Source organism: Acomys russatus, chromosome 15 (genome assembly GCF_903995435.1).
Source record: "Acomys russatus chromosome 15, mAcoRus1.1, whole genome shotgun sequence".
NCBI lineage: Eukaryota > Metazoa > Chordata > Mammalia > Rodentia > Muridae > Acomys > Acomys russatus.
Window position 1 is genome coordinate 9,015,561 of NC_067151.1, and position 106,450 is coordinate 9,122,010.

The 106,450-nt window shown below is 45.2% G+C and overlaps 1 protein-coding gene across 1 annotated transcript; it reads right to left on the minus strand.

Moving 5' to 3' along the window:
- Window positions 1–44,160: 44,160 nt before the first annotated feature.
- Window positions 44,161–100,812, minus strand: Prkci (protein kinase C iota). Its single transcript, XM_051157006.1, has 18 exons — window positions 100,659–100,812; window positions 76,697–76,818; window positions 70,660–70,749; window positions 69,736–69,786; window positions 65,465–65,550; window positions 63,791–63,931; window positions 60,693–60,747; window positions 60,153–60,211; window positions 56,168–56,344; window positions 55,390–55,487; window positions 54,789–54,875; window positions 54,386–54,521; window positions 52,164–52,251; window positions 51,061–51,186; window positions 49,993–50,072; window positions 47,901–47,990; window positions 47,487–47,602; window positions 44,161–44,516 (listed from the first exon to the last, which is right to left on the minus strand). The coding sequence occupies exons 1-18, from the start codon at window positions 100,760–100,762 to the stop codon at window positions 44,429–44,431; spliced, it is 1,794 nt and encodes a 597-aa protein (XP_051012963.1). The 5' UTR covers window positions 100,763–100,812; the 3' UTR covers window positions 44,161–44,428.
- Window positions 100,813–106,450: the final 5,638 nt, after the last annotated feature.

Here is a 106,450-nt window from a genome sequence, read left to right on the forward strand (position 1 = left end):
AAAGGATCTTTTGTGTCTGGGATTTTATGCATAACAGTTGAGAAACTAGTCACAGCCATGTGTTTAGAACCAATCAAAACCAAGCTTTGGGGGGGCATTTTCACCATTATTCTTAAATTACAAAATAAAGCTTGCTTTGCCCTTGGATTCCCAAGGTCTTAGCCAAAAGGTAAAGGCTGGAACTCGGGTGAAACGAACAAAGTCTGTGTACACAGCTCTGCTGCAGATGGCTAGGCTTTTTCTGAACCACACCTTTGAAGACCATGTAAAAATTTTCAGAATTATCAATGAAATTTATACTATAAAATTAGTGTTGCGGATGTAACCTAGTCAGTAGAGTGCTTGCCAGGCACACATCAGGCTTTGGGATAAAACCTAGAACTGCCGAAGCAGGGTCATCTTAGCGTTCGGGAGGTAGGAGCAAGATCAGAAGTTCAGAGTCATCCTCTGCTACAAGAAATGCCAGCTCAAGAAAAAAAAAAAAAGTTTTTAAAATTAAAGATACTGGAAGCAACTGACATGGTTCTTTATTCCAGAAAGAGATCTATACAGACACAGAAAAATACAGTCCTTAGAAAAAGCCCTGGGAGTTGGGGAGATTTATTACACAAGCATGAAGTCTTGCAAATGGTCCCCCAAGAGCTACATAAAACCCAGACACAGGGGTGCTCATCTACAACCACAGCGCTGAGGAGACCGAGAAACGGAGATCGCTGCAGCTCGCTGGCGGTCCAGCCTAACTGGATCCATAAGCTCCAGGCTCAGTAGGAGATCCTGTCTCTTGCCGGGCAGGTGGAAGTGTTGAAGACATGGCTCCTTAGAGCCATCTTGTTCTTGCAAAGGACCCGAGTTTAGTTCATAGCACACACACAGCGGCTCAAATTGATCTGTAGATGCCCTCTTCTGACCTCCTGGAGCACCCAGCATACCTGTGATACAGAGACCTACATGCGGACAAAACTCTCCTAAAATACGGTGAAAACAATCAAGGAAGATGTCTTAGCCCCTGCTCTTTTGCTGTGAAGAGACCCTATGACCAAGTCAGCTCTTAAAAAGAAAGCATTTCGTTTCGGGCTTAATTTACAGTTTTAGGGGTTTAATCCACTGTCATCACGGCAGGAAGCATGGTGGCAGGTATGGCACTGAAAAAGTAGTTGAGAGCTGCATCCTGATCCGTAGACAGAGAGAAAAAACTATGGGCTTACCGTGGGCTTTTGAAACCTCAGAGCCCAGTCCCAGTGACACCCTTCCTCCAACGAGGCCACACCTCCTAATCCTTCTAATCCTTTCAAACAGTCCCAGGTGACTAAGCGTTCAAGTCTATGAGACTATGAGGGCCATTCCTATTTAAAGCACCTCAGAAGACACCCATTGCCAGTCTCTAGCCTCTGCATGCAGGTATACACACATGCACCTGCACACATGGGAACATGTGCACACACAAAAGGGGGGGGGGAGCACCAGGAAGCAATGAACATTATGATTACACGTATTAGTAGTCTTGTTTGTTTGGTTTTGGTTTTTCAAGACAGGATTTCTCTGTGTATCCTTGGCACTCCTGGACTCGCTTTGTAGGCCACGCTGGCCTCGAACTCACAGAGAGCACTCCAACTGCCTCTGCCTCCCGAGTGCCGGGATTAAAGGCGTGTGCCACCATGCCTGGGTATATTGGTAGTCTTAATCAGTGCTGAAAGGTAAGTAATAGTCAATAAATACCATTAGATAGATTATGCTTTCCTTCTTGGCTGCCAGCTGGAGCTGAGCAAGACATCGGTGAGAGCGTGTTCTTCTAAGTATTGTAACGGTTCCAAACGGTGGAGTGGGGCCTTGCCCAGTGTGCGGTCCTCCCATTAGATGGGGAGTGGATACGTTAGGGTCCCTTCATTAGTAGTTGTGGCTGTCTAGGAAGAGTAAAGATCAAAACTGCACACTCAAGGACAGTCCCTCTGCCTGTTTGGGGCAAATGCTGCCTTTTGACTCCACTCACCGACCTATTAATCACTTTTCTTGGCCTTTTAGCTAAGATCAAAAGTGCTGATCCACGGACACTACAGATGAGGGTCAAGTCCAAAGGCCCACTCACTTACACATCCAGGACCTGGGGTCCAGGAACAAACATTTGGGTCAGGAACATGCATGGGGAGTGACAGAAAGGCTCTCCCCAAAATGGAAGTGGGCTAGAATGGAAGGAAAGGTCTTTTTCGGTCATTTACATAGCACCTGCCTTCTCCAGATCCCAAGGGCACTTGAATATCCTGCGACATATAACTAGATGTCTCTGTCCCCAGTCCTCTCCGACATCCCATCATAATTCTGTGTGTGTGTGTGTGTGTGTTTTGTTTTTCTTTTCTTTTTTTCCGAGACAAGGTTTCTCTGTGTAGCCTTGGCTGTCCTAGACTCACTTTGTAGACCAGGCTGGCCTCGAACTTACAGCGATCCACCTGCCTCTGCCTCCCGAGTGCTGGGATTAAAGGCGTGCGCCACCACCGCCTGTCTGTGTTTTGTTTTTCGAGACAGGGTCTCTCTGTGTTAGCCTTGGCTGTCCTGGACTTGCTTTGTATACCAGGCTGGCCTCAAACTCACAGCGATCCACCTGCCTCTGCCGGCCAAGTGTGCCCAGCTTCCATCAGAATTCTTGATGGCTCTCTCCTCCCCAACTCTCCCACCACCTTGATAAGGACCTAGTAATATTAGTTCCAAGGAATATGAAGGTGAGAAAGGATAAGGAAAAGTGTGACCTAAATTATTTTCATTTTTATGCTGTGGGGGAAGAGAAGTAAATGTTAACAGTAAACAGTGCTGAAGGAATACTTAAAAACATCCCTTCTGCTCTTTTCCAAAGAGGTGTCCTTTGTAGCCACACGTCCTCTTCCTCCTCTTTCCTTGCTCCCGGAGGACAGCACAATGCACTGGAAAGACTTGTTAGCAGCAGGGCAGACCTGGGGGGCCCCCCACCATGGCCTTTTCTATCTCCTCTGTTTTTCCTGAGGAGGAGGAGGAGGAGGTGCGTGCCTCCCTCACAGCCCTCCTCTTCCCATCACTCCTAGGCCGTCTTCCCTGCATGGCATCTCCCTGCTATCTGCCAAGTCAGTGCTGGATCAACAAGGTCCCAGTTCTTACTTTCATGCCTTAAAAACAAGCAAATGACCGAGAAGCTAACTGAATACTGTCACAACATGATTTTGCTTTTTTCCAGGCTTTAACTAAACCTTATAAAAACTGAAATGGAAAGTGGAGAAAACAGAAAAGGAATACGCAGAAGAGCAAAGCCTTGTTAGAGATTAGACTTCTCAATTTTTTATTTTATTTTATTACCTTATGTGTGTAAGTGTTTTGCCTGCGTGTATATATCTGTGCATCACACACAAGCCTCATGCCTAAGGGAGCCTAAAGAGGGCAGTAGTTTCCCAGAACTGGGTTTACAAATGGTTGTGAGCAGCCTTGTGGGCACTAGGAATCAAACCCAAGTCCTCTAGAAAGACCAGCCAATGCTCTGGACCCCTGAGCCACTCCTCCAGTCCACGTCTCAATTTTTAAAAAATGAAAAAAAAAAAAAAAAAGTTTAATTAGTGTAACAGTCACATTAAACACAGGTCAGTTCTTAGGATTGCAGAAGTGATTAAGAAACTTGACAACACATGTGTGCTTGTGTGCTGCATGTATGTGCGTGCGTGTTCAGAAGCATGAGAGCAACCTCAGGCATTCACCTTGTGTTTTGAAATGGGGTCTCCTTCATTGGCTTGCAGGGGGGGGGGGTGTCACATAACACCACACCAGTGTTTTTTAGTTTTTAGGTGAGCGCTGCAGATCACAGTCAGGTCTTCATGTTTGTAAGGAAAGCACTTTACCAGCTTAAGTGTCTCCCTAGCCCCATAAAACAAACATTTATCCTTGATTTTTTCCTTATGTGAAAAAAAGGGTGGTCACACTTGGCTCTGTGAGAGTGCCACATTGTAACATGCCAACAGCAGGTTGTGAGATGTTTTCTAGTTAATGAAACTGAACTCAGGGCCTGGTGGCACACACCTGTAATCCCAGCACTCAGGAGGCAGAGGAAGGCAGATCTCTGTGAGTTCAAGGCCAACCTGGTCTATAAATCAAGTCCAGGACAGCCAAGGCTGCACAGAGAAACCCTGCCCCCTGCCCCCTGCCCCCTGCCCCCCCCCAAATAAATAACAGAAGGAACTAAACTCAATAAGTACCTCAAAATGCTTCACACATTCTTCTAAGAGGGGTACTAGAAGTTCATTCCTTAAACTAAGAGGGAGCTGAGGAAGAGTGGGTCATCACTCGTTGGTGGCAAAGCAAGAGTTAGAACCATGGGGACTCGCCCACAACAGGGCCGTTCCTTTTTCACTTCCTCACTTCTTGGTGAGTGCTCAAACAGGTGATAAGGACCAATTCATATTAGGCAAAAAGACAAATAGTGAAACTCAAGGGTCGGGCTCATGTTTCATAGGCCACAGTGACACGTACCCTTATTATGCACAATGCACTTGTTTGTTTGTGTTTCTTTTTGCATGTTTTCCTGCCTGTATCGATGCTCACTGGTGGGTATAGATCTTGGGTCTGAGTGCTTGTGTGAAGGGCTAGGTTAATCTAGTCCTGTGAGCCGGGCGTAGTGGCGCACGCCTTTAATCCCAGCACTCGGGAGGCAGAGGCAGGTGGATCGCTGTGAGTTCTAGGCCAGCCTGGTCTACAAAGTGAGTCCAGGATGGCCAAGGCTACACAGAGAAACCCTGTCTCAAAAAAAAAAAAAAAAATCTAGTCGTGTGATATTTTATTCACAAGATTTTTGTTTTGGGTCTTGTTTTGTTGTTGTTGTTGTTTAATAATGTATTTATCTTAACTTTATGTGCATTGATGTTTAACCTGCATATATATCTGTGTGAGGATGTCAGATCTTGGAGTTACAGACAGTTGTAAGCCACCATATGGGTGCTGAGAATTGAACCTGGGTCCTCTGGAAGAACAGTCAGTGCTCTTAGCCACTGAGCCATCTCTCCAGCCCCTTTTTGTTTTTTGTTTCTTTGTTTTTTGTTTTTACAATAAAGTGATTTTCATTTAAAAAACAATTAAAATGAAAGTCAGTGTCTCACTGTGGTGCCCTAGCTGGAGGGCAACTTGCTAGATAGATCAGGTTGGCCTGGAGCTTACAACAATCCTCCTGCCTCTGACTCCAAGAACTGGAATTACAAGTGCAAGCCACGCGCTGAACCTGTCTTATTAAATGCCTTGTGGTTTTGTTGTTGTTTCATTCTGCATCTTTGCATTTCCATCCATTACTGTTACTCTGCAACTTAAAGTTTAAGAAACCATCATTTAAAAAAATAAGAATTGTACTCGGGAGGCAGAGGTAGGTGGATCGCTGTGAGTTCGAGGCCAGCCTGGTCTACAAAGTGAGTCCGGGACAGTCAAGGCTACACAGAGAAACCCTGTCTCAAAAAACCATAAAAACAAAACAAAACAAAAAAATAAGAATTGGCCGGGCAGTGGTGGCACATGCCTTTAATCCTAGCACTTGGGAGGCAGAGGCAGATGGATGTCTGTGAGTTCAAGGCCAGCTTGGTCTACAAAGTGAGTCCAGGACAGCCAAGGTTACACAGAGAAACCCTGTCTCAAAACAAAACAAAACAAAACAAAACATTGTTAACACTTACATGGCGTTTACTTTTGCTAGCTCTGTCCTAATCATTTTGCATATAGTAACAAATTTAGTTTCCATAACAATCCCATGAAGTAGCAGGTATTATTATCCCATTTGATAGATCAGGAAACTGGCACAGAATTGTCCACAAGATCACACAGTCTGATAAATTCTTTCTTTTCAAATCCGAATCTTAGGCAGGCTAAGTTTGGTCTTTAAAGATGATACAGGACTGGTGAGGTGACTGGGGGATAAAGGCATTTTCCACACAGGCCCATGGACCTGCGTTCAGTCTTTGAAGCCCATGTGAAGGTTGAAGGCTCCACAAGGCTGTCCTCTTGACCTCTCCGTGTCTGCATGGCACATGTACACATGTACACATGCACACGCACACACACTCACATGTACACACATGTACAACTCACACATACACACTCAGACACTCACACATATGCAGACTCACACACTCACACACACATACAAACTCACACACATATATGTACATACATATACAACGCACACACATACATACAAACACAATACACACTCACATGCACACTCACACACTAACACGTACACTATACATTCACACGACAAAACATTAATATCTTAAGGGCTATGGAACTCTACGATTTGAGGATCATTAATAGAGTCCGTCTCTCATTGCATTTTGATCCCATGATTAAAATCCCCAGAAGCATGTCTGTTTCATTGATACACAGGTTAAACTGAAATGTGCTCACTGGGGTGAGTGAGGACTGCTGGCATATTCTCTAACCCCGTCTCCAAGGCGGGTCACTTCACCCTCACTTGTTCACAGGGAAAACTGGTGTCTCCACTCCTGCACCGAGCTCTGGGATGTAGTCTGTTTCCTAGATCAGATTAGATAGTCACCTGGCAGCAGAACCCCGCTGTCAGGGAACCCAAGATAAAGAAGCTTCCATCGAAGAAGGCTTTAGAAACAGACTATGCAAATCTGAGAAGGGGAACTCAGTGAGGGGCCAGGTCCCCAGGTGGCAGAGTGAGAACTGTGGTTACCTCTCATGGGGTTCACTACCCAAGCCCCATTTTTGTTTTGTTTTGTTTTGCTTTTCTTTGGTGTGTCCCCCCACCTCGCTCCAAGACAGGTTTCTGTGTGTAGCCCTGGCTGTCCTAGAACTCGCTCTGTAGACCAGGCTGGCCTCGAACTCACTGCATCCAACTGCCTCTGTCTCCTGAGTGCTGGGATTAAAGGCTTACGCCACCACATCCGGCTCAGCTCCCATTTCTTAGCTGGTCCCTTTCCCACCCTCCTGAGAGCCACATACCCATAAACAGAGCTTCATGCAGCTAAGGTTTACTTGTCCTCAGGCACAGGCAATCAGAGTAAGACTGCACACATAAGCCACCCTACGCCGATGGGTACCTTGCCAGAAGTGTATGAATACACAGAAACGCCCCCACCCCCACCCCCTGGCTGCTGAAGGGAGGAAAATAAAACCTCAGGAGCTCAGGTCGTCGTGTTTGCTGATGTGAAGTGGAGCTGATTTCCTACCTGTGGATGCTCCTGCGACCTCAGACTGAATCGCAGGAAGTGACTTCCTGCTGTCTGCTGTCTGCAAAGTCTTGAGTAACTAGGGGCCAGGATCTGAGAAGGACCCGGAAGGCAGGGAAAATGACTATGCAAATGAACTCTATTGTTTGTTCCTTCCCCCAGGGTGCACTGGGGACCAAATCCAGGGTCTCCCGAGTGTTCAACAAGCAAGCTTACCATGGGGCCCCTCCCTGAAAGTGCCATTTGCTTCTTGTCACAGAAAAAAAAAAAACCTAGTAACAACAGAGCCCTGCGCTGCCTGAATAGAGCTGTTTAAATGTAAATGAAGTAAGGTCAAAATTGCAGTTTCTTCATCACACACTTTCATTCAACACCACAGAGGGGCAAGTGGCTCCACTGAGCAGTACACAGGACACACCGTAAGGTCAGGAGTTGCTTTAGACAGCTTTAGCTTTGAGATGCCTACATTTTAGAAGCATGAGGGTTGGAGAGGAAGCTCCCAGCTGAAAGCACTTGCTGCTTTTGTGGAGGACTGAGGTTGGGTCCCAGCACCCATACTGGGTGGTTCACAACTGCCTACAACTCCAACTCCAGCTTTGATGGCCTCTTCTGGTTGCCACAGTCACCTGCATGCATGTACACACACATACAAACACAGATACACACGAAAAATAAAACCTTTAAAAATTAAAAAAAAAAGAATATCCTAATTTTTTGTTTTGTTTTGTTTTTCGAGACAGAGTTTCTCTGTGTGTACCTGGCTGTCCTGGACTCCCTTTGTAGACCAGGCTGGCATCGAACTCACAGCGATCCGCCTGCCTCTGCTTCCCGAGTGCTGGGACTAAAGGCGTGCACCACCACGCCCAGCCAGATTCTGTGTTTTATTTGGTCTCCTTTTTGTCTTCTTTGAAAAGTAGGGCACACCTTTAATCCCAGCACTCCAGAGCAGAGGCAGGCCGATCTCTGTGAGTTAGAGATCCACAAAGCGAGTCCAGGACACCCAAAGCTACCCAGAGAAACTCTGTCTCAAAAAAAAAATAAAATAAAATAAAGAAGGGAAGAAAGAAAAGTGGACACTGCACACTGCAGAAACACTGTGGGGTAACAGTTCACTTAACTGACCCAGCACCACAAACCCTATTCCTAACTCTTCCTCCACGTAATGGCTTAGAGAAATAATATTGTTGTGCCCCCTAACACCCATGGTGGCGTTTTACACCTGTTGTGAGGTATTAAAAACACTTTAGTGTTTATGGGGCCTTCGAGGGGCCTAAGAGGCTTATATAAGTCACTAGGAACAGGGCTCCCACGTGTGAATACTGATGGCTTCATAGGAAGAGATGAGAAACCAGGGAACACAGTTCTGTTCTCTTGTCGCCTCCCACTCCGCACAGCCTAAGAACCCTGTCACTGAGAAGGCTCTCTCCTCAGCCAGAGGCTCTTGACTGAACGTATGAGCCAAAGCAGACACATAGGAAATGTGTATTTCCTCTGTTCTGACTTAGAGTTTGCTATGGGGGACCAGGCTAGTCTCAAGCCTGCTACCGAGCTCCTACCTTCTGCTCTAGAGTGCTGGATTTAGGTTGCGTCATCGCAATCAGCTGCAAACCCTTTCCTTTCTGACGTAACCAGCCTGTGTTATTAGTAACAGGGATAGAGACGGCTCGCTATGAATTACCAGTAAAACCAACAAAAAGAGAAATCTGGAGAAGGAAAAGAAAGAAAAGGGGAGGGGGGAGGGAGGAGGAGTGAAGCAAGGCATGGGGCGGGGGCAGTAAAGTCACTTTTTTTTGTTTATGTGTGTGCCAGTGTGCACAGGTGTGGAGACCAGAGCACAACCTTGGCATGGTTCTTCGGGTGCCACACATTTGGCTTTTTGCCACAGGATCCTGTACTTATCTGAAACTCGCTGAGTCGGCTAGCCAGGCTGACCAGGGGGGCCCAGTGACTGCCTCTCTCTCCATCACAGCCCTGCATTATAAGTGAGCACTATCACACCTCTCTTCTTTATGTGAATTCCAGGCTTTGAACTGTGGTCCTCCTACTTGTATCCCAGTCACTTTCTCCTGGGCCCTGAAAAATCACTTTAAAGAAAGAACATGATTTTTTTTCTCTGAGTGAAATTTAACTCAATTACTTTAACAAGTTCACAGAAGGCGTGTAGCACACAGAAAACTTACTGTATTTTTCGGACCATAAGACACACTTCCTCAGCCGGGCATGGTGGCGCACGCCTTTAATCCCAGCACTCGGGAGGCAGAGGTGGGCGGATCGCTGTGAGTTCGAGGCCAGCCTGGTCTACAAAGTGAGTCCAGGATGGCCAAGGCTACACAGAGAAACCCTGTCTCGAAAAACCAAAAAAAAAAAAAAGACACACTTCCTCCCCTCCCCCAAAAGTGGGGGGGGGGATTAGGATGCACCTTATAGTCAGATTACTGTTTTTACTGTTTTTCTTGTTTTACTGATCTAAAAACTGGGTGCATCTTATGGTCAGGTGCGTCTTATGGTCTGAAAAAATACGGTAAGTCAGCTCACAGGATCAGCAATGTTATCTCAGTTGTGGAAATTTACGAGCCAGGCCCAGTCTCCGCCGTACCCAAGTCCTGTGTTTAACTTCCCTTTTCTAACTTCTTGCCTGCAAAGCAGCCTTCTGATTGTAATGGGGCTTCCCAAACCACCTGTGTGTGGGTAGATTACATGTTAATGAGATGGTCTAGCCTCTTCTCTAACTGTAAACAAATCTGTGGTGTGAGGCCTGTGTGTTCGTGGTGCTGTGAATTTGCTTAATGTGAACCTGGTCACAGACGAGATCCAATCTTGTTTGTTGACAAAATCAGGTGTCTGAACCTACAAGGCAATGAGCCAGGTTCTAACTAATTCATACAATGCTGGCTTTGTCAACCCCTGGCAGATGGCCACAGACCTCCCCAGCAACTCGCTGACCTGTGTCAGGGACATACCCTCAGACTAGGGGACACTGGAGATCCTAGGTGTATCCTGGAAGGTCCTAGTAAGAAAGAAGAGGGAGGGGCTAGAGATGGAAAGCTACCAGACCCGTGGGTTCATTTAAATGAATGGCACAGTGTCCCCGGCTACTCAGGAGGCTAAGGCAGGAACTTTGCTGAGCCCAGAAATTTGTGGCTAGCTGGGATAACATAGCTAGAAGTGATGGTGGTGGAGGGGAGGAGGAGAAAGGAGAAGGGGAGGGGGAGGAGGGAAAGAGAATGAGAGAAGGGAAGGTAGGAAAGAGGGAGACGGCATGGATTCACAACAGTGTTCTTGTCGGGGAAGTGTTGAGAAACAAGGCTCGTCAACCTTTGTAAGGAAGGGGTTTGGCGAGCTGATAAAGCATTGCAGCCAATGTCTTAAATTTGTGAGCATTTACACATGGCACACAGTGGAAGCCTTGGGAGCCATCCCCTTTCAGTTTCCGAGACAGATCTCAGTGGCCATGAGCCGCAGGGCCTCCCTGAGCCTCCCCAGAATCAGGATCTCCAGCCACCATGCCCGCCTTTTTTTTTTTTTCTTTTTAAACCTGGAGTTGGAGATAGAACTCAAGCCCTCACGCTTGCAAGACAAGTGCTTGACTGACCTAGCAAACTCCCCAGCCCTGTTTTAAATACTGTGTTGCCTGGGCAACCCACAAACCCTCTGAACTCAAGTCTCCCAGACCTCAGCTTCCTGAGTAGGAGGGCCCACAGGTGTGTGCACCACACCCAGCTAAAACCCGATGTTTTGAAATAGTTTAATCTCGAATATCCTCCACCCCACCAAAGAAAAAACATCTATCAAGTTTCCAAAGCAACACTTCTCAAATTGAGACTTTCCAAGAACCCCCATCAGAACCCTGCAAGGAGCACTTTAAAAATACGAATTGAGTCGGGCTGGTGGCGCACGCCTGTAATCCCAGCACATGGGAGGCAGAGGCTGGTGGATCTCTGGGAGTTCGAGGCCAGCCTGGTCTACAAAGTGAGTCCAGGACAGCCAAGGCTACACAGAGAGAACCTGTCTTGAAAAACTAAAAAATAAATAAAATAAAAATACGAAATGAGTCAGGCTGGTGGCGCATGCATTTAATCCCAGCACTCGGGGAGGCAGAGGCTGGTGTATCTCTGGGAGTTTGAGGCCAGCCTGGTCTACAAAGTCTCAGCACCAAGGGAAGAATACATAATAAAGAATATAATAAAAATATACAATAAGGAAAAAGCAGAGTGAGTTCTCTACCCAAAATCTGATGGAGGAGACTGCTGCTCAGAGCTCCTCTCAGACAAGCCATTCAGGCTGGCAGAGTGGTAGCACAAAGGCAGAGGCAGGCTCTATTTTCCTCATATCTGTCTAAAGTTAAGTTGCCTCAAGAGCAAGGAGCTATGCTTGTTCACAGCAGTGAAAGATAAGCAAGAAGAGGCCCCAGAACACACATTCTCCAATATTCCCCTGGACTCTTACCTGCCTCACAGCTGTCAAGCCGCCCTAGCCTTTTCTTGGACTAGAAACATTCTAGAGAGAGGTGAATATTTCCCCAAATTTTACTTGAAACTCTCTCCTTAACAAATCCATAGAAAAACAAGGAAAAACAAGCCGAGGTGGTGGTGCTTGCCTCTAATCCTCTCAGCCCCCATGAGGAAGTGAAAGGCAAATCTCTGAGTTCTAGGCCGACCTGGTCTATAGGCTGAGTTCCAGGACGCACAGGCTACACAGAGAAACCCTGTCTCAAAAAACCAACCACCCAACCAACCTAAAAACAGAACAAGATTGTAAGATTCAGCTGCTTATGCAAGTTGATCACCAAAGTGAAACTTCTGCGCTGTGGCGTAAAGAGTGCTCACCTAAACCGGGCGTGGTGGCGTACACCTTTAATCCCAGCACTTGGGAGGCAGAGGCAGGCGGATCGCTGTGAGTTCGAGGCCAGCCTAGTCTACAAAGTGAGTCTAGGACAGCCAAGGCTACACAGAGAAACCCTGTCTTGAAAAAACAAAAAAAAAAAAAAAAAAAAAAAAAAAAGAGTGCTCACCTAGCCTCTGTGACACCCTGGCTATGTTTACCACTGTACAAGTAGAATAGTTACCCAGGGAGTAAAATAGTCATTTGTAAATATGCCTGATATATGCGTAAACTTTACTGAGGAAGACATTACCAGCACTGTTGTTTTACCCAGCAGCCTCTCCATCCCTTACTAGCAATGGTGGGTGCTTGGCGTACGTGGACGGTATGGAAAATATTCATGGGACGATGAGGTCCTCTACTCAGGAAGGTGACTGCCCGGGGTTTTTACCCTCACTCAAGTTGGCCTCTGTAGGAAATGAATGTTGGCTCTGTACTCAAATCAGAAGCTCAATTTCTAATGAATAGGCTCCTTTACATAGGTAATACAGATGTTAAAGAAACCACATGCCTCATTAAAAGTTAATAAAATGTGAAATTAATACCCTAAAGTTCCCTCAGCCACTTTGTTGGCTTTAAAATAAATCAGTCTGTCAAACAAAGTTCCATATAATGTTTTCCTCATGTGCTTTGGTCACTCTATGTAGAGGGACAAGCCTCGAAACATAAAACAAAACACCACCAACAACAAAGTATCTTCCACAATCATTCCTCCATGATTCTCAGACACCATCTCACCATGTAGCTTTTGCTGGTAGAACTCTGTGAACCAGGCTAGCTTCTAGTGCATGAAAATCCCCTTGCCTCTGCCTCCTTGTAGGATAAAAGGTCCGAGGCCACATCTAGGTTTGGAAATCTACCAAACTCCACCAAGGTCACCAATCCCTGAGGGCAAAAATCCCTGGACTTCGCCTGAAATCTCATCAGTCACCTATCTCCTGCTCTGTTCCCTGTGCTTTGCCCAGAGGCAGCCACTCTCTGGTGTCTGTCCCAATAAATCTCTTGTGTCAGGTTTGTTGTGCAGTGTGACTTGGTGGCATCCCTTGGCTCTCATACTGCCAGGATACCTTTCCCCTCAGAGTCTTAGCACTTACACAGGGGAACCCCCTCCCTACCCCCACCCCCAGCTCTAACACTTCACTGGGGAAGCCTGGCTCTCAGAGCTGTAACTGAACTTTGGGGATTTCCCCTCAGGGCTGGGGAAACCTGCCTGCCTGCCAACACTTACACCTCTGGGTGCTGGGACCACCAAACTGACTCCACCTTACATTTGAAGGTGAGTGGCTAGCCAGAGAGTCCCAAGGAGCGCCCCTGGCTCTGTCTCCCCCCAGTGTTGGCATTGCAGGCACTCTCCTTGGTGCCCAGCTTTTTCACAGGTGTTCTGGGAATCTGACTTTGGGAGCTCACACGTTAGTGATGAGAGCTTGACCCACAGAACCGTCTCCCCAGCCCTGGCTTTTGAAATCTTACCATGCACATTTGTGGAGAACACTATTAGACTCATCAGGAAGTGTCCTGAAGAAAGCCAGCCATTCCTCCGGGCATAACAGTTTCCTGGCTGGAGTCTTTTGTCAGAACATCCATACTCAGAGCAGAGAGAGCTCCCTGCCGGAAGAGAATCTGAGCTTTCCTATTCCCTTTCTGGAGAGGGGGCTTTCAAAGGAAAAGCTGCCTGTAATCTGTTGGTTGAAAGTTACTTGGGACTTCCTTTATGAGGGCCTGTGGCAATGTTTTCTTTGGGTTTTCAGTTACTTTGTTTCTGTCCTACACCTACTCAAAGGACCCAGACTTACCAAAGTTCCTTAGCTGTAAGGTTTCCTTAATGGACGTCTCCAATCAACAGTTAAACATCCACTCTACCCAGGGACAGTTGTGTTACCTATAAATAAAATTTCCAGGGCTCATTTCATCCACAAAGAGTAAAGAGGGAGAGGAGGGGTGGGGGTGGGGAGGGAGGGAGGGAGGGAGAAGAAAGTCCAAGGTAGAAAAAAGGAAGACTGGAAATGCTGGTTAATATGTTATTTGTTGTACCCGCTTGCATGTCAATGAAGGACAACGTCCTCCTTGGAAACACTAAGATGTTTTCAGGGCGCGTGTATATGTGTGTGCGCGCGTGTGTAAAATGTAAAGGAAATCTTGTAGCATAAGGGTCTCAGAAACAAACGAACAAAACTGTATTACTATTTCCGTTTATGATCTCCATGTAATGTAATGTAATGAGATAATCTGGTCAAAGTCGCTTCAGGGCGGGGAATCATAAAGAGACTTGTAACCCAGACCAGAAAGTCTGCAGCCCTCAGTGGCCTAGTACAGCCCTCTTTTCTTCGTTTGGATGTGCCGTCTTTGGACCTGAATTCTGTCCACTTCCCTACATTTAAACTGGCAAAGAGACGGATTGGATCCAAGTGTAACTTTTTATATCACACAGTTGCTCTGTCAGACATTGGTGAACTCCGGGTCACTGCTTGCTTAACCTGTTGGAATAACAGGGTGTGGGCAGGAAAAGCGCTGTTCAGCTGCCGGTTCGGTGGGGGAGCATTTGCTTAATTTGTAAAAAGCCCTGGATTTGACCCCCAGTGCGGCAAGGAAACATTTCTTAAAGAGTTTTTCTGGAGGGAGTCCAGGTGAGCAAGCAAGTGCTGGACACAGCAGGTTACTGTGAGGAAATTAAACCGGATATATATATATCCTCTAATGCATGAAAATGCCCTTGCCTCTGCCTCCTTGTAGGATAAAAGGTCCGAGGCCACACCTAGGTTTGGAGATATACGTATATATATCTATATATCTCCATATCTATGTATCTATATATCCCCCAGTTTAAGCTGTTAGGCCACCAGCTCGACTCTTCTAAGTCTCAGACTGACCACCCTGAGCAGCTCAAGACCCACATAAAAGGGATGAAGGATGTTCGTGTTTTAGTTGACTTATGCAATTCTCCAGGCTTTATGGTATAAAAGTCTGTCACAGCAAAGACTGCATCTCCTCCACAACCATAGCCTTGCTCCCTTATAGGCTATGCTCAATAACGTATTGGTCCCTATAATGCAGAATTCAATACAGTACGCCTCTCGGCAAAGCCAACGCATAGATAATAACTCCTATCTGGTAAAGCAGCTGCAGACCTGATTTGTTTGCCGTGGTTTCAGCCAGCATTCTGACATTTGTCTGTGGTTTTGGAAGACTCTTGGGAATGCATTCTGGTTTTGCTTCTCCTTTTTTTTTTTCTTTTTTTTTTTTTTAAAACTCGTGCGACAGGGAGAGACGACTTATGACTTCCACCGTGTAGATCTGAGAGATCGAACTTGGTTTGTCAGGGTCGATGGGACAGCAAGCACCCGGAGCTGAGCCATCTCGCAGGCCCAGAGCTGTCTTAAATGAAATAAAAAGCGACCACTCAGGAGGAGGTAGGGCCGTAGCCGCTTTCTTCCACTTTTAGTCCTTGCCTTCCGCTCCGGTTCAGGAGCTAGGAAGTTCTTCTGTGACCCAGAGATCTAGATACGCTGCCCTTTGCCTGTGTCTGAGAGATGCCCTTTGGAGCCAATCGATGTGGCCGCAGGCCATCCGTCCCGACTGGGAAGTTCTCTCCACCGGGAGAAATTTCCTGTGCTGGCTGACAACCTTAGTGTACAGATTCTTATCAGTAAACCAACACAGGCAGGCTCCCCAAGGGACAGCTTTTTTTTTCCCCCGGGGTAGGGCATTTCCTACCCATTCCTACTTTGTCACTTTGATGAGTGTGCTAATTTTTTAATGCCACCGTGACTAGGCACTGGAGTTCTCTAGCAACTATCAAAGAGAGGAATATGTGCTCAACAGTTGTACTTCCAAGAAAAATATGGGTTTAATTCAAGGATATCTTTATGTCTAAGCAGGGATCATGAATTCGGCTGGAGACATAGCCTGGGGCTGTGCTATCTCCAGCCTGTTTCTCTCTCTCTCTCTCTCTCTCTCTCTCTCTCTCCTCTTTCCCTTACCTCTGTCTCCATTCCCTCTCCTCTCCTTCTTCCACAAAGAGGTCCTTCTTTGATTTTGTCCCAGCCCAACCCATCCCTGTCACTGGCCCAGGCAGACATTTTCATACCCAACAATTAATACAGTAGCCAGCCCCCCCCCCCCCCCCCCACCCCGGATCTTCTTAGCTCTGCAAACCTAGGCTGAGCCTCTGACTCTGCAGACCAACAGAACAAACTGTCTGACAGGTCAGAGCGGCCTGGGCACCCAAGACAGCTTTCCAGTTTTGCTGTGAAAAGAGCCCACCCTGTGTCTAAGCCATGGTGGAACGGGAGCGCCAGGCCATACCAGCCTCTCTGTACTCAGCTTTATCTAGACAGAGAGAAATCTCCACAAACAGGTGCATAGGGCCAACGCTGCTTTCAGTGCTTAACAAGGACGCCCTGATAGCTTCATGTTTCCTGCCAGTCAGTGTTTGAGCTGTCTCCTCAAGAGTTACTTACGTATTTGTGTAGTTTGTGTGTTTGAATCAAGCGCACACACTGACTGGCCTTGCGCATGTTTCTCGGGGGCACTTTATCTATCTACGTTCATTTTTTTTTTTCTCCTTAGGTTTCATTTACTGAAGGATTTGTTGCCCTGTCAAAGTCCCTGCACCACTCAGAGCCTGGGCAGCTCTATAAGCTGCATCCTTGTGGTATCAGGTACCACGCCCCAGCCCCTCTACTTCCAGGGTAGACATGATGAAACTTTATAGAGACTTGCACTCATGGACCCAGCTCAGCTGACTGAGTGCTTGCTTAACATTCCTGAGCTCTGCGTCAATCCTCAGCACTGTAGAACTGGCCTTGGTGGTACATGCTAAGAGTCCCAGAGGCTGGAACATAGAGGCAGTGAGATCAGAAGTGCAAGGTCATGCTCAGCCAGCCTATGACACCAGATTGCGGGCAATTGGAGGAGCAGGAACGCTTAACCTCAGTGTGCTTTTACCTGCCCGTAGTTACAAAAGACACAAAGTGGCTCCCGTCCCTCTGTTGTGTGCTGTTGAGATTAGTCAGTGTGCTCAATTATGGTCAGGCTGAGTCCATTATAAAAGTCCCCACTGTAGCCTAATGGCAGTGGCACACGCCTTTAATCTCAGCACTCACGAGGCAGAGGCAGGAGGATATCTATAAACTCAAGGACAGCCTGGTCTAAGAGCACATTCCAGGACAAGCAAGGTTACTCAGAGAAACCCTGTCTCAAAAGCCCTGTGCCCAAGAATTCCCCCATCTGTTTGGAACTGCAGAGTCAATAGTCGCTGATGAGCATCCTAGATCCCCAGGATGGTAGCATCCTACATCCCTAGGATGGTATCATCCTAGATCCCCAGGATGGTAGCATCATTTGTTCCTTCTTCACTGATTGGCCAGCCATCATTTTCTCAAGGTATGCTTCCTTATCATCTACTGGATGCCATAAAATTAATTGTTGTTACTTCAGGAAAGGCAGATGTTTGACTATTATGTTTGACTATTTTCTTTTGTTTATGGCTTTTCAAAGACTCCATGTCTCCAAGGATGACCAATGCATTTTTTATTTTTTAATTTGGGTTTGTGTTGTTGCTGATATAGGAATTTTGTTTTGGGTTTTTTTGGTTTTTCAAGACAGGGTTTCTCTTTGTAGCCTTGGCTGTCCAGGACTCACTTTTGTAGACTGGGCTGGCCTAGAACTCACAGAGATCCACCTGCCTCTGCCTCCCAAGTGCTGGGATTAAAGGCATGTGCTACCATGCCCGGCCCTGTTGGGGGGCAGTTGTTCTTGTTTCTTTTGTGTGTGTGTGTAACTTAGCAGGAGTAAGTCTGCCCTATTATCGTGTGGATTCTGGGTATCAAACTCAGGTTTACACCTTTATCTGCTAAACTACCTCAGAGACCCCACTTTAGTGTAGGACCCCAGCTGTGGGGTGATGCCACCCACATTCATGGTGGCCTTCTCTCCTCAGCTAAACTCCCTTGGGAGCATCCTCACATATGTCCAGGAGTCTGTCTCCTATGTACTCTAGTCCTGTTAAGCTGACAGTCAGTGCTAACCGGCACACCCTCTCTCAGATCCCAGCACATCCCAACCTGTGCCGTCAGAAGGCTGTCTGTGCTTCCCTGGGTTTGGTAGTTCACATCACTGGTCCCAGCTGCTCAGAAGATGGGGCGGGGTGGGGGGTGGGGGAAAGGCCCACGGGGAGGCAGATCCTGAGCTCAAGGCCAGTCAGTCTGGTTTCCATAGTGAGACCCTGTCCACAGAGGGAAGAAGAGCTAGAGAAAGAGGGACAGGATGAGGAAGGGAGGGAGAGATGGAACGAAAGAAGTGAGGAAGGGACAAGAAAGGAAGGAAACAGGAAGGAGGTCTTGTCACCCTGGGGATCCCATGTGGACTCTTGTCGTTTCTCAGACCGGAAAACAAATGCACATTTTCCTCCTCGGGCTCCCGCCACCTTTTCTTCAGCACCTCCTCCGTCTTACAATCCCTTTGCCATCTCCACCCTGGACAGACTGAGAACAAACCTCCTTTCACTGAACTATCAGAGACCCTGAGCTCACATCTTTTTACTACAGTAGGGGAAAGAAGGCCTGAAGAGCACCACGAGCCTACCTTTGTCCTATGGCAGCTTCCGGGATCTCGGCAGGCAGTGCTGTGTTTGCAGCGAGCCTCTGCATTAGAGCAGCTTGCTCACAGTGACAGCGGAGTGCCTCAGAGGGGCCCGGGGAATCCAGCTCTGTTCTCTTGTTGCATCTGTAACGTTTAGCTTCAGCTGTCCTTGACAGATCCATAGGCGGTCACGAGTACTGCAGCCAGCGTTCGCTGCTTTGTGAGTATCTTACTCTCTTTGGTTTTTTTTTTTTGTTTGTTTGTTTGTTTGTTTGTTTGTTTTTGTTTTTTTGAGACAGGGTTTCTCTGTGTAGCCTTGGTCATCCTGGACTCACTTTGTAGACCAGGCTGGCCTTGAACTCACAGCGATCCGCCTGCCTCTACCTCCCGAGTGCTGGGATTAAAGGCGTGCGCCACCACGCCCGGCTCATATCTTACTCTCTTCCATCCTCCCAACCCCACAAACTAGGTAGGAGAAAAGGAAGGATAGAGGGGAAAGGGTGTCATTATTATGACACTGCTTCCTGCTGATTAGGGGTGTAGAGCTCTCTGGGGCAAGTTTGATTGTCTCCATCAGGATATGTAATTTCTTCTCATCTCTTTTCACAAGACCATTTGGCAAACCACAACACCAGCCACCAGCGGCTGCCGCAGCCCTGCTCCAAGCCCCGGCATTTATACCCTCTCAAGAGTGCCCAGAATTCCAAGGGTCACACATTTGCAGAAACTCTCCACAGCTGGCAAAGTCACGTCCCTGCCAGAGCACGAGACAAATCATAGTCAGCTGCTGTGGACACTCTGAAGCAGCCCCGTATCCCACCCCGAGATTAAAACAAAAACATTCCCATAACATTTCTGTGTTTGTTTTGAAAGAAACTAAAAATTCTCACTACAGACTTTTCTTTCTTTCTTTTTTTTTTTTTTAAACATTTATTTATTTATTGGGGAGCATACCAGAGGACAACTCACAGGAGTCGGTTCTCTCTTTTCACTGTGTAGGTTCCTGAGATGGAACTCACCAGCCAGTTACAGTCTGTATTGTATTGTGCTTCTCTCTAATTACAGTCCCCAAATCCTTCTCCGCAACAAAGCATGACAAATACGGCCTTGGCCTTCTCAAGAGTCACTTCGAAGGAGGCAATCTCCAAAATGGTCTACATACACCCCAGGAATACGCATTGAGATCCTGGAGCAGGTTTTCAACTAATGTACCTAAAATATATTTACAAACATAAAGTTATATATTTGGTAGTGTATTTTCAGGCTTTCTATGACAATAATCAGAGATATTTGAGGGCAATACTTGTCAACAACAACATGAGCTTTCATATGTGAATTTAAACCTTCTACAGACACACATGCACGGCACTGTGCATGCTAAGAAAGCACTTTATCAACTCCAGCCATAACTTGCTAAATTTAAATTACATGAAGAGTAGTGTATTTAAACTGCTTTAGTCTGATCACTTTTGTTGTGGTGCGTGTGCACTGGCATGTACCTGTGTTATGTGTGTGATGCAGGGCGAGGCTGGAAGGCAGCCTCAGATGTCATCTGCAAGCAGACACTCTCCATAGACTCTGAGACAGGACCTTTCTTTGGCCTGGGGCCTACCTACTAGGCTAAGCTGGCTGGCTAGCCCCAAGGACCTGCCTCGCTCTGTCTTCCCAGTGCTGCGTTGACAACGTCCTGGGGATTGAACTCAGTTTTTGAGCTTGCAGGGAAGCACTTTACTGAGGAGACCATCCCTTACCCTCCTATTTTGTTTCCCTTTTAGCAAAACTGTGCTTGGATTGTGCATGAAAACCCAACCCAGTACTTTATGTACTTGCAACATGAAAATATGAACTCTGTATTCTTTTCTTTTTTTTTTCTTTTTTCTTTTTCAAATATTTATTTATTATGTATACAGTGCTCTGCCTGCATGTATGCCTGCACAACAGAAGAGGGCATCAGATCCCATCACAGATGGTTGTGAGCCACCATGTGGTTGCTGGGAATTGAACTCAGGACCTCTGGAAGAGCACCCAGAGCTCTTAACCTCTGAGCTATCTCTCCAGCCCAAATTCTGTATTCTTAAACATTGCTGATTATTCCTAGGCACGCCCCTAAGGGCAGAGTCTATTCTAAGCAGCGTTCTATTGCCTCCTCTAAAAGCTACTGGTCTCACATCCCCTTGCTGGGGAGGCCAGGTGGCACTCAGAGGAAGGGTAGCAGGCTTGATAGCAAGATGAGACTTGATACCCTATGATCATATAGAAGGGGAGGAGGTCCCCCTCAGTCACAGACATAGAGGAGGGGAATAGGGTGAAAGCGGGAGGGAGGGAGGAATGGGAGGATACAAGGGATGGGATAACAATTGAGATGTAATCTGAATAAATTAATTTAAAAAAAAAGCTAGTGGTCTCACTTCACCGACTACTGTGTTGTATTGCTCCCTGTCAAGAATACTTTTAAAGAAAGGGCCAAAAAAGTCTGTGCAGTCAGATACCAGGGGGTCCCATGGCCTCCTCTATCTCCTGGCCTCCTAGGAAAACAATAAGTAGGTAGGTAGGTATTATGCCCACACTCCTTAGTCTTCTCATACTCCCTACTGTGTCCTGCCTGGTTTCCCAGCATTGACACTTTCCTACTTGGCCTTCTCTGTGTGAAGTTCATCTGTAGTTGATTAACTAAACCCCGTATTGATTTTGCATTCTCTGGGGCACTTCTAAAGGGGTTATATCCTGGAAGCCTCTAATATGGGGTAGTAGAGCATTTCCCCCTTGGGCTGGGCGTGGTGGCGCACGCCTTTAATCCCTGCACTCGGGAGGCAGAGGCAGGAGGATTTCTGTGAGTTCCCAGTCCAGCCTGGTCTACAAAGGGAGTTCAGGACAGCCAAGGCTACACAGAGAAACCCTGTCTCGAAAAACCAAAAAAAAAAAAAAAAAAAAAAAAAAAAAAAAGAACATTTCCCCCTTGTAACTGTGATGCCTGGAATCATCCTGACCCTCTCAGGCATCTCCATGCAGGCAACAAAACCCCACCGCATACATACACACACCTTGACATAAACTGTAACGTCCAGACTTTCCCAATGACCTCAGAAGAGTCCTCCAGAAGACAGAGGGGAGGGAACCCAGCTGCCTTAGGCCGTGTTGCTTTAACAATGCAACCTTTGTGCGCCCTGGCTGTCTTGCTTGTAGGTTTTCAGTTTTGCATCTTGCTAAGTACCTTGAAGCAGTGCTGTTCCTCTTAATTAGTTCTTGTTTATAAGGCTGATCACAGCGCGCTGTGTCAGGGCTAAGTGTGGTCAAGTGGGAATCCTCACACGGTCCCTGTCCTTTACCTCCCCCCAAGGTAGCACACAAATCCTGAGAGATGTGGATTCGGAGAAAGGCTTTGGGGGTCCCTCACTGGGTGGTAGACTGCTGACACGTCTGTCCTTGTGGCTGGAGAGTGGAGTTATTGTGGCTTTCTAAGCCAGGATGAGGCAGTTAGTGAGAAAAGAGCATCCCCCTGGGAGGGTGCTGCTCCTAAGGCTGGTCCTCACCCTTCCCAGGCACAGCGAATAACATCTAGCCGGGCTTTCTGATTCGGCTTGTGTTTCTGTGTGGTGAATGGATGGTGAGTACTGTGTAGCTACATTTCTAACTTGCCTGAGAAGGGGGAAAAAAAGATTTATTTTAAATTATAGCATGTTCAATTAGATGTTGAATAATGCTTCACCAAGAAACATTTTAAATACCAGTTTCATTTGATTCTGCTAGCATGCTCACCAAGACTGGGTTTATTAAATTTTCCAGTGTGTGAAGGATTGTGTTATGCATCCTTAATAAGGGACCTGGTTTCAGTAGCATACCTTTACAAACATACGCACTAAGCCTGGCTTTTTATATTCTTTCTTAATTTCCTGTTTTCTAATAAAGTTTCTAAACTGGGTTGATATTTTAAAAAATAAATGAAAAAACTGACTGAAATGAAGCAGGAAACATGCAAATTTTACTTTTTCTTACCAATGCGGATCTATGGAAAATGTGAATTTGGTGTACATTTATTTATTTATTTATTTACAAATAAAAGTCTATTAGACTTAAGCCAAAAAGGCATTTGATATTTTCTGTCAAATTCACAAAATGGCTGTTACCTGCAGATAATTTCCAGTGATGTCAATGTTCCTGATGGGTCCATATCTCTTTCTAAGACAATATAGCAAATGATACTTCGTCTTTTAATTGCTTTTCAGTGTAAGACAATTCTCCTTTTATTTTGATAGCCATGATTCCTGAATGTTCCAGCAGGATCCTCAGTCAATGTAAATTTACATAATTCATCTTCCACTTGCTTTTCTATAATTAGTGCAGCTGTCACCAGGGAGCCACAGTCTTGTGGGCAGGTAGCTATGGGTACAGCAGCCAAGCTCTAGTCAAACATTTCCTTTTAAACCATTCTATCAGTTTTTCCTCTCATTTCGAATGAGTCAGGTTCTGTGAAAAAAAATTTTTTTTCTTTCTTAACATTTTTCTTTTCAAGTTAGACTCCCCTTATGAACTTAGAATTTCTTTTCCAGGTCTCATGTTCCAGACAACATAAGCAAGGCTGTGAAGAATTTCTTCACCAGACCAATCTTTAGGATGTGTGTATGACATGTCTCCTTACAGTTTTTTTTTTTTAAAGATTTATTTACTTATTATTATTAATACAGTGCTCCGTCTGCTTGCACACCTGCGGGCCAGAAAAGGGCACTAGATCACATTATAGATGGTTGTGAGCCACCATGTGGTTGCTGGGAATTGAACTCAAGACCTCAGAAGGGCAATCAGTGCCTTTGACCTCTGAGCCATCTCTCCAGCCTAAGCTTCTGCGTTTTAACCCAGACAGACTCTCATTTTATAACATAGTTAAGGGCCTACAACAAAGTATAGTTATAACGCTGCTTAAAAACACAGCAAAATCTTAAGGCCCCGGTTCTACACCCACACTGAAGGATCTTCGGAATAGGAGAGTAAATATTTAACTTTCTATTTTTCTTCTATACCTAGTGTTTAAATTGTCTTAAAGTATTTGATATCATATTTAAAAGGAGAAAAACCAAGGCAGGCTTCAGGGTGCAGGTCTCCCACTCCAGCACAGGAGGTACAGTTCAAGGACAGCCTGGTTTACATAGTAAGGTCCAGGGCAGCCAAGGGTACACCATGAGACCCTGTTTCAAAATAAATGAATAAACTAAAAGAAATGAAAAGAAGAAAAATCAACACAAAAATTTTTTTTGTATTCTTTTTTGGTTAACAGGGTTTCTCTGTGTAGCTTTATAGACCAGGCTGGCTTTGAACTCACAGTGACCTGCCTGCTTCTGCCTCCCAAGTGCTGGGATTAAAGACACGTGTACCACCACGCCTGGCTTTTTTTTTTTTTTTTTGTACTCTCACACACAGGTAATACAGTACTCAACACAGATGAGTCCCCTCTGGGCACCAACAAGTGTGGTCCTTGCCAATAAGTCACCAGTCCGTGTTTCACACACCCACTGGCCACCTTACACTTTATGTATCTACTGGGGTTAATGTCAGGTCACCCAGGATTAGGGCTCAGTCTACTAAGTCTGCTCCCACTTCAAATACCAGTAGCAAACACCGGGTTGTGGAGCAGGCCTCTGATCAACTGACTATAAACTGGGTGTTCCCATTAGCTTGCTAGGATCAATCATATGTTATCATTCAAAACTCAGGCTAGGGCTGGAGGGATGGCTCAGAGGTTAAAAACATTGACTGTTCCTCCTGAAGTCCTGAAGTCCCAGCAACCACATGGTGGCTCACAACCATCTATAATGAGATCTGATGCCCTCTTCTGGTGGCCAGGTGTACATGCAGGCAGACCACTGTATACATAATAAATAAATAAATGTTGTGGGTTTAAAAAAACACACAAGGGCCGGGCGTGGTGGCGCACGCCTTTAATCCCAGAGCTCGGGAGGCAGAGGCAGGCGGATCACTGTGAGTTCGAGGCCAGCCTGGTCTACAAAGTGAGTCTAGGACAGCCAAGGCTACACAGAGAAACCTTGTCTCGAAAAACCAAAAATAAATAAATAAATAAAAATAATAAATAAATAAATAAACACACAAAACAACTCAGGCTAATATTTGTGCTTCCTTGTTTATGGGAAGAGACACTGTAGAAGTCACGAATGTGGCTCTGTTGGTAGGATGCTTGCTTAACACACACACACACACACACACACACACACACACACAGCTTTCTGTTTCATCCCAGCACTGCATAAAACCTGGCATAGTGTACAGTAACCTCGGCACTCCAGAAGCAGAGGCAGGAAGGTCCGAAGTGCACAGTTCTTTATGGCTACATACAAGTTTGAAGCAAAGCAGGGCTATATGAAACCAAATGTCAACTCAGTAAATACACAGAAAAATCAGTAAGGAAAAAGAAAGGATATGATAAAGGATACAAATAAATAGCTGGGTGAGAGCAGTGCATGGAGCCTCTCTTGTAGGCTGGGGTGAGCTGCCGATAACCTCCCCGGCACCGTCACATGCCCAGCTCCCTAGACACTCTTTACCATTGGATTTTTTTAGGCTTAAGCAGGATTGATTTCCTCTTGGTTACTGGTGATCAACTCAAGGCTGAGGGCGAGACTGGACGTCCAGCTGCTGCACGTGTTGCAGTGCCCTGAGCCATGGCTCATCAGAGAAAGCATAGTTCACGATGAACAGAAGCTTGGCTGTCACAGTTGCCAAGGTCCAGACTTCCAAGATCCAAGGTGGCCTTGCTGGGGCTGTTCTTGTGGCCTCGTTCTATAATAGAGGGGTGCAGAGAGGTCAGCGAGAGAGGCCAAGAGAGGGCTGAATTCTATCTGCGTAAAGGAACGTGATGCTGTCATCGGATGAACCATATTCTTCGGTGACGGCAAGCATTCAACCCCCACTGCACTGGGGAGCAGCTGCCTTTTAGGGGACACATTCAAACCATAGCATACATCTTGGTCTTTCTGCCATCTCATTGACATCTATTAACTTTTAGAGGTGAAATGACCTGCAAAAACCACGTGTTGAAACTTGGGCACCACCCTGTAGCTCTACTGGGAGGTACTGGAGCTTGTAAGGGGTGGGGCCTAATGGAAGGAAGGACTTTGGAGCGTGCCCTGGAAGAGACTTGGGACCCTGCCCCCACCCCTCCCTCCTAGTCACCAGGAGGTGAACAGACCATCTCTTCCACATCCTCACTGCCATGATATTTTGCCTTGCCACAAGGCCCAAAGGCAGCAGAGCTCTCTGCCTGGGGCATGAGCCTAATAAATCTTTCTTCCCTTTAAATTGCTTATCTAAGACATTTTGTCATCAAGATGGCCTGGGGAGATGGGTCAGTGGTTAGCGTGCTTGCCAAGCAATCATGAGAACTGGAGTTTGGATCCCTAGGTCCCACGAAAGTACCAGCTGGGCGTGGAGGCCTGCCTGTGACTTCAGCGTCAGAAGGCAGAGATGGGGGATCCCCAGAGCAAGGTGGCCTGCAAGACTGCTCATTAGATCTGGTCACTCTGAGTTTGATTAACAGGCCTTGCATCAATTAATAAGGTAAAAGAGTAGTCAAAACTGATTCCTGACACCAACTCCAGGCCTCCATTTGTATGCACACGTGTGTGTGTGTGTGTGTGTGTGTGTGTGTGTGTGTGTGTGTGTGTGTAGAGAGAGAGAGAGAGAGAGGGAGGGAGGGAGAGAGAGAGAGAGATCTTGCCCAGCATGTACAGACCCTGAGTTCAATCCTTACCATTCTAAAAGTTAAAATAAAACTAAATAAAGGCAAATCAAATGCCAGGCAGAAAGAAGGTCAGACGGAGGTGAGAGAAACAGGAGATGAGTTCTAGGAGGAGACTCTTAAGGAGGCACATCCTGGGCTCAGGGACAGCAGGACAGGGATTAGACTGAGTCCTGCTGTCAAAGGACAGACATGTGAGCCAAGAGTCGGGAGGCCAGCGGAGGCGGCTGAACAGGAGGCCTGGAAATGGTTGGTTGATCCCAGCAGCAGGAAGAGACTAGGACCCAGGAGGTAGCGCATGCTGGGGGGGCAGGCAAGGGAGGAGTTGAAGGAGGAAGTCAAGAGGACCCGCCCTGAAACAACAAGTGGAACTTGGCTCAACTCAAGGCAGTTAGTGGTGGTAGGAACCTTTTACTCATTAAGCCATCTTGCTGGCCTCTTGCTTGTCATGTGTTTGGAACACTCAGAAAATCATTTACTGTGTAGATGGTGTTAGGGCATGGTGGCGCATGCCTTTAATCCTAGCACTTGGGAGGCAGAAGCAGGTGGATCGCTGTGAGTTCGAGGACAGCCTGGTCTACAAAGTGAATCTAGGCCAGCCAAGGCTACACAGAGAAACCCTGTCTCAAAAACAAAAACAAAACAAACAAAACAACAACAACAAAAAAAAAAAAAAAAAAAAAAAGAGAAAGAGAAAAAGAAATGGCAGTGGGCTCAGACTCCTATTCTCACGCCACTAGCAGCACTGCAGTGCACTCTCCTGTACGTATGTGTATTTTTGTCCCTGTAGGAGGAAATAAAGGAGGAAAGTGGGAAGGGACAATCAGAAGTAACTTCTGCCAAGTCTAAATTAATCCACCGGGAGTTTGTAATGTTTCTCCATGGTTTTTGGTTTGTTTTTTTTTTTTTTTTTTTTGTTTTTGTTTTTTGAGACAGGGTTTCTCTTTGTGGCTCTGGCCATTCTGAAACTTGCTCTGTAGACCAGGCTGGCCTCGAACTCAGAGATCCACCTGCCTCTGTCTCCCAAGTCCTGGGACTAAGAGTGTGTCACCACCACCTGGTATGTTTCTCCATGTGTAAAAAGAGGCAGCAGGTCCTTTAAGTTCCAAAGCCCAAGAAACCATGCAAGTGTGGAGAACTTACATTGTGTGTGGTTTTTTATTTTAAGATTTTAAAAATTTATTATGTATAGTGTTCTGCCTGCATGTACACTGGAAGGCTAGAAGAGGGCACCAGATCTCATTATAGATGGAGTAAGGCACCATGTGGTTGCTGGGAATTGAATTCAGGACCTTTGGAAAAGTAGCCAGTGCTCTTAACCTCTGAGCCATCTCTCCAGCCCCCAGAGAACTTAATATTGTAAATATAGCCATGAAGCAAGCTAGCATAGGATGTTAGTCCCAATAATACAAGGTGGATTTTAAAGGGACTTAGGAGTAACAAAAATTTAAGAAAAACATTCACAAGTAAAACTAAGGCAATTCTAGCCCCCTCCACCCCCGCCTGTCTCCTTCTTAACCCGACAGCTCACCCTGCCTATCACGGAGCCTGGACGTGCTTGTAACACCAGAGCTCTGGGAGACTGAGGCAGGGCAACCACAAGCTCAGGGCTAGATTAGGATACTAGGGAGTCCTGGAAAGAAAGAAGGGGGTGGGCAGGGAAAGAAGAGTAAAGATAATGAGCAGGGGCAGGGTGTGGAGGGGCAGGGGCAGGGTGTGGAGGGGCAGGGTATGAAGGGGTCAGGGTCAGGGTGTCAGGGGGCAGGGGCAGGGAGTAAAGGGGGCAGAGGCAGGGTGTGGGGGGATAGGAGCAGGGTGTGTGGGGCAGGGGCAAGGTATGGAGGAGCAGGGGCAGGGTGTGGGGGAGCAGGGGCATGGGGTCAGGGGTTGGGTGTGAAGGGGTCAGAGGCAGGGTGTCAGGAGGCAGGGGCAGGGTGAAAAGGGGGTAGGGGCAGGGTGTGTGGGGCAGGGGCAGGGTGTAGAGGGGCAGGGGCAGGGTGTGGGTGGGGCAGGGGCAAGGTATGGAGGAGCAGGGGCAGGGTGTGTGCGGCAGGGGCAAGGTGTGGAAGAGCAGGGGCAGGGTGTGGGGGAGCAGGGGCAGGGTGTGGGGGAGCAGGGGCAGGGTGTGGGGGAGCAGGGGCAGGGGGTCAGGGGCAGGGTGTGTGGGGCAGGGGCAGGGTGAAAAGGGGGCAGGGGCAGGGTGTGTGGGCGGGCAGGGGCAGGGTGTGGAGGGGGCAGGGGCAGGGTGTGGAGGGGGTAGGAGCAGGGTGTGTGGGGCAGGGCAGGGTGTGGAGGGGGTAGGAGCAGGGTGTGTGGGGCAGGGCAGGGTGTGGAGGGGGTAGGAGCAGGGTGTGTGGGGCAGGGCAGGGTGTGGAGGGGGCAGGAGCAGGATATTGGGGGGCAGGGGCAGGGTGTGGAGGGGCCAGGCTCTGGCTTGGATGGTCTAGGCCAGTGGTTCTCAGCCTTCCTAACGCTGCAACCCCTTTAATACAGCTCCTCATGCTGTGGTGACCCTCAAGCAGAAAAATCATTGTCGCTGTTACTTCATTACTGTAATTTTGCTACTATTATGAATCGTCATGTAAATATGGATGTTTCTGATGGTCTCAGGTGACCCTTCAACCCTCCAAGGGCATGCAGCCCTCAGGCTGAGAAGTGCTGGTCCAGCCTATCCTGGACAGCATCCACGTGAGAGTCCTGAGGCCTGGAACGAAGCCCTGCTGTTCACTTTGCTTCTAGAAACAAGGAAGTGGAACCAAGGTGCAAAGTTTCCATTTCCAGCCCCATGACCCCAGCTCTGGAAGCTACACTCTTCCCTCCGTCAAGGTGTCTCCAGTGGCTGATGGTAGAGACAAAGGCATGGCTGCTGGGGGAGACAGATGTCTTTCTTCTGGGCCGACATCTCTTCTCTGAGCAGAAATGAAGTCCATGGGCCAAGGCCACGGCCAAAGAGCAGGTGGCCTTCTTTGCTTCCAGAAGTCAACTTAAGAAGTCACTGCTGTAGGGGAGGAGGTCCCCCTCAGTCACAGTCTTAGGGGAGGGGAGTAAGGGGAAAATGGGAGGGAGGGAGGAATGGGAGGATACAAGGGATAGGATAACAATTGAGATGTAATATGAATAAATTAATAAAATATGTAAAAAAAAAAAAAAAAGAAGAAGAAGAAGTCACTGCTGTGCCAGGAGTGGTGGTGCACACCTTTAATCCAGATCGCTGAGAGTTCAAGGCCAGCGTGGTCTACAAAGTGAGTCCAGGACAGCCAAAGCTAAGACAGATAAACCCTGGCTCGAAAAAACAAAAACAAAACAAAAGAAGAAGTCACTGCTCAGCCAGGCATGGTGGCACACGCTTTTAATCGCAGCACTTGGGAGGCAGAGGTAGGCAGATTGCTGTGAGTTTGAGGCCAGCCTGGAATACAGCCAGGGCTATTACACAGAAAAACCCTATCTTGAACAAAACAAAAAACAAACAAACAAACAAAAAAGAGTGACTGCTGGTGGAGGCTAGAGACACAGCTCAGTGGTTAAGACTCTGGCTGTTGGAGAGATGGCTCAGAGGTTAAGAACACTAACTGTTCTGCTGTTCTTCCAAAGGTCCTGAGTTCAATTCCCAGCAACCACATGGTGGCTAACAACCATTAATAATGTGATATAGTGCCCTCTTCTGGACCTCAAGCACTGTATACATAATAAATTAAAAAAAAAAGACTCTGGCTGCTCCTCTTAAAGACCTGGCTCAATCCTTCCATGCATACCCTTGTCTGTAACTCCAGTTCCAGAAGGCCTGACATCCTCTTCTGCCCTCTACAGGCACAGAAAAATATGCAGGCAAACACCCTTAAAAGATAAAGGCATGTCTTTAAAAGAAGCCACAAGAGAGGAAGTACCCCGAGGCAGGAGGACTGAAGTGCAAATCACCCCCCACTCCCCCACTCCCTGACTGCCCCCCCCCCCCCCAGAGCCAGCGTTGCCGAGATGTTCTACCGACATCGGTTCCCAGCCAAGCGGCCTTGCAGCGTTCTGAGAACTGCATCCATCGCTGAAGCAGGAAACATCTGCCATGGAGGGGTTTCAAGTGCACGGATCTGGTCAACGCACCAAAGGGAATCTATGTCCTGAAATAGCCCTGCTCCAAGATTCACATTAGAAAACAAACCAAACACTAAGATTCCCTGATGTCACAGCACAAAACAGGAAACTAACGGGAAAGCACTCCCCTATGCTCATATAAAATATCAAAAAAATAAAAATAAATAAAAGAAAAGAAAAGAAAAAAGAAAATCAGGCTGCACGCCTTCAGGCCTCTCTCCTTTCCCTGTCGGTTCCACAATCTCACCTGGGACGCCAGGGCCTTGGTTGAGGGATGCCTTAGCCTCAGTACTGCGGAACTCCACCGAAACCCACAATGACTCACTTTCCTGGCAGACGCAGGTCTAGCCTAGGTCAGCAGTTAATGTGTGGGTGAAGGCCTTCCCTTTCTGCAGTCCCCCGCCGCCCCCCCCCCAAAGTTATCAAAGTTATCAAAGCTATCAAAGTATCCAAACCCTGTGGGTGGTCTGCCATACTGCTGGAGTAGAGGAAAGTACCCGGCCGGCCGAGCTCTGTTCATGGTGAAAGCGCGAGACAGTGGGATCTCTTCCCAAACCCGGCAGTGACATTTGCCATCCGCTCATCTGTTGATTCATGTGTAGGTATTTCTGGAGTGCCTCTGTGCCAAGCATCGTTCTAGGTTCTGGAACTACAAGAGAAAAGAAAGCGGATGGGGCTGGTGGAATGGCTCAGCAGGTCAAGGTGCCTGCAGCCAAAGGCTGGTGACCTCTGGCTGACCCCTGGCGTTCCACATGGCGGAAGGGAAATGCTGCTTCCCACAACTGTCCTTGAGCTACACACACGCATCTAAAAAAACAAGATATATCTATATCTATATCTGTCTTGTTATGTGTACATCTTTTATATATATATATACACACTTATATACGTATCTAACACACACACACACATATAAATGTTTTAAAGTGTCCTTCTCAGAAAGCGCGAAGAAGATGGCACAGCCGCTGTTCTGTGCTGAAGGTGACAGCAAAGGGCTAAAGCAGACAGCACAGAATGGTGCACCAAGAGGCGCTGTGCAGGAGAGGGAGGTTGACAGTTTAATGACAGAGAGTAATGGAAAGACCTCTAGGGAACATGGCCAGGTAGGCCTCCCTGGGGAGGCGACTCACCTGAAGATGTGCTCCCGAGGAAGGGAAAAGAGGGAAAGCTGACAAGACAGGGACAGCAGGAATGCGGTTACAAGGCAGGCGGTTTGGTGCTTCGAGGGGTTGTGTCTGTCCTGTTCAGGCCCTGGAGTTTTCAGTGGTCATACGCCTTGCAGAAGAGCAGTGTAAATTCGGTACCAAATTCTCCCCAAGTGAGACGAAGCGGGCAGGAGTGGGGCTTAGGAAAGAGCCATGCAGCAGGCGTCTTGAGAGGTGGCTTGCACACACAGGTGGAGTGAGAGTATGCTGCGGGGAGCGTGTAGAACACTAGAATCATCCAGAAGGTACACAGCCTCTCCCCAGAGAGGCACGGAACCGATGTCCTCAGAACGCGGTCAGGGAGCCACCAAGGGCAAGTCTCTTGTGTGAATACCCTGTCATCACTCCCATGTGAATCTTAGTGTCGGATCTCCAGATATGTGTCTTTAACTTGGAGCAGTTGTAGAATGCGGGGTACAGAAGGGGATCACTGGTGGGGAGGGAGAGGAAAGATGGGGGGGTGTAGAACACAGTTGATATGAAGGAGAGCGGAGGACAATGGGGGAGGAGGGTTAGGTAGGAGTGGGATAAAAATTCTCATTACACTGGGTTACATGAGGCCATTTTTTTCCTGTGCCTGGCTCACACTGGCTCATACTGGTTTTGACCAGTTCTATACAATGTTTACACACGCAGGGCCCAGGTCCTCTGTCATCACCTATAGTGATATTTCTACTTGGGTGGCCCTAACATGAGGCATGATGTCCTTTGGGAAAGTCATGTGTCTTTAGCATTTCTGAAAATCAAATACAAGTCAAAAAAACAAACAAACAAACAAAAAAACCAAGCCTTGTTAATAAAAATACAAGCGCTACCCTCTATTTTAAGACAAACCTTTTATACTTTCAAGAATCCTCTGTAAGTGGAGGTAGTTCACGTTTTTCCACTCTTTTCACTAAATGCAGATCATAGAGCGGTGTCAACAACACACCAAACTTAAGAACTTGTTGATGAAAAACCCGAGAAGAAGAAGGTGTGAAACTGTTTAAAGCGACTTACGGCACATTTTACAATCAGTTATTTTGGGCAATGAAGTAAATGAGCGCTTTGAATTGTGGAGCAGCAGGAATAACCATCAACAGGGCTAGAAAGAAAAATGTCATTTCTTGGCAGCTGCTTTCACCTATGTACTTCTGCATATCACACTATTATTATTATTATTATTATTATTATTATTATTATTATTATTATTATTATTATTATTATTATTATTATTTTGGTTTTTCGAGACAGGGTTTCTCTGTGTAGCCTTGGCCATCCTGGACTCACTTTGTAGACCAGGCTGGCCTTTTTTTTTTTTTTTTTTTTTAAATTTATTTATTATGTATACAACGCTCTGCCTGCATGTACAGTTTCAGGCCAGAAGAGAGCAGCAGATCTCATTATAGATGGTTGTGAGCCACCACGTGGGTGCTGGGGATTGAACTCATTACCTTTGGAAGAGCAGACAGTGCTCTTAACCTCTGAGCCACCTCTCCAGCCCCTTCCACGCTATTATTAGCACAGTCCCTGGCATGGCAGCCCAGGGCCTAAGTCACCAGCCAGGCAAGCCTGGCAGCCGAGTTCCATCCCTGAAGAGGAAAGCAGAGAACCAGCTCCTGGAGATTGCCCTCTGAGTGCCACATGTGCACTGAGGCACGCTCACGCATACACGTGCATACACACACACACACACACACACACACACACACACCTGCCTTAATGCTAAAATAAAAAGGTAAAATCCCAGTCAATGCTGCTGAAATCATGAAGGTTTTTGGTAAGTTTCTTGTTTGTTTTGTTTTGGTTTGGTTTTTTAAGACAGGGTTTCTCTGTGTAACAGCCCTGGCCGTCCTGGACTCACTTTGTAGACCAGGCTGGCCTTGAACTCAGAGATCCACCTGCCTTTGCCTCCTGAGTGCTGGGACTACAGGCATAAACCACGACGCCTAGCTAGGTTTGTTTACTTTTTTAAATTGAGTGTTTTGCCTGAATATAGGTGTGTTCCCCCACAAGTGCCTGGTGTGGAGGTGAAAAGAGGGCGCTAGATTGTCTGGAATACAATAGTTTGAGCAGACCCCCCTGGGGCCCAATCCACCCATCATGATGTTCTTGTAGGTTTCTAGGACCCTCTGTGTCCTTCTATTTCCCCATCTCCTATATTTCTCTTACCTAGAGTCTCAGTAGGATGTCCTCACATCTATCCCAATCTCTTGGTAAGGGAAAGGGAAGGGAAGAGGGTGAGAGCGGGAGGGAGGGAGGAATGGGAGGATACAAATGATGGGCTAACAGTTGAGTTGTAATCTGAATAAATTAAAAAATAACAATAAAAATGTTTATAGATTCCCTGGAATTGGGATTGCAAATGGCTGTGAGCCACCATGTGGGTGCTGGGAATTGACCCCAAGTGCTCTTAATCACTGAGTCATCTCTTCAGTTCAAATCATATTTTGTTTGTTTGTTTGTTTGTGTTCCTGTCAGTCCCAAGGATTAAAACTAGGGCCTCATGCAAGCTACAGCCCCAGCTAAAATTATGTTTACAACTGACAATCTGAGTATCTGAATTTACGGGTTAAATCAAATCAGCAAAGGACGCCACTTTAACGTCATGTAACAGTTGATACAGGAACTTCCCAGTACAGTTTCTTGAACTGTCTTAACGGAATTCCAGTGCAGACCAAATAGCCAAAGTCAGTTCCAATTGTATTTGCATTTATTTTTAATTAATTGGTTTTTATTTATTTGAGACAGAACCTCCTATGACCCAGACTGGAATTAGAGGTATCTGCCGTGCGCTGCCTCAGCCTGCCCTGCTTTCATCAACTAGAAGTATTCTTCACAGGAGAAACATGGCATAGCTAAACCCTTACACATCTCTCCTCGTCTGGTATTTAGGAGGTTTTCGTTCACAGTCAATACTGGCAACATAGAAGTTAACAATATCTTACCATACAATTGAAGAAAGCAAAGAATCCTATTTAACCCAAACTACAAATAAAGCAGATTTCACTTTCAAGAGCGATTTGATTAGTATATTGACTTTCAATAAAATCGAGACGTAGATGAACACCAATACAATCCTGAACTTCGTGGTCACTGGACTACTTACTTGTGAGGTGAGTATGGGAGCGCTCGCGCAGGGTGACTCTGACCATCCTTAGGCAGGAGACTGACCCCTAGTGGTCAAGCACAGCATCGTCATTCTGCCAACCAGGCCCAAGGCTGTCAGCCCCCACTTCTGATCTTCCACAGGCCCAAACCACACTGCTAGGGAGAGACCATTTTATTCCAGGAAACTCCCCTATATTAACACATACCCATGCTTAAAAAAAAAAAAAAAAAAAAAAAAAAAAAAAAAAAAAAAAGAACAAAACAAAAACTTAAATAACCTTTTCAGCAACACAGTGTTTATACTATGAACAAAAAATTCCTTAAGATTGCACTTTTCAAACTCCTGTTAGGTGCCCCCAGACTTGCAGGACCATGGTGGAATGCCAGATAGGAGGAAACTTCCAGATAAGGAATACACACCCCTCCCCCGCCACGCCAGAACCCCAGCAACCCTGAGGTGGGAGGTGAGGGGTGGGTGTAGTTTTCACACATGGAGCCTGCTGTAGCCAAGGGATCTGAGAGACTTTGCTTCCACTCTGTGCAGCCCGGCCAGCAATTCTCTGTAATTTATGCGGCTCTCCATCTTGGCTGAGAAGCTCCTTTTTTTGTGTGCAGTGGACAGCAGTTAATGTGAACTCAAAATTCAGTGTTCAAGAATAAATGACAGGTGTGCTTAGCCATAAAAACATGACATCTGGGCTGGAGAGATGGCTCGGAGGTTAAGAGCACTGGCTGCTCTTCCAAAGGTCCTGAGTTCAATTCCCAGCAACCACATGGTGGCTCACAACCATCTATAATGACATCTGGTGCTTCCTTCTGGCAATCAGGCATACATGCAGGCAAAACACTGTATAAATAATAAATAAATAAAATCTTAAAAAAAAAAAAAACTTGACATCTGTGTCAACACTCTATCCCAAGGATCAGCAAACGCCTTAGAAGACAAAGTGGAAAGAGCCAGAGGGTGGTGAGAAGAGTGGAGAAATGCTGTCTTTTGATATGACATGGCTATTAGACGCATGACTTTCACTGTTGTGGTTACCTGCCTGCAAGACTTGCACACGATCAAGGCAGGCAAAATTCCAAACTGAGTGGGGGTGGGTGGGTGGGTGGGTAACAAGCCCCGCCTCCCGCAGCGAGGAGCAGTTGGTGATTGCTGAGGGAAGCAGGGTGGGGGGGGTGAGGGGGGGGTGGGGGGGTGTCCGTTTTCGTCTTCGGGGTGTGGCTTCTGGTAGCTTGCTGTATGCTCTGCTCAGTGCACATGCGCCGCACTAGTTGGGCTGTGGGTTACAAAGGGGGAAGGAAGACAAGTGCGGAGCTGTGCCTGCTGTGGGGAGGGGGTCTAGGTATAGTTGGAATGGACAGTGCAGGGTGGGTGGTTAGGATACATTGTATAGATGCATGAAATTCTCAAATAAAAATATTATATCAAAAAAATCTCCCAATTAATGCATAAGTTATACTTTAAACCTAAAATAAGGAAAAGTTAGAAAAACATCAAGGCTGACGTACTGACTCCAAGTATTAAGCTGTGGGTCCAATCCCTAACAATATAAACAAAAATCAAAACAAACAGTAAAGCTGAGTCAAACTATTCACAAATACATATCCTTTTACACACTGAAACATCTGCTTTAAGTAAAACTACAGTGACAAGGGGAAAACAATTGGAAAATAGCCATAAAGCGATTGATCGCCTATAAACATGAATACCTGAGTCCAGCACCTGGACGACGTAAGAATGCAGGAGCCGGGTGTGGTGGCGCATGCCTTTAATCCCAGCACTTGAGGGGCAGAGGCAGGTGTGAGTTCGAGGCCAGCCTGGTCTACAGAGGGAGTCCAGGGACAGACAGATCGACACACAGAGAAACCCTGCCTCAAAAAACAAAACAACAACAACAAAAACAAAAAACAAAAAAAGAATATAGAAGAGCTGACAGGCGTTTGTAATCCCAGCAAGGGGAGATACAGACAGGCAGATCCATCAGCCTACAGGGCAAGCTCTAAGCCAATAAGAAACTCTAGTTTTTTTGTTTGTTTTATTTTTGAAGACAGGTTTCTTTTTTTTCTTTTTTGGTTTTTTGAGACAGGGTTTCTCTGTGTAGCCTTGGCCATCCTGGACTCACTTTATAGACCAGGCTGGCCTCGAACTCACAGCGATCCACCTGCCTCTGCCTCCCGAGTGCTGGGACTAAAGGCGTGCATCACCACGCCCGGCCTAGACAGGGTTTCTCTGTGTAATAGCCCTGGCTGACTTGGACTCTTATAGACCAGTCTGGCCTCAAACTCAGAGATCCACCAGTCTCTGCCTCCCAAATACTGGAATTAAAGGTTTGTGCCACAATGCCTGGTGAGAAACTCTAGTTTAACAACAAAAAAAGACGGACCTGAGCCAGGAGATGGTGGTCTTTAATCCCAACACTCTGAGAGGCACAGGCAGGGGGATCTCTTTGAGTTCCAGGCCGGCCTGGTCTGCAAAGTGTGTCTGGGACAACCAAGGTTACACAGAGAGACCCTGTCTCAAAAACAAAACAAAAAAATGAACAAAAAGATGGAGCTGAGGACCACTTGAGGCTGTCTGATGGCTTGTGTACCCTCAAGCACACCCAAAATTTCAAAGTTAGATTCTTTTTTTTTTTTTTTTTTTTGTTTTTTCGAGACAGGGTTTCTCTGTGTAGCCTTGGCCATCCTGGACTCACTTTGTAGACCACGCTGGCCTCGAACTCACAGCGATCCGCCTGCCTCTGCCTCCCGAGTGCTGGGATTAAAGGCGTGTGCCACCACGCCCGGCTCAAAGTTAGATTCTATAATGCATATTTTATTGCTAAACCTTAATATAAAGTTACAAACTATCCATAAGTAGAAAGTTCGTATAGAATATTTTCAAATTTTTATTTATCGGAGGGGACAATGATGCCCAGCACTTGCGTAGAGGCCAAAGGACAACTTTCAGGAGTATGTTCTCTATCCTCCTGTGTGGATCTCGGGGTCTAATTTGTGTTGTCAGGCTTGTTGGCAAGGGCCTATCCTTTTGAACCATTTCACCCGCAATCTGTATTTCAAGACAAGGTCTTCTACGTTAGGTAGTTCCAGAACTCTCCATACAAGGAGGATCTTGAACTGACCCTCTGAGCTCTAACTCCCAAGCACAGGGAATACAGGTTTTTGCCACCATGAGCAGTCTTGTGTTTTTTAAATCTGGCCCTTTTAAAAATTATTATTATTTTAAATAATAACAACTTCAAGTGGGTACAGTGTCTCACGCCTGTAATCCCAGAACTCAGGGAGACAGAGGCAGGTGGATCTCTGTGAGTTCAAGGCTAGCCTGGTCTACAAAGCAAGTCCAACAGCCAGGGCTACAGAGAAATCCTGTCTCAGAAAAACAAACAAACAAACAAACAAACAAACAAACAAAAAACTGCAAATAAAATATATTACAAACCAAAATTAACCAGACCCAGACCATACAACTCAAATGAACTTGTGTATTTTTTTATTTACTTATTTATGGAGATCCGCCTGCCTCTGCTTCCAGAGTGCTAGGATTACAGGTGTGCACCACCGCACCAGCAGAATTTCTATATTTAGAATACCCATTTGTAACAGAAACAGTGGTGCTTCAAGATGGATTTTGTTCACTTTTGAGTATATTTTTATGCACTTATCCACCACCAAAAGTGAAAAAAAAAATCCATGACAAGAACTAGAAAAACAAGGTTTATATCCTTGGATAACTCATCTCCATTACTTCAATCCTTCATGCCCTAATATTTAGCCTGTTTTTTCTATATGCTAAACACTATACAAACATGGTGTGTGTGTGTGTGTGTGTGTGTGTGTGAGAGAGAGAGAGAGAGAGAGAGAGAGAGAGAGAGAGAGAGAGAGAGAGAGAGAGAGAGAGAGAGAGAGAGAGAGAGAGGAGGACGAGGGAGAGGAGAGAGAGAGGAGGAGGAGGAGGAGAGGAGAGAGAGAGAGAGAGAGAGAGAGAGAGAGAGAGAGAGATATTGGCTAGATTCCACCTGAGAGAGAAAATGCAGTTGTTTTCTGAGATTTTTGACCTTACTAGATATTAACCTATCCATTCTATAACTTTTGTGGTTGCATTTTTCTTTAGAGCTGAGCAGAATCCCCCCACTACGCCCACGTTTTCACTATCTGTTCATCTACTGATCCTAATTCTTTGCTATAGTGAATAAAACAAAGAAACATGGGGTGCAAGTATCCCTATGGTCACAGGTGTTCTCTGGGTACATGCCCAGGAGTGAAACAGTGGGGTCATATGGTAATTGTATTTTTAATTATTTGAGGAATCTCAAGACTGACTTGACAATGGCTGCATTGCTTTATACTCCGGCAACAGTGAATAAGGGTCTTTCTTTCAACCTCCTCTTCAACATAGTTGTCAGACATATAAGAGTCAAATTGATTTGACTGGGGTCGGGGGTGGGGGTTTATCAAAGTAGCTTTAATTTGCTTTTCCCTGAAAACTACGAATATTGAAGGCTTCTTAAAATAGCTACTCACCATTTGTTTTTTTCTTTTTTTTTAAAAAAATATTTAATAAACACGTTTTTGCATTGATCCCAAGTGTGGGATGGGGAACAGACTTGTGAGAGAGCAGGATGTTTTTCCACTTCATGGGGAGCACAGATATTGCCAGCTGAAAACATCCTAGCAGAGACTCTGAGAGGAGATATATATATATATATATATATGCCCAAAACAAGAGGCTTGAGAGAGGACTTGGGATTGTTTTAGCTGTTCATCCCTGCACTTCGAGAGACACTCTTAGAGAGAACTGCTCCAGGGAAGGCTTCAAGACTTTGGGCTCCGGCTGAGGCTCTGGGCCTCAGCTGCTGTTCCAGGTTCCAGCAGCCACCTTGGTTGAGTTGCGGGTTTGCTGAGGTCCTGCTGACTACGCTATCCTTAAGGTTTCATTATTGTGTTCTTTAATCTCCTTTTCCTATTGTTTGGGTTAGTCGGGTTTTAAGTGAGGTTCGCTCTGTTAGTGAGTTCATAATAAAGTATAATTGTTAAGAAAATTGAGCCAACATTTATACACTGCTCTGCCTGCATGTACACCTGCAGGCCAGAAGAGGGGATCAGATCACATTATAGATGGTTGTGAGCTGCCATGCAGTTGCTAGGAATTGAACTCAGGACCTCTGGAAGAACAGTCAGTGCTCTTAACCTCTGAGCTATCCCTCCGGCCCCCTTGTCTCCTTTTCAAAAAGACTACCTCGTCAGTTCATTTGCCCATTTGCTTTATTCTCTTTTCACAGGGGAAAACAAAACTGTGGCATCCAACTATTTCAAGGCCGTTGCAGAAGCCCTTCTTACACGCCCTTCTTACACGGAGGTTTCTACTGGCCAGCTCCAGTGTGGGTGTGTGAGCTCACAAACTCCCACGGTCAGTGGAAGCTTCTGGTGGTTTTTAACTTCCTGTAGTCTAGAAAACACCATACCAAACCTCTCCCAGATACGTATACATGCAGTTTCTCGAATACTACAAATAGCAACGAGAGTGAATACAAGCCAGTGTCGGCAGGGCTGAGCTGCCATGTGAGGATGCCCCCCTGTCACACTTCATCTACCTGCATCTCTCATTCTGAGCTGCCAAACAAAACAGCCACAAAAGTCAGGATCCAAGCAGAAGCATGTGGCAGCTTGCTCTCCCATCCCACTGGGGGAAGCCAGTTGCCATTTCTTAGTGCAAAGGGAGAGAGCACCGCATGCTGAGTCCTTTCTTTCTGTGGCTCCCCAAAACAGGGCCGCGCTGTGGAGACTACTCTAAATCTACAGTGTGCGCCATGAGTCCTCCAGATACAGACTCAGAAGCCCCATTAGGTCACACGACAGCAATCGTGGTCACACGACAGCAATCGTGGCCACACCGTGTGCATTCACTGCATCCCCGTGCCCTTTAGCACGGGACTAGAGACAGAATGCTGCAAGGTTGTCTGTCGGAGGTGGAGGCTCAGCTTTAGCCTTATGCAGCATGACCCACAAGACACTGCAGTACATCTGTGGCTATGCCTACTGGGCTACACGGTCTCACAGGGCTTTGATTCCACTCTTGCCTAGAGTCAGCTCTGCCACATGCCTCATGGCTTGCTTGCTGTTGTTCAGAACGAACAAGTTGTGAATGTTTCAGGGGCTGGAAACCTGTTTCACCTTTCAGGGGAGGCTGGCTGCCCCAGAGACTCCAATGTTTTATGCAAAATGCCCCCTAGAACTCCAAGATCCTCTTGGACTGCCTGGAAATCTCACTAACTCACACAGCTGAGCTGCTGAGGTGCTACAGGGAACTGCCTGGACCGCCCCTAAGTATTCTAAGCAAGGTTCCCGTCGGGATAAACACAAGGGAAGGAGTTTCATATACAGTTCTCTGCTTTCTAGATAGAGGCACCAAAGATGTCATTCCCAAGGAAGGACGGAGAGCAATGGGGAAGACTGCATCCATGGGACAGCGGCTGTTACCCAGGGAGAGGCGTTCCAGCCCCGACGTGCTCTGAAGGTTTGTATAAACTTCAGTTTGAAGGCCGGCTACAATGTTCTGTGTTCCAGTTGATGTCTTGTTTTTCACATGAAAAGACCCACTGAGGAACATGGTAAAAATACACTAGAATCTTTTAATCACCTGTACCAGAAGAGTGTATGAATTATAGAAATTCTCGAACAATTGTTGATAGTCTTATTCTGGAACTTTTTTCAATGTGGCACAAATTTAAAATGGTCCACTCCTCATAGGTATTAAACATTTTATTTAAGGACTTTAATGTAAAAAATTATACAAATACAGATTACATTATAATGAACAAGGCAGTATTCTACATGACAAAAATTAAAACGAATTTCTAAAGTAAATGTACTGGCAATGAGGACACAGACGTAGACATCAATACAGTTGCATGTGATAAAACAATCTGATGAAGACACCAGATGCCAATCACTCTGCTTGTCCACATCGTTATTGCTCCCAGGAGTATTCTGAGCAAACGTTTACATAACAAAGAGCTGGCATGGCACTTAAGGACTGAAAGCTAGAACTCAATTTAAAACATTTGTAATAATTCTGTATAAAACTCACAGTAAGTCTTATTAGTTAAATAAAAAAAAAAAAAGATTTACAAACAAAGACCACCATTAACAATGGTTAAAACCTTATAGAAAATGCTCATCATTTGTACATTATTGGCATAAAACTGACAGGGTTTGTTGGGGGTGAAGATAGGGAAGAGATGTAATCTGAATTTATCCATCTCAGTCTGTGACAAATGCCCATGATAACTTAAAATGTTTTTACCACAAAAAGTAGACTCCAGTAAGAAATATGGCCACAGGAAAAGAATAACTTGAAGAAAATGTGTCCCAAAACAAAATACAAAGACCCAAAAAAGTCCTAAGGTAGGTCTGATAACATGCACTTTAGACAAACTCCCAAAAAAAAAGAAAAAAAAAAAAAAAAAAAAAAAAAAAAACAAACAAACAAAAAGCCGGGCGTGGTGGCTCACGCCTTTAATCCCAGCACTCGGGAGGCAGAGGCAGGCGGATCGATGTGAGTTCGAGGCCAGCCTGGTCTACAAAGTGAGTCCAGGATGGCCAAGGCTACACAGAGAAACCCTGTCTCGAAAAACCAAAAAAAAAAAAAAAAAAAAAAAAAAAAAAAAAAAAAAAAAAAAACAGACAAACTCCCAGTGACTATTCTATATTCCAAAATGCCCCAAGGGAAACAGCACCACTTAAGAGGTCATAAACATATTGACATGACAAAATTCTCTACAAGCTTACGATGTGAATACTGCCTTTTGATTTAAAATAAGCTCTAGAATCAGCGGAACATAAACAAGTCTGAAACACGAGAATGTACACACGCACTTGCCTTCTGATGTGCACTTTACTGCATTTATTTGGCTGCTCCCCCACATTTATTTACTGCAGGGGAGGGGTGTGCTCGTGCCATGGTGTACCACCTTGTGGGAGCTGGTCCTCTTCTTCCACCACGTGGTTCCAGCATAGTCGGGTACCAGGCTTGGCAGCAAATGCTTTCACCTGCTGAGCCGCCTCACTGGTCCCTTATTTGGCTTTAATCAGTGGAGGTTTTCATTGCTCTCAGTCTTAAGTTATTTGAAGAAAAGAAAACACATGACACAAACTTGGGAAAAATATTTTTAAATGCCTACAAGTTTTAAATCATTATAAGCTCAACACTATATGGCATCCCTAAAACTAAATTTTACTGATTTGACAACTGTAGTATATTTAGATGATCATTTTAAAGTCCTTTATATAAAAATATTTAAAGTAACAGCAGAATGATGCTAAAGTGGTACTTCTTTAAATAAAACATTGCTACAGACAAATGTTAATAACTATTGCAGAGAACTCTGCCCCGGAAATGCCCTCCATTCTGCACTACATTTGGTACCTAAGGCACACACCGTGATGTGCGGTCACACTTGTCACAGTTACCCATGGCCATTACTACTGTTCTGCATTTCACTGCAGACTCCACAGACAGGTCTCAAAAGTACAGATAATGTAGTCTGGGGGAGGAAATCAAAAGTAGTTAAGATACTCTACTTAGAAGATAAATTATTTTCCCAAACACTAAATAATATAATATAATATGATATATATATATATACACATACTCTGCCTCCCCCGAATACACAGAACGCGCCTTTGAGCTGGGTCAGAAGTGAGGCCTCATTATTTACACCCCCTCTTACGCCCCCATGGGAGTCATCCTCTAGCAAGAAATGAGATGCTGCCATTGCTGGCTGCAGCTATTTGCCCTTCTATCTTTCCCTCTGTATGTATGCAGCACTGCCCACGCAGTCTAACCGCATGTATTATTAGCATGCTAGTAGTCTCTGAAAAGGCAAGCTCGGAAGTTAACCCCTTATCCTAAAGAAAATGGTAAGACTCAAAAATAAATAAATCACTTGTGCCAGTTTTCAAACACAGATAATAATTTAGAATCCATTTCTTTTTTTCTCTTCCTTTCTTTCTTTCATTTGTTCTTTCTTTCTTTCTGTTTTTTCGAGACAGGGTCTCTCTGTGTAGCCTTGGCTGCCCTAGATTCACTTTGTAGACCAGGCTGGCCCTGAACTCACAGCGATCCGCCTGCCTCTGTCTCCTGAGTGCTGGGATTACAGGTGTGCACCACCATGCCCAGCTTAGAACCCAATTCTTAATAAAACAAGTCAATTGTATACCGATTTGATGCTCTTTTAAATATTAATAATTATCCAAGTGAAGAGAAAAGTTACAGGATTCTTAAACTCAAGGAAGCTGGAAACTAGTAATACAAGATGTATTCTGAATTACCCTCCCCTACACAAATAAGCCTGCCACAGACTTAACACAAAATGACGACGCCTGTAGGAGACCCTGCCTTGCGTCAGGCACAGCAGAGGCTTCTTTACACAAAAGACAACTTCCTCACTCATTCGCAGGCCTCTGGGAGCAAGCATAAGGAAAGTTTGACATGATTGTCAGGGAGCCAGTTTTAATTTCTTTTTCTTAGCTTTACTTAGGTATGTGATTCCTATAGTCTAATACAGGATATCAAAAGACACAGAATGCTAACTAGGAGCAGGCTAGGGTCGGTCCATGCAGGAAACAGCAGCACGCGGACCGCACAGCGAAAGTGAGGGTCACACACACTCTTCTGCAGACATCAGGAGAGGGTTGATATACTCGAAGCCTTCAAACTCAGACTGATCAATCTTCCTCACGATGTCACTGTTGAAAGAAAAATACTTTTATTTTCATCATAACCAAGATGTCTTCACCCTTTAAACAGTGAAATGCAACTAAAAGGAAAAAATATGGCTACATGATATTAATTGTGGAAAGAAAATAAGTTCTTAGATTAATTACAAATCGAGTTCTAGAAGAATCAGGAAAAAAAAAAAAAAAAGCCTAAGGGGAAGACTAAGACCCTCACAAGCAACTGCAGAGTCAAGAGGGCTCAAAAATCAGACCAGGGATGCTTTGCAAGGCAGTTATTCTAACGTTTAACCTGAACAGCACCCTGACTAAGGTAAACAGCAGGTCTAAACTTACACCTCAACAGGCAGGCAGAGGGTGAAGGGAAGGCCTGGAAGTCAGCTGAAGGAGCAGCGATGGGAACAGGCACACCGAGAACACCAGAGACAAAGCCCCAGCGAGGGGCGGGCTGGGCCTGTGCTACGTTGGACAGCCAGCCGAGTATAGAGCAAGAGCAACGCTATCCAACACTGCAGTGTGCAGACTGCCACGCTGCAAAGCACAAAGCCGCAAACAGCAGGACGAGCCCTCCTTGAGGAAGCAGGAGGTGCGTATACTGGGAGGGGTTCTGAGGAGCTGGAGCGGTCCTCCGTGAAGTGCCCCACTAGGCTGCACAGCAAAGGGCTGCAGGGACCAGCTAGCAGGTGTGATGTGCATGGGACGGGATCCAGCGCGAAGGCAACAGAGTGAGGGCACAAAGCTCAGCTCCAAGTGCAGAAGGAAAACCAGGCCAAGCGCATCAGCAAAGACGCCGGCAAGCACAGGCTCAATCTGGCTGACAGAGCAGACAGTGCTGCCAATGGGCACACATAGGCATGATACAAACTGAGGGAAAGCCCAGAAAAGGGGACAAAGGTCACTACTTTGTTTTGAAGATTCCAGTTCTCTAAAGTGTTTATCCAAATTACTCAGGGGGATGTTTAACAGATGGAAACGCTCAGGGGAGCCACAGAGGGCAGTGAGATGCGTCACAAACCATCCCTCACTTATTTCTTCAGAGCAGCCTTGTGAGGTTGACAATGTGAGAAGGAACAGTCAGGGAAGTTGCACAATTCTACAGAAGGCTGCACAGCTGGGAAGGTGACGTGGATTTGATGAATTCCACTCCTCTGTGCTTTCTAACACACAGTTGTGTCAGGAGTGACCGGCAGGGCTCTCCTAGCAGAGAGTAAGCTTTGTGTGAAACCAGGCTCTTTGGATCATCCATGGATGTCTAGCACTTAGCATGACGCCTTTTGCTCCATAACCATTTGCCTACTCAGGAGTCCCTTAAACAGCTGGTGTCCACCATGGCTTGGCTGGTTGAAGTCTCCAAGGTAAAAACTGAATACAGCAAACAGAAATGTCATGTACAGAGCCACAGAGCATCTCGGTCTCAGAGGAAGGGGAAAAAGATGACAGACAATTTTTTTTGTTGTTTTTGTTTTTGGAGACAGGGTTTCTCTGTGTAGCCTTGGCTGTCCTGGACTCACTTTGTAGACCAGGCTGGCTTCGAACTCACAGCGATCCGCCTGCCTCTGCCTCCCGAGTGCTAGGATTAAAGGCATGCGCCACCACGCCCGGCCTGACAGACAATTTTTATAGAGACAAAACTAAGCATTGCTAGGGTGCACTGTTCTGGATGCTGTGCCTTTCTTTCACAGACATCTGGAGAGATGAGGTCCAACCAAGCAACGCTTTGAAACCTAGAGACTAAGAGGTCAATCTGACCTGCCAAAGTCTAAGAAGCAAGTTAATCTACAAATGTCTGTGGTAAGAAAATATAAGGCAGTCAATTCTGACCAGAGTCTGCTAGACACGCTTATTCCTCTTTTAGTAAGAACATCGCTAACCATTTCCTTAAATGTCTGAAAAATAAAAAAGTTACCTCAAAAAAGGGCTAAGACTCTGTGGAAAAGCAAAACTAAGTGTATTTTTCAGTAGGAGAAAAGTGTTGGAAAGAATCTCAGAGATGATGCAGTGAGGAAGCTGGCAAGGGGGGCAGCAGACACAGGCCAGGGCTAGGAGGCGAGAGGGACAGCATTCCAGAAGCCCTAGGGCTTTCCTAGCAGGAGGCCCAGTAAGGGCCCAGAAGAGTGAGGCAGTCCCAAGACACAAAGCTGCCTGAGGTCACCTGAAAAGGGAGCAGCCTGTACCAGAAAGGTCTCAATTCCTGCAGCTAACGTCAGGGAATGATTACATTTAATCCATTGAGAGAAAGCTTCAAAAACAGACTACAAGGAACAGCTTCTAAGCACGCTAGGGCCGAGATGTAAGTAAAGTTCATGCCAAGGAGCAAAGGCCCCTTAAGAGAATCCAAATAACCCTAATTACTCTAAGTTGTATTTTTAAAAATATTTTTATTTTTCACATATACATTTATATTATTACACATATATACAATAAACTACCTACAGCAAGAAGAACTATGAAACATCAGAAATTAAGTTGGTGTTTGTTGAGACAGGGTCTCTCTGTGTAGCCTTGGCTGTCCTGGACTCACTTTGTAGACCAGGCTGGCCTCAAACTCACAGCGATCCGCCTGCCGCTGCCTCCCGAGTGCTGGGATTAAAGGCGTGCGCCACCATGCCCAGCTCTAAGTTGTATTTCTAGAGGATGTGACACAACACTATTCTGATCCCTGCTGGCAAGACCAGGAACCCAGAGAGGTGCATGTGAGGACGGAGCAGTGCAGCCCAGCCTTGGGCAGCAGCCGTGGGGGAGTCCTGGCTCCTCATCTGTGAGGGAAGGTGGCAGCGCGCACTTTGCAAGGCTGCTGTGAGAACTGGACACAAAGCAAGTAGATATAACACTGTTCCAGAGGCTCACAGCTCAGTGGCCTCAAACACACAGCAATGTAACGGCTGCAGATCAATTACAGAACATCGTCATAAGCAAATAGCTTCGAGACTTAGGAGGTTTCAGAAGAAGCGGGCACACATTTCAGTGTGTGGAATTACTTACTCATCGTCTGGCGTGAGCTGCACTGGCTCGTTGGTAAACTGGGAGTCAAAGTTATCCAAACCGAATTCTCCAGAAATGTTTGGTTTAAAGGGTGGCACCACCTGCTTTTGCTCCATCTAAAGATACACCGATGACAGTTCAGATCTGCATTCACACACTACACCTCTTTACACGTATGTATCATACAATTTCAGCAATCATAGCCTCATCTCACTATCTGAACATTGGTATGGGCCTCAACAATATTACCGCCTGCTCCAAGACATTAATATTGTTTTGTTTCTAAAGCTTTTTATAAGTACTATAGAGTAGTTTTAAGTTATTTAAGATAGCATCTTAGTTTTTTCGTAACTTAGTAACATAAGTTGGCCCTGGGTTACAACAAAACCCAAGCTAGGAAAAGCATTTACATACCATGTCCCAGTCCACGTTTCGGAAGAACGGGTGTCCTTGAATGTCAGCAAACCCCGTTTGCGGATGACAACCCAATCGTTCCTTTGGGTCCTACGGCAAAAGCAGAACAGTGTTCCAAGAAGCCGATGAGTGAGTGTAACTAGCCCCTGTCCTGTGCACCTTCACTGTGAAGCTGAGATGTCTAGCTATTGCCAGACACGCGGGAGCGGCCTACAGCTCACAGCCAGGTTTCTCCCTGGCTCTCTGTCAACTTACTATGTCAGTAAGTGGAGAGCCGCGCCCCAGGCATGGTGGGGCATACCTATACTCCAGCACTTGGGAGGCAGAGGAAGAAATACCAGGAGTTCAAGGCCATCCTCTGTTACACAGAATTCAAGGTCAGCGAAGGCTATACAAGACCCTGCTTTTAAGTGGTAGAGTGCTATCACCACTCTTTGCTAAAGAGAGGATGTGAGGAAAAATAAAGGCAACATTCAGCTACTTCCTTCCTGTAGGCCAGAGTTCAGTCCTAACACAGAAACCTCTGACCGTCACCACACACTTACAGCCCTCGCTTCGCCACAGCATCAAACCCGAATTGTCTAGGACAGTGACACAGCAGTTACTCATCACTGGACTGAGATGGAGGCTGGAACTCATAAAGCCTTGGCTTTCATTCACACTGGGAATTAGAATGTCTTCTTTAGGGTAAAGACCATTTTATTTTATAAACGAGCATTCTCAACCTCATTTTTCACTGTACGAAACGCAAGCTTTCCAGCTTAAATCTTCCCTCACAGCTATTGGGGCTAGAGAGCCAGCTCAGCGGCTAAGCGCACACTGGCTGCTCTTCCAGGGATTCAGGCTGGGCCCCAGCACCGCACAGCCGCTCACAACCACCTCTAACTGCAGTTCCAGGGGGTGCAGGCTGGACCCCAGCACCGCACAGCCGCTCACAACCACCTCTAACTGCAGTTCCAGGGGGTGCAGGCTGGACCCCAGCACCGCACAGCCGCTCACAACCACCTCTAACTGCAGTTCCAGGGGGTGCAGGCTGGACCCCCAGCACCGCACAGCTGCTCACAACCACCTCTAACTGTAGTTCCAGAGGGTGCAGGCTGGACCCCCAGCACCGCACAGCTGCTCACAACCACCTCTAACTGCAGTTCCAGGGGGTGCAGGCTGGATCCCCAGCACCGCACAGCTGCTCACAACCACCTCTAACTGCAGTTCCAGGGGGTGCAGGCTGGATCCCCAGCACCACCTAGCCGCTCACAACCACTTCTAACTGCAGTTCCAGGGGGTGCAGGCTGGATCCCCAGCACCACCTAGCCGCTCACAACCACTTCTAACTGCAGTTCCAGGGGGTGCAGGCTGGACCCCCAGCACCACACAGCTGCTCACAACCACCTCTAACTGCAGTTCCAGGACACTGGTGTCCTCTTCTTCCTTCCCTGTGCATCAATAATCCATGTGGCAGAGACAGACACAAGGCAAAACACTCACACACATAAACTTAAAAAAAAGTAGCCACCTAAACTAAGTGCTAACTTCCAATCTTATTAAAATTCATCCTTATCTGCCCATGGAGGTAAATACAACCCACTTTCTACCTTCATTTATCTGAAATAAAATTTATGAACTGTAAATTCACAATCCGAGATCCTAAGTTCTTCTGGTTCCCGAGCCACTACAAGCAACTGAATGACGCTTACGTTCTTTAAGATGCCATTTCATTTCTGCCGAATTTCACCTAAATATAGATCTTACTATGAAATAGATAGAGGATCCTCTTGACCACATGCTCAAAAAATTCATGGTGATCAATGGGTTTCATGGATAATGATACAGAGAAACAGCAGAAAATGCAGTCACAGGAGATCACTCCGCGGATTCAATTGCAGCACCGTGCTGGGGGTGACCCGGCCATGTGACAAGGAAAACCAGTCAGGATTTGATCCTGTCTCCTTGGTTTAAAGTGAGATTCCAGTTCTACCTCAAGGTCCCTCCTCCTGTTCTGAGCACCCCACTGCTGAGCACCCCACTGCTGAGCCTCCACGTAGCAGGTGGCCTCACACAGGTAAAGAAACCCCAGCCATTCCCACTGCCCTACCTTGTTGAGGAAACTCTTCAGCACGCTTGCTGCTTTCACAGACAGAGAACGTGGTATGCGGATTTGCTTTTCCAAAATGACTAAAAAAGGTAAGAGTCATAGCATACTCTTTAGCTCTTTAAGTTTTTTTCTTTAAATTCCAAGATATTTAAAGCATTCTAGCGGAAAATACATTATCTACATAACTGAAATACTTCATGTATTTTCTCAATCCTTGGCTCTCCTTCTCAGAGCTGGCTCCTTTCTTGAACATATATTTACAAGCATATTTTATTTTTTTACTACCCAGGGGTACCCTAGTTTCTTCCTCTGTAAACAGAAATAAAAACCTGCTTCACAGGGCTCTTATGAGGCATAAAAGTTAATACCGTAAAGTGCCTGCATATGAACAGAATTGTTCCAGAAAATGTGAAATTATTCTGCAAAGCTCCTGTCAACTCCCACCCGACCAGCAGTCCTGAGGAGCTCCCGCTGCTCCTACCAGCACTGGCACTGTCAGACTGACGTCTCTGTCAAATGCACAGATGTAAAACTACAGCTCAGTAACATATTTAGTGTGCACTCTTTTCACATTCTTAATGGCATATGGTTCCTGTCATACGAAACCCTTTCTTGTATCCTGTGAAGGTTTTATCCAGAATTTTGTGGCCACTGTATTCTTTACAGTAAAGGTCCCTGTGCTTGGCCTCCTGGATCTGTTCTGCTGACTTGTAGCACCGCTCACCATGGCGCCCAGAGCCCTCAACACCTCCCCGGTCACACTCATGCTTCCCTTCAGCTTAGGCACTAACCCTGGGGCTCATGTGCAAAGATCAGCCTCTCTAGCCAGCAGATTCCTGGCTCCAGTATGTATGACAGGCAAGCTAAGATGCTTTGTCCTGAGGTTGTGAGTGGGGAGGAAGTGACAGTGGAACTACAGCCTAGGGAAGTGTGAGGGGTATACTTAAAAATTATCCAGACTATAGGGTGTATTTTATGTCCAAGCCACTCTCACTCTTACTCAGAATCGAGACTGGAGAGGCCTGCCTTCGCTCGAGGTTGCTGACAGAAAGCCTCGCTGCACATTACCTTGGAAGAGATAGTCCTCCGTGTTTTGATCAGGATTGTCAGAGCTCCCGACGATATCAAAAGGAGACCTTCCTGCCATCATCTCAAACATGAGCACCCCGAGAGCCCACCAGTCGACGCTGAAGCCTGTGGGGAGAGGGGTTAAAGATACGTGTATAAATGTGTGGGCATGGAAAGCAGCACAGCTCCATGTTATCATCAAGAGTTGAAGATGTAAACACAATGAGAAAGTAATTAGATGATGAACTCTAATTACAAGATAAATAATATCGTAGGCACTAAAAAGTACAGAAGGGACATCTGTGTGACAACCCTCCCCCCAGCAGCGGGGGCGCTGTGGTAGAGGGGGGAGTGTAAGCACTGAAAGTGGTGGACACACAGAGGAAATAGCAGCCTTCAGTCGCACATATGAACTCACACCAAACCCCAGCACAGCAGGAGAGGGGCCACGGAGCCATGGAAAGTGACAGCTGCTGGGAGCAGGAGCTCGCCCGTGGAGGCCACACACCCAGGAGTATCTGGGCAGCACACACTGGACTTCATGAGTGAAGAGGAAGAGGACACAAGGTTGGGTGAACAGGGAAGTTGGGAGGAGTGGGAAGGGGTAGATATAATCAAAACATGGTGTATCAAATTCTCAAAGAACTAATAAAAATAATAAGTATAAAAGTAAAAAAATTAATGGAAGCCAGGTATAGAGGTGCACACTTTAAATCCCAGTACTCGAAGGCAGAGGCAGGCAGATCCCTGTGAATTCAATGACAGCCCAGTGTACAGAGCGAGTTCCAGGACAGACAGGGCCATAGAGAGAGACCTAACTTTGGGGAAGAAAAACAAAAAACAAAAAACAAAAAACAAAAGTGTGCTTCCTGGTGGCTGATGAGCACCCAGCCTCTGGGACTTTATCCTAGGGAAGCTGAACAATCCTATAGACTTTCTTTGGCTCTGGTTTCAGAATCTGGGGGTCTTCATGTAGGTTAACAGGACCAAGAAAAGCTTCTATTAATCAATATTAAAATGCTATAGCATATTATGTTATAGCTGGAACCACATTTAAAGCACCAATATAGCAGTAGCTAAAATGCCACCTATTTAGTTATTACCATAATCTTCTCCTCTTAAAATCTCAGGAGCAATGTAATTGGGAGTCCCACAGAAAGTGCTGGTAGTATCTCCAGGCCGCAACCCTTCCTGTCACAGGGGAAAAGAAAAGGAGGAAAAGGAAAAAGATAAGATACAAAACTATTCTGAACTCACCTCTTCGTTTCATTGTCTAAGCCCAGCATGTACATGCGATATGCTAGGCATGACCAGCATCACTACAACAGTGACGCCTACTAAATAACGCAAAGAAAACTTACTCGTGCTTGACATTGCTAAAGTCAGTTCAATTAAGACAAAACTACTTTTAAAATAACATTTGTTAAAATTTACTGCAAAATGGAGACCATGAGACTAAAATGAGTATCTCATGAATGAATCTTTTGTCCTGACATGCCTGTTGATATTGCAGTGCTCGCTTCTGGTCATCTTTCCTCTTTCCTATCTCCTGCTTTGTGATTTTAACAGCTGTAGGGTGGTCAACAATTAAGGCACAATACACGAATAAGCCAATAGAGAAAACAGCCAATAGTAAGTGGAATAGCTACTAAGAACTGTAACAAACATAAATGTATGTATACCTACTAACATACTCTTTAGAAGAGAATAAAAACGAACACATTAAGAAGTTTTCATGGTCTTCAATCATGAGATGCTAACATTCCTGTATCCGCAAACACCTGGTACACACCAACAACTAATGAACAGCAATCCCGGCAGTCGAGGGCTGTTAACCCAGGGTCAACCTCAGCTACACAGCAAGACCAAGCAAAACAAGAAACAGAAAACACAAGCCAAGCACTCAAAAAAACAAATAAACTCAAAACCAAACTAACAACCCAACAACTAAATATATTACAGACACTCATATATACAGCATAAACATGGCCGTCCATGTCTTGGGGGCAAGGGGAACGACAGAAGCCATGAAGATTGGCCCTTTGCAAGGCCGAGGAGATGGCCCAGTGGGTAACTCTCGCTGTACAGTCCAGGCGTCCCTTGAGGGCACGGCCACTCAGCTTTGCAGAGCTATCACCATGTCTCTGCTCCTTGTGCTATTGGTAATTTTAACTAATATTCAGACAGTGACTCAAAGACAAACAAAAACAACAACAACCCACTGTTCTAATTTGTAGATTAATATTCTTCTTCTTCTTCTTTTTTTTTTTTTAAGACAGGGTTTCTCTGTGTAGTCTTGGCTTGGCTGTCCTGGACCTGCTTTGTAGACCAGGCTGGCCTTGAACTCACAGCAATCCACCTGCCTCTGCCTCCCGAATGCTGGGATTAAAGATGTGTGCCACCATGCCCGGCATAGTCTTCATGTTTTATTCTGCTCTTGAAACTTATAAGAATCCCTTATTATTATGATTCTTCTTAAAACCAGAGAGAGAAAATACTATAGGAAAAAAAACCAAAATGGCAGAGCAAAAGGTATCCTGCATAGAAGTGAAGGATACCAGGAGCCACTGACTAACCCTTTTCACTATTTACAAAGAAAACTTATGACTGAGAATGATTTAGAGTGTATGACAGGAAAAAAGGTCTTCTTGAGTTTTACATACTTCAGATGCGTTACTTTCTAACATAAGATGCGTGGCCATACATTAAATCCCTAACACCACTGAGTGTTTATGGTGCCGCCTCCTGATGGACGGGGAATGCAGTGCAGACACTCACACTCTTGGGGACGTGTAGCTGGAGCAGGGTTAATGCGTAGAGCAGTTCTCAGACATTTTGAGGGAAAAGATCAGACCTCTAAATGAAACATCGTTGCCAAAAGAATAAAACACCAATAATAGACATATCCTGAGATAAAGTAAAATGCTTACTTGAGTGTTACCATATTTTATATTATAGATTTGAAATTTAAATATAAAAGCAGACTCCTAGAAAAAATTTCAAAGTAGGTTCAGGTCCATTAAACGGTAAAAGTTTAGAAGATGATATGCAAACATTGTGTTAACATAATGGGATTGAAGGTTATTTTTATTTTCAATTTTTCTTCAAAAGTGCAATAGCTTTCAAGACAGAAAGGTCCAATCAGTTGAAAATAACTAACTCTATTTAACATCATGGAATTCTGCAGATGGCCGGATGGCCAGGGAGTACACTTGTCTTCGGGCTAGAATTCCACAACATCCTGAACAGGCCAGTGATCGTTTCCCATCTAAACATGACATCAGTTAACGGGCAGGTTACGAGCCGCCGGGGCGGGGCCTCTCACCTTACACATGCCATAGTCAGTGAGTTTAATGTGTCCTTCTGAGTCCAGCAGCACATTGTCCAGCTTCAGATCTCTGTAAATTATCCCTCGCTCATGAAGATAGTTTAGTGCTAGGCTGATTTCTGCAGAGTAAAACCTTAAATTGAAAAAAAAAAAAAAAATGGCTTTGCTATGAACAGTAACCATCTGAAAAACCCTAAATATACAGTGAACACAAGCAGAAGGTTATAATAGGTAATAGGAATATAAGAATTCATCACGTAAATTAACCTAGTTCAGTCTCCTGCTGACTTACAAAGAATAAACTGGCAACAAGATAACTCGTTTATATACTGTTTTCAAGTAGCAGACACAAAAGGTCAGGCAACGCTGAGGAGAAAATCTAACTCAAACAAAGTCTTACCTGGCATGCTCTTCAGGAAGCTTTCTCTGTCGCTGCATGTGAAACATGAGATCCCCTCCATTCACATACTCTATGACAAAAAACAGCCTGAAACAGAAGCAAAGCCACACGTCACCGTGAGTGCTGCAGCCTCTGGCCCTCCCTACAGAGCAGCCACGGCAACAGCGCCAAGGCACTCTGAGTGACTCGCCTTTTGCCTACGCGGCCAAGCACTTAGTGGAACAGGAGGGGCGACACAAGGACACAACCCAGCGCAACCCGCTTCTACAGGGTTCCACGCTACAGCAGCAGTGGAAGCACAGTTTTCTCCATAAGTGAGTCATGTTAAAATGCCACTTAAGGTATAAAAAGACATTATGTCACAAGATGAGGACGCAGAGAATGTTTAAAGGGTCGGCTGTCTACTGCTGCTTCTTCAGGCCCCCCCTCTCTCACTGTTTCTTTCTTTACGCCTAGTAGTGACTGGAGTTACACGGGTATCACTGATGGTAGCAGGAAGTTAGAGGCACTCCTACTTCAGGAATTATGGGAAACAGATTCTGCTTATATAACATGGCAAAGAGTGTGAAGCCCAGCAACACTCTGCTACCTTTTACCTTACCTGCTTTCTGTCTGGAAGCAAGAATGCAGCCCAACAAGGAAAGGGTGGTTGGACGCCTGCTCAAACACATGCTTCTCCGTCTGCACCCAGTCAATGTCCTGTACAAAACAGCACAGACATCTACATCAAACCAAGTTACCAAAACTAGTGATAAATTTGTTATTAGCAAGTCATCACTGATCATTCACAAATGTTAACTAATTAGAGTAAATATCAAAACCACTCACTGTTGTGAAACAAAACTTTCACAAAGAGAAAAATACCATTTTAAAAATCTAGAATTATGAAACAGTCTAGACAATGTTGAAAACTCAAGTACTTCCCTTGATAATAATATACTTTGACTTTATTATTACTTAAAGCATGTGCTTAGAAAAGTAGACCACATGCAAAACACTGCAGTAGCATGATTCTGGTGTGTGTGTGTGTGTGTGTGTCTGTGTGTAGGGCACTCTGGATGTGGTGTGATTCTGGTGTGTGTGTGTGTGTGTGTGTCACTCTGGATGTGGTGTGATTCTGGTGTGTGTGTGTAGGGCACTCTGGATGTGGTGTGATTCTGGTGTGTGTGTGTCTGTGTGTAGGGCACTCTGGATGTGGTGTGATTCTGGTGTGTGTGTGTGTGTCACTCTGGATGTGGTGTGATTCTGGTGTGTGTGTGTGTGTGTCACTCTGGATGTGGTGTGATTCTGGTGTGTGTGTGTAGGGCACTCTGGATGTAGCTCAGGGTCTTGAGCATGCTAGGGTTTGTCTAGAAGTGGAAAGGCATCGCCGCGCTTACCTCATCATCATTGACGAGCTCTTTTTTCACAACTTTCATTGCGTAAATGCGATCTGTTTTTTTTAACCGAACCAACAGTACTTTGGCGTAACTCCCTCTCCCTATGACGCGAAGCAAATCGAAATCCTGAAGACCTAAACTGGACGAGGCTTTCCCACTCTCCCTGCTGTTCATGGCCTGTCGAGGACATTCAGAGCAACAAAGGTTGACCTGAAAATAGTCTGCTCAATACTTCATAGTTCTAACAACTGTTCTAACAATAACGATTTTCAAGTATTTTCTTAACATAAAATATTTTCTTGTATATTCTAAAACATTCAATGTTTAAGAGACTGATGAGTTTGAGAGTTAAATAGTAAGAACAGAGTTGGAATCTGAGGAATATTAAAGGATGTTGTTTAAAGAACCGGACAGATTTTAAGTACAGGCATCATGGACACAGATGAGTTAAATATGACCTTGATTTTCATGACTGGAGAACAGAGGTAAAGAAAATAAAACACGTGGGCTGGTAATAATGCTATCTGTTTGGTTTTCTGAACAGAATTTAAGTTAAATAGATGGAAGAGAGTGCTAAGAGTCTGGTAGACGCGAGATAAATGTAACCTGAGCCAGTGAGAGGATGACCCAAGGTACATGAGGTGCTGTAGGCAGGAGACATGCGGCAGGTAGGTAACAGTAGATTTGGTATTAGATAAAGAGATGGCAAAGTAACCCTTATAATTCATTCAAAATTTGAATTTTAAGCTCCCGCTAACTTATGCAGACCATTGAAGAGAATCTTTTATAAGACAGATACCTGCAAAACCAAAAGACCACCTTCAGGGCCCCTGCCTGTAGCTCAGCACTGCAGAGCCAGCAACACGTGATCAACAAATGTCCCACAAGCATAAAGCAGAAATCCTCTGCTGAAAAGTATCAAGAAAAAAGGATAGAAGAAGAGGGGAGCAGAGAAAGAAAGAAAAGGAAAGCGCCCTGGCCTCTGCAGGTACCCGCACTCACGCGGACATACACACACAGCCACACAGAACACACAAATATTAAAAACAATAAAAATACATTATTTTTTTAAAAATGGTCATGGGCTGGAGAGATGGTGCGGAGGCTAAGAGCACTGGTTGCTCTTCCAGAGGCTCCTGGTTCCATTGCCAGCACCAACATGGCAGCCCACAGCTGTCTGTAAGTCTAGCTAGTTCCAGGTGCTCTGATGCCTTCTTCTAACCTCCTAAGGCACCCAACACACATGTGGTACACAGACACACATGCAAGCAAAACTCTCACACACATAAAATAAAAATATCTAAAAACATTTCAAGAATGGTCACATTAAAAAAATTGTAAATAGGGGGCTGGAGAGATGGCTCAGCAGTTAAGAGCACTGACTGCTCTTCCAGAGGTCCTGAGTTCAATTCCCAGCAACCACATGGTGGCTCACAACCATCTATAATGAGATCTGATGCCCTGCAGGTGTACATGTAGGCAGAGTACTATATACATAATAGTAAATAAATCTTTAAAAATATAAATAATTAAAATTCATATTAGATTCACACTCAAGAAAATATTAACTTAATTATTCAAGAAGATAAAACATTAGGTGGAAAAGGACAGACACTAGAAATAGAGAATAAAGCGGTGAATGTGAGAAATCTAAATAAAGGGCATTGTTTTAACAGCACCACCACCACCCTGCACACAAGTGGAATTTTTAAATATGGCAAAAACAGGCCTGAAGAGAGGACGAGAGAGGGACTTAACTCTAAGTGCTAGGCTTAGCTTAAAGTACATCTTCCTGAAAATGATCTGAGTATTAACAGTTGTAGTAAATCTCAAGTTGCAGGATATATAGACCAATAATAGAATGACAAGCTTAAAAACAAGTTTAAGGCCAGGCTGCAGTGGCACACGTAATCCCAGCACTTGGGAGGCAGAGGCAGGCAGATCTCTGAGTTCGAGGCCATCCTGGTCTACAAAGTGAGGCCATGACAGCCAGGGCTGTTACACAGAGAAGCCATGTCTTGGGGGGTAAAAAAGTTTTAAAAAATCATGCATTGCCACTATCCACTCCCGAACTGGCTTAAAAGAGAGGGACTATACAAAGTGTGGACAACAATGACGGGCAGCTACAACTCTCACTGTTGATGAACTACAGACTCAGCAATGAAAGACTGTGGCCACTATCTCTTACACGTAGGTACGTCTACTGATTATATACTTAATCTGTTTATTTACTTATGTATTAATTATTTATGCAGTAGTGGGGATTGATTTTTATTGCATCTTATGTAATACTAAGGACTGAGCCTAGGACCTCATGTATGCTAGCTAAGTTTTCTACCACTCAACACTTAATTTTGAAACAGGTCTTCACTAAGTTGCCTACGCTGGCTCACTCCTGTTCAGTAGCCAGGCAGCCCCTGAACATCTCCTTCTGCCTCGGCCTCCTGCATGGCTGATAAACAGAAATTATAAAAATAATGGCATACTCTCTGTGAAATATGCATTTATGCTACATGAAAGATGCCAGAGGCGCCGGGTAGTGGTGGTGCTTGCCTTTAATCCCAGCACTCAGGAGGCAGAGGCAGGTGGATCTCTGTGATTTTGTGGCCAGCCTGGTCTACAAAGTGAGTTCAAGATAGCCAAGGCTACACAGAGAAACCCTGTCTTTGAAAAAATGGAGGGGGGAATCAACAGATTTACTCCAAAACTATGGCAGAGTAAAGTAACTGGGTAGACAAGATCAGCCACTGGGTGCTAATAACTAATTTAACATACGGGTAGGTAGTGCCTACTACTTATGCTCCAAGTTTCCATGATAAAAAGTTGAAAGACAGCCGGGTGGTGATGGCGGTGCACGCCTTTAATCCCAGCACTTGGGAGGCAGAGGCAGGCGGATCACTGTGAGTTCGAGGCCAGCCTGGTCTACAAAGTGAGTCCAGGACTGCCACGGCTACACAGAGAAACCCTGTCTCGAAAAACAACAACAACAACAAAAAAAACAAAAACAAAACAAAACAAAAAAGTTGAAAGACAAACAAGAGAAGCATAAAATAGCAGACCCATCAAACACCAGAAAGAGAAAGAGAAAAGGTAGTAATAATAAAGGTAAGGAATAATCTTCCACGGCCAGAAACACACAGATTTGGAAAAGCCGCTACAAGCACTGCTCACACAGACAGAAATGGCTAAAAAGGGTTCCTGCAAGACAACCAACCAGCCACAGGCAAGACATGACTTTCTTTTTCACCAAAAGCTTATTGTTTTAATTCATTTCTGCTTGAGAAACAAATGAGCTTTGGCTGGAGAGGCAGCTCAGCAGTTAAGAGCACTTGCTGCTCTCGCAGAGGATCTGAGTTCAGCACGCACAGTAGGGCAGCACACAGCAGCTGCTCCAGACGACCTGACACACCCTCCAGCATCCACGACCACCCGCACATACGTGGTACTTTCTTACACAGATACCCATAAAAATAAAAAATTAAATCCCAATAAACTGCCTAATTAAAAAAAAGGCAACTGGCTAGATGGCTTAGCAGGGGGAATAAGAAGCACTCGCTGCACAGGCCTAGCAGCCTAATTTGGATCCCTAAAGCCACATACAGGTGGCCGGAGAGTGTCACCGCCACATGCACATAGCAGCATGCCCGCCCCACCCCTTTCACACAGTAGCAATAATATTTTAGACAGTAATTAAGCATTTAATCATTTATAGTTAAAATAAGCAGTCAGTGCATAAAACAGAAGCGTCTACAGTATGTATATATTGTGGGTTTTATCTTAAAGTGAAAATAAAACTTCAAATTTCATAATTAAAATTATTTAATTAAAAAGTTAAACCAAGATAAAACTCAAAAAGTATTCAGTATTTTCCTTGTATTTGATTGTCATGACACAATGTCTAAGCAGATTAAAGTGCATGCTGGGGAAAATGATGTCTTTCTAACAGGCTAATGATGCTGAAAACAGGAAGAGAAACTAATCTTACCTCCTTTTCTTCCCCAACTTGGTCCAAGCTCTCATGACTTGAAGGATTATATGGAATTACTGAAAATTCAAACCCAAATATTAAAATAGAAAACAAATAATCATTGATGAATTTTGCATAAAATTTCTTTTGATGGTTTTTCTTAGTTTTTACATATGAGTAAATTAAATTAGTTAAAGCTTAATATTTGTCCTAAATGTGTATTATGAGTGGTGGGCCAGGCAGAAGTATAATTCACCCCTTTAATCCCAGCACTCGGGAGGCAGAGGCAGGAGGATCTCTGTGAGTTCGAGGCCAGCCTGGTCTACAAAGTGAGTCTAAGACAGCCAAGGCTACACAGAGAGTCCCTGTCTTGGAAACTGAATGAACTAACAAAAGAAAATGAAAGAAAGAACCAAAAAAAGAAGAACCACTGAAAAAAGAAAGAATAAAAGAAAGAAAAGACAGACAGACAGGAAGGAAGGAAGGGAGAAGTGAAGTCTACTATGGGACGTTACACTTGAGAAGGCCCCCAAAGCCATCTCCAGCTGCTACCCTTACCTGTCTGCGCATGGTCTGGATGCATGGGTGACTGGTCCATTGGCATCATTGGTTCCTACAAACATTTCCAAAGACACAGTATCTTAGAAGATTGTTATAAAGTCCCCAGATCTCTATAAATTTAGAAACGAAGTCTTTCAATGAGATGTATCACACTGACTTAAATGAAAAAAATAAGTGATGTGAATTACATTATTATGATTATAATATTTAATGATATAAAGCCAGATAATACTCCTATGAATGACAGAATACCACACTTTTACAGAAAAAAAAAAAAAAAAAGAAAGAAAAGAAAGAAAACCACAAGTGATTTCAGGTCAATTGAAAAATAAAACTGAGGGGGCTAGAGAGATGGCTCAGCGGTTAAGAACACTGGCTGCTCTTCCAGAGGTCATGAGTTCAATTCCCAGCAACCACATGGTGGCTCACAACCATCTATAATGTGATCTGATGCCCTTTTCAGCACTATATGCATAATAATAAATAAATATTTAAAAAAAGAAAGAAAAATAAAACTGAGATTCTCCCTTCCAAGTTACCTTTTCTCCCCCTCTGCGCTGCGTTTTTAAGTCTTTGGCAGGAAGGTTCTAGAATAGGCATTCTTGCCTTAATCCAGAGGTTGGCTTTAAGATTCCATAAAACTCTTAAAACTACATGCAGTATTTTGTTTGTTTCCTTTTTTTCCCTTCAAACTCTCAAAAATATCAATTGGCCAGAAAAATGAGAAGAAATACCTCTCAGAAATGGATTTGACCAACTATCTGCCATCCATTTAAGGAACAGGCTTATAACTGATGAACCCTCCAGGCTTGAACAGCACCAGGAACAAGTCAACTTGCGGGGAGCATTGTGTATGCAGTTATGACTTTCGGGGTACCCTGGCAACTGGCATGCCATCGGCACCGCTCTTAAGTCTCACTTAGTCACTAGCTGGGCACCTCTTTCCATCTAAATTATGAATATCAACTAAGACCATTCAAGACAAGTCTCATTTTTGTTGCTGAGATAAAGAATATTGACAAATGAGCAAGTTAGGTGAGAAGGGCGACAATTAATGCAGGATGCAGTGCATCACCGAGGGGACGTGAGGGAAGGCATGCGACACTCACAGGCCTGCAGCCTTCTCTCCTCATGGACAGCCAGATATACCCACGAAAGAGCACTGCCTCACTCGCAGAGGGTCGTCCCACCTCAAGTACTGAGCAAAGCAATCTCACCACCCACAAGCCAAGCTACGTAACTCCATGCTGAGACTCTTCCCAGGTGGTTCTATGGTGTCAAGTTGGCAGTTAACCAGCCCAAACAGAAACTTGGGTAAATTATGCTTAAATTTCTAGTACTTTTTTTTCCTCTAAAAATTGGACTTTCCTCCTTCCTAAACTATAAATTCATACTTAAAACTTGAACAAATTAGCTAAATAATCCTCACATAAACAAGACACTAGTAACCCATTTTCACAGAGGGGTTCTTTGTCAACTTGACACACTTGATAAGATGGAACCTATAATGAAGAACTGCCTCCATCAGAGTGGCCTGGGGACATAATTTGTGGAGTTTTCTTGACTGTAATTGAGGTAGAAGGGCCCAGGCCACTGTAAGTGGTACTGTGCCTGGGTAAGTGAGCCTGAGCTATATAAAAGCATGAACCTGAGAGAAAGCAGGAATAGCATCCCTCCACCGTCTTAAGTGAACTCCTGCCTGACTCCTTCAGTGATGATCGTGACCGTTAATATACGCCAAATAAGGCCCCTCCTCCTCCCAACTGCTGTTAGTTAGTCACGGTGTTTATCACAACAGAGAGGTATCCAGAGCAAGGTTCTATGAATAAACATGGGATACCTATGGATAACTGTTCTACCAGGCGATCTATAAAATACATCCTGATTTTTCTAAAAATGTGTCCTTTTTTTTTTTTTTTTTGGCTTTTTTGAGGCAGGGTTTCTCTGTGTAGCCTTGACTGCCCTGGACTCACTTTGTAGACCAGGCTGGCCTCGAACTCACAGCGATTCGCCTGCCTCTGCCTCCCGAGTGCTGGGATTAAAGGCGTGTGCCACCACGCCCGGCAAAATGTCCTTTTTAACCTAGTAACTCTACTTCAGGACCCTTAAGGAATTAAGATTTATTTGCCAGGAAGTTCGCTATGATTTTCTTTATAGGAAAACCTAGAAAACGATTCAAATGTCTAATCACAGGGAACAGAATAAATTATGTCCAAGACATATACTATCATGCTAAAAATGAAAAGGCTACAGACAGATATAAAAAGACGACCAAACCAGGATCAGTAAGATGGCTCAGCAGGGTAAAGGCGCTTGCCATGGAACCTGAAACAAATTCCACACCGGAAGGAGAAAACTATCTCCCAAGTTATTCTCCACCTCCACGGACGCTGTGGTACATGTGCATAACATGTGCACACAGACACACACAAAATAGAAAAAGAGAAAGATAAGGAGACTGGAGAGACTGCAGAGCAGTTAAGAATGTTTGCTGCTCTTGCAAAGGACCTGAGCTCAGCTCCCACTGGGCAGCTCACAACCACCTACAGCTCAGCTCCCACTGGGCAGCTCACGCCCACCTACAGCTCGGCTCCCACTGGGCAGCTCACGCCCACCTACAGCTCGGCTCCCACTGGGCAGCTCACGCCCACCTACAGCTCGGCTCCCACTGGGCAGCTCACGCCCACCTACAGCTCGGCTCCCACTGGGCAGCTCACGCCCACCTACAGCTCGGCTCCCACTGGGCAGCTCACGCCCACCTACAGCTCGGCTCCCACTGGGCAGCGCATGCCCACCTACAGCTCAGCTCCCACTGGGCAGCGCATGCCCACCTACAGCTCAACTCCCAGGGGTCTGCACCCTCTTCTGGCCCGATTCAGAATGAAATAATGTTTATCAGACAACTCAAATTTTGAACGCTGCCTAGATGGCATTTATATCAGTTATTTGAAGACTTTCAAAGTTTCCACATCTTCAGTGCACTGTAAAGCAGCCGTACACACTGTGTCTTCTGAGGTGTAGCTCTATAGTCCCTTCCCGTTTTACCCGTTAATGAAGCATGCCACACACACATGTAACAAAGGCCTCTGTCTTACCGGCGGTAAAGAATGGCGGCCACACTCAATTGTGACAAGCTTGTGGCACTTCTTATGAACCAACAGTTTGCAGTTGATGCACTTATATCCTTGTCGTCCTAGTCCCCAGATTCTGTCTGTGCAGATGGCACAGTGAGCACGCTGCAAAGAGTAAGTTTAAGAACATTTTATCACGGCCAGGGGTAGTGGCACACACCTTTAATCCCAGCACTCAGGATCAGAGGCAGGTGGATCGCTGGGAGTTACAGGCCAGCCAGGGCCGCATAACCTGCCTCAAAACAAAACAAACCCACAGCCACAGTTATTTCCCAACAGTTTGTTTATTATGCCTTTAATTCCAGCAGTCATGAGGCAGAGGGATTCTGATCTGTAAGTTCAAGGCTTGCCTGTTCCACACAGTGAGTCCCAGGCCAGCCAAGGCTATATAGTGAGATTCTGTCCCCAAAAGCCAAATAAATAAACCTAAAAATAAGTGGCTGAATTCCTCTCAGCATGACATCAGTTGTCAGCCTACGGCAAAACCAAACCAAACAAAATTTCCTCATGCATAATTTTTCTTCAAAGGCTATAGGAGATCAGTGAAAAATAAACAGAAGACAGTCCGTTTCAAAGAGACAGTGAATATACAACCATGTTGCTTTCTAACGTCAAACTCAAGACATTTTCATCTTCAAAAAAAATTTCTGAGTAATGAACATAGAAAAGGTGGCATATAATAAAGCATGCAGCCTTCCCACTGTGCAGAGGGCAAACCCAAGCCCTGCTTTCCTGGATAGCTGAGTGCCCAAAGCCTTGGCAATGCCAGGGCCACTGGTAGCAGGAGTTGGGATTCCTGGCAGTCATTTTTACTGACTTTGATAAATTTAGGACATGATGTTATTTGTAGAAATAAGATCCATAAATGTAAAGCTTTCAAAGAAGTTAAGCCAGGCACTCCCAGCACGCTAACTTCAACTACATACCAAGTGCCAGGCCAACTGTAGCAGCACAGTAAGAGCCTGTGTCAGAAAGGGGTGGGGGTGTTTCTAAACAGAGGCTATGTCAGCAGATTGCTTGCTCTCAAACCTCAGCTTTGCACCTAATGGCTAAAGCATCTTAGATAAGACTTAACTTCATTTTTCTCATCTATAAAATAGAAATATATAGAACTATGTCACAAGGTTGTTGTAAAGACTTAGTAAGGTACTTAGGAAACGGACTGGTATATAGTAAAAACTAGCCAAGTGTTTGCTACTATTACTGTTTCTAAACAGTGAAATTAAAGGGCTTACACATAAACTTTGATCATCTCTGCCTGCTTTGAATTGTATTTAAACATAATTTTCTTATAACTCTAATTACCCACGCTTTTTTTTTCCAGACTCATTTGGAAATAAGGTGCAGACAAGAAAAGTTTAACCTAAGTATTCACCTAATCGGGTCCTGGCCTGAGTTTTACAACCCTGAAGCATTCTTGGAGTGAGAGGCCGTGTGTAGAGCAGAGCAAAGCAGAGACTGAGCATTAGCTAGAATCAGCTAGAGGCGCTGCCACAGCAACGGAAGGCAAGGCCTTGGGCTTACGTCTTTTAAAAGGACTAACAAGACTTAGTAACAAACTATCTTTCTCTCATAGAAAGGAAAAAAGAAATAAAAGTAGATGTCTCAAACTATTAGAATCCAACAAAGTAAGCTTACCCTGTTGAAGCGCTTGGCTTGAAAGGTGTGGCCATTTGCACAGTAAAGCTTTCTCCAGCGGCGGGCCCCTCTGCGGTAAATGGATTCTGAAGAGAGATTGAAAGTTTAAAGAGGGTAAAGCTGAATAAAAGCCACTTAGTTAAATCTGACTTTCCATGATATTTATTACTGGAAAAAAATATAATAACACAAACTAGAAAATGAAAATGAAAAATGGGTCCACTAAAGGACTAGATGAAAACAGACACCAGGGAGCATCAACATTGGAACAGCTAGTTCTGCTTTTCTTTTAAAGAGACTTTCCCTCTAAGGCTTGAAGAAAGCTGAAGGAGTAAACACACCTTCACCTGACCTTACCAGTTACTGCTCTTGTCAGATCTAACATCTTCTCAATAAACAAATACAAATAACAACAACAAATCCCCTTTTCCCTTCAGAATGACTTGAAAGTAAGATGCAACATTAGAAACCCTCATCTGAAACTATTACTCTAGTTATCCGTAACTGCACATAATTACTGTGTCTCAGAAAACTAACTTTAGTATCACTCAATATAAAACTCATATACAAAATTTCTTTCTTTCTTTCTTTCTTTCTTTCTTTTTTTTTAGGTTTTCTCGAGACAGGGTTTCTCTGTGTAAGCCCTGGCTGTCCTGGACTCCCTTTTGTAGACCAGGCTGACCTTGAACTCACAGCAATCCTCCTGCCTCTGCCTCCCAAGTGCTGGGATTAAAGGTGTGCGCCACCACACCCAGCTTATAAAATTTTCTTTCTTTCTCTTTCTTTTTTAAGGTTTTATTTATTTATTATGCATACAGCATTCTGCCTGCATGTGTGCCTGCCCACCAGAAGAGGGCAGTAGATCTCATTATAGACGGGTATGAGGCACCATGTGGTTGCTGGGGCATTGAACTCAGGACCTCTGGAAGATCAGATCTTAACCTCTGAGACCTCTCTCCAGCCCACAAAATTTCTTAATTGTTGTAAACATGTCTTTCAAAGCTATCATTTTCTAGTCAGGAACAAATCACAATTCAGATACCGTGCTGTTATTTTTGTTTAGCTGGCTGGCTGGTTGCTTTTCATCTCTAACAGAATCAAAGCACTCGCTTAGTCTTATGTTCCAAATCCAGGTTTGTCTCTTTGTGATCAGTCAGTGCTAAATACTTTCAGCAAAAATAATATACAGGTGTCTTTTAAGGGTAGAGAGGCTGGAGACTCTGCTGTTAAGGGCTGAGGGGCTGGAGACTCTGCTGTTAAGGACTGAGGTGCTGGAGGCTCTGCTGTTAAGGGCTGAGGGGCTGGAGACTCTGCTGTTAAGGGCTGAGGGGCTGGAGACTCTGCTGTTAAGGGCTGAGGGGCTGGAGACTCTGCTGTTAAGGACTGAGGTGCTGGAGGCTCTGCTGTTAAGGGCTGAGGGGCTGGAGACTCTGCTGTTAAGGGCTGAGGGGCTGGAGACTCTGCTGTTAAGGGCTGAGGGGCTGGAGACTCTGCTGTTAAGGGCTGAGGGGCTGGAGACTCTGCTGTTAAGGGCTGAGGGGCTGGAGACTCTGCTGTTAAGGGCTGAGGGGCTGGAGACTCTGCTGTTAAGGGCTGAGGGGCTGGAGACTCTGCTGTTAAGGGCTGAGGTGCTGGAGACTCTGCTGTTAAGCACACCGCAGGCAGGGGACCCGAGTTCGGTTCCCAGCACCTAGTCAAAAGCAGGTCACCACTGCCTGTGACTGCAGTGACAGCACACAGAGGAGGGGGCTAGATCAGGGATGTGGTGTTCTCAACTCCTCAGGCACTGACATGTGCACACAGGCACACACAACTAAAATAAAATATCTTAAAAATACAATAAAAAGGCAGAGATTGTCCTATTTTTCTTATGGCATTACCTCAAAGAGGCATACAAACGTCACACTATCAGCACCCACTGCTGACAGTCACCTTCACAAGCAGTGACTGTGGAGCTCAGCTTCACTGTAGAGGTGCATCTTACTTCATGGAACTTATGTGTACGTGATATTTTATATAACTTCATCTACAACAAGCTTTTATCCTTTCTGGTTTGTTTTTGGTATAATAGTGGGTGCTGAGCCCAAGACCTCACACACGCTACATACGCATTCACTTAGCCACAGGTCTAGCCCACACTAAAGGTTTTACAATGAATGTTCGTGCTCCTCCTCCTCCTCCTCCTCTTCCATGCACTAAGGTTCGGTCTGCATGTATGTATGTTAGATCCCTTGTGAGTGGTGTTGTAGACAGTGTGAGCTACCATATGAGTGCTGGGACACTGAACCCAGGGCTCTTAACCTCTGAGCCACGCCTCTTTCTTAAACACACAGGAAGAGTTTCCAAGTAATCAAATCGAATCCATTTGCAATTCTGGCTACCCATCACTATGACACGTAAATTCTGGCTACCCATCACTATGACACGTAAATTCTGGCTGCCCATCACTATGCTATGTACTGTCTCCTAGTCACTGTGGTCTACTAGACACTGCAGACACAGAAATGTCCACTGGTGACGTTCCTCGGTGGTAGTTAACAAACAGTAGGAGCCATTTCTAAGCTACGTTAAAGCAGAGGTAGCAGTGAATTCACTATTTCAAGTTAAAGCAGGAAGCACCAGCTCCAGTGCTTAGTGTTGCAGCCCACTCTCCTCCTCAGCAGGGCCGCTCCTTTAGCACAACTGGAGCCGCTTTTGTTTTAGGCATATCAGCCACATCATCTCAGCGTGACCAAAAAGTATTCCTAGAAATCCCCCAACTATAAACACAGCTGGACACAGCTGGTCCTAACTGCTAGCTCTACTTAGGACCAAAGTCAGCTAGAACTGCTCTGTCTAGTTAGCAAAAATAACTTGAGTCAGAGCCGCCCAACCAGTTACACCGTCCACTCCCCATGTATGAGCTAATTGAGGTTTTATTTTTTCCTTTATAAGCTGACTCTAAAGAGCCTTCAAGGTTACAGTCTTAGCTCCTGAGTCTGGACTGCGTCCGTGATCATTAGTCTTAGAGTGTGGTTTGTGTGGCTATTCCTGAACCCCAACACTTATTCCTTGCAGAGCTGGGGAATAAAGCCAGGGCCCTGCACGCTAGTAGACGGCTGGAGCCTAACTCCTAACATGGAGCACAATGACTTTCCACCTGCCAGCAGGAGCCAGCACATTTTAGCTCACCAGACACTCTTATGCTGACCTACCTTCTATACCCATGTTTAGGTACTGAATTATTGCTGTCTAAAATTTAAAGAGCCAAGAGACCACAGCATAGTTACCAATTTTCCTCTATACTCTAGTTTAATATTTATTTTGCTAGGTAAAAAGTGGTGTCATACCTCCACAAATGTGCAGTATATGGGAAGCCAGGGACGGGTGTGTCACCTGGGAAGCATGCCACAAACCTAATACAAATGTGGATGGACACCGAGCTCTAGACAGCCTATGCTACAACATCTAGATTCTGGCTCTGGGGCCAGAAAACACCCATTTCCTCCAGCTCCGCACAGACAGCCAACATGGCCTACCTCTCCTTTCACTAGAGACCAGCAGAATTCGAAGTTTACATTTGGAAGTTTCACATAATTCAAAGCAAAGCATTCACTGTTTTTCTTCTGAAGTTGTGGAAATGTGCAGAGAGCGTAAATGAAAATGAGATCATGTGACAATCCCTAGCAATGTGACGCTGCGAAGGTATCTAGAAGTGATGTGCCAAGTCAGTATCTCACACGCCATAGCAAGCACAAGTGAACAAGTGACCGTACTGAGTGAGGGATTAGGTGTAGAAGTGCACGCACACGCATGCACACGAACAGGTAAACAGAAATGCGAAAGCCTGTCAAGTCTGGACAAATAATATGCAGGTACCCTTTTTTCAAAGATGTTTCAAATTCTCCACAGATTTGAAAATGTCTAAAATTAAAAATCATGAAGCCACATGACTTAATTAAAATGGCCTTTTATATGCACGACAGACAATTATGTAAGAGATAGCTACATGAATTCCACTTGGCAAAGCAGAGCTTAGGCAGTTACTAATATATTCTAAACTACAGTGAAGAAACAGCAAGTCAAACAAACTAGAAGTTCTATTTCTTCAGCCAGGCCTGGTGCTTAAGCCTAACTTCTAATACTCAGGAGGCAGAGGCAGGTCTCTTGGGTTGGGGGCTAGCCTGGTCTACAAAGTGAGTCCAGGATGCCAGGAATCTTGTCTCAAAAAACAAAGCAGCTCTATTCCTTTTCCCTTTGAGTGACCCTTCTCATGTGTGCAGAACACTCACTGTCTTCTCCTGGGCACGGCATTCCAGGACGCTCTGGTACACAAGGAAAGACTGAAAGAAAATAAGCTAAAATTAATTAACAGCATATTTACAAAATATAAACTTATAATAGAATTAGAATTCACCCAAATTTCAAGTTACCTTGAGCTAGCTGAGGCAAAATTTTAGCAGATGGCCAATATTAGTCTACTGAAGGTTCTCACTTTTATCAAGCCTACATAAAGTAAGTTTCTATGAAAATAAATGTGTCTACTCGGGAGGCAGAGGCAGGTGGATTGCTGTGAGTTTGAGGCCAGCCTGGTCTACAAAGTGAGTCCAGGATGGCCAAGGCTACACAGAGAAACCCTGTCTCGAAAAAACAAAACAAAACAAAATAAATAAATAAATAAATAAATAAATGTGTCTATAGGTAACACAGTAGAAGCTTAAATTACTAATTCTAGTCCCTTGTAAATAATCATTTTTTTTCCTTTTGGTTCTTAAAGAAACTAACTACTACTTTTAAAAGTCCTTGTTGTAGAGAACTTTGTTACAACAAAGGATTAATAACAAAAATCAGAGTTTTTAAAAGATGCGTACTTAATTAAGGAACACATTAACACGTGAAATAGTACCAAAACCTCCAAAACATAAGCTTATATTCCAGGATATAAATTTATATGTTCACCAAATAAGCCCTTTTATAATGAGGAGCATCTTGTTAAGTACTGGACTCTGTGGTGAGTTAAGGGCCACAACTGAGTAAGAAGACCCAGAACGAGGCCTGCTGACCAACCCCAGCGCTGTGCTGCTCTAAAACACTACTTACCATCACACATTTCTCCTAGACTACAAAAAGCAGCACCATGACACCTGGCCTAATTCAGGAAAACAAGGAGTTATTTAAACTGCAGCTCTGGGCAGGTGAAGTGGCTGCGCTCTTACCATGGATCAAGAGCTCAGAATCCTTGTTCAGCTCATAAAGCCTGAACGCTTCTTCCAACTCCAACTGAGAAGACACCGTGCACGGATCTCCTAAAAACCCAAAAAGGAAAGCACAGTCTTCAAAACCCGAGTGCGTGAACAGGAGGCAATCCTATAAACAGTAGCCGAGGGGGTGTTGCAAGGACAGTGTTTAGACACTGCCCTAGACACTCCTCTCGTGTCAACTTCTAGTTGCAGAGTGATGCATGGGGCTCGGACACCAAATGCTCTACATGGAAAACCAGAGAGTGAGGGGGAAGGGGGGGGGGAAGGGGGGGAGAGAGAGGAGGGAGAGGGGGCAGAGGGAGGAGAGAGAGGAGGGAGAGGGGACAGAGGGGAGGGAGAGAGAGAGAGAGACAGACAGACTGACTGACTGACTGAGACTGTTGTGCTCAGTTTGGGAACAGTCTCAGTAAGTTACTCAGGCTGCCCTGGAACCCATTTTGTAGCCTGGGCTGGTCTTACACACACAATCCTCCTGTCTCTGTCTCTCAAGTTCTGGGATTACAGGCTTATACTACCAGACCTGGGTACTAGTTTCTTTAAAAGAGTGAAAGCCGTTTCAGTGCCACACAATGGATGGTTAGGGTCTCTGTGTGGTGACTTTCTAATAGAATTTCTTTCACATTACAACCTTGGTCAAATAAGTGACAAAAACGAAACCACTAAAGTACTGTGGACTAAGAATAGTCCAGCTAGAGCTACTTAACCACATTTTTACAGACTCATTTATTTGATAAGTATTTTGCTTGCATGTATGTCTGCCCACTACATGTGTGCCTGTGGCGGTCAGAAGACATCTGATCTCTTAGACGTGGAATTCCAGACAGTTGTGAGCCACCTTGTGGGTGCTGAGACTTGGACTTGGGTCTTTTGGAAGACACTCGAACTCCACCTCCCCTCCCCGCCAGGAGCCGCCATCTCTCCCCTCCCACTCCTCCCAAGCACCCACAAGTCCCTCTGGTCTATTTGTTGCTGCTCCTAACCCGCTGAGTACTGTGTGCTGGAATGACGGCTGACCTGGCTGACTCCATCATGTGTCTGCAGTCATAGCTGCAGTGAAGGCATGGGTGAAGAGGCCACGTCAGTCAGGGACAGCACTGCACAGCACTCCTGTTCTCCACCCGTACATTCCTCGCAGCCCTATTCTGAGATGCCTTCCTCTGACACGTCCCCGAGCCTGTGGTGGGGAGGATGTTCCACATGTCCTACTTAGGGCTGGACACCTGCTCGAGCTACTCTGAAATGTAAGTGCAGGGTTGCAGTAGCACACACAGAAGAGGAGGAAATACCTCTCTCGACTAACCAGCCACAGAGCTGAGTCATCCCTGCAAGGCAAGAAGTGGCGTATGTCCGGGGACAATGGCATTCCTCAACAAACAAGTCACTTAGAGCTAAGTTGGGGCCTGGTCTGGATCCTCCCCTCTGCTCTTCTAGGCCTCATTCCTGTGGCTACAGGGGACATTCCTACATGCTAGATGCCACTGACTGTCCACTCCTCAACTGCACTTGGCAGAGAACTCAGCTTACTACCTGAGGGGGGGGGAGGAGAGGGGAGGGGAGGAGAGGGGAGGAGAGGAGAGGAGAGGAGGAGAGGAGAGGAGAGGAGAGGAGGGGAGGGGAGGGGAGAGGGAGAGACATTTCCTTTCTACACTGTCTCTACTCTTGTCCCCAGCATGGCTGCTGAGTCCTCACCTCCTCTCATCTTCTCTGAACATCTGTAACGTCAGCCCTGATAACGCTCAGAGCTGTGAGAAATAAGTTTTCAAATTACTAAGTTGTAAGGTAGGCCGCACAGAGACAGCCAGCCAGACCAGAAGCCGGCAAAGACAAGAGGAGCTGCATGAGTTCCATGTCATGACAGCAGACGATGGCAGGCAGGGGCTGTCTGTGAAGGACAGAGGACAGCGGAACTGATTTGGAAAGCAGACAAAGTGAGTGAACAAAGGGTGGCAGCACTGTCATTGAAGGCAATATAGAAAATAAACAATATACTTAAAGAAACTGGGGCTGCAAATAAAAAGATCATGATGACTAGGTAGGAGGTTCAAAGTACCAAATAGCTTCTTTTCTTTTTTCTAAAATAATTTATTTTTTATTGTTTTTTCTAAAATAATTTATTTTTTATTGTTTTTTTTTTTCAAGACAAGGTTTCTCTGTGTAGCCTTGGCTGTCCAAGAACTCTCTTTGTAGACCAGGCTGGCCTCGAATTCACAGAGATCTGCTTACCTCTGCCTTCCGAGTGCTAGGATTAAAGGCATGCTCCAAATTTATTTTTTATTGTATATGCATTGGTGTTTTGCCTGCATGTATGTCTGTGTGAGGGTGTCAGAGCACCTGGGACTGGAGTTACAGACAGTTGTGAGCTGTCAGGTAGGTGTTGGGAATTGAACCTGGGTCCTCTGGAAGAGCAGCCAGTGCCCTCAATTGTTGAGATATCTCTCCAGCCCCCAAATGGTTTCTTTTAATGGCCTATGTAGATATGGACACAGAGAAATGTAAACTGTGGAATCATTTTTTGGTGAAACTTAATTTCAAAAAGTACATAAAAGAAAAACATTTCCCTGCCAAACTTTATTTGGTTTGAAAATAAAACTGTCTCTCCTTTCCATTTCTAACCATAAGTCTCAAAAATAGGAAACATACTAAGGTCAAAGATAAAATACATGCAGCTTTTTAAAAAAAAGATTTTATTTATTCATTATTTATACAGTATTCTGCCCCCATGTGTGCCTGCATGCCAGAAGAGGGCACCAGAGCTCATTACAGATAGTTGTGAGCCACCATGTGGTTGCTGGGAATTAAACTCAGGCCCGTCAGAAAAACAGTGTTCTTAACCTCTGAGCCATCTCTCCAGCCCACATGGCGCTTTTAATAAACACCAAGACTGCTTAATAAATCACGTATATGAGGGCTTAGCATGTGATCTGCAGGGCAGCTGCCTGCAGAGCTGTTGGATCCCTGCAGGCTAGAGTTCTAGGCAGCTATGAACTGCACCATGGGTGCAGAACTCCTTTGCTCCCCCAGCCCAACAGCAAGATCTTAGGTAAACATAAGAGCCTCTCAAACCTCAGACACCTGCAGATGGGGCCTGGGCTAGAAGAGATTTATGTGGATGCGGCTTTTATCCAATGAACAGTTATAACTTGATACACAGGAGGTCTACAATGCTCAAAACGAAGAAAGACATGTGATTTTCAACTCCAAGGAGAGCATCTAAGCAAGTTACTAACCTACAAAACACCATTACCGAGGAAAAGGGAAGGATGACCCAGAAGCAAGGTTTAGAGTCATGAAAAACCACTCCCTGGGAGCAGCGGTGACCTGTCCTGCGAGGACGCAGTATCTACCATGATAGTTCAAAATTAGCATCCTCCCTACTGCGCTTCTCCTGTCTGCAGTTTCCTGTTCTGCCAGCATTTACAGGTCTGCAGAACCAGCAGAGAGGCAGGCAAGGAAGCTAAACTACAGCTGGACCAGACACAGGGTGAGATTATCTTTGGACTGTGAACCTAATGTCATGATGGCTTAGGCTCTGCGTGGTTTGGGAGAATATATTTTTACTTCTGTGTACCCACAAGGAAGCAGGAAAGTAAGCTAATCACACATTAACTTAGTCATGCATAGATACAACACACGTTTAATCTGCTTTGTTTTTCTTGGACCGAGTGTCTGAGTGTTACATGTGGCTTTTTTGACCATATGTTTGATGCATAAAGCTTTCTATTTAAGTCATTTGAAACAAAGACGTCCAGGAGAGCTATTTTTTAAAGCTAACTCTATTATCAAATTCTAAACGCACAGAATAAAACACAAATACATTCTGAGTATTTGCTCACTGCAGTTAATTTTGAGGTAATTACAGAATTAATAAAATCTGGCTATTAACCAAAGAGCTTGTTCTTGTTTTCAATACACCTATGTTTTTGTTGTTCATTTGTTTGCCTGTTTTTACCTATAAAATGAGGCAAATAAGCATTAGGCTTTAAAAAAAAAAAAAAAAAAAAAAAAAAGAGGTGTTAAATATGAAAGATCTATACCTAAAATAGCCTGACAAGATCCAAACACAAAACTTAGGTTATAGTTCATTGTATTGAAGTCCACATTCCACTCTCTGCTCCCATTGGCTCACGGCCATATCATAATGCAAAGTGCACTCGGCCAAACTTCAAAAGCCCCCGAAGTCTTTCAGGCTCAACCCAGTTTAAAAGTCCAGTCTCTTCTGAGATTCAAGGCAATCTCTTTTTTTTTTTTTTTTCTGCAATCTCTTAACTATATCTCTCTTGAAAAAAATTTTACATGTTTCCAATATACAATGGCACAGAATATATATTACCATTCAAAAAGGGAGCAAACAAGGCATAGTGAAAAAATACTAGACCAGCTGGGCAGTGGTGGCGCACGCCTTTAATCCCAGCACTCGGAAGGCAAAGGCAGGCAGATCACTGTCTACAAAGTGAGTTCAGGACAGCCAAGGCTACACAGAGAAACCCTGTCTCAAAAAACCAAAACCAAAACCAAACAAAAACAAAAACAAAAACAAAAAAAACCCAAAAACCAACCAACCAACCAACCAAAAAACTAGACCAAAAAATAACAAAATAAGAGCAGGGTAAACTGCAAGTCCGTGTCTCTGCCCGCCCAGCTTTGCTGCCTGCCAGGCACTCCTGGGCTGGTTCCCTTCTTGGCAGACATCCACAGCTCTGGCACTTCTGCCACCGTGGAGTTTCTAACGCAATCCAGTCACGTTCACAACTTCACACAATGGCATCTGGTAGCTTCCATGCAGGGACCCCCTTGCCACCGCGGCCTCAGTAGCTCTCCATAGCCGTGAAAACTCCACAACCCCTTTACTTATGTATTTTTCATGGCTCTAAAGCTAGAGCCATAAGGACAACGCAAGGTCAGCTGCCCACTCGGGAGCCTGATCCTCTCCTTGAATCACATTCGCAGAAACTTTCCTTTCTTGGAGTTAAGAGCAGAAAATTCTTTTCTTTTCCGTTGGAAGCTTAACTGGGTGGGGTGCTGCCCTGACCTTTGCCCCCAGGCAGATGAGGGCCCCTCTTTTCAGCACAATCCTTGGCTCCAACATTAAATCTCCTCCCTCTCTTGTCTTCAAGCTGTAGTTTTAGATCTTTCTGCTCAACTTGCTGTTTCTCGCAGGTACTAGAATCTCTAGGATTCCAACTCCACCAAGACGGCAGCCCTCTGAGAACTCCCAGGACCCCAGAACCAGACCAGGGCTGCTCAGATCCGCAGTTTTACAGACCCAACAACTACCAGATGCTCTGCCTTTCAGTTGGGGGGCAGCCGTTGGAATACACAGACCATTGCCTGTCAGCCACTCTAATGAGCCCCATTATGTGTGTGTTCTCACCAAAATTAAAGCCTTACAATAGGAAATGAACTGAAAACAAGCACAGTGGATCCTGAGTAGCCTAATACAGTGTCTTCCCGCTGACACGCCCATCCCATCATTCTCTCAGGCCTGGTCCTTAGGAGAACCCTGGCTAACACACACATCCAGTTGTGATGAGCCTCCTGGATGTGAAACGGGCATTGTCTATCCTCAGAGTTCCAAAACACTTTGTGAGTACAAGTCACTAAGTGACTAAGCTTCTAACATCACCCTAAATAAAATGGTCACAGTCCCTGTGGTTGAGTCAACAACACCTTTTAAAGGAATATTACAGGTAAACGCATTAAAATATAAGACGTTTATATTCAAAATTAAGTTAAAATGTCACATTGATAAAATATTTACCTTAAAAGCTGGGGGGAGGTCATTAGTTTTAATTTGGTTCATTCTGAAGAGCCAAAAACAAACAAACAAAACAAACAAAAAAACACCAAACCATGTCTTTGATTTAAATGTTTTGTCTTTATCTATGTACTTGGGTGTGGCATTAAATTTCTACTTCATCTTTCCCTCTGGAGTTTCTTAGAACTCTCATTTTATCTTACAGCGCAGCTCACAAGGCCCCTCCCCTCCACTCACCTTCCTCGTCTATCCACTTCATGGTGAATGGCTGCTCATTGTCGAAAGAACACATATCTCGAACCTCATTGCAAAGTCCCTCAAAGGAGATGGAAGGCTCAAAGTGTGTTATCATAATATCCCTGAAAAAGAAAGTTTTCCGTTTAAAAGCATTATCATTATTATCATCGTCATCACCACCGAGACAGGGTTTCTCTGTGTAGCCGGGATGTCCTAGACTCTCTTTGTAGACCAGGCTGGCCTCGAACTTACATCGATCCACCAGCTTCTACCTCCCTGAGTGCTCAGATTACAGACTTGGGTCACTGCGCCTGGCTAAAAGTTTTATTTTTAAAGCCATATAATCTCCATGTGACTGAACGTCTGATGTAACAGGTTATTCTGTGTTGTATGAAAAATTAAAATGTTAATGAAATAAAATTACAATATGAAATAAACTGGCAGCAAAAGCAATGGATTTATGAGAAACTTTAACTCAGTATCTTCTCACTGAAAAGGCCACTGCCAGTGCTCTACCTCCTTGGGCGGCCTTCCAACTGCACACCACCCTGTACGAGCATCCGCCTTCACTCAGCTGAAGTCTGTTCCCATCTCCATGCCCAGACTCTGCAGTCCCGACGGTCCACCACTCACCTAAGAGACTGTCCTTCTGTTACCCTGGCGCCCTTAGCCCTGACTAACACAAACAACCATAAATCTGCCCGTCATTCTTTGTGGAGCATGATTCTACATGCTTACCTCATTTTCAGTTTTTCTCAAAGAACTAGTTTTCCAAAAACAGCTTTCAAGTCGCTTCTTTTATTATAGGTAACTTCCTTCCCAAACACAGAATGCATTTTAGTTAATGGCAGTGCCAATAAATAATATAAAAATGTAACTGTTAATGCATAATTCCTTTGAATTAGCATTAGATGAACACATGAGATAAGCTCACTAAGTAGCTATTCACTGTAACTTACGCTGCTAACAGTGCTTTCTAATAGAGGCCTGGTGTTCCCGGTAGGCAGCTCTGGAGAGGCTTTCAAAGCTCTGACCTCTACACCTGAGCCTTTTACACTTCCTGTTGTAAAGCCAAGTGCTTTACTATGCAGAGGGAAAGCTAATGTCCAAGGCAAGTGGGGCGGATGGTCAGCTTTATTGGGAACGTGACACAGCCTAGAATCCGCTGGGAAGAAAGAGCGGCAATGGGCTGCAGCCTGGCTTAGGCTGTCTGTGGACACGCCTGTGAGTTAACTGAGGTGGAAGACACTGGCGTGGGATGGCCCACCCTCCACGTGACTTCCGCAGTGATTTCCCCACTGCAACTGACTGTAACTGAGACAGTGGACTAAGAGAAGCCCTCTTCCCCTAGGTTGCTTTTATTGGGGCATTTTACCACAGACACTGGAAAGAAAGCCGGGTCATGAGGGTCTCCAGGCCCTGCATGCACTGCCCAGGCTACCTCCCCGGCCTTCTGCTCCCATGGCTGAAAAGCCTGTGTCTCTAGTCTATCCTCTGCCCCAGCGGGAATACAATCAAACTTGGTGAGAGTGAATGCAATTCATTATAGTCCTGAAGGTAAATGCAATTCCTAGCACTGAATGAATACGAAACCATCAAAACAGAGCTCTCACCTCAAAATAGGTAAGAGAGAGCTTATACTGGTGCCAAATATGAGTGCCACGGCCAGGGGACACAGAGTCAAGCTACCCCAAATTCCATGTTCCAATACGGTAACATTTTCAAGAAGTTATCATAGTAAGAGAAGAAGGAAAACCTTAAGTCCAAGGCAGTTTTCAAGTACACTGGTGGAAGATGAGAGAGGCGCCACAGCAGAGTGGGGAACATCTGCTACCAGCCTCAGGTGCCAGCTCAGGGCTTCCTTAGACTTCCGGATGCTGAAAGCTAGTGGTTCAGTCTCGTTAACACACGCAACACATTTCACTAGACAGACACAGAGACGGACAAGGAACGGCTATTTCGGGAGCTACAAAGAGACCTCGACCAACGATGACTAGGCTCTGCACCTGCGACGGTCCAGCCTCTCCACGAGGCTCTAGTCAGTTGCCCAGGCTTGTGGGCTTGGTAGAAGGCACTGTTCTTTCCAGGAACGTTCATTCCCACAATAAATATCTGTTCGCTGATGAAAGGAAATGACGACAGACAGGGCCCGTGCCTTGGGTAGCTGAAATACCGCACACAGAGGATCTTTTGTAACCATTAAAAAGGTGTTCTAAAGTAGAGGCCGGGTCCAAGGAGCCCCGCAGCAGCCACAGGTTATCTGCCAAAGGAAGTTTTAGCTGCAGACTTAAAGAGCTACAGAGCTGAGCAGAGAGCCACGCCTCCGTCAGGGCCTGCCATTCTAAACTTCTGTGCCACTGTGTCTCGGCATGGCTTTGGTAACAACATGCTTCTGGGCGCCCACTCCACCTAGTACTCTAAACATTTAGTCTCCCTCTGTCTTTACTCACAAAACACAAGCTATCATTTTCACTTAAATTTTTTCATATAATGTATTTTTATTATGTTCCCTCCTCCCCAACTCCTGCTAAATCTGTGTTTTGCATAGCCATCATCAGAGAAGCTTCCTCCTGCAGCAGATGGTACCAAACAGAGTTCCACAGCTGGACTTTAGGCGTTGAGTGACCTTGGAACACTCAACCCTAAACAGGATGTGTCCATCAAATCGCTCCCTCAGAACTCAGGGAACTGAGGAAGAGGAGGCAGAGAGAGTGTAAGACCCCGAGGGATGGAGGGCACAGGAAATCAAGACCTTCTAGACACAAGACACAAGAGAGCTGGCACACACAAAAGCAGTAGCACAGGGTCTGCAGCAGATGGGCCCCTAGAGCTGACCGGATATGGGGATACACCTCCCCACCCACACCCAGCCCAGAAGCTAGTGCCAACTGAGAACCACGTGCAAATGACAACTTAGTTTTCTCAAAGGGAGTCTCACAGGGGAAACCACTCTTAAGGGTGGCGGCACGCCCTACAGAAGATGACGAACACAAACCCGGCAGCATTTCTGGAGGTTTAAGTCAGGGCTTTCTTTCTTTCTTTCCTTTTTTTAACTTACAGATTGTTTGTTTGTTTGTTTGTTATATATGCAGTGCTCTGCCTCAATGTACTCCTGCACAACAGAAGAGGCATCAGATCTCATTATAGACGGTTGTGAGCCACCTTGCGGTTGCTGGGAATTAAACTCAGGACCTGTGGAAGAGCAGTCAGTGCTCTTTATCACTGAGCCATCTTTCCAACCCCCTCTGCATATATTATTATGGCTTCTGGTTTGAGGTTTTTGTGGGATTCCTGTGTGTGTCAACATGTATGTCTCTGCATCTCTGCATTTCTGGGGCTCTTTTTCTTATTTGGTTGCTTTGCCATATTTGTTTTTTATTTATCTTACTGTATTTTATTATTATTCCTTAGATGCCTGTTTTCAGAGACACAGAAAGGGTCTAGATCTGGATGGGAGGTGGAAAGGAACCTGGAGAAATAGAGGGAAAGGAGAGCATAACCAAAATGTATTGTAGGAAAAGTCTGTTTTCAGTCAAAAAAATAAAAAATTTTTATATACTATATTTTGATCATGTTTCCTTCCCCCCCAACTCCTCCCCACTTAACTTCACCTAACTTCATGTTTTCCGTCTCTCACTCCAAAACAACATTTAAAAAAAAAAAGCAAAAAACAAAAAACAAAACAAAACAAAAAAACCCAAAAACCCAATAAGACAAAAGTACCAAACCAAAAACTCCACAAAGATAAACCACGCAGTCCATCTTGCCAGCCAGCTGCTCCTGACCCTGGGACCTGCCTGGAGTGTGCCTGAAGTATCTGGGGAGACTCCGCTGCAGAGAATGGATTTTCTCTTTCCCGGGTGGCATCTCAGTCAGGGAGGGACGCCGTCTGCCTAGCCCTCTGCAGGCTTGGTATGCTGCCACAACCCGAGTTCAGGCAGCGTCCCTTCTGCTGTGGCTGGGAGCACTGCTTCCTTGAGTCATCCACCAGCTCTGCTCTCACAGCAGTTCTGCCTCCTCTTCCACACATGCCTGAGCCTTGAAGGAAGGGGTGTGACAGACATTTTGGAACTGAGTGCTCCAGTCTCCTCCTCTCTGCATTTTGACACGAAACAATCTGGGTGACACTCCTATGGTCTCCTCCTCCCGCACACCACTCTGAAATCCAGCTCACCTTCTGTTTTACTCGTTATCTCTACATACATGGATGGCTTCTGTGGTTACAGAATCTAGGTCTCACTGGGTGTGGTGGTGTGTCTTTAATCCCAGCACTCGGGAGGCAGCGGCAGGAGGATCTCTGCTGAGTTAGAGGCTAGCCTGGTCTGCAGAGTGATTTCCAGGGCAGCCAGAGCTACACAGAGAAACTGTGGGGGTGAGGGTGGAGAACCTAGACCTCACTCTAACTTCTTTTGTCAACTTGATCATACCACCGCAATACTAGCAGTCTACTACAGACTCTAGTTTACTCATGACCCCACATACTTAAGATTTTGATTACACAAGTCTACCCCAGACAGTCCCTCAGTGTAAGGCTGGGTTTACGTAGAAGGCACTGTCAACATCACACACTATTTAATTTGCCTACCACAGTGTCTTCTAATTCTAAACTTGTCTTACCGTCTTTTACTTAATTACTATATTGGTGAGACATCTACAAGTACAGCATAAACAACTAAAGCTAAGCTTCTTGGATGCAGAAATATACTCACATTACTATTAACACTAAAGGGGCTCAAGTATCTGGTGCTGTGGAAATGCAGGAAATGCAGAGAAAGTCTACAGAAAGTCATTTTCATCAACTACACTTTTGACATGGGAGTACATTTTGTTACTATAAACATTCAGAGAGCATTTTGCTTTGTTTCTGATAGGTTCTCACAGCGTAACCCTGCATGTCTTGGAACTTACTATGTAAACCAGACCAGCCGTGAACTCACAGAGATATGGCTGTCTACCTCCTGGGTGCTAGGATCAAAGGTGTGGGCCACCATCTGGCTTTATAGGACAATGTGTCGCAAGTGTTTAAACAATCCTATCTTATTCAAACTTTTGAATTGTGGATCTACACATTAAGTCCCCCCTGACAGGTTGCAAAAGCAGCAGAAAACTTGTGCCCTAACCTTAATCTAAGGATCCCGTGAACTTGCTTTTCTCAGCTACCAGCAGACGCCCCAGCAGCAATGGAGGACTGAGGACACAGCTGGCACGGCCATGTGACCACGTCCTCTTATCCGCCCCCTCAAAGACTGGCACACAGACACACTTCTTAGAGCAGCCGCATGGACTATGAAGGCCCTGCATGAAACACAGAAGAGCTCAGGGCCAAGCCCACCTGTAAGGTCCTGGCGAAGGATGAGGCCAGGGCAGGCAGGGCAGTGTGGTTCTTTTCTACCTAGCCTGCGCTCTGGCTTGGCTGTATGTCCCCTCCAAAATTCATGTGTAACTTCATCTCCCTGTGGTGGTATGGAGGGGGCCATGCTGGGCATGGTGGTGCATGCCTTTAATCCCCCTGGGGAAGTAAAGACACTCGAATCTCTGTGAGTTCAATGCAAGCCTGATTTACATAGTAAGTTCCAAGCGAGCCAGAGCTACATAGTGAGATTTTGTCACAAAAGAAAGGAAAAGAACAAACAGAAAAGGGAGAGAAGCAGGTCTTTAGGAGAAGTGGTTAAGTTACGAGAGGCTTGGTCCTCGTGAGTTATTTAACGCCTTATACGAGGCTGGAGGCAACTACTGTGGGCCCCTTTCTGTCCTCCACCCCTCCACTAATGTGAGGATCCTGCCTTCATAGGGAAACAGAGAAACGACTCCATCCTGGATGGAAAGTAAGACATGTATCTAGACACCCAGTCTGTTTGTGCCATACCTTCAGCTTCTCAACTGAGACATCACTGTTCTTTGTAGATTATGCTATCTGTAACATTGTTACAGAGGCACAGACAGACTCACAACGCCTGCTTCCTTCCCCCTTCTCGCCCATCATAGGAGCACTCCTGAATGATCCTCACCCACGCTCATCCTCTGAACTGCTTTCCTCAGCAGATGCCAGCGACTGCTTCTTTCAGTTTGATTTAGTGAGTCCATCCACACACGGGACAGCTCACTAACAACAGGAGCGAATCTATGTCTCTCTGTCCTGGAGATAGAAGTCCAGGATGAAGGTACTTTCGGTTGACTATCCGCTCAGCCCCAACATCTGTTTGCAACTTCTAGTTGTATCCTCAAAAGGGGGGGGGGGCTAGTTTAAGGTCACTTCACAAAGGACCTAATCCCATTCATAAGAGCCAAGCAACTCCCAGTAGCCCACCCCCACCCCCGTTCTAATACCTTTTCTGTCAGTTTCAACACATGAATTGTGGGGGGGGGGGCACAAATATTCAGACCACTACAGTACATTACCCAACAGTTTAAAACAAAAATTGTGATTGACACAGCCTTGCTTTTAAGAGCCTGGCTAGTGAACAGTTTAATTCTTGTTCTGAGCTTAGTCTTGGGCATGGAGCAATGGCCAGTGGTCAGTGCACTTGCTGCTCGTCCAGAGGAAGAGCGCTCACAACTGGCTCTGATACCTCTCGTCACGGGCACATATAAACCCTTGCAGGCATGTACACACACATATAAGCAAATACGTATCAGGGCTTAGAGATGGCTCAGCAGTGAGTACTTGCTGCTCTTGCAAAGGCCTTGGGTCAGTTCCCAGCAACCACAAGACAGTTCCAGAGTTCCAACTCTAACTCCAGTTCCAGAGATTCTGGTGCCCTCTTCTGATCTCCAGGCACACACATGATACATTACATACAAACATACAGGCAAAAATACATTGATGCACATAAAATAAAATCTAAGTGTTTTAAGCAAATAAATCTTTGTAAATAAATAACTTAGTCTACTTACATACATGATGCCGGTTACTTATGATTCTTCAGGTGAAATAAATTGCCAACATATATAGAGTGCATGGCGTATCTACTCTGTCTCCCTGACTAAATGTAGTGTCCTGGAGAACAGGCATTTTGTCGTACTCACTGTCATATCACCAATACCTGACACAATGTCTGGCCCACAGTGGATCTCCAATGAATATATGTTGAGCAAACGAGGGTGTTTAACTAAGGTGTCAATGTTCCAGAACGAATGAATAGCAGATAATAATAAGTAGTCATGGTAGAACCTTGAGATGTAAACCCAGGATACTAAGTTTTAATCTAAGCTGTATCATTTTCCATATTGCTGTGAGTTACCTGCCTTCTCTGTGTCTTATCTCATTCATAAAATGGGAGTAATAATATATCAGATGATGTTATAAATTTAATAGACTGAATTAATGAATATTTTGGTTGCTTATTGTACTGGGGTTTGAAGCTAGGGTTCACACATGCTAGACAAGTGCTCTACCACTCTGGTATAAATTCCAACTGGTAATTAATATGTTAATACTTAAAACACCATTAGGATATAACACATTATGTATGTATTTAATAATTTTAAGTGGAACCTCATTAGAAAAAGTAACCCCACCTTCTACAGGTTACCATGGGGATGCACATCGCTAAGGTAGTAAAATGCAACAGGACAGACTCCCCTGCCTTTTCCCCTCAGAACCCACCCATGTGAGGAGACAATAATTAGCAAGGTCAATAGTGGAATAAAAAGCCCCACAATCAGACCAGAGAAAGGAGAAATGAGAACGGTCTGGATGACTGATGTCAGACAAGATAGAGTCACCCAAGATTTAGTATAGAGAATTGTAATTCAGAAGATGGCTGCTCTGGCAAGAGATCACATCCAAAGACCTTCTAGGCCTATGTGATCCAACTGGAATACAACCACGCCTTTAATCCAAGAGACAGAGGCAAGTAGATCCGAGTTCAAGGCCAGCCTGGTGTAGAGCAAGTTTCAGGTAAAGAAAAGCTTTAGGTCCAGGCATGGTGGCACATGCCTTTAATCCTAAACAATGAAGGTAAAGTTAGTTTGTAGAAGGAAGTGCCCATGTTTGAAAGTGATGTTTAATGGAATGGCAGAAAAAGTGACAAATCAGAGAAAGATCTGACAGAACAGGGTAAGCCCAACTCTCACGAGAATAGAGAGGAAAGGGAAGCTACTTAAGGGTGCAACACGGAGAATGAGAGAGAGAAGGGGCAGTTTTACCAGGACAGTTTTACAAAGCTAGACAGCGGCGAGGACAGACCGAGACAGAGGATGAGAAGGAGCCAGCAGCTTAGGAAAGATGGCTGAGTTAGCTGGAGGCCAAGTAGAGCAACTCAGGGGCCGAGAGAGAAGCCAGGTTAAGTACTAAGTTAGCTGGGAGAGAAGTTGGAGTCAGAACATGAGTTCAACCAGCCCAGAGCTGAGAAAGAACAAAAGAGGGTCAGTTTATTAAACAGTAGGTCTCAGAGGCTGAAAACATTCCAGAAGAATCAAAGTTCCTGCTACAATTTAGACCAGGCCCAATCAACCAAGCTACGAAGACTCTGAGGCTTCACTGACACAAAATCACTCCTTCCTCTCAGCAAGTCCATTCGACTCTCAGAACATAATTATTCAACAGACTTTAAAAACCATGCTAAGGGGGTGCTGGAGAGATGGCTCAGAGGTAAGAGCACTGACTACTCCTCCAGAGATCCTGAGTTCAATTCCCAGAAACCACATGGTGGCTCACAACCATCTATAATGTGATTTGATGACCTCTTCTGGCTTGTAGGGGTACATGCAGGCAGAGCATTGCATACATAATAAAACAAACAAACAAACCTTTAAAAAAATCATGCTAAGGAAAAACTGTGAGTTAAAGAATGGAATAATGGCGCTGTGGTGTCGTGACACATGACTTTAATCCAGCAGTGGCAGGTGGATCTCTGAGTTCTAGGCCAGGCTGGTCTGAATAGCAAGAGCTAGGACAGCCTGGACTCAAAAAAAAAAAAAAAAAAAAAAAAAGACAAATTAAAATGTGGAGAAACTACAAGTATACATCTGAAATATAATTTTCCTAGTTGAATGTCAACACATTATTTTAAATTAGTAATTTAAAAATAAAAGTTGGGCTACAGAAAAGATCTTTGACAAAATCCCCTTCATAAAGGAAAGTCATGGAGAGACTAGGATACAAGGACACACCACAACACAAGAAAGGAGATTTACAGCAAGCCCACAAACAGCATCAGCCCAAACAATGAGAAACTCAAAGCAATTCCACTAAAATCAGAGCAACACAAGGATGTCCACTCTCCCCATACCTATTCAGTGTAGAAGGTTAAGTCTTAGCTGGAATAAGAAGACAACTGAAGATCTCAGGAAAGGAAAAAGTACCTTTATTTGCAGATGATGTGACTTTATACATAAAAGAGCCTAAAAACCCCACTAAGAACTGCTACAGCCGAAAAAACACTTTCAGCAAAGTAGCAGCCTTCCTGTACACAAATGACAAACTGACTAAAAACAAAATCGGAGAAGCAATACCTTTTACCACAGCCTCAAAAATATAAAAAATAAAATCTTGGAGTGACTCCACATGAGCAAGTGAAAGACTTGTATGGTAAAAATTTAGTAAGACCCCGAAGAAAGAAACGAAGAAGCAAGAGGAGAGAAAGCCCTTACTGCTCCTTTGCTTTGCTTTTCATTTTTGCGTTTTTGTAGGGTTTTGTTTTGAGTTGGGAGGAAGAAAGGATCTGAGAAGAGCTGCAGGAAGGGCACATATGATCAAAATATACTTCATGAAAAATTCAGAAAACAATGGCAGGGGTTCGGAAACAAGGCAATTAAAAGTAGCCAAGCAATGATTTGAACAGACATTTTCCAGAGGAGATAGAAATAAATATACAGTAAGTAGACAAAGCAATGTCCAACATTAGGGAGGGGAAGGGGAACCAAAGCCACAGGCAATGCCTCTTTTTAAAAAGCTAAGGACTGGATGTTGGTGATAGTACAAAGACACCACAATTGTGAAGGGATTACAAGATGGCGTCATAAACACTGTGGATGTTCCTCAAAGTCTAACAGACATTTGATATGCTCCAGCAGTTCCACTTCCAGAAATACATCCAAGAGACAGGAGGGTGTGGGCACTAGAGAGCTGGCCCAGTGGTTAAGAGCACTGGTTGCTCTTCTAGACGACCCAGGTTTGGTTGCCAGCACCCACTCGGAGGCCCACACTGTCTGTGACTCTAGTCTCAGGGGATCCCAGGCTCTCTTCTGGCCTCCTTGGGCACTTTAAAGACATCATGCAAGCAAAACACCCAGGCATTAAAAAACAACAACAACAACAAAAGAAAAACAAAACAAAACAGGATCTCAAGCAGGTATCTGTACTCTGGTCCTCTCAGCATTACTCACAACAACCAAGAGGCAGGAGGGACACAGCGCCCATCACAGGTGAACGGCTAAGTGTGTGGTATAAACATAACAATGAGCTATTCTTCAGATTCAACAAGGAAATTCAGACATTACACCACATGGACAAGCCCTGGGGACATTATGTGCCATAAAATAACCAAGTCAAACACACACATAGAAGTAGGGAGGGGCATAGCGCAGTTGGTAGGGTGCTTGCCTAGCTTCCAGGAGGTCTCAACTTGACCCCCAGCACTGTATGAACCAGGCTTGGCGGTGAGCACCTGTAACCTCAGGGCTCAAGAGGCAAAGGCCAGAGGATCACAAGAAGCTCAAGGTCATGCCTGATGATACAGCTGGGTCAAGGCCAGCCTAGACTAGATGGGAGGCTATCTTTAAAATAATAATAATCTTTTAAAACAGAAAATAAAAACAAGAAGTAGGTCCTCCTTCTAGTGACATTAAGAGAAAGCTGCTTGTCTCAAAGTACTCTGTTTCAAAGAACTTTCCTGGTTACTAGTGGGAGGTCATAACAGTTGGAAAACTGATTTGGGAATTAAATTAAATAAGTAAAACTCATTTTTTCACTTTTGAAACAAAGTCTTCCTATGTAACCCAGGCTGGCTTTGAATTCTTAATGTTCCTGTATTAGCTGCCCAAATACAAATAGGTAGGATAATCTCAGCTGGGGAAATGTCTGTGTAATATTTAAAAAGCCTAAGTACATATTTCCTTAAGAGACTAAGTTAAGGGGGTAGTTTATCAACCACCATTCCTTAAGTTCCAGGAGGAAAAGCATTTAAAGAACGTTTATATAAACACTTCTCTACTTGGGAAAGCACCGTGTTTACAACACTCCACAATCACCAGATCCCTGTGACAATAATCAAGTTATAAATAAGCTATGGATAAAGACATTGCATTCTCAAGGTGGAAAAGAAATTATACACAGGATTTTTGTGTTTTTACTCTGTCATTGGCATAAATTATTCTATCGATGATCAATACAAATTTAGGTACAGTTTTACTTAATTTTCCAAAGGAAAAAGGGGGCACCATTTTGTTAGCGGTTTCAGAAGACTGGTTAGGAATTAAATGACTCTATTTTCTAAAATATGAAGTCTAACACTTTCCTTTTTTTCTTTTTTCTTTCTTTCTTTTCTTTTTGTCTAAAGCTTTCTTGAAGGCCAAGTTTAAAAGTAAATGCAAGAAGCAACACTGAGTTCTGTTATTTAAACATAATTTTTTCTTCTGAAACATATCAATATTTATAAATGTTTTGTTTGAACTTATCAATAATAGTTGGCCTACCAGGATTAGCCCCAGATGGTAAAACCATTGGATAAAGGGTTCAGAGGTAGAGAAGACTCATATAATCTCAAGTCAGAAATTCTTTACAACACCATTGATGCTTTCTAAGGAAGACAACAAACCAGAGCGGGGCAGATGGCTCAGATAAAGACCCAAGTTCAAATCCCCAGATCCCACGTAAAGCAAGTCATGGTAAGACATGTTTGTAATCTCAGTGCTCCTATAGCAAGACTGGAGGGGAGATAGGAGAAGCCTCAGAAGCTGGCAGGATCCAGGGTACGCAAGAGGGATCAAGAGACCTGCCTTTCTAGGCCTGCAGCCCTTTAATGCCAGCACCTGGGAGGCAGAGGCTCTGTGAGTTCAGAACCAGCCTGGGGCGGGGGGACCTGTCACCAAGGAAGCTGAAGGTTAATACTGACATCCAATGTTCTCCAAAGAATTATTGTAACACGTGCCCACATATGCATACACACGTAGGTTAAAAATATTATAATGGCTGCTGGCAAGATAGCTCAGTAGTTAAAAGTTACTTACTTCCTAGCACCCATATGGAGGGTCTTGGCTAATCATAACTCCAGCTCCAGGAGGATTTGACAACCCATCTTCTGACCTCTCTGGGTATAAGGCACACATGTGGTGCACCAACATAATACATGCAGGCAAAATACTCACACACACACAAAGTAAAAACAAACAAATCTTTAAAAAGCTGCTTCCCTATGACCTGGGTAAGAAGCAGCAGCAGAGAAAAGAAGACTGTTCCAATACTGGAAGAGGTTCTAGAACAGCAGGAAGGTGCGGAGGCTGCGGCCACTGTCAAGGACGGGAGGAGACAGAGCCTCATCTAGAACACGCTGGCTACTTGTCCACAGGCTTCACTCTGGCGGACATGAGAGTGAGGTCGGCTGCAGAGACATCCCACTCTGTCACTCCACCACAATTTAGAGCCTACGTGATGTAGAGGGCAGGGTGGACATGACCTCAAGAGGGAATCTGCTGCTTGACGCTGGGGATCTAGACCAGAGAACTGGGAACAACCACTATCAGAAAGCCTGGCTTTGACCTGCCTCAGCCCCGGGGCTCAGCTGTGGCCAGCAGGAAGGCTGGATGCTGACCAGCTAAACAGTGCAGGCAGCAGAAGGCTCCCTAAGGTGCAGCCCCACTCTGAACGCAGATTTCACCATGTGAGAGTAAGTCCACAGGTGAACCAAGACTCCCAAAGACTGAGAAAGGCCTAAAGAGCAAATGTGAGTTGAAAGTGAGTGAGTGCAACTATTCTGATACCAGATAAAGTAGACTTCAGAGAAAAAGTAAAGATAAACAAGGCCATTACATAATAAAAGGAATAACTCATCAAAAGGATAAAGCGAGGTTGGTAGGTAGTTGAGGCGGTACAGTGTTGAACTGGCATGCACACGGTCTTGAGTGGAGAGACGGCTCCACCCTAAGAGCATTTGCTCTTGTTTTAGAGGAACAGAGTTCAGGTCTCAGTGTCCACAGCAAGTGACTCACAGATCCAGAGGACACCACCCTTGAACAACAGGCACACACATGGTTTGTACATACATACAAATCAGGCAGAAAATTCATACACAGAAAAATTAAAAACCTAAGTTTTTCAAACCCTGGATTTGGTACCCACACCACATAACCCAAGGCCTGGCAGGTGTGCACACCTGTAACTCTAGCACTGGGGAGCCAGAAGCAGGAGGATCAGAGTAAAGTCACCTTCAGCTACATCAGGTTTTCAGACCACGCTGGGACACCTGAAGTCCTGTGGCTGGATGGTGTCAGACAGGTAGACACACAGAAAAAGTGAACGCACAAGCCGGGTGCGTGTGTGGTGGTACTTGCCTTTAACTCCAGCACTCGAGGAGGCAGAGACAGGTAGATTGCTGTGAGTTCAAGGCCAGTCTAGTCTACAAGGCAAGTCTAGGATAGCCAAGGCTACACAGAGAAACTCCATTTAAAATAAAAAGAAAGAAAGAAAAGGGGGGGGGGGGGAAGCACATAAGTAGCAAATACCAGGGCTCCCAATTTCATAAAAAATACTATTGGATAGCCCGGTGGTAGTGGCGCAGGCCTTTAATCCCAGCACTTGGGAAGCAGAGGCAGGCAGATGGCTGTGAGTTCAAGGCCAGCCTGGCCTACAAAGCAAGTCCAGGACAGCTAAGGCTACACAGAGAAACCCTGTCTCAAAAAACAAACAAACAAAAAAAAACAAAACAAAACAAAACCCCCATTGGATAGAAAAGGTCCCAGAAGTCTTGATACAATGGTAAGTGACTTCAGTTCCCCAATCTCATCTTTAGAGAGGTCCTCCAAATTAAAAATAGCCAATACACTTCAGGGAAACTAGACTACAAAACAAATTTCTGGATGAATATTCCATCCAACAGAAAAGAGATGCTTGCTCAGCAGCTTGAGCGCCTCTCCTGAGACGGCCCACAGATGCACACTCAGCAGCCTGAGCGCCTCTCCTAAGACGGCCCACAGTGTAGCCCACAGTAAGCCTTAGGAAAGCCCAAGTATTTATCATTTATATCCTAATGGAAGAGACTAAAAATCTGTAAATAGAGCAAGCACAGAACTGCTCGCCTACAATAGGCTCTTGTGTGAGCAGTGAGCTAGGAAGGAGACCTAGGTGATGCTAATAATTACTAGACTCCAATGAACATGAAAGCACAACTTACCAGAGCCCCAGGAAACACCTAGGAAGCCTGCACCCAGAAATCCTTACATTAAAACTCAGAACAACCTCAACATACACTGGAAAAAGGGATACCCTCTTTAACAGTGATACTGGGCCTAAGGTCCAGGGAACACCACAGAAGACAGAAGAGAAGGTGGAAAGACTGTAAGATCAGAGAACCAGCCACTGCTGTGAGGCTCTGCTGGAGATGAGAGGGAAGCTAAACCCACTGTACCTCAAATAACACGGCTGACCAAACAAGACCTTACGGACACCACCAACAGACATGCTAACGGGAAAGAGGGAAATCTCGCCTGACTCCGCCCTAGACAAAGAACTGCGGGCAACTAAGGACTGCTGAAAGAGGCAGAAGTCATCCTCCCGAGGAAGAGCCTCCAACTGGCTATCCCAAACAAAGTGGTCAGCCCTGAACCATACACACACAAGTAACACTACACAGATCCAGTGTGCTCTATTTATATATTTATGCATTTAAATACACAAATATCTACATAGTGCATGTGTGTGTGTGCTTGGTGTGTGTGTGCGCGCGCGCGCAGGCGTGTGCACACGTGTGCACAGGAGGGAGGGAAACATGGTAGCATTGGAAGAAGTAAAGAGAAGTGCAATGGTGCAGTTATACTTTAATGTTAAGTAAAGCTTTATAAACGGTTCTGGTAAACTGGGTTTCCACACTTAGTATACAGTAATATACAGTAATATATAGTACATAGTAGAAAACTAAAATAAAATCCCTATCTGTAATTCTGCATAAAAATCAGTTGAAAGCTGGGGCCAGTGAGATAGTTCAGCAAGTAAAAGGGCTTACCTGAATTTGATCCCCAGAACCAAAATGGTAGAAAGAACCGACTCCTTAAAGTTGCATTCTACCTCCATATATACAGCATTACATATATGCCCCTTACACACACACACACACACACACACACACACACACACACTGCACAGACAAAAAACAAATGTAAACTTAAAAAATGTTAATTCAAAATGAATCAAAAACCTTAATGTCAGACCTAAAGCTCTGAAAATGCTACACGAAAAGGCTTCAAAATATAGGCAAAGGCAAGAACTTTCTGAAAAAGACTCCAATAACACAGCAAATAATCCCAAAATTTAATAAGACAGGGATACATGAAATTTAAAACTTTCTCTATAGAAAAGGGAACAAGCACCAGCATAAAAACACAGCCCACAGAGTGAAAAAGGCAAAAACCAACAACTTTGCTAACAACACACAAGACAGGAGATTAATATCTACAATATGTAAGGAACAACAAAAATTAAACTTAAAAAAAAAAAAAAATCACCAGGCATGGTGGCGCACACCTTAATCCCAGTACTCAAGAGGCAGAGGCAGGCAGATCTCTGTGAGTCTGAGGCCAGCCTGGTCTACAGAGTGAGTCTAGGACAGCCAGGGCTCTGTCTCAAAAAACAAAACAAAAAATAAAAATTTTTAATTAATTAATTAAATCACCCCATCAATAAATGGGCTAATAAACTGAAGAGACAGCTCTCAGAAGAAATCAAAATAACCAATAAATACATGGAAAATACACAACATGCTTAGTCATGAGGAAAATGCAATCTAAAACTACTTTGCAATCCCCACCATCACAGTCAGCATGGACACCTTCAAGAAAATAAGCAACAGGGTTGGAGAGATAGCTCAGCGGTTAAGAGCTCTTGCTTATTTTACAGAGGTCCTGGGTTCAGTTTCCAGCACCCACACGGTAGCTCACAAGGATCCAAAACTCCAGTTTCAGGGGATCTGATGACCTCTTTTGACTTCCATGGGTCCGTGTAGGCAAAAACACTCACATACATAAAATAAAACTAAATAAATTACCCAGCACTTGGGAGGCAGAGGTAGGTGGATCTCTGTGAGTTCAAGGTCAGCCTGGTCCACACAATCTTTTTTTTTTTTTTTTTTTTTTTTTTTTTTTTTGTTTTTCAAGACAGGGTTTCTCTGTGTAGCCTTGACTGTCCTGGACTCACTTTGTAGTCCAGGCTGCCCTTGAACCTACAGTGATCCACCTGCCTCTGCCTCCCGAGTGCTAGGATTAAAGGCATGCGCCACCACGCCCGGCTGGTCCACACAATCTTGTCTCAAAAAACCAAACCAACACAACAACAAATTAATTAATTAAATTAAAAAAGGGGGGGGGGAGCAACAACAAATGCTGTCAGGATGTTAGGGAAAAGAAGCCTTATACACTGCTGGTAGGCTGTCAACTGTGAGCTACTATGGATATCAGTGTATGTCCCTCAAAAACTCAAAAGAGAACCTGGGTAATAAATAGCTTTACCATGTTTGAGTATATACCAAAAGGCTTCTAAGCACACCACAGAAACAGCAGGGCATGTTCCCTAGTGTACTGTTTATAACAGCTATGAATCAGAAAAAGAAAGGAAGGGAGGGAGGGAGAGAGGAAGGGGGGGGGACGACCAGCTCAGGTATCCATTGTCTTAGTCAGTGATCTATTGCTGTGGAGAGACACCATGACCACGGCAGCTCTTTAGAAAAGCATTTAACTGGGGCTGCTTACCGTTTCACAGTTTAGTCCACTATCAGCATGGCGGGGAGCATGGCAGCAGGAGCAGGAGCTGAGAAGTCTACATGCTAGGACAGCAGAAAGAGAGAGACACTGGGCCTGGCTTGGGATTTGAAATCCCAAAGCTCACCAAGTCCAGTAGTACACTTTCTCCAACCAGGCCACACCTCCTAATCCCTCTCAAGTAGTGCCACTAATAACAACTAGAAATGGTTCTCATAGACTCAAGTGTTTGAATGCTTGGACCAAAGAAGTGTCGCTAGTAGCAGGTGTGGCCTTGTCGGCGAAGGTGTGTCCTCGTGAGGAAGTGTATCACTGTGGGGGTGGGCTTTATGGTCAAGCTGCACGCAGTCTGGCACACAGTCTTTCCCTGCTGCCTGCAGAGCAAGATGTACAACTCTGGGCTACTCCTCCAGCTCCATGCCTGCCTGCACACAGCCATGCTTCCTGCCATGATGATAATGGGCTAAACTTCTGAACTGTGAGCCAGCCCCAATTAAATGTTTTCCTTTATAAGAGTTGCTGTGGTCTGTCTCTTCACAGCAATGGAAACTCTAAGACAGAAGCTCATACTAGGGACTGGGGTTTTGTTGTGATAGGCCTGAAGATGCTTTCGTTTGGGGGTCTTTGGATGAGGAAAATGACACTCCCTTATGACAGTGCACTGAGCCTATGGGGGCCGTAGCTACTCAAACCCCCACATCCATCAACAGATGAACAGATGAGGAAAACATGATACAGATACATAGTGGGATTTTACTCAGCCATAAGAAAAAGGAAGTCATAACAGTGCAGGAAGATAGAACTAGAAATCACTACAATGAGTGAAATAAGTCACATTCAGACAGACACCTCATAATTCCCCCATATGAAGAATGTTTTTAATATATATTTTTTAACTTATGTATGTCCGTGGGTGGGGTGTGTCAGGGCAGTAGAGCGCTGACTCTGAGAAGGAAGGCAGAGACTTAAGGAAGGGAACCAGCAGGAAAGGGCAAGACGAATGGCGGAGGGGAAGGAGGGAGGCCAGTGAACAACAGCCTTGTATGAAAATGCCAAAATGGATTGTTTCTGTTAAATCCTAAGGTTAAAAATTAAGCAGTGGAGTCTGGAGAGAAGGTGTGGTGCTGAAGAACACCAGGTGCTCTTCCAGAGGACCAGGGTTCAGTTCCCAGCACCCACATGGAGGCCCACAACCATCTCTAGCTCCACTTCCAGAGCCTTTTGACTTCCAGAGGCTACAGACATGAGCATGGCACAAACTCATGCATGTAGGCATACACCATACACATAAAATAAAAACAAACCCATCTTAAAACTAAATCAAGCGAAGTCACAAAGCAATGTCCACTTTCTATAATCAAGACAAAAGTGAAAATAAAAGCAACAAATATGAAATTTTTTTTAAAAACTGACAAAAAAGCATAAAGTCAACAAGCACATAAAAGGGAAGAGTTCTTCGGAAGTTACCTTCAATTCTGTATCGCTGTTTACTAAGCTTCAGTCTTATCTATAAAATGGAAAAATGACACCCTCCCTGAGTGCTGTTGTGGATATTAAATAAAAAAGGATACCCTAAGCCTAGAGGAAGTTCTGGTTTGACTCTAAATGGCCAGAGGCACTATTTTTTTTTGGGGGGGGGGGGCTGTTTTTGAGACAGGGTTTCTCTGTGTAGTAGTGGCTGTCCTGGACTAGCCGTGTAGACCAGGTTAGCCTCAAACTCAAGAGATCCGCCTGCCTCTGCCTCCCGAGTGCTGGGGTTAAAGGCGTGCACCACTACCGCCCAGGTGAGGCACTACTTTGCAAAGTTTTGGGAACCCTGGAAGGCGAGGCCTCTGTGATATATGACATAGTCACGTCTGGTCTCAATCTCTGCTTCTTAGTCCACTGTGATGTAAGCAGCTGTCCTTTGCCCCGCCTTCTGCCACTGGATGTTTCACTCAAGTGCACGGGGCTAAGAAATTATGCGCTGAACCCTGAGATCGTGAGCCCAAACAACTTCTTCCTTGAGTTGTTTCTGTCAGATATTATGGCCACAGCAATACAAAATAATAGGAAATTAAAGTTCCCACTAAAAACAAGCAATTCTTGGTAAAATGCACAATACTCAACCAAAACAAAAAACCCACAGAATAGAAGATTAAATCAATGAGACTTTGCCTTGCACATCAAAACTAACTATACACCTTGATAATCAAATTGCAGCATGTACTGCCCAGGTCTCTCCCCAAATCAATGGTGTAGAACATTTATCTATGCACATTATGAGAAATACAGTGTATAAAAGTTGTTTCAAACCAGTAGGGAAAGAAGACCTCATTCAAAAAATGTTAGTAGAATTATAAAGTGTAAGTTGTATCAAAAACTACTACTAACTATAGCCTGAAATATAATATTGAGAAAATGATTACTGAAAACTCTGCACAACACAGAGCTGTAGACTACTTGTAAAGGAAAAGCTCATCTGCCTAAGGCAATAAACCAAGGAGCCACATACAGAGAAAAAAGGCAGATTTAATTAAACAAATATAAAAGTCTTCAGATAAACAACAGATTGAGAAATGCCTGGCAAACAATAGACTGAGAAATGCCTGGCAATTTTAATAAAATGTCAAGGAATTCAAAGGAAAATAGCTGAGTTGATGAACTGATTGCCTGGCACGCATGAGAGCCTGGGTTAGAGCGCCAGCGTAGCACACACCTGCTATCCCATCTCTGGGGAGATGCAGGCAGGAAGACCGGGAGTTCAGGGTCATCTGCTACACAGTAAGTGAAGCCAGGTTGGGCTACAAGGGACAGGGGATAGAGGGCGAGAAGGGAAGAAAAGGGAGAGCGAGGGAAGGAAGGAGAGCGAACACACACAAAATGTGTCACCAAACACCTTGTCTTCCCAGCATGCAGGCACCACAGGCAGGAGGATGGAGAGGTCGAGGGAGGCCAGCCTGGGTTACAGGTGAGTTTGAGGCCAGCCAACTACCCAGAGACTACCAACCAGGGGAGGAAGGGGGCGGGGGAGGAAGCACCTCTCCCTCTGGGGAGACTTTTCTAAACAGTTGCTTACTTCAGTGTCTTCAGCCCTTCAGTGTGCCTGTCTCATCTCAGGCCTCCCCAGTGCCTCCACCTCCTCACCCAAGTCTTCAGCGCTGACAAGCCATTCATCTCAGCGTTAGCAAACTCAAGATGCTTTGGGCCACTACCTCATGGACCTGCCTGCCACCCTACACCACACTTGCCACCCCCCCACCACAGGGTTTTACACAGTCCATGCTGTCCTGACTATGGAGCCAAGGGTGAGCTTGAGCCATCTTGAGTCTCCTGCTTCTATCTCCTGAGCTCTGGGATGACAGGTAGGCACAAGCGTACCTGGCTTAGTGCGGCGCTTGGATGGAGCCCAGGGCTTTGTGCACACTGGGCAAGCACTCCACCAGCTGAACTACACTTAGCGCCAAAGATGAAAGCACACAGCTGAAGTCATTCTGCAATGCTTTAAAAACAAGACCTGACAGGACTTGTTCCCTGTGAGGGGTAAAGAATGCAAACAGCTCTACATTCCAAATGTGGGGTCAGGCCTGGGCTCCTGACCGCACCTCAGGGGTAGGGAGAGGGCTGCAAGCCCAGCTGAGATCCCTTGTGCTGCCAGAAACAGTTCACGTTTGCAGAAGGTACCCTCTGGGCTGTAATCGCTGGTCAACAACAGCTTACTAGGGGATTTTCACAAGCTTTCTACCAAATTCCTGCACATGTACAACGTAAAGAAATGAGGAGCCCAGATATCACCTGGTTAAATTCTATCCCACAAATACCTTTATATAAGAATAAGCACACAATGGCAACCTACTGCTAACCAAAAAAACCTGTTTCTCTTCCTCCAACCTAACAGCACTGTAAGAAAAGGGCCACTGACTAAAGTGTTCCCACGTTGGGGAAAAATTGGTGCAGACCAAGAGACAGGCACTCTTAGTCCGTCTCCAGTCAAACCAGATTCTCAGTGCTTTTAAAACCTAGAAAAATTTCCTACTTTGAGAAACTGAAAAAAAAAAAATCTACTTTTACAAACTAGGAAAAAAAAAAAGAGGAAAATTGCATGCCTTTTTTATTTAGGACAGCGTCAAAAAAAAAACAAAAAAAACAAAAAGCACCACACATATTTGAAAGAAGAGGGTAATTAGCTCACAGAAAATATTCAAAGATTCACTGGAAAGAAATACTGTTAAAAGGAAGTAGGGTGAAGTGTTTTTTCAAAAGAGATAATGAAAAGAAAATTTTCTTTGGAGGTGGTTTTGTTTTTGTTGCTGAGATAAAATCTCCTGTAGCCCAGGCTGGTCCCAACTTACGCAGATCCTCCCAGATGGTGGGATCACAACGGCCGGTTCACGCAGAGCTGGGGATGGGACCTGTGCCCCCCATGCACGCTTAGCGAGCACTCCGCCAGCTGAGCGGTGCATCCCCTACCGCCCTTCATTCCCAGTGTGAGGGAAAGGGAGAGTCTACGGAGTCACATTTGGGATGCTATCCAACTTACTTTATTAACTACCCTTGCTAGTGACTCATTTCAGTCTCATCAATGTTAATAAGCAGCTGGCTGTGATATAACCACCAGCTTAGATTACTGTTAATAAACATATAATCTTACTGTCTAAGTCAGAGAGCAGAAAATGGTCCGGTTGAGAGAACTGAGGCCGTCCTTAGAGGAGACTTGAGAAAAGCACTATTAGGGTGCTTCTATTGCCTACAGCGCAGTAAGGACAAGGGGCTGTGTCTCTCTTCAGTGGAATTTCCTAAGCTGTAAAAGATAATTAGAATGTCTTGAAAAATTTAAGACGGAAAAACTCATATACATATTCTCTTGTTTCCTTTATTTTAGTAATCAGAGCAACAAATAAAGAACCCCCCCCCCCCCCCCCCCATGTAATACCTGCACTTCTAGAGTTCAACACGCTGACCTCTTCCTAAAGGCACTTTGGAAATGACTTGCATGCTGTGCCTACTAACACCTGACAAACTAATAAAAGTATGGAAACGCGAAAGAGCAGTAACTCCATGCTCTCTCACTGAGCCACTGGAAGCTAACAGAGCTAAACAAGCAAAATTTGAACCACATAGAAAATGTTCATCTTTCACTGCAAGTAATCAATAAATACTATCTAAAGACGATACCTCAGAAAACATAAATGCCAACTTTTTGGAGATTTATTTGTATTTGTGTGTGTGTGTGTGTGTGTGTGTGTGTGTGTGAGAGAGAGAGAGAGAGAGAGAGAGAGAGAGAGAGAGAGAGAGAGAGAGAGACAGACAGACAGACAGACAGACAGACAGACAGACAGACATCTATTGGGGGGGGGGGTTGCCACAACGGCCAGAAGAGGGTACTGGATCCTGTGGAACTGGAGTCACAGGAAGCGAACCACCTGGTGCGGGGGCTTCCAACCCAATTTGGGTCCTCTGAAAGAGCAGCAAGTGCTCTTACTGGCTGAGCCATCTCTCCAGCCCCATGAATTGTAACCTGCTGAAGAACCACACGTTAACCACCATCAGTAGAGGCTGTGGAGCCCCGAGGGTGAGAAGCCACACTTAATTTTACACCTGGATTCAGTCTGAAGGCTAGTTTGTTAGCCTGCCAATTAGACAGCATCTTAAAACCCCACTGCACTTCATCCTCCACACCTAACAGCCACGGACCGTCAACTTCTTAACACTACTCTAAAGCAGTGGCTCGCTTCCCCTCTGGGGGTCAAGCAGGGGTCGCCTAAGATAATCCAAAAAACAGATATTTACATTAGGATCCATAACAGTGGTCAAGTCACAGTTATGAAGTGGCAACAAACTAATTTTATGGTTGGGAGTCACCACAACTCGAGGAACTGTATTCAAGGGACGCAACACCAGGAAGGTTGAGAACCACGGCTCTAAAAGGAAAATATCTCTCAAACTATCAGAAAGTTGTGTGTTTGTTCTTGAAAAGGGGGATACGGCTCTTTCACTCTTGCAACGGCTAATGCAGTTTATTATGGCAACTACCAACATATACATTTGGGGAGACTATTTTAAAGTCAAAACCTCTCTATCCCATTCTCAAGTAAATACAGCACTGTCTGCTGTCAGTCCTACAAACTGGTCCCGAATCAGTGAATATTACAGAAGGCGGACGACAGCGCAGGAGGCCTTATGTGTAAGGAGTAAGACACAAAATGAAAACAAGAAAAAAACCTGAAGGGCTGCTGCTATCTCCACTGAATCCTCAGGAATGTAAAAGCACACCCAGCACTTTTAACCTTGTGGTACTTTAAGTTTTTAAAACCAATTTCTGCTTAGACCAGCAGCCAGGTTTTCGGTTAACCCCCACTCTCCAGACTTGACGCACACGATAGCCTTTCACCTCACTAGTGCGCCTAAACTACCTCAAGCCATTAAGTTGAACTCAAAGGAAGAACTTTATGACAAGTCATGATAGAAAATGATCTGGCACAGCGATCTCAGGACTGGATTACTTCTGGCAGCCACATTAGTTTAAACCAAGTGAGTGAAGATCGTTTCTAGAATTTAAAACTTTGGTTTCTCACCTTTCCATATATCGCCCTAACCAAGGCTTTCCAAAATGTGGGTCAGCACATTTGCCACTTAATTCTGATCACATCTAACGACCCAAGGCACATCTTTTTAAAAAGCATCGACTGTGGTACTAACTTTAATACCTATCTTGACTCTCTGGCTGTAGTCCGGACTCCCTTCATGAACTTCCCACAGCGAAGAATAGATATAAACCTGATTTACAAAACCAGAGGCTTCAGGCCTGTCGGTAATGAAAAGAGCCAGCTCACCGAAGCAGTCCAGGCTTGAGAACCCACAGCTATCCTCAAACCACCCAGTCCCCGAAACAGTTGCAAATTTCTCAGTCAGCTGATTTGTCCTCCCCTCCCGGTTGCATCTACCCTTCTCCGCCGACTCCTCGGCGACCCACACTCATTCGTCCCGGGTGCCAGCAGCCGCACCCCACGAGCGCTCGGGGCTCGCCGCCCGGAGACCTCCCCCCTCCTGCCCGCCCACGCTCCGCGCAGTCACTCACCCGCGGTAGTAGGCTTTCACCCGGACCTGGTGGGAATGGTCCCCGCCGCCGCCGCCTCCCGCGACCGTGTGGGACATGGTGCTGCTGTCCCTCTGGGTCGGCATCTCCTCTCTCCCCCGCCTCGCCGCCGGAGGCCGAGGGGGGCCGGGGCAGCGCCGCGAGGGTCTTGGCCGCGTGCGCCTGCCCCCGGGGAGCGGTGGCCGCCCGCCTCGCCGACCAGCACGCCTAGCCCGCGGCGCGGAGCCGACAGTCGCCTCGCCGCCGCAGCCCGTCCCCGGCGCTCCTCCCGCCGCCCCGCGATCCACGCCTCCCGCCGGCGCTCCTCCCACCGCGCTCGCTCCCGACGCCGCATTCCGCGGCAGGGCGGGCGCAGGAGCCGCCGAGCCCCGCCGCTGCCATCGTCCACGGGGGAGGCGAGGGTAGCAGAGGGCGGCGCGGGGTCCGCCGGCCTGCCGCCAGACGCTCTGAAATAGTGACGATCTTGGATGCTCACGATAATATTATAAAATTCAGCTCATAAATGGAAAAGTTCCTTTTAAAAGCACCTATAGGACTCACACGCACAAGGTTGTGGCACCCCCCCCCATTCGTTTATTTGGTCTCGTCCACAGAGAGCCCCCTGCGCTTCCGGGATGGATTTGCTGCGCGGGTTTCTGGGATTTGGAGTCCCGGTAGGATTCTGGGACTTGTTCCTTAAGTGTAGGGAGCCGCGTTTTCTGACTCTATCTTGTGCCTCCCGGGAGTTGTAGGCATGGGAATCCTGAAAACAGCTTGAGTCTGTTTCCAGGTAAATTCTCCATGCCAATTTCATTGATAACTGAAATTAAACAGTTCAGGGAAAAAGATTTGATTACCCGCTCAGCATACTCTTTTATGGGGGGAAATTTAATAATAGGTAGCAAAAGTATTTTTAGTGAGAGCAAAGAAAGAGAAACTCAAGTGGGAGATATCACAGAAGAAATACTTCTTCAGGGCTCCATACCAGGCTCCTATGTGCTGCCATTCTATAGACCTGAGTGACCAGTGAATATTTAACTAGCTTATCAGTCCATTAGCATTTGTTTTACTTACACTAGCTAACCGAGAATTAGAAATAACCTGTCCTTGTAACTGACTTTCAGACTTCCTCCCAATCCTGGCTATGTCACTTAACTCTAACACGTAAGGTAGCTTGAATCCAGCCATTTTGGGTCAGCCCAAATGCAACGCAAGCAAACAGTTGAAATCATCAAAGATGTGGCTTTCTTTTGTTGTTGTTGTTGTTTGTTTGTTTGTTTTTAAGATTTTATTTATTTATTTTATGTGCATGCGTCCTCTAACTGTATTACACCTGCCTGAAGAGGGCATCAGATCACATTATAGATGGTTGTGAGCCACCATGTGGTTGCTGGGAATTGAACTCAGGACCTCTGGAAGAACAGACAGTGCTCCTAACTCCTGAGCCATCTCTCCAGCCCCTTGGTTTTGGTTTTGAGACAGGGTTTCTCTGTGTGGCCCCTGCTGTCCTGGAACTCATTCTGTAGACCAGGCTGCCCTCCAGCATTTGCCTGCCTCTGCCTCCCAGGTACTTGGATTAAAGGTGTGTATCCCCACTACCCAGCAGCTTTCTTTTTTGTTTTGTTTTGTTTTGTTTTGTTTTTCGAGACAGGGTTTCTCTGTGTAGCCTTGGCCATCCTGGACTCACTTTGTAGACCAGGCTGGCCTCGAACTTACAACGATCCGCCTGCCTCTGCCTCCCGAGTGCTGGGATTAAAGGCGTGCGCCACCACGCCCGGCCCCAGCAGCTTTCTTTATAATCATAAATTAGGCTTGGGTGCTTGAGCTACTGTGTATGACACGACACTTGTTACAGCATCGTCCAACGGCCACAAATTTGGAGCATATGAAAATTCCCACTAAATAACATACCTTGTTGAAAATTAGAGACTTGCACCATCATGTTCAATATGGACTGATTGCTAGTAACTGTAAACTAAATCTAAAATGAGATGGTCATCTTATAAATGATCATTTTATTTTATGTATTTGCACCAGTCGTGTGCCTGGTTCCTGCAGAGGCAAGAAGAAGGCATTAGCCTTCCGCCCACCGGCCCCCCGCCCCGGAACTGGAGTTACAGGTGTTTGTGAGTTGCCGCTGACTGCGAGGATATCAAACCCAGGTGTCCAGGAAGAACAAATGGATGACCTCAAGGAAGCAATGAAAACTACAATGTGTAGCCAATGCCAAGGAAAGCATAGGACGTTTGAAATGGACCAGGACCGTAAGAGTGCCAGATATTATGCTGAGTGCAATAGGTTGCACCCTGCTGAGGAAGGAGACTCCTGGGCAGAGTCAAGCAAGTTAGGCCTCAAGATTGCAAGTTAGGCCTCAAGATCACCTGCTTTGCACTCATGGACAGAAAGGCCTATTAGTTCAGTGGGGCTGGCTGGAGTTGCCTTGGGTCAAGCAGAGGACTCAAAAGCAGGGTAGCGCACCTGTAGGTAGCACAGGCTACTGCCAGCCAGAAGAGGAAGTGGCCCGACTTTTGAGCATGGCTGGCCTTTCTGAAGATGAACGAAACCCTTTTCATGTGCTGCGAGTTGACGCTACAGCATTAGATACTGAACTAAAGAAGGCCATGATGCTTCATCCAGATGAGAATCACCATCCCCAGGCTGAGGGCGCCGTCAAAGTTTTGTAGGCAGCTTGAGATGTTGTCAACAACCCAGAGAGACAGAAAGAGTATGAGATGAAACAAATGGCGCACCAGTGTGGGGCTGAATTTACAGTAGTCTAGCAAGAAGTTTTGTAGCAAATAAAACTACAGAGCAGTTTCTTAGCTCTGTTTATTAAGAGAGGAACCGCAGTTTCACAGCTTCCTGATTAGATAGACGCCCCCCCCCCCCAAGAGAGCTGGGGTTTTTTGTTTGTTTGTTTTTTCAAGACAGGGTTTCTCTGTGTAGCCCTGGCTATCCTGGACTCACTTCATAGACCAGGCTGGCCTCGAACTCACAGCACTCCATCTGCCTCTGCCTCCCCAGTGCTGGGATTAAAGGCGTGCACCACCATGCCCGGCAAGAGCTGGGTTTTATTTTTTATGATTTATTTATTTATTTATTTATTTATTTATTTATTTATTATGTATACAGTGTTCTGCCTGCATGTACACCTGCAGGCCAGAAGAGGGCATCAGATCACATCATAGATGGTTGTGAACTTGTGACCTTTGGAGGAGGAGTCCTTGCCCTTAACCTCTGAGCCATCTCTCTTTCACTTAGTTCAATATTTTTGAGGTTCAATCACATTGCATCCGGTATATGTATGTCCTTTATATGGTTACATAATATTCAACAACAAGGGTATAATGCATAAATGTTTATGTACACATTTGTGTTTATTTTCTTGATCCTATCATTGTTTGTCAGAGTGATGAAATTCTAAGCACCTGTTCTGCTGTTACTATTGCTTATGTTTTTAAGGTGGAAGCATTTTTGATTCTGTTGGGGATTCCCTAAGAGAACTCCCCAGTCACATGATCACTACATTTAACATCTTGAGAGAATGTCAAGCTGTGTTGCAAAGTGTGCAGTTTGGGCAGGGCGTGGTAGCACACACCTTTAATCCCAGCACTCGGGAGGCAGAGGCAGGTGGATCGCTGTGAGTTGGAGGACAGCCTGGTCTACAGAGTGAGTCCAGGACAGTCAGGGTTGTCACAGAGAGAAACCCTGTCTAAACAACAACAACACAAACAAAAAACAAAATGTGCAGTTTTACATCCAATTGTTTGTTTGTTTGGTTGGTTTTGGTTTTTCAGGACAGGGTTTTCTGTGTAATAGCTCTATCTGTCCTGGAACTTGCTCTGCAGACCAGGCTGGCCTCGAACTCACAGAGATCCACCTGCCTCTCCTTCCCAAGTGCTGGGATTAAAAGCATGCACCACCACCTCCTGCCTGCATCCAATTCTTCATACCCTTCCTCACCCTGGTTATTTTCCCCTTTTTAAAAAATTGTATTTTATTTACTGAGCATATGTGTGTGGGGAGTGCATGCATGTCACATGGAGTGGAGCGTGGAAGGAAGTCAAGTATGACTTCCATGGGTTCTTCTTCCACCTCATGGGTCCCAGGGATTGAACAGGAGTCCTCTGGCTTAGCAGTGAGCATCTTTACCCGGTAAGCCTTCTTAACAGCCTCACGTTCCCTTCTTTACTATAGCCAATGCAGTGGTTATGAAGCAGCATCTCACTGTGGTTTTCTTTTTCTTTCTTTTTAAGATTTATTTATTATTTACACAGTATTCTGCCCACACTTGTGCCTGCCCATCACAAGAAGGCACCAGATCTCATTACAGGTGGTTGTAAGCCACCATGTGGTTGCTGGGAATTGAACTCGGGACCTTCGGAAGAGCAGACGGTGCTCTTAACCTCTAAGCCATCTCTCCAGCCCCCTCACTGTGGTTTTGAAATCCATCCATGTAATTATGTTGAATATCTTTTCATGCTCTTACATGCCAGTTATAATGCAGATCCTGCAGCCACTTCAGAATCAGACTATGTCTTTTCATTAAATTGTAATGTTGCTTTTCTCTTTAAAGATTTATTTATTTATTATTATGTATACAGTGCATGTACACCTGCAGGCCAGAAGTGGACATCAGATCACATTACAGATGGTTGTGAGCCACCATCTGGTTGCTGGAAATTGAACTCAGGAACTTTGGAAGAGCAGGCAGTGCTCTTAACCTCTTAGCCATCTCTCCAGCCCATAATATTCTTTTTTAATATGTTCCATTATCTATTGGATGATTTTTTTTTATTATTGGTTTTTCTTTCTTTCTTTTTGGTTTTTTGAGACAGGGTTTTTCTGTGTAGCCTTGGCTGTCCTGAACTCATTGTGTAGATCAGGCTGGCCTTGAACTCACAGAGATCCATCTGCCTCTGCCTCCCTGAGTTCTGGGATTATAGGTGTGCGCCACTGTGCCTGGCTACACTACAACACAAACTTTTGAATATTGAATAGAGTCATAGTTATCTAACTATTATTATTGTTGCTTATGGTTTTTGTTTTGTTTTGTTGTTTATTTTGGTAGGAGGAGGGTTGGTTTTTCAAGACAAGGTTTCTCTGTGTAGTCCTGCTTGTTCTAGAACTCACATTGTAGACCAGGCTTGTCTCAAACTCACAGAGATCCTCCTGCCTCAGCCTCCTTCAACAAATCCTACTGGTGTACACCACCACAACAAGCCAATTTTTTTTTTTTTTTCGAGACAGGGTTTCTCTGTGTAGCCTTGGCCATCCTGGACTCACTTTGTAGACCAGGCTGGCCTCGAACTCACAGCGATCTGCCTGCCTCTACCTCCCGAGTGCTGGGATTAAAGGCGTATGCCACCATGCCTGGCTTCAATTTTTTTTTTTTAAAGAGGAAAAAAAATGAGTCTTACAACTTTGTCCATTGGGCTATTCTGGGTCCCATTGGTATTTTCATATGAATTGTAGGACTGCCTTCTCTGTCGGGATTCCCCTCCATATACACATTCTTTTGTAGGATCTTGTCAAGCTCAGTGAACGTGGTATTACTTTCCATTTTTTGTCACCTTTGATTTGTTTTGATGCTCTGCATTTTTCAGAATATATGTTTTACACTACTTTTTTGTTTGTTTTTCAAAACAGGGTTTCCCTGTGTAGCCCTGGCTGTCCTGGAACTCACTCTGTAGACCAGGCTGGCCTTGATGTCACAGAGATTCACCTGCCTCTGCCTCCTGAGTGCTAGGATTAAAGACAGGAGCCACCACCTCCCAGCTACTTTGCACTTCTTT

Bases quoted from the DNA above. Each gene is read 5' to 3' on its own strand.
- Prkci (XM_051157006.1), bottom strand. From the start codon at position 100,762: ATGCCGACCCAGAGGGACAGCAGCACCATGTCCCACACGGTCGCGGGA. The intron at 60,212-60,692 runs GTAAGGGTAGCA...TTGAATTTTCAG, and splicing joins TCCAGACCATGCGCAGACAG to TAATTCCATATAATCCTTCA. The intron at 51,187-52,163 runs GTAATAACTAAA...CTCTCCCCACAG, and splicing joins TTTAAGAGGAGAAGATTATG to GCTTCAGCGTCGACTGGTGG.